Raw genomic sequence first — 144,179 nt, 5'->3', positions numbered from 1 at the left:
TTTACTCTGAAAATTTTACTGTTCTGTTGTTAACTAAATTGATAGTCAATATATACTGGACCACAATAATATATATAATGTCTTGCATGTACCTTATACAGAATGTCGTGGGCGGATTTTAATTGTAGCTGATATGAAATCTGATATACAAACTAAGGGTTGTAAACAAGTTGAAGATGTGCGGTATACAAGTTGCCATGTGTGTAAACAAACAGGTATTCTCACCGTCTTTAATTGGAATTGTAACTCTTTGTAGGCCCGCCCTTATTATCTCCCTTGTGGAGAGGCTTAGCTTGTAAATCAAAAAGTTTTGTTATATTTCGTAGATAATGTCGTTGGAGAAGGTTATAAATGAAAAATTTAAAAGCCTGAGATTAGTTTTCATGTGATGTATTTTTGGTGTGAATTTTGATAGGCTAGCATTTTGGGAAACCAATTTGTGGTTTACGACTTTGATTTATTATATAAACGAAATTCAAATAAAATATTAAGGAAAGTGGAGATTGCTTGATATTTAATGTTTGAGAAAACCTTCAAGTTTAATTTCTGTCTTAAAACAAGCTGCCGTACAACAGTCCTAGGACCTGAAGTTGCTTTGACATGGTATAACTATTCTTATAATCATGACGCTTCTGGCACATGTGCACGTGGTTAGTCTCATATTTCATGTTCCATTCAAAATGGCCTCTCCTGCTCATGATCACTTGTAAAATGCACTCTTGTACAATGATCACGAGGATGGGATGCACCGATCATTGTTGCTTTCCTCTCATGACAGATTCTGTTTGATTGTAACATAATATTTTGCATCAATTACAGTTTAACTCTCAAGAGAATTAAATGTAATTAAAGAGGAGATGTGGCATTATTTTGTTAGAGCATTGTTCAGCGAACAGCAGTGTTTTTACTGCATGTATAACTGGGCGCCATAAACGACCCCATTCCAAATACATTTTAGTCTTATATTTCCCAAAATAAACTGAAAATGTATTCAAAACTCCAGAAAAACACAGAAAATTTAATGGCAAATATTACATAATAAAGATACGTATAAACAGACACACAAGGGTCAATATTGGTGTTTGTCATCATATTAAGCTAGAATTATGAAATTGGGAAGCATCATACATGTTGCTCATCAAATAATTATTTAATTATTGGCATGAGCATTTTTAACATCATTTACTGTAAAACGTTAAATTTTCCTAATTTATGAAAAGTTGGATTTTCCCAAACTACACAGGAAAACCATTGAACAGGTATTGTGAATTACAGTAAAGTGAACTGTACATGTAGATATATATGGAAAAGTCCTCTATAAGTGTGGACTTTAAGATGAAAGCCTTTGTCTAGATCTGCAGATGTTGATCAGGACAACCTACACTAAGGGATGTGTAACAGTAAAACTGGTAGAGGTTGGAGCATCAATATAGTTAGAATGATCATTTCCTGAGGGAAATGGTACTGCAGAAACTCGCTGAAGGAAAAAGGCTTAGCTTGAGCCAATTACTGTCGAAAGATGAAAGACCACGGCTGAATGTGTAGGATTGTATCTACAAAAAGATGACTTGCGAATCGGAGATGATTAGAAATTTTCTTGTGTCTGTAATCCTAGCAAGTCTTGTTTTAATTTGCCAGCCTCAAGTTGACAAAGCCAGTTTACAATATCATATAGTTTGCGATTGATCGTCTTCCAGGTCCCATCAATGATGTTGTTTCTCAGACTCGAAATCCAATTTGTGTCTTTGTGATTATTGCTGTCTCGGTGTGATTGATGTAGTTTGGAATTTCAATATTAGTTTGTATGCACCGATACTTGATAACAACTCGAGTTATAATATAACTGCTCAAGAAAAATGTTATCCAGATAGATGTGGTTGGGATTCCATTGCATTAGCTGTTTAAAAGTTGTGATTTTTAAAAATAGATGACAAACAATTTTGTGAAAACATTTTTGCATTGTGATGTTGCAATTGGTTGATGGTTTATATAGAATGGTTCAAACTAATATAATTTGTCTGAAATAAAATAAAACATAATGAATTAGAATCATTATTAGAATGATTGATGATTATAATAGAAGTCGGAGAAGACGTTGAAAAAAGGACAAAGAAAATAGTATTTAACTGTATGACAACAAATTTCGGTGACTAACTTTTGTTGGTGAAAGTTTTTCGCAGGACATTAAGCCTAGCAGATAAGTCACTTCCAATCTAGCTGTTACTGCTGTATCAGGCCAAGGAGGTCAATAGGCTCTTTCATATTCCTAATAAAAGTCTCGTGTAATCCAGTTCTTTTCACAAATGCAATCTAGCTACTTTAGCTGGAAATAAGAATGTGTTGGTCTGAATTATTGAAGGACAGCTGTATTGTATATATATATATATATATGAATGAATGATGATCTGTAAATAGATTATGATAAAAATTGATGGATTTCTACATCAAATCCGAGGACCTAGACTCGACTGACACACTAAAATATAATAATACTCCATGGAAAAAAAAATGTGCATTTAATCCATGGAGCTAGATTTACGTACTAAAATTAAATGTTGCATGGAAAAAAAAAAGATGACTTTCTTATGATGTTGATATGTTGTTTTATGAACCTGACCAATATCCTATTTTCTGTGTTTACAGGTATTAGCTTGGTTTGAGGAGAGTGAGGAACAAGTTACAGCGTTTGTAGAGCCATTTGTAATTCTGACGATTTTAATATGTAACGCCGTTGTAGGAGTGTGGCAGGTAAGTGTATAAATTGTCTCCCTTGCGATTAATGGTTTCAAAAATAAGATTTAAGAATGGTTTTCATTTTGCGAGAAAAAAAGCGAAATTCAGTGACCAAAAGATTGTATGTACAGTTGTAAATAGTACTCACTGATATAGTTAAAGATACAATTTTAATGTCCAGTATATATATATAAGCTAAATGATTAAGTCGACATTTTTCTCTCAATTAAATTCCAATTTCAACAAATTTTATTGCAAATGCAAAAAGATAGGGCCTCAGGCAAAGTCTATAATATAAGCCTTCTCAATAAAACTTTGGTATGATATCGATATATAGAGTCATTACAATGATCAAACAAACATACAAATGCTACATATAGTGTTTCTGCATCCCCATTGGACTAGATACATATATAAGCAATTTATTAGGAACCGTTAACGTTACTGTCATTTAATTTGTTGTCCAATAAAAATTTTTCAAGAAAGTGGAAATAATTTTGAATTTCCCGAGTTAAGAAAAATGCACTAATAATATGTTTATTGTGTAGTAGATTCCCACTTTATTGATGATTAGAAAGCTTGCTACATACATTTATTGAATGAATATATAATGCAGGAATACATTTGGTAAATCTAATCGGCTTGCACGATACACGATTGCCAGCCATTTTAGAACGAGTAGGCTCCATCATATGTCGGTTAGATTGAATCCTGTATGATTGAAACACTCGCTAAAGCTGTGAAACATCGGCGCCAATGCGTCAACTGCAAAGACATGTACTTAATGATACACATTTATATGATGAAATCAGATACAATTTCGCTGGTTGCTTTGGATACTAGCGGTGTAGGCTTATGAAATCTCTCGTTACAGGTGTGTAATTCCTCAGGTAACAAACACCATGTGTTACGACCTGACACGCACGACCTTTAGGTTATATATATATGTTATATGTACACAGATGTTGCGGAAACAACTCCCCTCTGTGTGATACCTGGGGACCTGTTGACTGCAACAACTGTTCCTTATAGTTAAATATTTACCCTGGTAAATTGAAACTTAAAATATTTTTTTTTTGTTAAAATCTATAGAGACTTTTCAATCTTGTATTTGATGGCAACATTTAATTCAATGAGGAGAAAATGTCAGATTTTTAAATTGCAGTGAAAATTTAACTGAAATTAAATAGGAACATTTTGTAATTATATAAGGTCTTTTGATGAAATATTACTGTATTTGAATTTCTATGAAATACTGAGCTAAAATGTACCGTCAACATCGGAAATATGTAGTTACTTTTTCATTTCTATTTCAAGCATTGTTTTGATGAAATTTTCAACCGATCATTAAAGAATTTTTCAGTTCAATTCCTAACATTGACATAGTAGAATATTGATCACATATTATTCCAAATTAAGAAATTTCATGTTGTGATGTGACATTTATGTGTTGTTCAATAATTAGATATTGTGTGATTGCCGTTTTCAACCGGTAATCATGCAGAAATGCTATAAATAAAGACTCTGTTTAATTAATGTTGTCACTGACCGATAAAATGTACCTCCATTCCCAATATACAGCTGTGACTTGTGTTATATTACTACAGTCATTAGTATCATGACCAGTAAGTATCCCCAGGCTGTACAATTTCATGTTTAAGAGTGCATAAAGGCTTACCTGTAAATTTATCAAAAAAAATTTTATATTCATTATAAAAACTATGGTTCTTTAGTTTTTCAAAAGTATAATTTGTCACTAGTATTGATGCACTGCTGCAAAACTTAACGAAAAATCTTAAAAAAGAAAGAAAAGAAAAATGAAAAATTCTAGATAAAATAATTTATCTGCCAATGGCATCGAGTCATGGACTGCTAATGTGTTTGGGTTTTGTTTAATGCGAGTTTTGGCCTTTGCATATATATATATATACACCATTTACATAAATACGTAAATATTGATGGGTTGCAGGAAAAGAATGCTGAGGATGCTATTGAAGCGCTGAAAGAGTATGAACCAGAAATCGCTAAAGTAGTGCGTAAGGGTCATAGAGGAATTCAGAAAATCCGCGCCAGTTTGCTGGTCCCAGGAGACATTGTAGAAGTCTCAGGTGGGTTGTACGAAGTCAAACAATGAAAAAACAATCGTTAATTTGGTCAGTGCTGGTTTGTCTAATTGTCTTGTCCGGTCAGTGTCGTGTTGTTGGGGATAAATCAATCGTGTTCTTGATCAAAAGTTTGTGGTATCCAAACCGTCTCGCAATCCAGTAAGGTATAGGTGACAGTATGGTAAATGAAGACTGGATGGTATGTTTGGTGTCCTGTCTCCATGTCACAGGAGGACTGTGTCGTTTTATTTATAATCAATATTTTCTCATTCAACTTTCGAACAAGGTTTAAGAAATCATATATAAAATCAGGAGTTTCATGTTGTGAAAATCATATCTGTAGGAACTTCCCAACAGATCACTTTTATTGTGAGGCCACTTTTAAAGCTCTCAATTGATAATTATTTCAATGTCGACTGGCCCTTCGAGAGAAGGCCTACAATAAGAGTCCAATTTGAAGAATTTGGGAGGCGATCCCTTTGTATACTGGTTTGAGACTAATATCACATATAGTTATTGGTAAGCGATCAATTTATTTATGTTCGGAAATATTGATGTTAGAATATTTCAGTGTTTATTAAATAGTAGCTCAGTTTGAAGAATTTAACCAACATTTTATTGCTGTTTTTGTTCCAGTCGGAGACAAAATTCCAGCTGATATTCGTATCCTCCAAATTTATTCCACAACACTTAGGATAGACCAGTCCATTTTGACAGGTGTGTATGTGTTCAGACTCCACCAGTTAGATGCAAAAGAAATTTGCTTTCACTTTAGAGACTTCAGTATTAAAAGTGACTCTATAGCCTTTCTCAAGACAAAACAAAACTGCAAGAATAGAGCCAAGAAAATTATGCTTTTTCCAAACATAATTGTACAAACAAACATGACCCTATTAAGAAAGTATGGTTTGAGAACACTCCTGAATTAAATTTTTTTAGAAATGTCCTGAGAACACCCTTGCATTAAAAACAGTTTTGGAAAAACATCTTGAAAACACTTCTATGTTAAAACAATTCTGATGATATATTTTAAGATCATCCCTGTGTTAAAAAAAATAAAAGATACATTTTGAGAACCCCCCCCCCCCCCCCCCCTGTGTTGATTTTTTTTATTAAATATGTTTTGAGAACACCCCTTTGTTAAATTCTGCAGGAGAGAGTGTGAGTGTCATCAAACACACAGATCCCATCCCCGACCCTCGTGCTGTCAACCAGGACAAGAAAAACATCCTTTTCTCCGTAAGTACAGCATAAGAAACACATATGCTACATTATCAAGTGTTAAACTGAATATTTTTCTGTAGTTTTCCTACTTTAAGTGAAAATTGTATTGACAAAATTTAACTATTGAATATACGAAGATACAGAGGAATGGTTTGTCATGTAAAATGATAGATTTTGCCTTCAAACTTGAGTGTTTTACTCCTAGACTGTATCTGTAATGTTTTCATCTGGATTTTCATTGATTCTTGCTTTTTTGACGTAAGTGATACATTTTCAGTTAAGACTGTTTTGAATGTAAAATGCAGATGTACAGTATTTAATAATACAGTAATTGACTGTATATTTACTTGTCCAGCTAATCCTGCTCTAAATGTTAATTTTGTTTGACTTCAGGGAACTAACATCTCAGCAGGAAAATGCAAGGGAATCGCTATCGGAACTGGCCTCAACACCGCTATTGGTGAGTAGAATTTTGTCTTGAGTAATCTGTACATCACTATTACATTCCAAGAGTGATTCAATGATTAAGATTTTAACAAGAAAATATTTGGAAAAATAATGCTTTTAAAATTCCAATGGCAAATGCTGTTGTTACTGATCATCATATACACCTAAAAATGACTCTGAGGCAGTTGTTTCTTTCGGAATGGAGAGAAGAGGGAGTTAGATATTGCTATCTCTGTAGGTAATTAGTGACTATATCCCCCACCACAGGGAGTTAGTTGGGTGTTAATTATCGTAGATAAACTCATCCGTGTTTATGGTCAGGAACATTCCAGGAAACGAAAAAAGTGTCTTCCTGTAACAAAAGAAAGAGATGAAGAAAAATACATACGGACGTTAAGTAGTGGTCTGCCAGTGAGGAAGCCAAGGGGTGTAGTCTTTAGAATGAGGATAAAATTAGTGCTGAGTTTATTGTCAGATTTATAGGTTTTGAGGTTTTTTCTTGGTATGACCAGATTCCTTCGTATTAGCACAACATCTGGGTGGGCAGGTCCCTGGAGTTGGCGTACAGCTTATGAATATCAATTTATTGCTTGGGAATGATTTGATGATGATTCATCTTGGGGAGTCAAGGACATTTTGATAGATATTTTATTTAAAGAATGTGCTAAAAAAAATCATAGATATTTTTGAAGCCCTTGGTGGCAGTATTGATTGGAAATTTGTCTATTGTAGTTGTTTAATATATATGTGTGTATGTGAAGTGAAATATTGCCATTGCCCCATGATTTATATTAATAAGCAAAAAAAAAAAAAAAACCCAAATAAACAACAATAATCCCATGCCTTGTAAGAGGACCAAAAACCCAGACACTAGTTGGGTTCAGCTGAATTGCCAAACTAATGCTATTTTATTACTCTGTAATTACCATCGAGTCCGACATCATGTGTAGGACCCCAGAGCTTATTGAAGGATAAAAACAGTAATCAAAAAAAAAAAAAAAAAACTTGAGGGAGGTAACTCCCATCTGACCATCTTGCTTATAGCAAAAATATTTATCACAGATTAATCGACAGTGAAGTTTAATACAGGGGATTATTACTTGGTTTTGAGTTAATGAAGATACAGTCAGGTTTATTAACGGGCCGATTAATAGATATATCTCATGGTGCTTGAACTTTTCAAAGGTCAACACAGTGACCTGAGTGACCTCGCTCAAAGGTCACAGCCTTCGTCACAGCGACCAGACAGCATTTGCGGAATATGCCAAGTGGCCAATAAAAATACTATACACTGGCAATGTTTATTGATGGAGAATCGGCTGTGACGTTCCATCGGGACTTTGTTTGTTGAAATACTGCATAGACTAGCTATATATCTTAAGATATATAGTAGATGGTCTATTTGTAGAGATTTCCTCTGGTGACACTCGCACATAATGGAGAGATTTGCTATACCTGCACTTTGAGAGTGATCGTAAAATTAAACCACGCCAAAAACAATAAAATTGCGGATACATGTTTCATTTAAGGTTATGTGGGTCGTTTTATCCCAGATAATCAAATTCCATTGATGAAAGTTGTGCCTTTGCATGGTAAACTTGGCTTTCTGCCAGGATCAGTTGGCTGAATTCTCTAAATGATGAAAACAGAACTTCAAATATGCTTCAATTTATAGCTATGAAAAACTATAGCCACTTAAACATAGATTATCAAATTCCATCTGCCTGATCCAGATCTGAGACAAGAATATACCGGTACACATGGCTGGGTTTTGGTTATGTGATGTTAAAAAGCTTTAATTTCAGAAGTTTTTATGTTTAAAATAATATTTTTTTTATATCGATCATACATTTAAAAAAAAAAAATCCAAATTTATTTGATTAGAGTTGATTGCCAGTTGTTGGTATCCAGTTTTGTTGTCCAAAAATTCCTTTCCTAAATTGATAATGGTCGAAAAAAATTATGATGAAAAAATAAAAATTGATTTATGATGCAAATTTTGTTTTCAGTTGTAAGGAAAGATTTTATTTAAGATGTACTTGGAAAACCTTTTCTTAATAAATGTGGAAACTCTTTTAATAACTTATTTTGGTAAGATATTTGGAATGTATTTTGTGAAACATGATCTAAGGTTTTTAGGTATCGTTGATAGGGCGTCCGCTTGAAATGACCTGGAAATTTGGCCCAATTTCAAATAAGATTACAGTACTAGCATTTGCTGAACAGATTTCGGTAGTTATATCATTGTGTAGAGACATTAAAATACCTACATAATTTAGTAAAATGGGGAAATATACATTTTAAGATATGTGCAAGTGTCCATGGAGATAAAATCCACATATGAAATTGAGATGAAAAATTACCAGGAATTCTTAATGTAATCTTTCAAAACTAGGTCTTATAAATTAAATGTACTCTTATATTACGTAATACAGGATATTCAACATTCATGTGCATTGATAAAAATGATATTTAAAAAGTACTCTCATAGCACTGTACTCTAGATAGCTAGCTACATATGATTAAATTTTACAGTGCATTTCTAATGAATTTTAGGTGTAAATTTCTCGAAACTTTTCTAGATCTTAAGCTTGATAGCTGGTTTAAATTGCAACCAAGTATCCTTGCTACTACTAAGACAAATTGGCTTCATACACATAATTTAACTTGATGGTTAGATTTTTATCCGTCCGTCCGTCCGTCCGTCCGTAAACAATTCTTGTTATCGCTAATCCTCAGAAAGTACTGAAGGGATCTTTCTCAAATTTCATATGTAGGTTCCCCTTGGTGCCTAGTTATGCATATTGCATTTTGGGACTGATCGGAAAACAACATGGCCGACAGGCAGCCATCTTGGATTTTGACCATTGAAGTTTGTTATCGCTATTTCTGAGAAAGTCCTGAAGGGATCTTTCTCAAATTTCATATGTAGGTTCCCCTTGGTGCTTAGTTATGCATATTTCATTTTGGGACCAATCGGAAAACAATATGGCCGACAGGCAGCCATCTTGGATTTTGACCATTGAAGTTTGTTATCGCTATTTCTGAGAAAGTACTGAATGGATCTTTCTCAAATTTCATATGTGGGTTTCCCTTTGTGCCTAGTTATGCATATTGCATTTTGGGATCGATCAGAAAACAACATGGCCGATAGGCAGCCATCTTGGATTTTGACCATTGAAGTTTGTTATCGCTATTTCTGAGAAAGTACTGAATGGATCTTTCTCAAATTTCATATGTAGGTTTCCCTTGGTGCCTAGTTATGCATATTGCATTTTGGGACCGATCGGAAAACAACATGGCCGACAGGCAGCCATCTTGGATTTTGACCATTGAAGTTTGTTATCGCTATTTCTCAGAAAGTACTGAAGGGATCTTTCTCAAATTTCATATGTGGGTTTCCCTTGGTGCTTAGTTATGCACATTGCATTTTGGGACCGATCGAAAAACAACATTGCCGATAGGCAGCCATCTTGGATTTTGACCATTGAAGTTTGTTATCGCTATTTCTGAGAAAGTACTGAATGGATCTTTCTCAAATTTCATATGTAGGTTTCCCTTGGTGCTTAGTTATGCACATTGCATTTTGGGACCGATCGGAAAACAACATGGCCGACAGGCAGCCATCTTTGATTTTGACCATTGAAGTTTGTTATCGCTATTTCTGAGAAAGTACTGAATGGATCTTTCTCAAATTTCATATGTAGGTTTCCCTTGGTGCCTAGTTATGCATATTGCAGGTGGTGATGTCAAAATAAATTAGATTTGCTGTGGTGGCTTGTTGATTTCTGATGGCACCTAGCAGTGTTATATTTCACACTGTTACAGTGTAAATTTGTTAGACAAAAAAAAAGACTTTAGGGCTGAGAGCTCGAGTGTAATCAATAGCAATAAAAATAACTTCAGTTCAGACTCAAAAATTTTCAAACGACCAAAGTGCAGAAGCTGTTAATAAAATTTTGTAATGGTTTTAGCCCAAAACAAGTCAAATGCCGGTATTTCAACTGTAAAATTTTCTATACTTTATCAATAAATTAATTCATGAAGAAAAACCCTCAGATGAAGAATAACTGAATTCCATGTCGTAGATTCTGATAATGTTTACATCTTCTTGATAACATGCATATTGGGCCGGCCTTCCTAAGATATCTCTTGCATGATGAAGTAATTAGGAAAGTGTAGAAAAATAGAATAAAGATGGATACAATCTTGGGATGTTATATTGATCAGCTAGATCAAATATGAAAGTTCATGCATCGGTGCATATTGTACAATATAATATAGTGAATGGAGGCTTCCATTAAAAGAGCCTATATGTGCATTGCAGTTTTTTGGCTCCATTTAGATCACATTTTGGTTGAGTAGACCCGGTGGACCATCTGTATTATATACTGGTGATTTGCTTGTTTGACACCAAGTCAATCTACTGGGAGTTTTTTCTTATTAAGTAAATATATATACTCTATCTCAGTCTATCCCACTGACACAGGTGTAAATTAGTAAACTCTTGGTTGTCATGACGATGAATAAACACAACCCCGCCACTCTGTCATACCAGTGGGAAGGTTGTCATGGCGATGGGCTCTGCAGATGATGTTTATTGATGTGTTAGGAAATATTAAATGATGCTATCCGTTGTTGATCGACTGGTTTCCAAGGAAATTTCTGTTAACATACACAATGTTTACATATTTTTGTACTCTAGTGAAAAGCACTGTACACAAGCTGTGAATTGTAAGCTTAGAGAGGGGATCAATTGTTATGAAATTGATCACGAGCTTACCATATATGACTTGAGTTCAAAGGTTGTTGTGAAAAGGAAAAACAATAAGATGTTTTTTTTTTCTTGTTTTATCATCCAGTGAACAGCCAAGGTGATTTTAGGCCCGGGGGTCTCTTTGTAGTAGTTGGTGACTACCTCACTGAACAATGTACAGGAGGCCCCTGACATGGAGCATATGTTAAAGAAAATTGGCAATGAAATTCAAATGCAATTATTTCATTTCCGATTTTAGCAATGTCTAGGTGTATTTTCTACTCCCATAAAATGTTTTGCTATTAAGTGGAAAAAAACTTTAATAATCAATGAAGAATTTCACTTAATCTTTTTAAATTTGGAAATTTTAGTTTAAAGTTAGGAAGTAAAACAAGTTTATCTGTAAATATCGATTAAAATCCAGTGAATAAATGTATTATGGAATTGATGCAGAAGTTCTTGGGTGTGTAGCAGGCAATGGTCTGGAATTAGGAGTTGAAGGTTAGACATATATAAAGGGAGATGAATGGACAGAACAGGCGGTAGAGATAGTACTGTCTTTATCTGTTCCATCGCTCAGTCTGAACGTTTACATGTTTATTTTTGGTGAGACAGCTAACTTAACCGTTTGGACTCCCACACCTGATGGTTATGAAGTATACAAAACCCTGGTGCTGGATCCATCACAGTAGACTGTGAATAGCTGAAAACTTATCCATAAATTACATCCAGCTCGGGGAGCAGTTCTATTGTAAATCCATCAGAACCCTGGGTGTAATCTGGTACCAAATTTTATAGCTATTTCCTGTGATATGTATATACAGCCCTTCACAGGAATTTATTATTAGTGGTAAGTGGTGTAAATGTTTGTTTTCTACCAAGAGTGTATATATATACACCCCATGTACGTCATTGCCTCATCACGCTGTCATTGTTCCATGGCCACCTGAATAAGGGTTTTAATTCAGAAGGGTTTTTTTTAAATTATATAATGATATATTTTAATTCTGGAGGGTTTTGTTGCCATAAATTTGTACTTTAGTCTCAATTGGTTTATTAGGTGTTGAAATTACAAATTATAAAATGTTTTTTGAATTGATTGAGGTGCGATGATGTGCCAGTTTTTGAATTAACTTTGAGTTAAAAAAATGAAGCATTTAGATATTTCTGACAAAATTGTTTACATCTATATATATAAAAAGTTAACAATTTACATATGTACAGCAGTAAACTTATACATCAGATATTTTATCAGCTATATATATATATATATCTATATCAGAAATTCCGCTAATTTGTCCCCTTGCTTTGCCAATTGTCTCATCCTAAACCCCAGTCTCAGCCTGCAACTTTTACTTACCGATACATGTGTACAGCCCCCAAACTCCCCTTGACTAGTCCCCTTAGGCCCCTCTGCTGACATGCAACACAAGGTAAGACTTTTCTAAATTGGGCAAACAGACACTAGAGATGTGCCTGGCTTGGCAGTGGCTGCTGTAGCTTCGAGGCTCCTCACAGGGAAACTCTCAGTAAATCAGCAAATTGAACCAATATGTTGGGTATGATTTCACAGTACAGTCACCTTACTACAATCTTAATGGAAACACAATTGGACGAGATGTGTAGAGATTTGACATTTAATGCTGACTATCGTTCCTCCTAAGGGTACCCCCCCCCCCCCCTCCAGCATGCCTTCTTGCCTCCCCCCTGGGACCCTCTTTGTGTGTGTATAGATAGGTAGCACTTTGCCACAGGTGATCTGCCCCCTCCATATTTAGACAAGCTAGCGATTCTCTCTCGATACACATGTGTGTTATCATGGTTACCAACAGTCTATAAAACTTTGACTTTTGCCATTTTGTTTATACCTAGACGTACATAGGAGAAAATGCACCTGTCACTTCTCAATCAGCCCCATACACCAATATACAGTCTTGCTCAAGTCCCCATTCTCTATACTTCGAATGGTTTTTACCACACTGGAAAATTATAGAAGAACCATATTTTACTCGATCTTGGCAAAGATATATAATTCTAAGATTATCAAAAATTAGGAAAACTTTTATCTGTTGTTTTTAAATTAGTAGAAATTAAGAAAACTATCCTTTACCAATCTTTAAAATTGGAAGAAATTAAGAAAAGGAAGGATGTAATAATTGTGGCAATGAAATTTTTGTTTTTGTTGGCTCATGAAAGCTTGATGATGAATTAGGTTAAAATCTGTCGACAGGAAGGATTTACTTTCAACTTATTCTTTTATAAATCTTTGTTGGCTTAGCACCAACTTTAAGTCATATATATTAGTCATTATTAAGAATTAAAACATCATGTACGGAAATACTTCATTTATATACATATTTAACGTAGTGGGGGGAAAAAAAAATACTTTAATGCCGTTACATTGCTGTAGCTTGGTTTGACTAATTACATGCTGGTATTTCGTGATTTGATTTACTCTAATTGGCAAATAGCGCAAATACCAAATAGGAATTAATGATATTAGTTTATGATCTTAATTAATCATTTTCATCAATTTACTCTTATATTCTCCTTCTGACCCTTTAATTTTTGAAATCTTAACATTCTTTTTTTCTATTTCTAACACACATGCACAACTTTTGGTTTTCATGAAAATTAGAACTTGGCATGGTTCTGTTGAGTTTGATGGGAATGATAATTTAACAGGTAGTGTAAAATACCCATTTGTACTAGAAATGTTGATTAGGTAATGAAAATTTGAACTTTGTATGATTCTGTTGAGTTCGATAGTAGTGATAATTGATAAAAAGCACTGAAGGAGAGATGATAATGTCCTTCATTAAGTATAGAGGTCAGTGGTAAACAGAGGAGAAAGTTTGGCCTAGGCTGGCACGGCTGGTACAGCTGCTGCGGATGGGTGTACTTTTCCATGCTAAACTCGGTGTAGCCCTTCTGTAGTGGTAAATGGAGTATTTCTTAGATCTGGAGAGCCTCATAGCAATATCTTCACAGAAATTCCTGATAATACAGGGGGATTACATAACTGAGCGCTGATCTGAGAAAAGTGCCAGTAACAACGACCTTGAAAGCTTGGCTATGACCCTGACAGAAAGATGGTGTATTCTGTCGGTTTTTTGGGGGGCTTCATCTCATGACGATCATCTGTCTGCTACATTGAAGGATCATTGTGTCTGCAGGCCAAACTAATTAAAATGTGAAACATTGGCATACAAAATTGTCCTCAGGCCAAGCTGATAAAAATGTGTTGCTGACGTCAGTATAATAAACATTGGTGGAAAGAATTGTCCTCAGGCCAAGCTAATAAAAATATGTCGCTGTACTCTTGTCAGTAAAGTAAATATTGGGTATAAAAATTTTGTCAGGCCAAGCTAACAGAATGTGTTACTGTGTCTTCATACTATAAACATTAGCGTTTAAAATTGTCAAGAGACCAAGAAAATCAGTGTGTGTATTTATCTGCAGGCCACAAGCTTAAGCTAATAAATAAATAATTATATTTCTCTGCCACATAAAAGGCATAAGATATTATGATAATCTGTCTTGAGGACACACATAAAAATATTTGTTTCTGATCAGGTTATTAGTGAATGTTAGGTACAGGGAGGTTAATTTTAATGTCTTACAACCTTGGGGACTGGGTGTTAGATACTTGTCACGGATACATTCCTAGCTGTTCTCTGTAGCAGTGTAGATAATGTATAGGGTGAACAGTGTCATGGATTCAAGATCTCGGTTTAACAAATTATCTCCTCATCAAGTTCTGGCTTCAACAAAATAATTTAACGAAGTCTCACTTTTATAAGTCAAAACGAAGCCATGCTAAAACTCTAATACTTTTACATCAGGGAGACGGCTCATTTGAAGATAATTACAATACTAAATTTTTACACTAGGGGTGGGGGGGTATTTGAAGATAATTACAATACTAAACATTTACACTAGGGGGGAGGGGTTTGAAAATAAATATGGTACATTGCTAGATGACCCAGAGACCTGAAACTGCCCATTTCTGTGTTTCAATAGTGTATATTTTCAATCCAGATCCATACTCATAATTGAAAATATTGAAACTAAGGTACACGTAAGATACAGTATAATTTTATTGATGATCAATGTGTTCTTTTGTATTCTACAGGCAAGATCAGAGACGAGATGATGGAGACCGAGACAGAGAAGACACCCCTTCAACAGAAATTGGATGAATTCGGAACTCAGCTTTCTAAGGTAAACATTCAATTATATATTGTCATTCAGCAGTTTTTCTCCTCAATTCAATAATCTTTAATTTCAGACCAATTTATAAAAGACTTTTCTATAAAATTCAATTTTATTTTCCAAATGATCTTTTATCAAAAATTGTCCTTTCTCTCTCTATGTTAACATCAGTTTTGCAGTTCAGTTCTTCCTTAACTTTGCTGACATTTTTTTTTACCTTTTCTGACCGTTACTGACCATTAGTGTCCTTTGTAGACATTGATGACATCTGCTAACCTCTTCTGATGTCTTTTGACCTTTGCTGATCTTTGCTGACCAACTGACCATTTCTGAACTTTGGTGACTATTAATGTCCAATACTGACCTTAGCTAACCTCTTCTGACTTAATTGACCTTTGGTGACCATTACTGACCTTTACTGACCTTTAATTTACGGACCATTGTTGAGCTTTGTGGACATCTGTTGACTTTCACTGACCTTTATTGACCTCTGCAGACATTTGTTGACTTTAACTTTGTGGACCATTATTGACCTCTGCGGACATTTGTTGACTTTTACTGACCTTTATTGACCTTCGCAGACATTTGTTGACTTTTACTGACCTTTATTGACCTTCGCAGACATTTGTTGACTTTAACTTTGCGGACCATTATTGACCTCTGCGGACATTTGTTGACTTTTACTGACCTTTATTTACCTATGAAGACCATTGTTGACCTCTGCATACATTTGTTGTCATTTAATTTTACTGACCTTTATTGACCTTTGCGGATCATTATACTGACCTTTATTTAACTTTGAGGACAACTGTTGACCTCAGTGGACATTTGTTGACCTTTATTTGACCTCTGCTAACTATTTCTTTTCTACAGGTCATTACTATCATCTGTATCTGTGTATGGGCCATCAACATCGGACATTTCAACGATCCCGCCCACGGAGGATCATGGATGAAGGTAGATAGCACTTGGTGTAAAAAAGATAAAACTTTCCCTTACCGTTTAACATTTGAATATTTTGTATTTAGTCAGACGAATGTATTGATGTTCGTAAATAATGAAGTGTTAACCTTCCATTATGAGTTTTAATTTGAGGAATTTGAGGATTCATCGTTCTGCTGAGGGTCATTGACTTTTGAGTTTTGTTGGATCCTGTAATGAAAACCTGGAAATATATTTTTTCTTGTTGAAAGCATTGACCTTTTCAGGTGTTTAATTCCTACTACTTGAAAAGAAAAAAAAAATTGGGCTTGCACAATTTTCTCTTCAACAATTACTTTAATAAGTAGAAACTTAAAAAAGGGAAAACTGAAATTGGCTGCAGAGAAAGTTTTTCTGGCTTGGGTTTGTGTAATGTCATTGTGTTCAGAAAAACATAATAAACTTAATTAAAAAAAATTAATAAGGAAAATTGTTAACTGTTTGATGGTTATTGTGATGAATTCTCATAGTTTTGTCTTTAAAATGTTCACGTTGTCACCATGATCACACATGCTAAGTGTTCTCGTCCTATTCTACAGGGTGCCATCTACTACTTCAAGATTGCTGTAGCTTTGGCTGTGGCTGCTATTCCTGAAGGTCTGCCTGCTGTCATCACCACCTGTCTGGCTCTCGGTATGTAAATTAGAGAGGTCATGTGACATTGTAACAACAGTAGGTCATGTGACGATGGAGCTGTAGACAAAGTCATGTGACATTTAGGTGTTCCGTACGATAATTTGTTATCCCGATCACCAATTGTACTGGTATTTCTTAGGTAGCTTCCTTACTGATGACAGTGCTTACTGTCGGCCTTATAACTGTCATTCACCCCTTCTGTAGAATTCTTGATCAATTAAAATTTATTGTTGGAAATCAACCAGATTTATATTGAACGAAATATTTTTGTTAACAATGTCACTCAACAAATAAAATTAGTGAGAAAGATTCATGCTTCCCAGTTAAATATAGACGTTTTTCTTGCTGTCTTTGATTAGAACCAAATTTTTGCCAATTGTTACAGCTGCTGGGTGCATTTGTATAAACTTTTCTCCGTTACAGGTACAAGGAGGATGGCTAAGAAGAATGCCATTGTTAGGAGTTTGCCGTCCGTTGAGACTCTTGGTTGTACCTCTGTTATCTGCTCTGATAAGACTGGCACACTGACCACCAACCAGATGTCTGTCTGCAAGGTAATTCAGCCAATCGGACGAGGGCTAACATGAATTCAGCCAATCAGATCAGGGCTTACATTAATCTAATTAATACAGTAAGATAAGGCTAACATGAAATTCAGTCAGTCTGATTAGATCTAACATTGATATAGCCAATCAAATGAGAGTTTACATTAATACAGCCAATAAGTAGTGAGCTAATTACATTAATTCAGCCAATCAGATAAAAGCTGTTGATTACTCAACCAATCAGATCAAGGCAGTAATTTTTTCAGCAAATCAATGCGAGGCTGACATTTATAAAGCCTACAAGACCAGGTTCAATATATTGATTCCGTCATCAAGGTGAGGATGAAAATTAATTCAGCAACTTAGGACTCATAAAGTTATTCACCAAATTGTTTTAGTGACAAAAATACATCACACAAGCCAGGAACATTTAAGGAATATCTTGATGTAACTCCAGGATAATGATGTATGTGTTGTTCGTTTCAGATGTTCGTGTTCAGCAAGGTTGAGGGTAATGATATCCAGACCCAGCAGTTTGAGATCACCGGCTCCACCTATGCCCCTGAGGGTGATGTGTAAGTATTTCAAATCTCAAAAAATCAAAATCATGATAAAAAATCAGATTAAATATTGCTATATAGATTAGATCCAATAAACCCTAAAATGATTATTGTTATTCTTTTTTTTTTCAAGTGATGTATATTCATTTTTGGCATTTAGCATTTTTGGATTTCTTTTTTCAATTTTAAGTTTTGTGTAAATTCTGGAGAAGTAGTTAAATATAATTTTCTTTTTGTTACATGGATATCACCATGATTATCTTTTGTTACATGGATATTACCATGATTATCTTTTATCTTTTAAAATGGAAAATAATACTGTTAATTCTGGAAATGTGAAAAAAAAGCAAAATACCACTGAACAAATCCATGGATTTTGTCCCAAAAAAAAAAATCAAAAAAAATCTGCATTCCTTTTTAAAAATACAAAAAATATGATTTTGATGAAAAAGTTATGATTTTGAGTTAATGGTTACTCTGCTGTGTTACAGTTACATGGGCGGTAAGAAGGTGAAGACATGTGACTATGAGGGTCTAGAGGAGATGGCCACCATCTGTGCAATGTGCAACGACTCCAGCGTAGACTACAATGACGTGAGTGATAAAATCTCTGAATTTTGAGATTCACACATGAATCTCGACATTATTTTAAGATTCACACATGAATCTAAACATTTTCTGCATAAAGTTTGATTTCTTGAGCTGGAAGAGGAGTCATGATACTTGCTATTAGTTTATTATAATGAAGTTCATTAAATGTGTGAAAATGATTTACAATTATCAACTTCCAACATTAAAGGGTTAAACATTTTTTGTAACTTTCAATGTCACAGAATTACCCATGTAAAAGAAATTAAGATAAAAAGATAAAACATTGTTTTCTTAAAATACAACAGACTGAAAAACAAAACTGACCACAAAGTCCATAGTATCCCAGCAATGAGTTATCTCCCTTGTCTGGGATTTGGTAATTTAAACAAAGTACATCTGTATTACAGACCAAGGGATTATACGAGAAGGTTGGTGAGGCTACAGAGACTGCCCTGACCGTTTTGTGTGAGAAGATGAACTACTACAATACTACCAGATCTGGCCTGAGTCTGAGAGAACAGGGCACGGTCTGCAACCATGTTATTCAGCAGATGTGGTCAAAGGAGTTCACACTTGAGTTCTCCCGCGACAGGAAATCCATGAGTGTTTTCTGCACACCAAACAAACCCACTAAAGTACCTGGTGGCTCCAAGATGTTTGCCAAGGTAACTACACGTAAACTGATGATGCAGTATGGTTTCTATACCAAAAATGATGACAAAAAACATGATGCAGTATGGTTTCTATACCAAAAATGATGACAAAAAACACATTGATCCATACACAGAATTTGATGATGCAGCTACATTGATGAAATATTGTTATCTTCATATGCTTTTGATTGTGAACATACATTACTTATTTTGTAAGTATACATAAAATATTGGTAAAAGTAATACACACAAACTGATGACACAGCTGTTTAACTACTACCATTTTGATTCCCATCTACACAAAAACTGATGATGTAGCCTTATGTTTATCACATGGTTTATTTCCATCTACACAAAAACTGATGACAAATTTATAACCACTTCACACTTGATTCCCATTTACACATAAACTGGCACACTGAATTCCGATCTACACACAAACTGATGACACAGCTGTATAACCTAATGCACACTTGATTCCCATATACACACAAACTGATGACAAATGTTTAGCTGTATAACTTCACACTTGAATCCCAACATATCACAAATGAACTGTGTATGTCTGACTTGATGCTGATAACATCACTAACAGTACCATAGATGCCATGTATGCTTCTATGCCAAAGCATCCATATTTTTTTCTTGAAAAAAAAAAATGAGTAAAGAAAAACACAGAAAGAGAAAAGTCCATCAAGCATTCATATAATTTTTCGCCTAGCTACGCCACTGACTAAATATGATGTTTGTTTTAGGGTGCCCCTGAGGGTCTGCTCGACAGGTGCACACACGTACGCATTGGAAAGGACAAGGTACCCATGTCACCAGCCATCAAGAACGAAATCATGAAATACACCAAGGCTTATGGAACTGGTAAAATCAAACTTCTATGACCACAATTCTCCATAAAAGTTTGGCATAGTTCGAGGAAAATTAGACCTTGAGATAGGAAATTCTATGGGAATTGATGGTAATGGTGAAAACTGAAATTCAAGGTATTTTTATCAAGGTTTAGTGTCGATAAATGAGGAGTGTTATATTAAGGTTTACAGGTGAAATACAGCTATCATTGTATTGGGGTTTATCTTATATAAACGAGGTATATTATATCAAGAATTTCAGTGTACGTGTATGTAAATGAAGGGTATAGTATTGATGTTTTAACTGTACTATTGAACCTAAATTTGATTTCTAATGAGAGTTGGGTAGAGAAAGATTGTACCAAATTGTTTAAAAACAGGTCTATTATAACTTAGTAATAATGAAAAATCAACATGTCTATTATAGTTAAGTAACAATGAAAAATCAACATGTCTATTATAATTGAGTAATAATGAAAATCAACACGTCTATTATAACTTAGTAATAATGAAAAATCAACATGTCTATTATGGTTAAGTAATAATGAAAAATCAACATGTCTGTTATAATTGAGTAATAATGTAAAATCCTAGATGTAGAATTACAACTTGTATATGTCTTCCTTCAGGACGTGATACTCTTCGTTGTCTGGCCCTCGCCACCATTGATGCACCACCACGCCGTGAGGACATGGATCTCGAAGACTCCCGCAAGTTCATTCAGTATGAGGTAGGTCATCACTTTCACCTGGTTTTGAAAACATAACCCAGAAAATGTTTTGTTCTTGTCCTGAAATAAAGGATTAATTCTCCATAGATCTTACTGTATGATAATAAATTGAAGTTTTCTGCTACTTCTGTAAATTGACTGTAATTTGAAGTTTTTCTTAAGATTTTAGACATAGAAAATAGGTAATAAATCTGTATTGTTTGAAAAAAAAATCTGCCTTGCTTTAAAATGAATTGATCTTCAAGCAGAATATTATTTGATATCAACTGTATGTGACTGGGGCTGATAAATGTGTGATATAGTCATTCTTTGAGCATAAAGAAAAACAAATTTACCTGAAAATAGCTTAATACATTATACTTTTCTGCATTTGGTTTGGTTTGAATTTAATTGAACTTCACCTCAGAAAGCAAATAAACTTTCCAGGATTTCATTACTAATTTCGCCGTCCTGAAAACTTCCCATTAGATTTTGTGCTGTTAATATTCTTGCATAATTATGACTTTCGAAAGTAAAATCTCCAACAATTTTAAAACAGGTCTACTATAAGATACAATCATTATACATATTAAAGCATCTCCTGTATTTGTTTCAGACCAATATGACATTCGTAGGAGTCGTTGGTATGTTGGACCCTCCTCGTATGGAAGTATTCGATTCAATCAAGAACTGCCGCAAGGCTGGTATCCGTGTCATTGTCATCACCGGCGACAACAAGGTATGCCGTTACGCAGACAAACTAATAAAAACCTACATTTTGAGTTTTGAAGCCGCATTACTGAAATATTCAGAAGCAACTATAATATTATTTGGCCAACCAGAACACCTCAGGGCTATTACATTAAGATATCTACCTGACCCCAGGACCCACAATAAATCTCTTCTATATAATTGGATGGCCTTCCTATTACTTCTATGTAATTTATTAAATAAATTCTATAGGTGGTACCCCTTAACCAAACCTGGAGTCCTGGGGTGGGGTAGATGTTTTACTGGAAAAGCCCTTGTATTGAATCCTAAATCTTTGAAATTCACATCCTCGCATCCCTTATTTTTCTGTTAGTCCATGTTAAATAGTAATAAGTAGACAAATATCTTTTGCTATTTTGACAGCAGATTTACAAAAGAAATTATCCAGCAGTAATATGAGGTTATGTGATGCGTGATAAATGTTGTAGGTTAGTATCTGATATTGATATAAGGTTATGTGATGCGTGATAAATGTTGTAGGTTTGTATCTGATAGTTTTGTTTTTGTATTGTATAGGCCACCGCTGAGGCTATCTGCCGCAGAATTGGTGTCTTTGGAGAGAACGAATCTACCGAAGGTATGTCCTACACTGGCCGCGAGTTTGATGACCTGTCACCTGAAGAGCAGCGATTGGCTGTTACTAAGAGTCGTCTGTTTGCCCGTGTGGAGCCTGCCCACAAGAGTAAGATTGTAGAGTACCTGCAAGGAGAGGGAGAGATCTCTGCCATGGTAAGTTACGTAATTCCTCTCTAGTGGGTTTGGCTTTTCTAGATTATATACTTAAGATCTATAAACCCCTTATATATCTATACTGGATAATGTTAAAGTTTTGATGGTCGGGTAGCATAGTGGCGATGCATATATATCGATACTGAATAATTTTTTAAGTTTTGATGGTCGGGTAGCATAGTGGTGATGTTCATGCCAATCACTTAATAGGTGACTGCGGTGTTTTAAATCCCTGATTTTACATGAAAATATTATATTAGTACTCTGGTTTCCCTCGAAAGTAAGAAAGTATTGGCCCTTTCAATACAGGCCGACAAGAGTGACCGATATAAGAAGATATAACTTACTTCACGTTTTTGTTAAAGAAAATTTATATGCATTTACTATAGTTTTATATAACTTGCACAAAAACACTGTTAAAAGCCTTTCATAATGTTTTGTGATCTTCTCAATGTTATAACACTGATCCTTTGTTTCTTGTTGCCCTACAGACAGGAGATGGTGTGAATGACGCCCCCGCTCTGAAGAAAGCCGAGATCGGTATCGCCATGGGATCTGGAACTGCTGTAGCCAAGTCTGCCTCTGATATCCTTCCTACACATGGCTGTAATTTCATTACAGATAAACCTCTGTGGCCCATGAAAGTTTTTACTCATATATATATATATATAATTAAGTTTTCTTTGTTTTCATGGTAAATACTCAAATGTGATTGGTCGAAAAATTCTTTTCATTCTTCTATGAAAGAAAAATAAATAATGGCGCGAAAAACGTGACGTCACAATACGACAATTGACGTTGCGTATTGATTTGAGAAAAAGAATCCCATATAAAATCAGTAAAATTGTATACATAAAACAAGTTTTAAATTAGAAAATCATTTCAAAAAATTAATTACAAGCGTTGATGTCAATTATTTTTTTAGTTTCATCAGGGTATGAAACAAATTTTGTTTGCAAACTTCTGTATAAATCCGCTATGCAGATTCATACAGTTTGCAAACAAAATTTGTTTCATACCCTGATGAAACTAAAAAAAAATAACATCAATGCTTAAATGAAAAAAATATCATTAATTTACTGGTGTAACATCTCAAAATATGTTAATGTTGGTAGACTTTAATTGTTTTTAGTTTAACTTTGGCGAACAATTTATGCTAAGATTACCATCGGGACTGTACACAGTCTTTAACAGAAAAAAATACAAAAGAAATATCATTGGTTAATCGGTCACAGATAAGAATTGGTAGATATGTTACAGATGTGATGTAGAACATCTATATTGTGATATTAAAACAATAGCATATTATGAAGAAAACAATGATCCTTGACGGCCGTGTACAGATGGTATTGGCTGACGACAACTTCGCAACCATTGTGTCCGCTGTGGAAGAGGGTCGTGCCATCTACAACAACATGAAACAGTTCATCAGATATCTTATCTCCTCCAACATTGGAGAGGTTGTATGGTAAGGGCAGACAACTCCATATTTTAAAAAATATGTCATTTTGTTGGGTCAGGTGTCACTTTTGAATCCTTTTGCATGGGATGCATTGTTGCACAGAATGATGATAGTCATGTCTGCCAGACATTTCTAGTTCTAATGGAAGATATTTTTTCGTAAAACAAATCATAGAATTGTCATCCTTTCCATTGGGGATATCATGATAAAGGCTAATTACTTTCCCTTTAGCCATTTCAGTAGATACAGAAAAAGCCTTTTGATTTATTCTATGCCTAGTGAGACTGTTTTCCTGGCTTGACCAAATTCATGGATGCTTTATACAAATGTCATACCCACTTACTGGTGATGTTACAGTATTTTCTTGACCGCTGCTCTTGGCATCCCTGAGGCTCTGATCCCCGTACAGCTTCTGTGGGTTAACTTGGTAACTGACGGTCTCCCAGCTACTGCCCTTGGCTTCAATCCCCCAGACATGGACATCATGAAGAAACCCCCAAGGAGTGCTAAGGAAGGTCTCATCACCGGCTGGCTCTTCTTCAGATACATGGCTATCGGAGGTAAAAGCTCCGAAACATAGTCTTGTCATGATGATGTTATGTTGAACGTTCACATTAAAGTTTCATTTTGTTAGAAATTTGAAATCCAGCAGTTGACAAACTTCATGTAAGGATAAAATCTTTAGAGGTACTGTACAAATGTCAAAGGTTCAGATTAAACTTTGCATTTTGTCAAGGCAACAGTAGAGCCATAATCCGGATATGACAAAGAATTTGCAAATATCCAGATCAAAATAATCTTTTGATGAGTAAAATCAGGAACTAGACCAGAATCCCTCATTGAATGAATTCGATCAGAAACTATAATTACTATGGTCTAATTAGAGTCGGAGCAAACTCATTACATTACATGTAATCGCATGTGTAGAGAAACAACAAGTGACGATGTGCATGTCTAGTCGACTATGATCGACCTCTGATTTACTTTGGTCCGACCACAGCAACTAGACATCATTTGGTCATGCATTACCATTTGGTAGCATGGCAGTGATTGGTTGTTGTTATCCGCATATGTTATCACATTAGATGGAACAGCCTGACTACAGTAAATAGTAAAGGGTCGAACTTGCTCAATTTGAATCCGCTGGCCTTTTTCGAAAAGTAATAACGTTAATTAAAAAACATAAAAAAGAGAAAATGTTGAATTGGGTATTCTGATTTAAATACATGAGATATGCAAAAAAATAAAAATTATACTTTAGGTGAAATTAATATTTATTATTGAATGATTTTGATAATGTTAAGATGTATATAATTCAATACGACAGGTTACGTTGGATGTGCAACTGTTGGTGCTGCCGCCTGGTGGTTCATGGTTTACGACAAAGGACCCAAACTGAACTACTACCAGTTGGTAAGTATGGACACTGTCTAACATGGCTGCAGATGTGGGCTTGACCTACCATGATTCTGCTTGTCTGAATACCGTGGTGGCCGAGTGGTTAAGGTGTCCGACACTTTATCACTAGCCCTCCACCTCTGGGTGGCGAGTTGGAAACCCAAGTGGGGCAGTTGCCTGGTACTGACCGTAGGTCGGTGGTTCGCCGTGTACTCCGGCTTTCCTCCACCTCCAAAACCAGGCACGTCCTTAAATGACCCTGGCTGTTAATAGGACGTTAAACAAAAAAAAACGAGGTCTGAATACCAAAAACCTGATTGGACAGGATGCAAGGAAACAAGTCTATTGAAATCTGAAGTTAAAACAAATTTGGTTCAAGGATTAGAGATTATTTTGAAAGGATATGAATGTATATTTTGCACAACTGGTTATTTTTGGGACCGAGCCAGACAGTGATTGGATGTGCTTCCAATTTTGATTGAAAGGTGAAGGTTACAGGAAAATAGTAGAGGAAATGGTAGTAATGTGGAGACAAGGATTATAAAACTTGACTTACTATGAGGGAAGATAAATAACTGCTTTGATATAGAAGAAAAGAAATATTTTATTTTTCTCTTTAACTGTATCTTTGATATATATCAGATGATTTCGGCATTTAATGTCGGGAAAGGGTTGGAAATTCGGAAATATTTCAACTTTAGCAAGGAAAGTTACTGTGAAGGGGAAGATAGGCAATGTATGCAAAGGTTTTGCCCCTAAGGTACTGTGTACTAATTGGTCAGATGACCTCAGCAAGGGAAGTTACTCTGTATACCTGTTCATCAGGAGGGGAGGTAACTCCGCCATGATACGGAAGAGTGTTAATGTATAGACTTTGGTTGATGAATTGAATTGCAGACTCATCACATGCAGTGTCTGGCTGAGCCTAAGATGTTCCCTGGAATCGACTGTAAGATCTTCGGTGCTCCTGAGCCAATGACCATGGCTCTGTCAGTTCTTGTCACCATTGAAATGCTTAATGCCCTAAACAGGTATTACTTGTATTGGTCACTATTTGACCCCATGTGTTGATCTGAGGTCAAGTCGTGTTAAGCCAGAAGTCCAGTGGTCAATACGGTCAGTCCTCAAACTGAAAAAGTGACTCCATCAGGATTCATACATTCTTTTTAATTTTAAACCACATATTTATCAAAATGTGGAAGAGACTACAAGAATTTTGTTGTTGGATCTTTCTCTGAAATAAGTAAAGAACATTCTTAATAGCTTATGTAAGGATATTATAGTTGATTATAGTTGATATGTCTCTTTTACAATATTGAGGGAAAGGATGCTTGACCACTGGTCACTACTGGCCTGGACTGATCTTGACCATGATCACTGCATGGTTAGAAGGAGCATGCAAAGGGGAAAGAGTCGCTGGACTCTTGATTGCTAAATCTGACACACAAACACAGGAACAACTAGTCTTGCGGTCTTGGCAGATTAAATTAAGATAAAAACATTTTTTTGACAAAACATTTTGACACGTGTTTCCTGTATTTGTGCTGTCTTTCCCAGAATGCTCTCTGGCCAGGCATTTACCAGTTTGTGGTGCCCCCTGGTGGTGATACAGGTGGTGTTACAAATGTATGCCTTGCCAGTGTAATTCTGGATAAAAGGTGCTGGGCTTGTGTGGTAACAGTTCGTATTTCTTCAATAGACCCATCACTCACAGTGTCTTGCTCAGGACGAGCGCTTCCTTGGTGTCGACTGCAAGGTCTTCGACCATCCAGCACCCATGACGATGGCTCTGTCCGTCCTGGTCGTCATTGAAATGCTTAACGCTCTCAACAGGTAAGGGGTCTGACTGGAAAGGGGAGACAATCCAAAATTTCTCCAAACCTCTAACAAAATCTCTTAAGTTTTTTATTGTTTTGAAAATATTGAAAATGCATTTTGATAAAATCTGAATAAAATCGGCAGCACTTTGACCTCCAAGTAGTTCTCTACAAGCATTGAACTTTTGTAAACAAGGTCGAGGTTGAGAGAAATTTTGGTCTTTGTAAACCCTTGACAACAGGTGTATGTACTGCTTTGTCCAAAGTCTTAATTGAGGTACCACATGTGGTTCCAGTTTACAAAATATTGTACATAAATTATACTAGATTATAAAAATTAAGCATGCATAATGCTTCGGTAATATTTTCCATTTCATCCTTAAAGATCACTTATGAATTATGCTATAAATTTGAGTAAAAAAAAACATGTAAAAGACATTTGCCATTATTATATGATTTCTATGGTCAAGTAAGCTATAAATTCAGGCTTTGGACAAAGTAGTGCTACTGGTGTGTTAGCAAATTTGCATCACAAAGGGAAAAAACCGAATCTCCTGAGCCGAGTGTTGACTGCACCTCTCCGACTCCGGATTTCTCTTTTCTCTTAAAATTTCACTAAAAGATTTAGCATTTTAGTAATTTATCGTAAATCATAAATTATATGGAAAAAAGTTTGATTTTGGCACTATTTGAACTATGTAATTGCTATTTTTGTGCATTTTCCACATTTTTATCCGGCTGCGAGACGGAGGGCAGAGTTCAGTTAAGGCTACTGTACTACAGAGGGAAATTCTTCTTGGACAGCGTCTACATTGCTAGATTAACAGGAATAATAATCACTGAAATTTAATATCATGTATTTTGGCCAGAGATGAAATATTAGAGATTATTGTAATAAAAACCTGAGGATTGGGTTTTGGTTTGCATGTCCAGTTGTTTCCCTTTGTGGTACCGGTTACTGACACATATTCCTGTGGGGCGTCTACTCCTTATATACTTTAGTGAATTAGCTTGTCTCGGTGAGCAGAGCTTACCAGGTGAGCTTGTCAATGCAAGTTTAAACTTGTTTTGGTGAGCTTAGCTTTTCGCGATAAGTTTTAACTTGTTTTGGTGAGCTAAGCTTTTCATAATAAGTTTAAATTGTTTTGGTGAGCTAAACTTTTCATAATAAGTTTAACTTGTTTTGGTGAGCTAAGCTTTTCCCAATAAGATTAAACTTGTTTGGTTAGCTAAGCTTTTCATGATGAGTTGAACTTGTTTTGATGAGTTCAGTTTGTCTCGGTGAGCTAAGCTTACTTTGATGAACATTTTCTCTGTGAGCTTGACTCATCTTTGCCAGGTTCACTCACCTCGGTAAGCTTTGTTTCTGTGAGCTGTGCTTGAATTTTAGACAAGTCTATGCCCACAATAAGAGTATATATGAGAGTAGACGCTCCAGTCGGACCCTTAAACTGGTGAGGAAAATGCATGTTAGCTTCGACACACGCATGATAAATAATTTCTTACTTTGTCAATAACTGGGTGTTAATAATAAAAAAGACATAGCATGTTGTATGTCTTTCCCATCGGGAGTGTGTTATTTAAAGTAACATGAAATTTATTCCTAGTATATATTATAAGTGTGTTATTTACAGTAATACCTGGTAGAAATTGTATCGGGAGGGGGGGGGGGGGGGGGGGGGGGATATTTTCAGTTCTTGCTGTAACAGAAGTAATAGTTGTACATATGAAATTATTCAAAACCTGACAGTGGTCTTATGTTCTAGATACTTTGATGGACAATTATGAGCCAATTATTATGAACTAAAAATATCTGGTAACTGTCCAAGTCCAAAGGTCAGAGGTCAATGTCACCATTACTGAAAATTACAAAAGATCCCTGGAAATTGTTATGAAATGCCAATATCTTTATAAAATGTTTACAGGATGAAGTAATTCATTATTTTTTTAAAACAAATTTGAAAGGAAGATAAGATAAAAATAAACTTTGGATATGTTAAGATTAAGGATGTTTTGGGGCAGATTTTGTAATTTCACACACGTCATGAATTTAATTCAGAAATGTACTCAAGAGCATGGTATTATCTGGAGTTTATAACGTGATATATTATGTAGACAATATAGATAAGGAATATATATATATATCAATATTTTATGAAAACATGATATTAACTTAAACAAGTGATATTAAGAATGTGAAGCAGAAACTGCTTGGTTATATTAAGTGGAATGTGATATAAAGAGGAAACCTGTTTGTAGGAACTATATATTATACTAGAAGTTTAGATTTGTGTTACACATAATATTACACATATTTGTTTAAAGACCTGGATATGGTTGTTGTGTTTGAAATGATTTTTATAAGATTTCTTACACTCGTGAAAAAAATCTGCAGACAGAATACAACTTAAAAACAGCTCATTATTGCATAAAACAACTGTTTTTCATTGATCTAGCAAAATATTTCAGGGATGAGTTTGGATTGGGTAAAGTTTAAAGATGACCAGTATTGGATTGTCTGCATGTAGATTAAAAAGAAATATTGTTATTGACATATAAATAGATAATTTTTGGTAATTTGGGGCGTGGTAAAGTTTTAAAAAAAAAGATAGAAATATACCATTGCAGAATTGACCTGTGCAAAAATTGGAGATACAAAAATCGGAGATATAGATTCGCATAGGCATACTGTAATTGAGATATAGAGAGTATTTTTGCGGCAGTTTGGGGCGGGGTAAAGTTTTTAAAAAATGACCCGTGTTAAACCATTGTTGAATTAACCTGTACAAAAATTTGAGGTACAAAAATCTGAGATACAAAAATCCAAGATACAAAACACAAAAATCAGAGATACAAAATATATTAGTCTGAGATACAAAATACAAAGATCAGAGATGTAGATGTATTATAGACATACTGTAATTGACGTATAGACAGAAGATTTTTGCTGTTACAGCTTGTCTGAGAACCAGTCCCTGATGGTGATGCCACCCTGGTGTAACAAGTGGTTGTTAGGAGCCATGGCCCTGTCTATGGGACTCCATTTCTTCATCCTCTACGTTGATGTCATGTCGGTAAGTGCTTCTCTTCCTACAGGCATGGATCAGTCTTGTTTAACTGTAGGATATGTATCTCCGATACCCGTGTCCAAAGGACAATTTTGATAATTACGTAACTGGTCTGTTCTATGTAATACAGCGATGCCTTAATCAACGTATGTCTGATAGTGCTATGTGATATTGTCAGTAGCTTCGGATGACACAAGAAATAAACAACATTGTAGGATTGTCTATGTAGAGAAAAATAAGTTATGTGATTTCATCAGTAGGTTCAGACAACAAAAGAAATATACAACGTACGATTGTCTCTGTAGAGAAAAATAAGTTATCAGAGTTGAAATTTGCCTGTCTTAAAAAAAAAGTTATTGCAAGTATTCACCTATGTTCAAATTGATATGAAATACTAGTTATGTGATAAACAGAATCATAAGCTTGTGGCCAAAAAACTTGTAAAATTGAGCTAAAATTTATTGTAAAGACATGTCAGTCATTCCTTAGCATGTTAGCATAGTTTTTGTTTAGACTCTGTTATCATGTAGAGATGGCATTAGATGAACACATAACTTAATCGTTATTTTTGTTTCAGACCATCTTCCAAATCACGCCCCTGGGGGTCGAAGAATGGTTTGCGGTTCTCAAGATTTCATTCCCTGTGATACTTATAGACGAAACATTGAAGTTCTGTGCTCGCAAATTCACTGACGGTAAAAACCCATTTCTAGAAATTCATTGGATTTTGATTGTTTGGGTTGCTTACTCGACTTATATGTATATGACTTTTCTACATGACTGAACAGTTTGTACCCCAAAGCCACCCATAGTTGTCTCCCTTGTTCCATTCCAAGTCTGTAGTAAATTAACTGTCTTGTTTGTGTAGATTTTTTCTCACTAATTTAAAAATTCCTGTTTCCATATATAGTAACTGTAAGTTTGTTGTTATAGGAACAGTTGTGATGATTTTTATCCCTCCTTCACTCTCAGAATTTTAAAAACTAATTCCTGTCTCGTTGTAGAAAGGATTTTTTTTTTGAAAAACGAAAGAAGAAAAAATGATCTCATAGAATTACAAATTAATGTTGAAAGACGGCATAAATTTTTAAGGTAGATTTAAAAAAATCTCAGTTATGGGTAAAGGGAGGTTTTTGTGTGGAGGAGGAAAAGATGAGGAATCTTTTAAAGAGGAACGGTCCTGTGATGTAATTAGATGTGTTAGTATTGTTTTTTTGAACTCTGAATATTCCAACATCATCAGCAGTGCTGAATATACTTAAACATCCTGCTTCTTATTGGGGACTTCAACAGGGATAAAAATAGATATTTCAGGTGTATTGTAAATGTGACCCAATTTCTGCACCCTTAAAATAATAACATCACTGTTTGGGGCGCTGTTTATCTATGCTGGCCCTTTTCCCATGAAGTCTAGGGGTCCACATAGTCGGGGGTGATTTTTGACAGATTTAAAGTTGAAGACACTTCGTTAAAGTAATTTCAGTACAGCAGATGCTTTCTTAATCTTTTCTATATATTATGAAATTTGACGGCTTAACCTTTTCAGATTTGAACAAATTGATAGTGACAATACCTGGGTTCAAAATTTTAATGAAAATTTTGTAAATGTTGCAAAGGAAACATGGGGAAGGCTTTTTATAATTTGAACTTGGATAATTTTTTTGTGTCCAACACTTCAAATATAAATGTAAACATTTTTGTCAAGAAAATATTGAAAATGTTAATATGACCAATTTACTTACTATCAAACGAGAAAACCAACAAACAAATTGTAGTTCTTCATCCTTAGGGAAGCTTGTTCCAGAGTTGTCGCCCTTTGTGTTTCTCTTCATTGTCATTTATTGTATGGTTAAAATAAAGTCAGTCGTGATATTTGTACATGAAATCTCACTGTGATGTCATAGCTCACTTATGTATCCCATAATATTTTGTATACATATTTATATGGGACAAGCTTCTCTAACTGGGAAGTGTGTATAGTTTACAAGTAAATTAATCGCTGTTTCTGGTCATGACCTTATGCTGCTATTCATAAGGAATCTTTTGAATTTTTTTTTTCATTCTTATATGATTTGTTGGTCTTCTCAGTAGTTGGATGGGTAATCACTAAAAACCAAGCTTGTCTGTACTCCATAGTAAGTGTCCTCAGGCTTTTATCAACCTGAGGACACTTCAACATCAACTAAAACAAACAAATGTCCTTACCTGATAAATCTACTGACAGTTACTCCCTTTGAGGTTTGTCCGATGTATCATCCATGTCTGTGAAAGTTTAGATAACCATTTTACTCCCAGCATGTTGCCTCATCCCGTAAAAGCAGAAATTTGTAACAGTTTTGCTTTTCACAAGTTTTTTTGTTATTTTGTTTCTCTATATAGTTGCTGGAATGACGATGTTTATTTCCTAGTTGGCAAAGCTTGGTTTTCAGTAGTGCCCGTGCCCTCCCTCGTTTTACTGTATGAATGCTAGTGTGTGTGTCTCTGTATGCAGATGTGTGTATTCTGTGTGTGGGTGTGGACTGATCCAGTCTTTATTTATACATTATCACACTCAAGAATCATAGTTATATATATAAACATTATGATATATCATTCAGTTTTAAATCTTGTACATCTTGAGAGCAATTTTCACAATTATTTCATATTTTTCTGCAATGAAGAATGTGAAAGGGCAAGTTTTTCACTTCAGGCATAAAACCATTCTCTCGGCTCCCGTCATGTCCAATGTCTTTATTATTGTTTTCAAAAAATCATCAAGTACTTTATTCTCAGGAAGAGCAATATTGTAATGCATTAAAATAAATCTAATTCGGGGAATGCAATATTACTATAAGTTGATGAAGTCAGTGGAATGTGATTGTAAGTTACTTTAAATGAACTATCCCTGTATTTAAGTGTCACTGTATTTAGTTAAAATTAAAATGGGAGATTATTTATTCAGTATTAGTTAATAAGGCGCTGTCATTAATCAGTTAACTTGTTAATTTAATGGGAGGTCTTTATGAGATGTCAATAGTCAATAATTGGTTAACTTGTCAATTTAATGAGAGGTCTTTATAAGGAGATGTCATTAATTGACAAATTTGTGCTATTTTAATGGCGTGTCTTTATAAGGAGACAGTTAACGCATGTCAGTTTTAATTGGGTGGCTTTATATTGAAATGTTATTTATTAAATGGGATGGAATATAGTGAACTGTTTCTATGTTGTGTCGTTGTAAGATAACATCATTGTAGAGGTGTCATTGTACAGGGGATGTATATGATTACAACTGGATTAGGGTAATGGGGTGGTGTTTTAAGGGACGACATTACACGGGCCCGAGAGCATGGATCTGGTGAACAGCAAAGCAGGGTAGCCAACTGACGGTGATGGGTTATGGATTTTTGTTTTTTCAGTCGAGGCATAGAGGTAAAAAACATTTGACAAAATTCCACTATCTGGAACTCTTATCTTCAAACTTAAACACTGCATGAAGCTAGCATTCCCAGTACCACCAAGGCTTTCTGGTATATCTGTTGGAAATATTTGTTAAAAAAATAATAATAAAAAAAAAAATAAAAATCTCTGAATCTTGGTGGTATTTACATGCAAATATATATTATCTCCCTAGGATTCTTATTTGTACTGACCCATAAACATGTATAGCTTGTAATATCTCTGCAATACAAATAATATATTAGTTCTATTTTAATCTCTAGCCATATTCACTGTCGGCCATATTTGCCATGGGGCTGGGGATACCCTGTCCTCATGGTAACACTACATCCTGATGGCTAGGGTATTCCACGTTCTTGGTGCAGCTAAGACCCTGGGGCCTAATGGGTCGTCTAGCCCCTTAGGTGGCCTTTAAGCTCCAGTGGGCTGGCTGTTCATCCTCACCATCTTTCTTGGCTGTCCTGGCTTGTCGTTTCACTGAACAGGCAATGGTACTGCATTTCTTACTAATTGGTTTTAATTATTACTAACGTTCACAGTGTATTAATGATGTGTGATTTATCTCCCTTGAAGCAATGTTATACCTCTTGATTTTGTGAACATTTTGTGAACAAGTATATTTTTCATAATTCTTGGTTTTGTTTCCCAGCCTGCATTTGCATTTTTCATCCTTTTCTCCACCTCATACCAACATTGAAACTGCTTATGAGAGTTCACTTGTGTTGAGAGTGTGCCCCTGTATGAGGTTACTTTAAAGGTGTAACTCTGTGTGAAATTAAAAACATGCCCCTGTGTAAAGTTACTTAAGATAGAGACATGCTTTCGTTTGAGGTTATTTCATGAGAGACCTATAATCTTTGTCCTCACCTTGCTAGACAAATCAGGGAATATTCGTTTGACAGTTTCTATCTCTTATAGGTGATGTATATCAAATGTCACCAGAATTTTGTAAATCTATGAATTTTAAAGCTCTGAGAAATGCAGTACTTCGCCACAATTTGCCTGTTGCTTAAAGCGTAATAGAAGCCCGCTTGAACATGCCTGCTATGGCAGAAAGTGTTCAACTTTTTAAACAGAAAAAAAAAACTGTCCACGACAATTCCATTCCGCGGGTGCTGATTTCATTACTTTTCTTCTCATATTCAAAGATTTCTTTTTGTGTTTACGACTTAAATTGTATGACAAGAATTCTTTTTTTCTTTTTCATGAAATGAAACAACCCAGAATTTGTATTGATAAAGATTCCCATTTTTATTAAAACATGGAAAAGAATGCATGGTGTGTTTAGTTATGATTTGTTATAAATTTCAGAGAGAAAAAGAAAATAACTACAAAAAGTGTTTTTTTCTTTATTTCTTGTGATTCAAATGTGTTTGTCTCCATCCTTTCTGTATGTTTTGAGGAAAGCCAGCAATTTCTGCTTTCTGCTAGAACTAGCCATGGTAATGTGTTAATTGCATGGAGTGATCTTATATACTACTGAACTGTATGCTTGGCTTAAATGTTACTTTTGGACTTCAAATTTCAGAGGAGAGTCTGTGTGGTATCATGTAACACTGATGTTCTGGTCTAGAGTTCTTCATAAGCCACAGTGGTATCTGTGTGTTGTGTCATTAGGCCAATGTCATTTCACCCTGTTTTCATTAGCGTTAACAGATTTGTCACCGAGTCAGTTATTATATGCTGTGGAACTTTGTAATTGGACACCCTTATTTCCAATGAGAAAAAAATATTTAGTTATCGAGTCACTGAAAAAAAAATATTGATTTACAGGAAAGAAATTTCCTTTGATTATTGAATGTTGGGAAAATAATTTTGTGATTTGAAAGCTCAGAGAACTCCGGTTCCATCGTTAAAACACATCATCAATGCTCTACATGATGTCACTGTCTTGTAATGCACACACAAATCTTAACATATTAACATCATTATTATCTAATGTGGTGGCAAAAAAACTACAAGCAGATTTGTAAGTTATTCAATCAAGCTAATATTTTACATCCCATAATACATGCATTAGAAACTCAAGTATTTGTCCTATAATATTACATTCCGTATATTAGAAACTGCAAATATCCCGCAATATTATAAATTGTTTCATAATGATTGAAAACATTAGTATATAAATGTATACTTGTAGGCTTTGCAAAGAAAAATCTTACGCTAGACTAATTTATATGTATATTTCATAGGGACAAATAATTCGCTTATCTAACGCTACATAGTTTGGATCAGCTTTGGGCATGTCCAGTTCATCAGTCAGTTGCTATTGGAAATTGGACGAAAACAAATTAAACACTTTCATATGGACATTAAAATGTGTGGTACGCCTGAGCAATTAACTTGTTGCTGATGCTGCCAATTCCAGGTAAGTTATGACTGTGATCTGCAGTGTGACCAGATAAAATGAATGCCGAGACAAATCCCTATGTTACAGCTAAATTTGTCACGATGAAAAACTGAAAATACTGATTTGTGTTTTCTTTTGCTCTACAGTGTAAATATTTCGACACTTTTTACAACAAAAAGGTAAAAAAAAGAGTGACAAGTTTGACCTTGAAGAGTTTTGACCTTGAGTTGTATGACGCTTATGTCTACCAAACAAGTTCCCTGTCCAGATATTTGTATCTGCCTAGACCTATGCTTTATCCTTCAAACCATATTGTATTTGAAAGAAAAGAATCTTTCCTGGTTTTTTTTTACCGTTTTATGAAAAATAAACCCTATTTTTATCTCCAGCAAAGAAAAATATATTGGTTATCAACACCAGAACCCAATTTCCTAATGATTTCCTGCTGCTGATGAAAAAGCTTCTTTTTATCCTTGGTGAAAGAAATTGTTTCCATTGTTATTATTGCTCAAAGCTTTTACATGTTTTTTTGACCATTGGTTTTTATCAATCTCTCACCCTTGCGACCACTCAGATTTTAAACAAAGTTGTTGAAGCTTGAAATATCCATTGTTTCCATTGCTATTGCTCACATTTTTTACATATTTTTTTTACCATTCTTTCTTTTATGCCTTATTTGATTTAATTTAGCTGTTTCCCATTCTTATTTTAAGTACTCAATGTTTGTCTTGGACGAAATAGCAGGTTTCCCCATTTGGTTAATTATGTGAATGATTTATATTTGCATATTTTTTTTATCTGAACATATCTGAGTAGACATATTTGAAAAATACAGATACAATGCTTAAGTCAGTTTGAAGTCGTCCCATCACAATCTTGCCTGAGAGTGAAACAGAAGGCATTATTTTGGTTACATACACGCTTGAAGTGTTGTAATCTTGGTTGCAAACATGCTTGTATAGTGGTGATTTCTATAGGCGATTCTAGTCTGTCGAAGGCTAACGTTTTTGTTAGCCATATAAAACTGAAACATGTTTAGAATTGTGTCAAGCTGACGATTTTGATGACAAGTATGCCTTTCAAAAGATCTGAAACCTATAAAATCGAACTGATCCAAGTCACACACATGCTTGTAAGCTGTCAGATTTTGAAGCTCGAAGGACATGAAATTCGCTGATCCAGATCATGGATATGATTACAAGCCCATCCAGTGAGGTAATATTGTCGTAATAAAAACCGGGACAAAATATTCATGGAGAAGCAGGACTTGTGAATTCCCAATCAAGAGAGTGAACCACTTGGAAATAGGAGAAAACATCCCCGACAGTTAAAAACAGGCATAATTGTTACTTTAAGGATGCATGTTACTTTCATGTGAAGCAAATCATTTTCTCCTAAAGGAGTTCCAAACCAGGACACATAATTCTTAATAAAATATATTATCTTCAGAAATAGTTTAAAACTACAAGGGATGTATCAAAGACCTTTGATGCCAAGCAGCATTGTTTTGTATTTCCATTAAACTCTTGTCGTTCTTCTGAGGACGGAAATGTTGGCCAATTCGTTATCAGCATAACAACACAATAATTCTTGATCTTGCTCTCTGAAAAGCATTGACCACACTTTTATTGTCTTTTGCGGTGTTTTTTTTAATGAAATAAATAATCTACATTGTGTATATGAATTGGAAATGTTTCCTGGTTTTAGACGTTTATGAAAGCAAGCATAATACTGTTATCATTCATTTCTTCTATTTTGGACTCGGAATGGGTCAACTGTTATATATACGTATAGTTAGCCATTTTTGCCATGGACTTTCACCCGGAAAAAAAAACAAAAGAAAGATTCGAAGTCATTGTGTTGTTGAACTGGTAATGATGATAGAAATACTCGGCCTTGAAGAATGTTGTTCTGTTTAATGCTGCTGCAGTATTGCGATTATTGGAGGATAAGAGAGGTGAGAATAACAATGGTTGTTGTCTATTGTGATGGTACGATATGGGTATTTCCAGGTTTTGCATGTTAATTAGTTGTGTGTGTGCATGTTCTATAGAGATATCTGGAATTCCTGTACCGTCCTTTCTAACTTAGCCAATCTGATAGCTCATTGGCTTTCTCGATACATTGATATTTGTTATGCGAAAGCTAGTTGAAATAAGCACATAAAACATTTTCGTCACTTCGTGATTTGGAACTTTCAAGCCTACAAGTGACGCATTGTAAGTTTCAAATTCCGTTAATTTCTTTTAAAATATTTATCTATGTCTGGACTAGGTTTATATAACATTGATAATTTCTGAAAAATATACATCGAAATAAGAAATTCTGGCGCCAAAGTTTAGAAAATATCAATTTGATACAAAATTATTCTCTATTATATCTTGCTACCGCCCAATTGCTGAATTTCAAGTAAAATATCTACATGTAGAATTTACGAAGCAGAAACGGCATTTCTACATGTAGAATTTACGAAACAGAAACGGCATTGACATTTTGCATAATTGAATATATATTCTCGTCGATGCACAGGGAAAGGAACTATCTTAAAATGTAACATGTTTGTAGGCCCGATTTACTATATTTAATATCTGGGCATGAAGATACAGTAAATTGGCGTCAAAGTTCGATACGCGATAAGGAAATGTCCTTCACAAAAAAAAAAAAAAAAAAATAATAATGGCTAGATTTGGTAAATAAGATAGAATATAACACAATATGCTTTACCAATATTACCATTGGATATTTAGATTTATATATGTAATTACCAAAATTTATATTTGTCCGGCCGAAAACATGTGTTTTATATAGATATGTTTCAAGTCGTTTCTAAATACACTCCTGTACGTCACTGATATACATTCCAATCACTGTTGTCTTTGTTATAGTTCGATTATTTACGCTTGTGGTGATGGTAATACGTCATTTCCTGTTACAGATTAATATTGTCATCTATTTGTAACTCAACAAAATGTATTTATGAAGTGTAAAAATATTATATTAGTGGAAATTATAATATTCATTTAAAGAAAACAAATATATCGTATGCACTTTGAAAGTGTTTCAAACTGATATGTTATGAAAGTTTTCTCTGAGTTCTCTATATAAAACAATTTGATAAGGTTGATTCTTCAACTGAGTGAAGTCATTTGTGAATTTTATCATCATTGTTAAACATATTGCAATGTGAAATAACACTTATGTTCAACATGTTCCCACAAAGTCATCCTAACCGTGATCATTTTTTCAAACTGACAACAAACCTTCCCTCCTTTCTTCACTCGTAACTCACTTAAAATTGTCGGTATGTGTCGTTTTTCTCAACGTAGTTTCCATCATCGAGGTCATACAATGCTTTTTGGTGATTAAGACCAGAATATTCAAAAAGTCCAATCCAAAACTATGTGACCTTTTCCATCCTACGTAATATTTGCCACAACTAATTCGGTTTTATTTCTACAAAATACTTCGTCGTGTTATTAGCTCACCGGTTACGAGTAACCGAGAACTAATGCTGTCGCGTCGGCGTCGGCGTCGTCGTCGGCGTCCCACCCCAAAACTTTAAAGTTTTTGGGGTAAGTTTTTGGAAAGTTTGTAAGTCCAAAAGTATACACCTCACACCCTTCTAATTTGGTTTATAAATACATTCATTAGAGGTCTAGGAGTGATGTTATAGCAAACTCATGCAGAAAAATATTGTGACTTTTTCGCATTTTTACCATTTTGTGGACTTAACTTTTTTGGCACCAAAACTCACTTTAAAGTTTTGGGGGTAAGTCCAAAAGTATACACCTATCACCCTTCTAATTTGGTTTATACATTCATAAGAGATCAAGGAGTGATGCTGTGGCAAAATCATGCAGAAAAAAATTGTGATTTTTTTTGGCATTTTACCATTTAGTGGGACTTACTTTTATTGGCACAAAAACCCACTTTAAAGATTTTGGGGGTTAGTTTTGGAAAGCTTGTAAGTCCACACCCTTCTTATTTGGTTTATACATCCATTAGAGGTCTAGGAGCGATACTATGTGACATACAATTTCAAAATGACATGCCTATACATACATAAAAAATGAATGCATAGTGTGATTGCTGCCGCCGGTGAGCTTTCGCAATCATTGATTGCACTTGTTAACACTCTCCTACAGCAGTTTCCGTTCACCACATTCAATAACGCGATATTCTTTGAAATTTAGAGTGTCGATAAATGATATCGCACCACAATCCATTTCACGATCTAGAAAACTTATACAGTAGTCACAAATGGCGCTCAGCAAATGAATAATTTGAGTTCAATTACTATGCATTGTATTGAGTTGTCGAAAGGGTATGCTTCAATCAGGATAATCGTGCAAGAACAAAAATCTTGTAATCTTCAAACACAAAACACTGATTCGGTAACATACTGTAAATGTACATATTTTAGCGGTAATCTTATCTTAGTGAATTTCGCGCTGGAAGAATTTCGTTAAATTTTGATTGCGTTAATTGTAGTTTATCTTCAATGTTTTATATGGCAAGCATTGTTGGTGCGCTTATTCAACGTTCTGCTTATTCGTTTTAATTAGGTTTGCGTTAAAATTTGAGCAAGCCAAAATAACTTCATTGTATTCCGTATAAATTTTATCCCCGAAGGATTAAGCATAAAATTTCCGCCTTATCCAACCATCTTTTTCTTTCATCCTTCATCTTTCATGTAAGAAAATCCACTTCCTGTTGAGTTATGTAAGACATCTGCTTCCTGTCACGTGATACCTGAAAAGGTCGCATGATATTTTCCATTCCACGTCATATTCCTATCGTCGGGTTAAGATGTTTTTCATTTACCCCCTACCACATGATATCGGACCTCAATCCGCTTGCTGCCATGTGTCCTAATAACAGCTTGAACCTTTACCTTTTGCGCGCGCACTATCCGATCATTCACTGTCAAATGACCTAGGTACATAGCTAGTATCACGTCAAATCTATTGCCTTTCCACGTGTGACGTCATCGCCTTTGACACGCCTCCCATCTGCTACGGCCCTAGTTGCCTTGTGTGAAGACATTCTCAATCACTAATAGCACGGGGTGCCACTATTTATCGTCTATTTTTGCCTCACACGTTTCCTTGGTGATATTTCAGACAAGGACAAGTTGTGAGGCCCAGTGAAGATGGCAGCCATTTCGGTAAAGTAGTCCACAATCACCCTCTGTTGCCTAATAATATTGCGCAATAATTTAAGTCCAACTACGCATGCGCGATTTGGCAAGCAATACAAATAGATCAGGGCAATATGCTCTAATTTATATACCGAAGTCTACTTACATTAATATTTCCAGCACTGTATTTTGTACTTAAAAATTGTAATGGCTAACTTGAAATAATTTCTCTTAGAATTTAATACTCATCAGCTCCGTAGCTGGCTAACTCACTCACGACGCCAGTGTTTTAGGATAGACGCACCATCTAATTCTCTCCAAAACTGATTTTTATTTTGCTTTCTGATAGTTGAACACTAGTCTTAACTTTAAAGTGCGCTTCGTCGGCACTTTTTGTGTGGTTTATTTGGTGTTGGTTACATGCCAGTATTTTAATCGATTAAAGTAAATGCTAGTTTCTTTTGATGGCCGTTTGACAAGGCAGTGAATATTTAATGGTATTTCTAACATGTGCATAATATTTATTTACTATTTTAATGTTTAAGGTAGTCTTAGTTTTGCATTAAGCAATTTGCACAACTTATTACTATATATATATATATATATATATATGCATGAATAGACGGTTAGTCATTTGTTGCATTCGTTTAATTATCTCTTTGTTGCTAAGCAAGTTATCTCCCTTTTGTCGCCGAAACTTGATTTAGCTTTATTCTGATGTGGTGTTATTCATAAAGAGCCGTCTGGTTAAGAAATAAACTGTTTAGAACGGAACCTCCTTAGTGGGAACATTTCAGTTGAAAATATAAACGAAGTAATCAAATTCGATGGGGCATTGTGAACTACAGTAGTCTGTCAAGATATTGTATGATATCCTGCAGGTCTTATTTGGTGGTTAACTGAAAATCCAGGACACTACTCCAATGAAAAAGAATAATGTGGATATTTAACACTAATATTCGAAAGAAGCAAATTCCTAACGCAAGTTGAATATTATTTTCAAGTCCCGAATTTTCTTAAATCTTGCGCTCCATTGAAGTGAAAATGTCCGCACTTGAGGTTCCAGTATAGGCAGATTTATCATTTATGTTCCAAAAGACACCAGATCCAGAATACGTTAACCAAGTGTGCAAAAGCACAATTGGCCATGGCTTTCACTTGTCCTACATTATGGTCGATCGTGCGTTGTCTGGCTGATGTTATGTTGTTTAGTCAACCATGTGGTGTTGTTCATATTGTTGTCTAGCCAACGGAATTTATTCTGGCCGATGATGTGTTGTCAAGTCCAACACGTCTAGCTGACCAATTAGTCTTACCTAAAATGTGTTGTCTTGTCAACAAAGTGTAACCGATTAGACAAGGTGTTGTCTAATCTAGCACGTGAAGTCTAGTCGGCCAGTCGTTGTCTAGTGAACCATATGTTGCCTAAACGTCATGTCGTTATCTAGGCAACCACGTGAAGTCTAGCCTAAAAGTCATTGTCTAGTAAGCCATGTTAATTCTTGTTGACCACTACCAAAAAATTTGGTAGTTTAGCCGACCATTCGTTGTCTAGTAAACCACGAAGTCTTGTCGACCAGGCGTTGCTATGCAACAACTTGTGGTCTAGTCGACCAGGCGTTGCTAGGCAACAACTTGTAGTCAAGCCAATCATGCGTTGTCTAGTAAACCACGTGAAGTCTAGTCGACCAGACGTTGTCTTATTAACCACGTGATGTCTAGTCAACCATGCGTAATTTTGTCAACAACAGATTTGATTATCCAATCCTATGTTGGCTACGCGACCATTTGATCATGACCTGACAACCTTTATCGACCAACCCAGATCATCTGTCACTAGAAATGTAGCTTTAATGTTCAACTCGCCTGTTGTATTTCAGTACAACCCGCTGGGCTGGAGACACACAAAAAACATCGGTAAAGGAGGAAAGCCGCTGATGCTGGTACAACAGATTCGTGTGAATTAGTGATTTAAACCAATCGGTGTGGATGCTATAGGACTATATGGCTTAATCTGAGTCAAAATGAAGCAGTTGACGATGATTGCCTGATATGGTCGCGTGTATTAGTTTCTTCAACCTGAACTACCAGAGTGGATGCTATATTTGTAGATAGAAGCTTTAAGCATCTACCAACCCAGAAGGCACATAACATAGCTTATGTGTGATTCACCCTCACTTTGCTCCAGATTTTACTCCTTACCCAAACATTTTCCAGGAATGAGGAAATTAAAAAAAAAAACAAAAAAAAAACAAACAACATAGGTGACTTATCTACCTTATAAACTTCATGTAGCAAAAGTGCAGAAGTGACTGTTACCCGCCGGAAGTGTGATACCGGAAATGATTCCTCGTGTGATGTACCAAAGTTCCGGACTCTTTTAACGTGTATATTTATGCAAATTTAAGCTAATTTATGACAAGTCATCGAATTATTTATGTAAGTGCTGAGAAAACATAAATTTGGCAGTATCGAAATTATATTTAATTACGTGAATATTCATTGTAGATATTTATTTCTTTGATTGGACTCTTATGATCCCCAGACCTTTGACCTCTTCAGTTCGAAAAAAAGCGGGAGACAACTGTGAAGCTACGAAGACACGAAAAGGAATATATGATTTATGGCATTGTGTGGCATTTTCATGAAATTGTAAAAATTCAAAATCTTACTACGTCCATTTGATTGGCTTAGAACAAGGTCAAACAAGATCCTACTCTCTGGAACAAATAAATTCCAGACAGAAATGACAAAGTTCACCAAGCATTGCTTGAACTCTGTTCGAAGAGGTCAAAGGTCTCGTTGTTCCCAATGTTTCCTCAAATACTAATATCGGGAAGTTTTTTCGTTACGTGAACGGTCAGATTGTGTATCGAGATCATCGACCATAAATTGTGTATTTTATGCAAGTCTGTAGCGAAACTTAGGTGTTTGTGTGTATCACATGTGTTTTAAATTAAGAATTAACTAGAGAAAAAAGTATCAGAAAGTCATATTCAACCAAATGTTTTCAATTAATGTCACATATTTATAATAGATTCAAGCGTTCTAAAAACTTGATGACCATGCAGAGGGAAGAAGTTAAGAAAACAATCAAACATATTTTCAAGTTTTCATATATCATTTCATCTGTTTTCATAGTTTTCATATGTGATTTGTGAAATTTAAAGAACTTGGAGTCCCCAAACCCCATTTTTACCTCTTTCCTGCCAATTCTTCGGGTAGATCGTGTTCCACCATTCAATGTTAGCTCTTACTCGCTCAGTAAAACAGCGTCAGTAAGAAGCTTTGTGTGTTTATTGTATTATGCGAATTAGGAAATGGCCGTATATGTAGAATTATTGCTTAAGATATTAACATGTCTTTATCAATAATCATAGTTAGATGTATCGATGAGACATTTCTGTGTGTTTTAGCAATAATCACACAAGAAATGTTTTTCGTACAAATAGTCTTAATAAAAATAGTTTTATTATAAATATTTATTCTAGAATACGTTTTAGACTTTTTACGGTGTAGGCTGATAGAATAATAGCTGTTTTCTGTGGTTGTAGCAATTTCATACTCAGTATGTCTGCTAAGATCTACAAGCATTACAAGGTCATTGCTGAATTTAAGTCTCGTGCTTACTGGATGACGTCATTTAAGTGACGTCATCACATGATAGGCACTTGTCACATCGCGACTAAGTGCTGAAATTTACCAAAGTATTCCGATTCCAAAGATTAGTCTCAAATAAACCAAAAAATAGTATAAAGAAAATCCATCGAAACTGACGCAACTGCATCACAGTGACGTCATTGGCACTATATCAGTGGGTCTTATATCGTACTGTCAGAAAGAGTTCACCAACAAAACGTTTGTATGTAGCTTTGTGACGTACCTTTCGCCAAGTGATTTGACGCCATTGTGGTCACGTGGTGTGGTATCATATGTACATATCATAATTTCCATGTGTCTTGTTACTGTGTTGTCTCTCTACTCGTTGAAATGGCAGCATATCTGTAGTAACTGCCGGATTTGTAAATTTCCTATAGAAATAAAGATTATTTTGTTTGTAATCAGGAGTTTGTATTTCTTATACGCAAACATTTTATAAATAAGAAAATGAAGATCATTTCATCAGATTGGGTTTGGATTCCCGGTGATTTAATTGTGGATGAGATGAAAATGTGACAGTTGAATCTACAATGAGATGTTTTCAATGTAAATATCTGCAATAATGCTTTTGCATTAGTACATATGAAAGTAGTCGAAAATTTGAATTTTGAAACCATTTGAATAGATTAATAGATTTGATTACATTAATGGAAAGTAAAGAAGACACGTTATTGGCAGGGTATATAATAATAACCCAAGCAGAGGAATTATTACCACGTTATTGACAGTGTATATATAACCCCAGTAGAGGTATGATTACCACGTTATTGACAGGGTATATATAACCCCAGTAGAGTAATGGTTACCACGTTATTGACAGGGTATATATAACCCCAGTAGAGGTATGATTACCACGTTATTGACAGGGTATATATAACCCCAGTAGAGGTATGATTACCACGTTATTGACAGGGTATATATAACCCCAGTAGAGTAATGGTTACCACGTTATTGACAGAGTATATATAACCCCAGTAATGATTACCATGTTATTGACAGGGTATATATAACCCCAGTAGAGTAATGATTACCACGTTATTGACAGAGTATATATAACCCCAGTAATGATTACCACGTTATTGACAGGGTATATATAACCCCAGTAGAGTAATGATTACCACGTTATTGACAGGGTATATATAACCCCAGTAGAGTAATGATTACCACGTTATTGACAGGTTATATATAACCCCAGTAGAGTAATGATTACCACGTTATTGACAGGGTATATATAACCCCAGTAATGATTACCACGTTATTGACAGGGTATATATAACCCCAGTAATGATTACCACGTTATTGACAGGGTATATATAACCCCAGTAGAGTAATGATTACCACGTTATTGACAGGTTATATATAACCCCAGTAGAGGTATGACTACCACGTTATTGACAGGGTATATATAACCCCAGTAGAGTAATGATTACCACGTTATTGACGGGGTATATATAACCCCAGTAGAGTAATGATTACCACGTTATTGACAAGGTATATATAACCCCAGTAATGACTACCACGTTATTGACAGGTTATATATAACCCTAGTAGAGTAATGATTACCACGTTATTGACAGAGTATATATAACCCCAGTAGAGTAATGATTACCACGTTATTGACAGGGTATATATAACCCCAGTAGAGTAATGATTACTACGTTATTGACAGGTTATATATAACCCCAGTAGAGTAATGATTACCACGTTATTGACAGGGTATATATAACCCCAGTAGAATAATGATTACCACGTTAGAGTTAAGTTTTCATATAGGATATTACTTTGTCCGAGTTAAGATGAAAATATTGACCCCAAATATGTTGGTAACGGCAGATATGTGTTCAATATAAAAGACTGTAGTTGGCTACTCATCATTTACCCAAAACAAAATGACAGCGAGTAATTTGTTTATGTATATTCTTTTCTTATCCTGAAACATATGACTGGTTGACATAACACACGGTTTCAAGGTTACGCAGGTTGATGAAGAGTATGAGAAAGTTTTATGGTCGAAATCGTGGCCTGATTTGGTAATATTCTATTACCAAAAGACTATAGAAGTGATGGATGATAATGAAAATATTAACCACAGCATGCTATAAGGATTGTTTTATTACAGTTATTGAATAATTATTTCGACAGTATTTGTTTATCTATTTTATTTATTTATTTATGTAGAAAAAAAATAATTGTTTGAGTACAATAAAATACATCTATAATAATGATACAGTTTGACACTTTCCGGCAACATTCCTTCCATGCATGACTTAACCTAAAGTTGCAGATAGAATAAAACGTGAATATTAATAGTAGTATTTTGGGGTATTCAAATGCCCTTCAGGTCACTGGACAATCCCTCAGGTCCCTAGATAGACCCTTAGGCAGTCCCTCCAGACCCTTGGACAGTCCCTCGAGTGTCATGTCAGTCCCCGTGTGAGATCCCCTCATTTAGATGGGAATAAATGCATGGATTGAGGTTGATGTTCATCACATTCGATGGCTCAATCTCACATCGACCAGATCAAGAAAGACATCATTATAACAGAATTTCACTTAACAGAGTCGGTTGTTGTCTCGGTCTTACGTGGGAAGTCATGGTCAGAAAACTAAAAGGTGAGCTGAAGATTTGCATGATTGGAGAAAGAAAGAAAACGAGAATGTCGAGAGAAATTTTGAGAAAAAAAAACTTCATCGGAGAGCTTGTGGTGAATTTGTGCCTTTGAAGAAAGATAGCATGAGCACCGAAACAGATAGTGTGAGTGTTAATAGCTGTTTATCTCTGATAAAATCCTGCCATCCATCATTAGTCAAATGTTGTGATAGTATGAACGCTTCTATACACTGGCCAAGACATCATCACACTCCTCAACAACTAACCTCAGCCGGATGTTTGATACTGGCATGGAAGACAGTGTGACTTCTTTCATGTGTGGTGTCACTTTAAAGTAATGGAACTATTTTGACGATATCAAAACGGAACATGTAAGGGGGTCAAAGGACTGTCTTTTCGCAACGCATGCTATTCATGCTATAGACATGGGGATAATTATGTTTGACTTTCCTGATAGCGATAAAAGTTGCAGTTGTAAGAGTGTGAAGTGTGGGTACACCCAAACAACGTCGATGTTCTCATAGGGTTAGTGTGGTCGTACATGTTAATCGTGTTATAGATATGGGACGTGTACGCTTTCAGTATCCAGATTGTGACGATATATGCCATTGTAAGGAATGTGAAATGTGGGTATACTCAAGCAAAGTCGAATCACTTATAGAGAAAGGCTGGTCGTACGATAAAAGGGAGATAAAAGAGGAACACATAATAGAGTTATAGAAGTTATTGGTAAAATCGGTGGAAGAAGACGGATATACCGACGACGAATATATCAGATTGTTATTTGTATTTAATGAACGCATAGGTGCTGAAGTAACTCTGTAAAGGGTACGGACTTGTTCGATAAAATACTCCAGAACTGTTAGAAAACTGAAGCAAAGGCCTATTGGAAAAATATTGAAAAAACCTATTATATTTATCCTATGCATATGAGTTTAAATAAATGATAACGGAACGTTTTGTTTGTTCTGGATGTAAAGAAGGTCTGGCTAATCAACACGGACATCCATGTGTGATGCTTTCAGGTGATTATATTATTGATATTTGTTTTGGCGAAGCACTTGCCTGTGTTAATCATTTAGAAGTGTAAAAGACTGAGTCTGAATTTGCCATACAATTGTGTATACCTTCAGGTACATTACATCATTTCATGCAAAATGCAAATTTACGAAAATCACGTAAAAAAACGTTATTGCGATAAAATAAATAAGAAAATTGATGACGCTGAAACACAGCTATTCATTTAACTGTGAACAGTCGTAGATAGTAGACGAATACTACATTATGGGCGGAGTTTGTCGACGTCGATGGTGATGAGATTAGCGTAATCGTTGAAGAACGCTGGAGACTTCGTGGGTACATTGGTCCTATATGTATTTGTTTTCGTGAAAATAACTCTGACATATCGAGAAACGACTAGTGAAACACAAATTGGACGAGTATCCGAAAGACACTTGGGTGTAATAGTTTTAAACAATGAAGTCACACTGTGGGAAAGAATATTAGCGACGTATTTATTCGTTGTACTTACAGATGGACTCGTCATCTGATCATCGCCATATGGCAAGCTGTGTTGATCGACTGATGACGTCTTATAATTTGAACTGTGAACTGCGTGGACTTTATTATAAAGGTGTCGACGATTATTGACTTGTTATAAGTGTGGGAAAACATTGAAATACTGGAAAACATAGAAACTTTTCAGTTGAATGTATTGACACACATTGTGTTTTACCATATCCTCTAATTCAAGCCTTGTATGCATAGATATGGAGTAAACACACCGATGACAATCTACATGGACGCGTACCGACAGAAGCAACCTTAGAAAGCAAGACCAAATACATCTGCCAAGGTTGAAATCTACAATTGTACGCGGAACTGGGTCTAAAAATCACAAAAAAAAATCATGGATTTCTGCAATTCAAACAAAACCCTTGGTTACAGTCGTACATACAATTCAACACGTAAGAACAAAGTTTGAGAAATTCACCATCTTTAACGAAGACTTGGTAGCCATTCAAAACGACAAAATCAAACTAGTATTGAACAAACTTGTATATATTTGACAGACCATTCTATGTAACCCTGGTAAATACTAGCGGTAATATACCGCTCGGCTAGAGAGATCTTCTCTTTAGCTCGATCGGTTGAGCGTAAGATAAGTAAGCCAGAGGTCCCGGGTTCGATCCCTAGCGGAGGCAGTGATTTACATTTAATTAATCCTAAGCTCTGTTACATCTATCGAAATGTATCATGTATGAGTTTAATTACAAGTACCTAAAGCCCAAATACGTGGATGGGATAAAATTACTCATGACAGATACGGACAGTCTACAGGGCTTTTTCTCACTGGTTTGGGAAAGGGCCTATTTGTCTCATTTTGGGAAGAAAATTGATGAATTGGGAAAGATTATTTCAGCAAATTTTGGGAATTTGGCTTAAATATGAAATATTTCAATTAGGAATGGGGCACATTAACGGCCCCAAAAAGCCGTCAGAAAAAGCCCTGGTCTATTCTATCAAGTTAAATGTCCAGTCGTCTATGACGACATGTATCGGGACAGACACCTGATCGATCTGTCCAATTGGGCATCGCTGTCACAATACAAAAAACAAAAAAATACCAGGATAGTTCAATGACGAAACGGCACGTCAACCCATTGCAGAGTGTATAGGGCTCCATGTAAAGATGTACTCGTACGTCTATGCCGTAAACGTGTACACAAATAGAGATGGAAAATTTTACCGTAATATGGATCGATATGAAAAAAATAGATATCCGAGGGTGTCGCTAAGGCGACCATCAGACGCGATCTAAGACACAGCATGTATAGAGAGTGTTTATTCGAAAACCAAATTAAAATGTATAAGATGAATAAAATTACAAGTGATAAATAAACATCATCTCTACGTTTACACCGTTAATAAGTCGCGCCTGTGTTCCTGCGATGACAAGCGTTGGGTTTTACCCAATCGGTGCGATACGCTCGCTTACTGTCATTACATAATTTTCACCATGGGTTGGTATTAAAAACTGAATCAGGAATGTAGTGTTACAAATATTTATTTTAAATATCGGACAGAAGTCGTCATGTAAAATATTGTAAAACTATGTACTTTGGATATGTTGTTTAAGACATATATTTTGTAAATATTATATACAAATGTATTTTTGCATTTTAGTTTGAAAGAAAGTTTTAATTCGTATCAAAACTAAAGCAAGTTTTAGAAAAAAAAAATCAGTTAATGCTTGAAAAAAATAAAATTAGATTTAAATTGTAGCATAAAATTAGAAAATTAAGTTGTAGAACAAATCTTTAAAATTAGAAAAGCAAAAATAAAACTAAAATTAATTTGTTATACAAATCTAAAAAAATTATTACTAAAATTTAAATGAAGTTGCAGAACAAAACAAACAAACAAAAATAAATACATATGACAGGTTTGACTGTATATAAATAAAAGTTGTAATTCACATCTAGAAAAATAAAATTAGGAAAAATTGAAAGTAAGAAAATTAAAATAAGAAAACAAAAATAAAACTAAACTTAATTTGCATTACCAATCTAAAAAAAATAAGTTGTAGAACACTCATAAACAAACATTTTGTCTGGTTGTTTTCATAGAGAATGCTATTTCTTGCAATCATTTATTCATGGCACACCAAATATCAATTTATGATTTTTCTAATCATGACAATGTCGATTACATGCTAGATATCCAACAGTTTCTAAATTTTCCTTAGATAATTTTTGAGGCAATGAATATTTAATACTTAGAAAAGGCTTCTGAATACAAAAATTCTTTCTGCATTCTGGTTATGATTAGAAATTCCTCATTACATCCTGAAAATCCTCATATTGAAAAGCCGTAAAAAATCTTTACGCAATAAAATATATTAGCACAACGTTTCTCTATTGTTAAATGGTGAAGGCCATCGGCAATTAGGGCGAAGGTAACGACAAACTAATGGCATCTCAGCTGCGTAAACATCTTGTAAACGTGCCGCCACAAAATTAAATCAATAAATGAATAATAAACCAATAAAAAATCAATGTGCATGTTCGCTTATTGATATCGGGGTATTGATAACCAAGTACCGGTACGTAGACTAAGTGAAAATCTTGGTACACAACTGCGAATTCACGAACTCTGAAAAAGAAGTAAATTATCATCAATATACAGAACAATCATACTTAAGTAACAAAGGGAAAGGACTTAAAAATTATAATTTGAAAAACTTCCATGTATAACAAAAATACTCAATCTCGCTGTAATGTCAATACATTGTATTTCCATTAAGGTTTTTACAGACAGGGAGGAATCTTCCTTTATATATGTCCCTTGATCCATTACAAATATTTCATGGCCATATAAATAATATTTGACACCTTTCTTTTTAATAAAGTTTAATTCGTAGGCTTGAATGAAAATATTTTCGCAGAGATTTTGAAACAAATCCAATTTTCGTTTCGTAATTTTATATTAAAATATCTCGAAAAGAATTATGTCAACCTTTACAATAAAAGAAAATTTCTCTTTCTTTTACTTAAAACTTTTAAAGTGCTATGAAGTTTTAATAGGCTCTAACGCTGTTAAGACAGAGACACCGCTTACGGAAGCTTACTGTCACATCCGGTAATCTATCAAAGTGTCCATAACTACCAAAAGGTGGCCACAGCTATTGGTAATTTTTCAGCCAGATTTGAAATTGATCAATACATTCATGATGTCGGTGCCCAGAAAAAATCACCAGTGTATATGAATATCAAAATAGTTAAATTCACATTATTTTGTGTTTGTTGAATTGTTTGATGCTCCCGTGTGCTACAACATTTCAACCACCTAAGCAAACAAACAACAAATATCCTAAATATAATGATAATAAACTAATATTCAAGAATTAAAATATTAATAATAGAATAAAAAATGAAATAATAAATAAATAAGTATACAAAAACTGAAAAAGGAAACAAATTGTAATAACACACAAAAATATCACCGGCCTCATTTCAACAAAAATGTAATAAGAGCTCACCCGTGTAATCTATTTTCCCATCTTTGTTAACGTCACCTTCCTCCATACACAGTTCCACATTTAATTTCGTTTCAGGTGGGGCCTGGTATGTTAGCGCCGATCTGAGCTCATCAACACTTAAATATCCATCTTTGTTTTTGTCTATATTTCGGAATGCAGAGTCAAAATCTGTTTCTATATAATTGTGACGTATCATATTCTTATACTCCTCAAAGTCGATAAAACCGTCACCTGTCAAGATAAGAAGATATACCCTTAAAGTTATCTGTATATCTTAAGTGGTAAGATGAGTTTAATAGTGAAACAAAGCTGATTTGGATTAACAATATGGAACGCTGAAACAAAACATTGTAAAAGTGAAATAAAACAGTTTAATAGTGTGAAACAGAACAGTTTGATAGTGTGAAACAAAACAGTTTAACAGTGTGAAACAAAAAGTTAGACAGTGTTAAACAAAAAGTTAGACAGTGTTAAACAAAACAGTTCGACAGTGTGAAACAAAACAGTTTAACAGTGTGAAACAAAACAGTTCGACAGTGTGAAACAAAACAGTTTAACAGTGTGAAACAAAAAAAATCAACAGTGTGAAACAAAACAGTTCGACAGTATGAAACAAAACAGTTTAACAGTATGAAACAAAACAGTTTAACAGTATGAAACAAAACAGTTCGACAGTGTGAAACAAAACAGTTCGAAAGTGTGAAACAAAACAGTTTAACAGTGTGAAACAAAAAAAATCAACAGTGTGAAACAAAACAGTTCGACAGTATGAAACAAAACAGTTTAACAGTATGAAACAAAACAGTTTAACAGTATGAAACAAAACAGTTCGACAGTGTGAAACAAAACAGTTCGAAAGTGTGAAACAAAACAGTTTAACAGTGTGAAACAAAAAAAATCAACAGTGTGAAACAAAACAGTTTAACAGTGTAAAACAAAAGAGTTTGATAGTGTGAAAGAAATTAGCTTAATAGTGTAACAATACAGTTGAACAATGTACCTAGAGTGCATTAAGATAATGGTAGAATAAACAAAATCACATCAACAAATTGATCTTTATTGATGACCGCATGACATTTCCACCCCGTGATACCTACCATCAAGGTCAGCAAGTCCCATCATCACTTGAGGGTACTCTTCTGTAGGATTCATTCCGAGTAACTCCACGCCCTTTATCAACTCAACCTTGGATATACGGCCATCACTGTTGTCGTCAATCATTTCAAACGAGGCTATGATTTCTGAAACAATAAGGTGGGGACAACTCAACTAATGTTATCTTCTAATGAGTATTAATGTTACATATTTTCCTGTGGTTTTTTGTTTTGTTTTCAATAAATAGTATCTCGATTGAGGTTGATAAATAGTTCAAGCAACAGAAAGAATGATTCCAATAACAACAAGAGGCCCATGGGTCATCTGACCAAACTATTGATGATTGTGTACTTCAATGAATATTAAATAGACAGAAGAGGCCCCAAGGGCCTAAATCGCTGATTGCCGTGGATTTTTAGGTTGAGAATTTGATCAAAGACTTGAATCCTGTAATCTTAAAAAGAGGTCAATGTTATTCACTTGAACAAACTAGGTAGCCCTTCACCGAAGCATTCTACAGTCCTAATGTCAAGTCCCTGTGCCTCCCAGTTATTGAGAAGAAGTTGTTTAAATATTTTAACCTATTTGACCCATATGACCTTGAATGTAGGTCAAGAGCATTCATTTGAACAAACTTATCAGCCCTTTATCCCAGCATGCTACAGGCCTAATATCGAGTCCCTGAGATTGATGTTAATTGAGAAGAAGTTGTTTAAAACTGTTTGCCTATTTGACCATGTGACTTTCAATGAAGGTCAAGGTCATTCATTTGAACAAACTCGGAAGCCCTTCAACCCAGAATGCTACAGACCAAATATCAGATTTCTGGGAATCGCGGTTATTGCGAAGAGGTTGTTTTAAGATCAAAGCCTATTTGACCCATGACCTTGATGTTGGTCAAGGTCATTTATATGAACAAACTTGGTAGTCCTTCACCCCAGCATACCACAGGACCAAAATCAGGTCTCTGTATCTCATGGTTATTGAAAATAAATTGTTTAAAGGAAAAAGTTGATGCCAGACGGGCAGGTGAGCTAAAACAAGAGCACCTGTATCGTTGACCTTGATCTACAGCAACTTTGAAGTTGATCTTGGTCATGTTTATTCAAATATCAGATAAAGCTAGGTATATTTATGTCAATAAATTTTCTAGTCCTTCATTCCAGCATACTTTTGGCCCAATATCAGGTCTCTTGGCTATCGAGAAAACATTGTCTCAAGATTTCAACCTATTTGACCCCTGTGACCTTTAATGTAGGTCAAGGTTATTCATTTTGGACTAACTTGGTATCAATTCACTCAAATATGCTACAGTCCAAAAATCAAATCCCTGGGTCTCTTGGTTATTGAGAAGAGGCCACTTGAAGATTTATGCCTATTTGACCCATGTGACTTTAAATGAAGGTCAAGGTCATTCATTTGAACAAACCTGGTATTCCTTTACCCCAGCATGCTACAGGCCCAATATCAAGTCCCTAGGCCTCTTGGTTATTGAGGAAAAGTTTATTAAAGTTGTTTAAGAGATTTTGTCATATTTGACTCCTGTGAACTTGAATAAGGGTCATGGTCATTCATTTGAACAAACTTGGTAGCCCTTCATCTCAGCATGACACATGACCAACAGCAGGTCTTTAGGCCTCTTGGATTGTGAAAAGTAGTTGTTTAAAGGGAAAAGATGACGCCGGACGGATGTAGGACAGACGACGGACGCTACACCACAGCATAATCTCACTTGCCCTTCGGGAAGGTGAGCTAAATATTATGGGATCCTATAGATTGGGCATTTGATATTATATTATATATATGACTTTAAATATATATACCTAAATTGTTATTGGTAAAATAATGAACAATTTATTGAATGGAAAACTAATTTTAAACAAATAATTACAATTAAAGTCACCGGATAATAAGTTATACACAATGTGTGCATAGAACAACACCAGTAGTAGTTTACAGCCCCTTATAGCACCAAAGATAGAAAATTATCTTTTCTCTTACAGGTTTAACAGCGAGGACTAATTGTTTATCATAATGATGACAACTAAGGAGATAATTAACAAAATATACATTGATGGCACATTGTATAATTGGCTAGTAAACTCGCTTCAGAATCTTCGACTTAGAATTTGCAAAAAAATGTTTAACTAAATTTGCTTTTCATTTATCTATTTGTTCCCAAGTACAAAAACTTTCTTATTTGAGGTTCAAGGTTTGAATAAGGCTACGTAAAGAAATATAAAAAAACAAACACCTTGTGAAAATACCACGAGTTTTCGAGATCAAAATATTGGTCTTGAAAAGAAGAAATGTAGTTTTGAAGGGAAATTATAGATATAATGGGACTGTTAATTAATGAGACATTTTATAATTTTAATGCCCAATACCCAAATATACCAATTTTTAACCAAATCAAATGATATCTCAATTACGACCAATCAGAAGCTGATACAGTTGAATTGGCAGTCCCCTAATACCTCTATATACAAATTTTTATCGACATCAAACAATATCTAAATTTTCCAATCAGAGGCAAATTAAGCATGTGACTGTCATCTTGGTTGACCGATCAGAAAATAAAGGGTCAGTTGGCTTGCACATCCCAGGACCGTGATGAACACTTGTGTCATGTTTCGTTAAGTAAGGTTTGGTTTGTTTTTGTTTAGCGCCCTATTAACAGCCAGGGTCATTTAAGGACGTGCCAGATTTTGAAGGTGGAGGAAAGCCGGAGTACCCGGAGAAAAACCACCGGCCTACGGTCAGTACCTGGCAACTGCCCCACGTAGATTTCGAACTCGCAACCCAGAGGTGGAGGGCTAGTGATAAAGTGTCGGTACACCTTAACCACTCGGCCACCGCGGCCCCTCATTAAGTAAGGGACATAATCATGTATTGGTTATCTTATAATTCTCACAATTCTACATTTTTCTGGAATATGACACTTTGATTCAACTGGCATCTATCCAAAGTTCTTGGCCTCCCGTGTGCTGTTCAATGAGGTAGTCACCAAGAAGTGACCCAGCTTCAAAATGATCCTGATCAACTGTTCATATGGCAATAAACCCAGCAATCAAACAAAAGAAACCAAACTAAGTTTAACTTAGCAACAGATGCATTCAAAGGATTTTAATCGATAACCAAGTTTACTCCTTATTTTATTAAAAACAATCTGGTTTTATGTCTTGTCATTCTACAGTACACCAACTAATAGAAATGTTACATAATATATGTTGTTCTCTCGAGGGAAAAAACACACCTGTCTTATTTTTTGTGATATATCAAAAGCATTCGACCGTGTATGGCACAAGGGTTTATTGATTAAATTAGAAGAATATGGCATTAGAGGTAATCTATTACGTTGGTTAAACAATTATATATCGGGACGGCAGCAACAAGTTTTAGTAAAAAATGTATATTCTGATCAAGGCTCCACAAATGCAGGTGTTCCTCAGGGAAGTGTCTTGGGACCACTTTGTTTTCAATTTACATAAATGATATTGTTGATAATCTGACTAGTGTTTCACGTTTATTTGCCGATGATACTTCCTTGATGTTTTCTTCATCATCTTGTGAAGATATTCAACGATCTTTAGATAGTGATTTACAGAAACTTAATCAATGGTCCCAAGACTGGATTACTAAATTCAACCCACAAAAAACTGATGTATTATGCATAACAAATTCCAAAAAACGTGCCACTTATGCAACTTACTTTTGGGAATGAAATTTTGAATTGTGTTGAAAACCATAGACATTTAGGTGTAACTTTTAGTTCAGATGCAAAGTGGTCTCTACATATATCAGAAATCCAAAAAGCTTGTATGAAAAAAATATTGGTATTAAGAAAATTTAAACATTTGTTGAATAAAAAGTCACTATTGCGGATATACAAAGTATTTGTGCTGCCAGTATTAGAATATACATGTGAAGTATGGGATGGTTGTTCTCTGACAGACGTAAACAAGCTCGAGCAAGTCCAACTAGAAGCAGCAAGAGTTATCACAGACATGCCTTCTTTTTCTAGTAAACAATCTCTATATAAAGAATCCCAACTTCAACCATGATCAGAAAGAAGAAAATAAAAGAAACTTTCACTTATGTATAAACTTCATAATAATCTAACTCCTTCTTATTTAAGTAATCTACTTCCTCCAAGAGTAGGGGAGTGTAATATGTATAATGTCAGAAATAACCAAAACTACACTGTCCAAAATTATAGATTATCCATTTCTTATGAATCTTTTTTCCCGTCTACTGTTAGGTTATGGAACAATTTACCAATCGATGTCAGAGAGCAACCATCCGTCAATTGTTTTAAATCTAAAATCCAACACAACCTTGACGCGTTGCCTTTATTTTATCATGTAGGAAACAGAAAATTAAACTTTTTACATACAAGGTTGCGACATGCTTGTAGCAGTTTAAAATATGATTTGTTTCGAGTTAATATAATTAATGACCCATCATGTGAATGTGGAAATGAATGTGAAAATGTTGTGCATTATTTTTTAGAACGTATATTATATAGAAGACAACGTGAAATTTTATTCAACAACATTTGTCCATATTGTAATGTCACAATCAATGTTGTTCTTTGTGGTTCTCCAAACCTGTCAGACGAGCAAAACGGATATATTTTTAAATCCGTACATACCTATATTTAAAATAGTAATCGGTTCTAAGGTCACTTAAAATTAATTCACTTCAATAGATCCCCCCCCCCCTTTTTTTTGTTTGTTATTGCTCTCTTATTCCTGGCTTTTCAGCTCTCCTTTTCTTAACAAATATCTAACTCTAGAAAACTTGTGTGTATTATTGCAGATATACAATGTATGGGAGAAGGCGTTTCTAAGTTGAGATAACTTGTGCCTTATCCTTGTTGTTATATTGAACAATAAAATATGTTTAAATCAAATCAACCAAGTTTTACAAGGGCTGATGGATAAGTTGTGAGTCTCATATTGAAGGATTTAAATTTTGCCGGACATATTGTATTATTTTTCAATATGAATACCCTCAGAATCTACCGCTACCAGCGATGTGTAAGGGCGTCAATGTCACTTTTATAGAACTCCTTTTCTGGGCTGTTCAGACAGTCATCCACTGTATGTTAGGGTTAGGGTTAGGGTGCCTGAAATAGCTGTTTCAGTTTTGGAAATAGATGAACGTCTGATGGAGCCAGATCAGGTGAATACAAGCCGCAATCGTGAATGCAGTCATGGCAATGCCAGACTCTTTCACCCTAACCCTAACCGATTTTGTCCATTTTGCAAAAGCCGCTTGTCTTGTTCACTTTATAGTGCTACCTCGTCGATATAAACTAATTCCCAAATGAGACCAGTCCTTGGTTACGTGGCCCTATATAGTCAGAGAATAGTAGGACTTAAGAATTTCATTGAGTACCTCCTTCAATACGAGGCTTATATCACAACATGTCAATCAACCCTCGTATGTAATGAATATTACATAAAAATCATCTCCCCCCCCCCACCTCACCTCCTCCCAACCCTGGTAATACAGGTATATAACAAACAATGATCATCAACTGTCATCTGATCCCATTTCAGTCAAAAAAGATGAAGTTCCTACTGTAATAAATTAATTTGCAATATATTTACACATACCAGTATAATATTGTGAAAATCAATTGAAAATAGTTGTTGTGTTTTATCAAAAAAAAAAAAAAAAAAAATAAATGAAATAAAAAAACAAAAGAAAACAAACTTTCTTTACTAGTTCCCATGGATACCGTTATGGGTTAACAAAGTGGGAAAAATAAACCAGGAATTAGTCTGTAGGGATTGTGCAATACCAAATCAGTTATTTTGGGTTTGTTATAAAACATTGAATAATTAATCAATTATCACTACAACTTTCTTTGGCACAAGTAAGCAAAAGGTTGATATATATTGGTATGATATTTAAGGCAAAGATAATTGAAAATTTACTTCATTTGTTTATTTATGCAAAAGATGATATAATTTGACTCTGTAGACTAAATAGAGGGCAGGTCAGAGATTTTCATTTCAAATTATAAGCATTTGAATACATTTTTTTTTGTATAATATTTCATTGAAAATTTGAAAAAAAAAATTTTAATTGAAAAAAATGTTGATAATTTGAAGTGAGGCAAATTATTTGAATAGCTAACTGAAATGCATAAGGTTACACAGACTGACGTTATTCGATATATTTCATGCAGAAATCTATTTCAAATCTTGTAATTTTCATTTTTAATATCTATTGTATTGTTGTTTTGTAGTGGAAGGACCTGATCATGAGAGAATTTAAATAGTTCTACAAAATTAAATGAAACTCCAGTCATATAAGTTGCCTTTTCTGCACAGATAGGCTTGTAATGATTCTATTACCACTGCAATGTTTAGTGGTAATGCTAGTCCTTCTCGTGTGAATACGTAGTGAATGTCCGTTGTTGTTATTTTTAGACTACCATATATTCAGACTAACACAAACAAATTGACAGGAAACACAATATTAGCGTCGTCTGTTTCCTCAAAGTCAACAAACATGTAGGCCCCTAGATCTACTTACAGTAGGCCTAGCCAACGGAATTTTGCTTGGGATTCCGAATGCTTTGTTGATTTTGTATGCATGGTTGTGATCCCCAGTAGTGCCCCGACCGACCCCATTCCCCCTTAGGCCCTAGACTCGGTTATAGGCCTAATCGGAACAATGACGATAAGCCTTATCAATCAGTTGAGTATTCTTCTAGTTCTTATATAGGCCTAGCTATACAGCTTATATTCGGTTCTATATAGACTATTTTGATACAGCGTGTAAACTTTACAGTAAATTTGACCTATAGCTACCTGATATCTGGGAATCCAAAGTATGGATGACTGTGTGATGTCCTATCACTTATTCTAACCTGCATCATTGATGTTAGTCTCCGTCGTCGGGCCCCTGGTCTCTCCTGCCTTTATCAGCATGTTCATCCCAATCACGAACAGGATTACCAATATAGGCCTAGTGGTTTTCATGTCTGACGTTGGGGCTGATATAACCGTTTCTGACAGACTGCTCCAGATGCGTGCTGCTCTCACAGTGAAAACATTTTTTCTTGTTAAGAATTCCCTCTAGCATTGAGTACGTGTTTGTCGGTCATGTAAGACCACAGTTTTATTTAAGTAAAACATTCCTGGTCATACGCTCCGCTGATTGTTTTGTGTAACTCGGCCATGTCTCTCTGCTCGCGCCTTTATATGACAAAGAAGGTAATGTCAGTTTTTAAAAAAATCTTTATTCATATGTTAAATTTTGTAGACCAGGTAGGCATTCTGTCGCTTTCCTTTGAATTTGTCAATGAAAATCAATATATTTGCACTTGTAAGGATAACACACTGTACTTGTAAGGATAACACACTGTACTTGTAAGGATAACACACTGTACTTGTAAGGATAACACACTGTACTTGTAAGGATAACACACTGCAGAGAGATGCAATAATTTATACATGTATAAAGGTATAAATAATTTTGTGTCCATAAAATCGAATGCTCTCCCTTACATAACAAACATTGAGTTACGAGGGATGATTGATAGGTTGTGATCGAGCCTCGTATTGAAGGAGGTACTCGAGGATGTTCTTTTTAATTCCTACTATTCTCTGACTATATAGGGCCGCGTTCCCAAGGACTGTATGGTCTCATTTGGTTAGTTTATATCGACGAGGTAGCACTCTCACTCTAAAGTATGGACAAAATCGGTGAATGAGCAGTGATACAATATTTGCATCAAACAGGTTTAACACCCAAGGATATCCATAATGGTATGGATGTCATAATGATATGATAGCAACATCCGGGACAGGTACCCATTCATATGCTACATTGAAATGGTTGGTGGCGGAATCTAAGCGCGGTCGACAGAGCCTTGAGGATGACCCCTGTCCTTGAAGGCCTGTCAAGGTTGCATCCCCAGAAATGGTAAATAAAGTTCATGATATTCAGACGAGTCACAGAAATTGTGTCATAAGGGTATTGTAGGAAATCAGTACAACATGAACATAGTGTCTGGCACAAAAACTTGAATGTTTATACATCTATCTTCAATGATGGAATGTTAATGAATATAATTCTATGATCATACTTAGTATAATGCTCTGCAAAATGTGACTTAAGGGATTTTCATGTATATACCTTAATTAATACTCTAAACATGTACATATCCTTATTTAGAGAGACGTAAAAGAACAGATTAATAATGCTTAATTGTACAAATGTTACATAATGATCTGTGAAAGGCAAGTGGGTTTTATGTATAATATTGGACATATTAATGTTTTTTAGTGTCCCGTAAGTCTGATAAGGCTGGACATTTAAATGTATTATATGTATATGATTTATGAACTTTTATGTATTTAAAATGTGTGACACTTAAATAAAATACATCTTATCTTATCATGTATCATTCACAAATCGAACAAAATGATGATATAGTCTACCTGACTAGCACACGGAGCTCTGTTCACGTTCACGGTCAAATACCGAGAGAGCTCATTTTTGATCTGTCCATACACATAATAAAAGTCGGCTAAATCCACGCTCCACTGCGTTCGCTATAATCGTCACAGCGCAGGACATGAACTACCCCAAACTCCAATGTAACGAGCATTACATACCCCCCTCCTACACCAAAATTTGTCTCGATTTCAGAATACTTAGAATCTAAAGTTTAGTTTCCAGGTTAAATTGCCAAGTACGAGTATCCACAGTTTTGGACTTCACAGACTTCCCATCTCGACGAAGCGTCGTGTGGTCATGGGTGAGTGAAATGCAAAACTTCGACGTATCAATAGAGAGTAGAGGCCTAGCTGGAATATCAGAAAATTCTGGGTTTTCTATCCTTTGCAAGGACCCCGGTCGCATGGATAGTCTCTCCTGATGTTGTTACTTTGCCGGGCTGCCGACAGAGTATTATTCCTTAGTCTCCCTACGAGACGATGACTCCTTCTTACCATGATCCGATGTGCCAGATCTCTCTGCCCAGGGTGAGAAAGTTTGTCTCTCTTGAACACTTGACCTATATACAATTCAGAGAAATATAAAGGTATCTATCCCAAGTACTTTGATTGTGGTCTTCCAGAAGCGCGCTCAACTTCTGAAATCTTGGGGCTGATCTAAATCTTTCAACAAGGAATGGTGTAATCCTGATCTTGGACACTCCCAAAAGCTTGCAGACATCCTTCATAACCTTGGAGTCGAAATTTCTACCCTGATCAGAATTGAACTCCAACTGCATTCCATAACGACAGAAGAAATTCTGCACCAGTAAGTTAGCAACAGTACTTGCTCCCAGGTTCGGGATCGCTTACGCCTCTACCCTCTTTGTAAAACAGTCAGAAACGACCAACACATAACGGTTTCCCGTGTCTGTTGCCGGCAACGGACCCGAAATATCAGCACTGGTTCCCCACTCAGATACAGTCTCATTGGAGCTTTCCTCCTCGGAATAGGATTTCTCTTTGTCGGACAAACGGGACATGACGCGGTCCACTTTGCGACGTCCAACGCGAGTCCTTTCCAGAAAAATCTATCTCGGATCATCCTGACGGTCTTTTTGTATCCTAAATGACCCGCAGTTTTCGCGTCATGCAACTCCCGAAGAATTGCTTTACGGAGTGGCTTTAGGACAATAAAGATATTCTTGTACTCTGATCCGGATTCATTCTCCCATCTCCGGAATAAGATTCCACCTACTTCACCTGTAAATCCCATTGAGCGATGCAACTTTTGAGATCCGCTGATGCCGCTGAAAAATCATCTATTGAAGGTTTGTTCCTATTTTTCAATTGTCCCACCAGGAAGTTCAGCTCAGTCTTCTTCTTGTGCTTTCCGGATGTCATTCTCTTTTACCTTGCTAGACGCGTCTATGATTGTTGAACCCATCGCCATCCTGTTGTCGTCGACCTTGTTATAGCTGTTTGCTTCCAGCCCACCGAATGGACGTCGTGAAAGTGAAAGTGTGTCTGCATTGGAATGTCTGTTCCCTTCCCGGTGTTCATTTATGAACTGCTACGTATTCAGTGTCTCTGTCCATCGGCGATTTGACCTTCAGGATCACGTGTAGAAAGAAGCCACCTGAGCGCCGCGTGATCAACTTTGGGCTTGAACGTTCTACCACAAAGGTAGTGGCGAAAGTGCTTTGTAAATTAAATAGCAGCAAGCAGTTCCCTTCTCGTAACGCAGTATTTACGTAAAGTTTTGTCGAAGTTTTGCTTGCGTAAGCTATCAATCACTCCATGCCGGTGTACAGCTGCTGTTGCGTTGCAACAAAACCGGACCAATAGCCGTGTTGCTAGCGTCAATATCAAGTGAGAATGTTCGTTGTGGATACGGATACCCAAGAGTTCGTGAGTTTCGTCTTTAATTGCAAAAACACCGAATCGTGATCCTCAGTCCACACAAATGGTGGGTTTGACTCTGTAAGCTGAAAGAGGCAACCGGCTATCGCTGAAAACCCTTTCACAAACCGCCGATAATAAGAACAAAGACCTAGGAATCTCCTTGACATTATTTGGTGTCGGCCAGTCGGATAACGCTTTCGTTTTGTCCGGTTCGGTGTTGCCACCATGCTCTGATACAAAATGGCCAATGTATTTTACTGCCTTAGACATGAATTCGCATATCTTTGGTTTCACCTTTAAATTTGCATCCAGGAGACGCTCAAATACCTGTCTAAGTCTGTCAATGTGTTCCTGAAACATTTTGCCAGAGATAATGATATCATCGATGTAGACTAGGCATTCCTCCCAGTGTTATCCCACTAGAACTCGTTCCATGAGACGTTCAGAAATGCTGCCGCTATTCGAAAGACCAAATAGCATCACGTTAAACTGGAAGAGTCCCCGCCTGGTGACAAAAGCCGTTTTATGCTTATGAGATTTTTCCAATTCCATCAAGATCTAGCATTAAAAACCTTTTTGATCCAGCGAAGCAGTCAAAAGTTTCGCTGATTCTAGGAAAATGATATGCGTCTTTAATCGTGGCTGCGTTCAACTTGCGGTAATATACGCAGAACCGCATCGTTCCATCCATCTTTTTCACTAACAGGATCGGAGATGCCCACAGACTATCGGAACGTTCGATGATGTTATTCTGTAGCATGGATTCCACTTGTTTTTCGGCTTCGGATTGTAAATGTATGGGAGATCTTCTCAACTGCTGTTTTGTCGACTTTTGGTTTCCAGTTTCTATCCGGTGTATATTCATGAGTCTGACTCTCAGATAGCCCTCTGCTGCAGTCAACAATAATTGAGTACAAGTGCGAACTCAGATCCAGATTCTTATTCGTCCTGACCAGTTTAAAAGGTGTTTTATGATCCACTGACCGCAATTGCCGGATCTTCGCTTTCCGGATCTCAACGAGAGATTCCGCTTCGGCTACAACGTTTCCCTTCCGCACGAGTCTTGATTCTGTTCCGATATTCATCACTCAGAGCGGAATTTGTTCCGACATCCCGTCAATGACGACCTTACACACCATAAGGTGTTTATCCTGAACAAAGTTTTTTGTGGGCTCTACGATCGGTGACATGGACATCGGTTGATCAGGACAAACCGACAATATCATCTCGTGGCCCGGTAGCACTACGACGTCTTCTAGTACCCCGATTTTGATTTTTCGAGCCTCCATGTTGACTCCTGTTTCTTCCCCATGAGGTTCATCTTGTAGTGTGTCTGAGTTTGGCGGTACGCGCAATACCGATGAATGAATGCCTACGCTGCATTTGTGTGACTTCAGAAAAACGAAACCAAGAATGTCATCATAATTCATATTTGCTATCAAAAAAGATGTTTAAACCTGTTTCCACTCATACTTATTTCTAAAGTCCTTTCGTCTTCAAATGATGCCCGGTTACACACAAAGTACGCCAATGAACACTGTCCCGATCTGGAAGATTGTGACGGATTCTTTCAACAACATTTGTGGATAAAATTAACATACTTGCACATGTATCAACTAAAAAATCAACTCCGGTGTCCATGACAGTTGATGAAATAAAACACCCATCATAGAACGTTTCCATTTTGGGTCCTTTAGTCGGTGCAATCAAACAACCCCCATTGACTACACCATCTAGTTTCCCGCGGTTTGGTGAGAGTGCTCATCCTCTTGGTTTGATTGTTTCCGTTCAGCTCTGCAATCTCTGCTGATATGACCGCGCTTTCCGCAGTTATAGCATCGGCCAGTGAATCGCTGATTCTTCCAGTTATTGACGAAGACATTCACCTCTTGTTCCAGTCTGCTGTCAACTTCGTTTGGACTGGCTCCGACGTCCTCTGAATATTGGGGCCGCGGTGGCCGAGTGGTGTCCCGACTCTTTATCACTAGTCCCTGCCCTCTGGGTTGCGAGTTCGAAACGTACGGTGGCTAGTTGTCTACTACGGGAAAGCTTTGTAACATAAGGTTTCGAGAGACGCAGGTTGATGAAGACTTTGAGAAAGTTGTATGGTTGAAATCGTGGCCTGATTTGGAAATACTCTATGTCTTTGTGTGATATTATGACAGAGATGTTTGCTTCTTGTTGATGTGTCTGTTGGTTTCGTTATCACCAGTTTTGTTCTCATTTTGAGAATATGATTTAATTTTGACCAGGATTAGACCTAGATTTGTATGGTGGATGTCATCGAGGAATCAGAAGACGCGTATCTTGCCTTGTCTTATTCTCCTTGTACCTTTTCAAAGGCATCTGTTTCGTCATGACCATGAATTGGTATAATATACACGTAAATGTGAACACATTTCCTGGTCTTATTAATTAGACCAATGAAGTTATTACTTTTGCGAAAAATTATTTATTGTTTATTCCAGATTTCATCTATATATAGAATATAATGTATTTTTAGAACAGATATAGACCAAGTGTTACATCTTGGTCATCACAAATCGATAAGAAATGTGTGATGTGATGAAGTGGTATGACTTCAACGACGGGGACATCCTGACTCTAATGACAACCTGGAAACAGGATCAATGTGACCTACATTTATCAAAGCAAGGTGAGAATTGATTACGTACGACAAGCGGAATAACATGCTCTGTCTTTTCGCCTTTTTTGTATACAGTCGAACCTTCCCTACTTGCACATTGGTAACTCAGTTGCCTTTTACTTTGGCCGTTGGGTCCGATTACGAGAAAAAGAATGGGGTCATCGACTCGACCACATGAATTTTCTCCGTGAATTTCGGTTTCCTTTCATACTGACCTCTCATACACTTTCCCCGACCCATCAAGTGTGATTGATTTATGTTGGTAGCGCTTTTTTTTTGTAATTGTTGTAAAATAGATTACGTTTAATCTTAAACCCGACTGTATATAAGATAACCCTGTCTATAAAGGCGACATGCCCTAAGACTTGTTTCTACTCCCCTGTGTGGCCTTAATAGACAATTTGAAAATTTGTTCAAATGTATTCCGACTGAATCCTACTTCATTTTGTTGAAATTCATACGAAACAAAGTGGATACGCTACAGTAAATACAAAATATATCAATTTGAAAATAATCTTTATGAAAGACATTTTAGTGAAGTGGAAAGATTATAGAAAAAAGGGTTTTTACAAAATATGTGGTTGAGTACAATGAAACACACTTATATGATACAATGTGACACTTTCCGGCAACATTCCTTCCATGCATGACTTAGTCTAAAGTTACAGATAAAATAAAACGTGAATATTATCATCTGAACTGAAGTTAACAAGTTTTTACAACTTACACGACAAACGGAACAATAAGTCCTACTGCGAACGTAATGTAGAATATGAAATAAATATACAAAGCATTACATTTTCGCAAATCAGGAGATATCCTAAAAAAATGGTTCAAATGATCTATCAAAACCAACTAGGATTAATCGTTACTATCCGTTCTTTTATTTTCAAGTATACAGTAAGAATATCAAAAATAGTACAATACGACAGGAAAGCTAAATTATCAACCTTCAGATCGACAACACATAACAAGAAGTGTTAACATATACCATGATGTTATTTTCTCACAACTTTGCCTTATTAAACATCACAACAAAGCCAACAACCCTTTCTGTAACATCTGTCTTAAATCATAAAGGAAATATTATAAACAAAGACAATGTGTAATATTGAATTCCCTTTTTTGGATTCAATATGATAGTAAAAATAAAGGTTAAGATAATTAATTAATTAGATAATGATGCAACATGGGAATAAAATAGCAATAGCATGATGGCTTACCACAAGAAGTCAATCAATTTATCAATGACCAATTAAATGATGACATCATCCGCAAAAGATGACGTCACTCGAGAATTTAATTAATGAATGTTAAATTTAATGATGATTTGATGCAAAATATTTATCCAGTGCCATCCATATTAAATTCAATAATGACTTAACTCGTGAAGTTAGTCTTTCTCTTTTCCAATTTAATGACAACTTCACTCGTTTAGTTAATCCGTCAATGTCCGTTTCACTGATTATACCACACATACTAGACAGCCATTTCCGGAATCATCAACTACATATTCTATGCTGTAAACATTTTTTTTACATAGTCCTCTTCGACGTCGCACATGAGCAGAAATGTCCTTGAAAATAGTATCATTCTCAGAAAACTGTAGTAATGCATTACAACGTAACACTAGGCTCCATTCCAGACAAGCATATCCGCCGAATTATCGACAATTAATTTATCATTCACAATGATAGGGAGTCCCGCTCTATATACAAACCAATATGTCTTTGGCTGATCACGAGTGTTGTATTGTCCATGAAGTCACCGTTAAAAATATATATTTACATATGATAATCCAAAATGGGGGTTATTAAGTTAAAGTGACAGTCTAAAGATCAACCTTTCCCTATAGAAAATGTTTCACATTATTTGTTTCTGGTGGATTCTTCCATTCAATACCATGTTGGCTGAAATCCAAGGCTGCCTGAGACAATCTAATGCAGATGCTGTCCCCTAAAACGATGGCACAGTTTTCTTGACACTTTTCGTTTCGCACATATGATTTCACCGAATATGTCAACTTCCCTTCGCGTAATGGCTAGTAACAGCAGCAGTTAGAACCAAAGGCGATTTATATTTCCTGGTTTATATCAGACACTCGGAAACAAACATTTTGTCTCGTTGTTTTCGTAGAGAATGCTTATTTCTTACGATTATCCATGTTGGTACACCAAATATCAATTTGTGATTTTCCTAATCATGACAATTTCGATATCATACAATTTCAAAATTTTCCTCTGATAAATCTTTTAGACACAATTGAAGTTTGATAATTAGAAAAGGTTCTGAATACAAAAATTATGCTTGGAGACTGGTTATAAATAGATTTGCCTCATTACGTCCTGGTAATCCTGACATATTAAAGCCGTCAAAAAACGAAGATAACGCCATAGGAATGTTATCCAAGCTGCGTAAGCATCGTATATGCGTGCCACTAATAATAATAATAATAATCAACACATTCGCGCTTGTTCGTTGATTGATATCGAAGGGTATTGGTAACCAAGCAAGTTGACTAAGTGAAAATCTTTGTGCACAACTGCGAATTCACGAACTCTGAAAAAGAAGAAGATAATCAACAATAAACAGACTGAAAAAACAGAGGGAAAGGGTATAAGGTGGAACCCTTGCCACATTCCCATTTATTATAACAAAAAGACAAATAAAAAAACTCAATCAAACTATAACGTATTCCCCATTGTATTCCATCTCAGGATTTTACACACAGGGTGACTCTTCCTTTATAAATGTCCCTCAATCCTTTAGAAATATTATATGAGCATATAAATAATATTTGACCATATTCTTTTGTTTGCAGTTTAATTCGAGCGTTCGAATAAAAATATGTCCGCGGAAATTTTTGAAACTATTATTTAAAAACAAAAAATGCTTTCATTGTATCCAATTTCGAAGACATAATTTCATCCTCGAAAACAGCGAAAATAAACATATCAATCTTTACAATAAATGACAATTTATCTTCCTTTTACCAAAAAACACAATACAGTGCTGTAGATGGCAGAATCGTCTCTAACTTGCTCAGAACTGAAACACCATTAACGGAAGCTATTATGTCACATCCGGTAAAATGTCAGAGTGTATATCAATACCTTAAGATAGTTAGATAGCTAGAACATTTTGTTATTATAATTAATACATTTCGGATGCAGCCAGATTTGAATTTTATCAATTTATGCATGATGTCTTTGTAATTGCAAGGAAAATACCAAAGTGTATGTGATTATTTGTCATTCACATTATTTTGTGTTTGTTGTAATTGTTTGATGCCCGCCATGTGCTACGACAACCAAGCAAACACATATTTCACATAATAAAAATAAAGAAATCATAATCATAAAGAATTAAACAATAAATAATAAAATAATAAATAAAATAAATAAATAATTTTACAAAAACTGAAAAAGAAAAAAAATGCAATAACACACAAAAATATCACCTGCCTCACTTTCAATAAGAATAAAACAAACTCACCCGTGTAATCAATTTGTCCATCATTGTTAACGTCAGCTTCTTCAATAAACAGTTCCACGTCAAATTTGTTTTCAGGCGGGGCCTTGTATGTTAGCGCGGATCTCAGCTCATCCCGGCTTAAAAATCCATCTTTGTTTTTGTCTATGACTCGGAATGCAGCTAACAGTCGTTCCTTCTCAATATCTATTTCTATATAATTGTGACGCATCATATTCTTATACTCCTCAAAGTCGATAAAACCGTCACCTGTCAAGAGAAGAGCATGTACTATTAAGTTATTTATATTTCTAATGAATCAAACAGTCAAAATTGGGAACGCTTAGAACACAGTGTAAGAGTGAAATAAAACAGTGTAACAGTGAAATAAAGCAGTGTTACAATGCAGAAAAAGTTAAATATGAAATAAAACTGTAACAGTGAAATAAAACAGTGTAACAGTGAAACAAAACAGTGTAGCTGTGAAATAAAACAGTGTAACAGTGAATGAAAAAGTGTAAAAATGAATTAAAAAGTGTAGCAGTGAAATAAAAGTGTAAAAATGAAATAAAACAGTGAAACAGTGAAATTAAGCGGTGTAACAGTGAAATAAAACAGTGTAAAAGTGAAATAAAACAGTGTAACAGTGACATAAAACAATGTAAAAATGAAATAAAACAGTGTAACAGTGAAATAAAGCGGTGTAAAAGTGAAATAAAATAGTGTAGAAGTGAAAGAAAGCAGTGTAACAGTGAAACAAAACAGTGTAACAGTTGGACAATGTAACAATTTGGTTTGGTTTGGTTTATTTTGTTTAACGTCCTATTAACAGCTAAGGTCTTTTAAGGACGGCCTCCCGTGCGTGCGACATGAATGAGTGTGGTGTGTGCGTATGTTTGTTTTGGGAAGCTGCGGTATGTTCGTGTTAAGTCTCCTTGTGATAGGCCGGAACTTTTGCCGATTTATAGTGCTACCTCACTGAAGAATACCGCCGAAGACATCCAGCAGCACACCCCACCCGGTCACATTATACTGACAACAATGTAACAAAGCAGTTTGAAAAAGAGTGTAAACAAAAAATTTTCAATAGCGTCACAAAACAGTTCAAACAGTCTAAATAGATAGTTTAGCAAATAGTCTAAAAAGAGTGCACGTAGATAAAAGTAGAATAAACAAAATAGCATCAACTTTATTTATGACCCCATGGCCTTTCCACCGTGTGATACGTACCGTCAAGGTCAGCGAGTCTCATCATTGCTTTAGCATCCTCTTCCGTAGGATTCATTCCGAGTAACGCCGCGGCCTTTATCAACTCACCCTTGGATATACGGCCATCACTGTTGAGGTCAATCATTTCAAACGAGGCTATGATTTCTGAAACACCAATGTGGAGACAACTCATGTGATGTTCTAAAATGTATATATGCTACATATTTTCCTGTGCCTTTTGTTTTGTTTTTGCTTTAAATCAATAGTATCTCGGTTGAGGTTGATAAATAGTTCGAGCAACTAAAAGAATGAATCAAATATTTATGTACAATGGTGAAATGACTCAATGTTAAGCATTAACTGATGAAGGTAACATATCAGGTTTATTTATAGATAGACATTTCAGGTCGATCAATATTCCTTTACTGATGAAGGTAACATATCAGGTTTATTTAAAGATAGACATTTTAAGTTCATCTATAGTCCTTAACTGATGAACTGATGAAGATAACATGTATCAGGTGCATCGATATATAAATGTATAGTCTATATGACAGAAGTTATATGACACAACTAATATGATATTAAAGAGTGTGACGTTTTGATGACTACACGGTCACCTTCATCAAACTAATGACCAATGTTAAGCGTACTAGCACTGGCCTATGTTGTTTCCGAAATGATTAAAGAATATATTCTATTATATGTATATCAAACAGCATCTCAGTTTCATCAAAAATTCCTTATTTTAAAGGAAAGCATTACAGAATTCAAAAATTAATAAAGATTATTTTCTTAAATCCAACAAACTGTTTATGGAAAGTTTTGAGTTAAGAAATTTCATTTGCGTTAAATGATACACCGCCAAAAGCGTATACATTGCTTCCAAAACAAATATATCCGTTTGAATCCACTGTAGAAATAAAATCAACTACATATTAGCGAAGGGAAAAATATCATACCAGCGTCTTATAGATGATGGCAATATAAAGGGAACACGATTGATTTTTTTCGAGATGTAATTGATTTTTCAGACACTTTTGATTTAAGACATAAAAACAGAAGCCTAATGAAGGGTGGGGACAGCGTAAAGTGCGTAACTTTGAGTATTATATAAAAATTAACAATGGCCTATTGTTGTTTTCGAACAATCTTAATTACCCTTTGTGGAAATGTAGCATCTTTAAAGAACATTGATGACATCAAAGTCTGCTTACAATAATTAGATATATCATTTTGTAAAAAGTAAGTAAGATATGATGATAGAACACATTTTATTTAATCCTTTTGCACATTATCGAAATACTAAGGTATTGTATCAAACGTGAACTTCACTTCATGTATAATTACCTTGCATTTGGGCATCCGTCAAGTTCTTATCCTTTATAACCAAGAAAGGCAGGTTTTTTGACGTGCGTCGTTCCATTGTCGGAAGTTTGCTGTTACCGGAAGTACTCTTTTTTCGTTCTTCCGGTATAGTAGTATAGCTTTGTCTTGACTTGGACATGCGTCTTGCTGATGAAGGTGGAGTTTTTGCGATCGTTTCAGCTGACACTGGTATTGACAGTTTCCGGTGACTATCCACGACAATGGTCCTGTTCACCATGCGATCAGACGCCATATAGATTTTTCGCAAAGCTTTCGTAAGTCGGATCAATGGAGGCTATCGATCATGATTACATCTTCTTCTGTACCTGGAAGATAAATAACATATTGTGACATATTTCATAACTTCAATTATTTGTGAAGTAGAGCACTTTTATCTGGCAACTATGTTTCGATATATTTCGTACGCGTTGGGCCGAGTGCTCGAAACATGCCGTTGGAAGGCAATCATGATTGGTCGCGTGGTCGTCCTATTTCAGCCAAATAAGTAAAATATTTCTAACAAAATATCTTCTGTTTCCAGGAGATAAAGGTACAAAACACTTCGGTAATGCATTATTCGGTAAAAGACTATTTTTATGAAATAAATGACATTAATTACTTCAAACCCGGAAGAAAGCCAAATTAATAACCCACATTTGATGTATCTGGGGTAATTGGGAAATTAAAATATTATTTCTGTATAATTAATAGGGAAGCAAAGGAATTATATTCGACAAGTAGTATGCGGTGTGGAAACAGTTTTAAGGAATTTGTTATTCTTATTTTGTTTGTTAGGATTAAGATGTCTTTCTTCATACTTTAAAGGTTATTCATGATCCGGATTTAAATCCCCCATAATAACAAGAATCGCCTATAAACAACACGTCACATCCGGTTGATATATCAAGGATAGCTATTCATGTTTGGGTCTTTCTCTCGAAGTACATTTCTTGTTCCTTTAAATTGTTTCTTTGAATAACTTAGACTTTCTTTGACCTCAGAATCTTGTTTCGTTTACAGTGTTGAATGACATTCTAACGATAAAGGCCAAATGGGCCTTTTGTTAGCAAGGATTCAAAACAATTTGTACATTTTCAGGGTTTGAAAATGGACTTAAATATACTCAATAGTATAAGGTGAATAGGTACGAATTCTACCATATAGAAATCAAGGTCCCGTCAAAATGTTTTATGTAGGTCAAGCTAAGCGTATTACTTTGTATTCGGTTAATTCAGATATGTTTTAAGTATCAATGATAAGATCGCGGGTCACACACATTCAACTGTACAACACAATCCGTTTACAGGATTTTCTTATATATCGCAATCCGACTTTTAAAACTTGGCCTTCAAACATACATACGTATGAACACTTCACAACAATTTAGATATGTATCCTTTGTTTAATGATACCCGTCGACCTATAAAGCCTTTCTGTTACATTTGGGGAATTATATCTACGTCCTATTGTATGTAAAAAGGGGCATCAAATATACCTTAAGTATATGATAATATAACGATCAATTAATTGATTGGAAAACTATAAATATAAAGAAATGATAATTAGAAGTCACGTGAGTATAAGTTACACACAATGTGTGTGTAGTAGTTACCTCACTTCTAGCACAACAAATAGAAAAAATGCCTTTTAGTTTACAGCTTTTACTGCAAGGAATTATTATTTATTATCATGATAAAACCATTGAGAAGATAGAGAACAAATATTTGAATTAAAAAGATCCATTAACAAGAGATCCCAGAGGGATCTTGGCGCCCACCATTGAATGATCTTCATACGTTCTATGTCAGATTGATCTTCTCCCTACTTTTCCCTTCATATTACTAATCTGTGCAAATTGAGAAACATCCCTCCAGTTCTTTTAGAACAAGGAATCCTAGCTATATAAGAAATTAGAGATTTAGCAATAATGGCTGTTTGTTTGCCAGATTGTTTTCAAGACAGACTGGTCCCAAAATGCAATACGAGGCACCAAGGGGAACCTACATATGAAATTTGAGAAAGATCCCTTTAGTACTTTATGAGAAATAGCGATAACAAACTTCAATTGTCAAAATCCAAGATGGCTGCCTGTCGGCCATGTTGTTTTCCAACTGGTACAAAAATGCAATATGCATCACAAGGCACAAAGGGGAACCTGCATATGAAATTTGAGACGGATCCCTTCAGTACTTTCTCAGAAATAGAGGTAACAAACTTCAATTGTCAAAATCCAAGATGGCTGCCTGTCGGCCATGTTGTTTTCCAACTGGTACAAAAATGCAATATGCATAACTAAGCACCAAGGGAAACCTACATATGAAATTTGAGAAAGATCCCTTCAGTACTTTCTCAGAAATAGCGATAACAAACTTCAATTGTCAAAATCCAAGATGGCTGCCTGTCGGCCATGTTGTTTTCCGATCAGTCCCAAATGCAATATGCATAACAAGGAACCAAGGGGAACCTACATACGAAATTTGAGAAAGATCCCCTCAGTACTTTCTCAGAAATAGCGATAACAATCTTCAATTATCAAAATCCAAGATGGCTGCCTGTCGGCCATGATGTTTCCCGATCGGTCCCAAAATGCAATATGCATAACTAAGCACCAAGGGGAACCTACATATGAAATTTGAGAAAGATCCCTTTAGTACTTTCTCAGAAATAGCGATAACAAACTTCAATTGTCAAAATCAAAGATGGCTGCCTGTCGGCCATGTTGTTTTCCGATCAGTCCCAAAATAAAATATGCATAACTAGGCACCAAGGGGAACCTACATATGAAATTTGAGAAAGATCCCCTCAGTACTTTCTCAGAAATAGCGATAACAATCTTCAATTGTCAAAATCCAAGATGGCTGCCTGTCGGCCATGTTGTTTCCCGATCGGTCCCAAAATGCAATATGCATAACTAAGCACCAAGGGAAACCTACATACGAAATTTGAGAAAGATCCCTTAAGTACTTTCTCAGAAATAGCGATAACAAACTTCAATTGTCAAAATCCAAGATGGCTGCCTGTCGACCATGTTTTTTCCCGATCGATCCCAAAATGCAATATGTATAATTAAGCACCAAGGGCAACCTACATATGAAATTTGAGACAGATCCCCTCAGTACTTTCTCAGAAATAGCGATAACAAACTTCAATTATCAAAATCCAAGATGGCTGCCTGTCGACCATGTTTTTTCCCGATCGATCCCAAAATGCAATATGTATAATTAAGCACCAAGGGCAACCTACATATGAAATTTGAGAAAGATCCCTTCAGTACTTTCTCAGAAATAGCGATAACAAACTTCAATTGTCAAAATCCAAGATGGCTGCCTGTCGGCCATGTTGTTTCCCGATCGGTCCCAAAATGCAATATGCATAACTAGGCACCAAGGGGAACCTACATATGAAATTTAAGAAAGATCCCTTCCGTACTTTCTCAGAAATAGCGATAACAAGAATTGTTTACGGACGGACGGACGGACGGACCACGGACGCAAGGCGATTTGAATAGCCCACCATCTGATGATGGAAAAAATAAATTTTCAGTAGAGTCGTATCAAAAGTAATCTTTAGTTAAATGGGCGAATAGCTGGTGTATGCATCAATGGCATAGCGTAAACTAGCTTCTGAATCCTTACTGAAATTTTCTATTCATCAGTCATTTTGTTCGAAGTACAAATCCGTTTCTTGAATTTTAAAACAAATATCTAAGTAACGCCTTAAAAGAAATAAAACACAACTCATGAAAATACCACGAGTTGTCAAGAGACGATAGCTTTGAAGGAAAAGAGAACATTTGAAACAAAAATAGAGAGATTGTTGAATGGTAAATTAATGAGACATTACATAATTTTAATGAATTATTCTGCAAATAGAAAATGATTGATGCTTAATGTGAACGTTTCACATGGGCTATTGATTTAAAGGGCAACAAGAGGAACACAAAGATAGGAAAAAAGATGAAGAAAGATAAAGAAAAGTGAATTTAAAAATAATTAGAATTCAAAAGCAAAAAATAAAAATAAGCCAGAAAGCACATACGTTCATCTGTCAATATCGAACAAGAAAAAGAAAAAAAACCAAGAAGTATGCAGAACTTACCCTTTGCGGCGATGCAGTGTCTCCTATTTTCCCAGCCAATGTTGATAACACTTGCTATTGTCGTTTTTTTAACATCATCCAAATGCTTATATCCATCCAAAACCAAATTAGATATAAATCAATTAAGCGTTTCTCGTTATGTTATCCTATTCCATAAGCCAACTAGGGACAACGTTACCAATATTAACTTTTTCCATTAATTTTTCTTGATTTCCTTATGTTCTTAATGTTTTACAAACGTTTGTAAAATCTGAAGTTTTTCTTGCAGTGATATTCTTGTGAAAATAAACTCTCCTTTTGTTTCAAATGTTATTTCCAAAGTGGTGTTCTTCCTCTGAGCGAAATTTCATTGTCCACATATCCTGTAGCCCTTCGCTAGGTCGTAGCGGTTTATATATACAGAGATTACAGTTTTTATGATAATTGTATACGTTTTCTTATAACGCTCTTGAAATCCGATTACAACGTTATATCGGCTTATGTGATCCGAAGACGTAGCTCCCGCTAAAAAGATTTCGGCTCCAATGAGATTCCTGTTTTCTTGGTAGATATGATACATTAAGAAAGTACCAACCCGATAAAATACTCTCGACCCAAAAAAATATTCCTGCCGTTTTGTATTCTCCTAAGTGTTGCAATGGTTTAAAATCCTCTTTTGTTTTTATCCTAATTCTTCTTCTAATTCTCCTTCTTTTGCTTTTTGCTAGCTTCTCATTGGCTGAAACATGTTATCTATGAATTTGCTGTATTTGAAGCATTGAAATGAAGGTTTTTGATAGTTAGAATAAAAAAAAAACGAAAAAAAACTCATCATTGTCAATAGAATGACATCATATCTGGGCTTCTGATTGGTCAAAAGCATAAATGTGGGTATTTAGGTATGGTTTGACCGGAAACACAATGCTTGGATTGGTTTGGTTTATTTTGTTTAACGTCCTATTAATAGCTAAGGTCATTTAAGGACGGCCTCCCGTGCGTGCGACATGCATGCGTGTGGCGAGTGCGTATGTGTGTTTTGGAAGGCTGTGGTATGTTTGTGTTAAGTCTCCTTGTGATAGGCCGGAACTTTTGCCGATTTAAAGTGCACACTGAAGCATACTGCCGAAGACTTCCAGCAGCACACCCCACCCGGTCACATTATACTGACAACGGGTGAACCAGTCGTCCCACTCCTAATATGCTGAGCGCTAAGCAGGAGCAGTAACTACCATTTTTAGAGACTCTGGTATGTCTCGGCTAGGGGACAGAACCCAAAGCCTTCCTCACAGCTGATTTATGATTGGATAAACTATCATTTAATGACTTTGATGTTTTGATTTGCTAGAAAATTTCTTGTTATAACTTTTGTTCTATTTGATGCAACGAAATGAATCTTGATGGGATATATCTGCAAAAGACACACTTTGATGTCAAATAAAAATTGATTCTGTCAACAAAATTGCACTCATTGCCTGCTTCTGATTGATAAAACATTTCAACCATAACTTTTGTTTTAATGGGTGCATCGACATGAAAATTATTGGGAAATATCGTTAAAAGAAAGACATATACAGTAAATTAATGGCAGCTAGGTATTGTTAATCAACAAGAGTTAAGTTGGGTCTTAGGTAATCCTAAGCGGATATGTGTAGGCAGGAACTTGTTTACGTTAAATAGAAAGCCTCCCGAAAACAAATCACAAAACAAAAACATCTCATTAAATAATCGCCAACATAAACAAATTAACGTGAAAGGTAATCTATAATTTTAATGGCAGTAGTTGTACACAAATTACATTTTTTTTGTCATTAACAGTTTGTTAGCTGTATTTGTAGCACGAAGTATAATGATAGTACAGGTAAAATATAGTTTCTTCAGACCAAGGATACGCACAATGTAGAATCGATGAATTCTGAAATAAACAAGATTAGAGTCTTTTAAAATACGATGAAAGAATCATTAATAATGTTATCTTTCCCGATTTGTTTAAAAAAATACAAACCCAGTATTTAAATCAACTTCTTTGTGTCGCTATTATTTGTCTTGGAAAGATGAATGATTTTTATCTCCCATTCATGAATAACGATAGATATTCCTTTTTGGTAGGTTTTGTCTAAATTCGAAATAAGATTTTCTCGACAAAACGAAATCATTGTGTTAAATACAGGTCTTTATCAAAGTTTTTCATATATGGAATATTTAAAAAAATTACTGCAAATATAGCGAAAATGACAAAATAAACAAACTGAAGGAACTGAACACACTCCCTAAAATCTATGAAGGTAATTCTGCTGTCTGATTATCCAGTACATATCAAAATGCATTTTACCTGTGTAATCAATCTTGCCGTTACCGTCCGTGTCGGCTTCCATGAAAAAGATTTCAATTTCATCATCTGTGATGTCAGAGTTATATTGCAGGGCTGCACGCAGCTCTTCTGTCGTGAGGAAACCGTCGCCATCTCTGTCAAGGGTTTCAAACGCTTTCTGAAGGGCCTGCTTCTCCTGGTCTTTTGAGGAATAATTTTGTGACATCATGCTGCAGTACTCTTTGCAATTGATGAAACCATCACCTAGAAAAGCGTGTTCCAATGTAATGAAATACAAACGTTTTCGAGCAATGAAAAGACAGGGTATATGTATAATATATAAGCATTCAAAGTTTGAGATAAAAAGGTAATGTTGAAAGCAGGGATAAACTTTACTCGGAACCATTGTCAATGTAATTCAACGACTGTCTTGAGAGATACCGTCAGAAGAAAGGAAAACTTAGGCGAGGTGTATTGTTGTCAGCAGAGAACGGGTTCCAAGAGTTGCGATATACGATTAAAGACGAGAAAGGGTCTATACAAAGCTTAGCTATGTGCTTTTCATTTTCCGGTGAAATATAAAAACCAAATAAAGACTACAACAAAAGTGAAAACATCAAAACTCAACCATATTTCTAACTAAAAATCGACATAAACAGGACATATAGGAACGAAAACCTCCATGTGCATGGAGTTGCTACAAAAAGTACAAGGAAAATAAGACTAGATGTTCTTGAAAGATAATGTGTACTGGTTCATCTACGTCACCCGCTCTACAAATCTAGGTCAAATTCTGATAAAGTCACAATCTCAAAATGGGACTCGGGCAGTGACAATGTGGTAGTTTTCTTTTATATCTGTCGAGTTTTCTAGGTTTAATTGTTTGTGTTGTTTAGAAATAAAGACTTAACTATTGGGAAAGTTTTCAAAAAAGAAACATCCGTGTTCCTAAGTAAAATGCAGTTCAATTTATATATTTAAAAGTCGACCTTACCATCGGCGTCGGCCATTTTGATCATTGTATCCGCGTCCTTCGACGTCGGATTGAAACCCATAAGGGATGCCGCTTTTACCATTTCTTCTTTTGATATCCGTCCATCGCCATCAGTATCGATTAGAACAAAAGTGTCTTCTATTTCTGTGAAATAAATTTAATAAAAATTAAATACTCAGAGGTAATTATGATCAACCGGAAAATAAAGTAATGATTATAATAATAGATAACAACTACAACAAAAAGAAAAAACGGAAAAAAAAAGAAAAGACTTCTTTGTTCTTGTTAATATGCTATTACCACCCTCTATATATTTAACCTTTCCTTTTTTCCATATAAATTTTAAGTTGAATAATTATTGATTATCACTTGCATCTTTTGCATCAGAAATTATATCGTTATCTACTTCTGTATTTGGTATGTAACTTTCAGTCGGATAAACGTTCTTTCTAACACGCTATTATCTATGTTTTTCATTTATTTGTGATAATAAGATCTAATTATGCACTAGAGAAGCTATTTTGTGTATATTTGTGTCAAGCCATGTAAACGCTGTCGATGGTGTAGGGTCTTCATTTTTGATACTACAAGACGCATGTTTTGGCAAAAACGACGATGTTCTGAAAGATTTCTCGCGTTTCTATCAAACATGGCTAAAAACAACAAAAAATATCGACGTAATAACGAAACTACAACTCAAAATCGATAAAACAAGAGCAAAACATAAACAAAAATATAGATTAATATGGAGACTCCTGAAAAAGTACAAGGAAAATAAGACCAGGTTTCCTGGAACAAATAAGTTTCTTCTGCTTCATCCAGGGCATCCTCCCCATATAAATGTACGTCAAATCCGGGTTTAGTCAAATGAGAAATAGAGTGGTGACAACGGAGCTACTAGATATATCAAATGACATCAAACACCTCTGACTTCATATCCCATCAGACAATAAAACTTGTCAATGGTTTCATTTAAATGTTTTTCGTTAATTTGTTGGACGGAAATGTCTTAAAACACATAAACGTTTTGAAGAGAAAACTGTTGTCCACAGGCACTTGAGACGTGACTGGAATCTTTGCGCATGGGAAATCATGTTGGTCACGTCATCAACTACTGAAAATTAGTCATTAATCATTTTAAAAAAAATGGGTTTCTTAACTCATGCTTACATTTACATAAATATTTTCTTAACTCCTGAGAATTTTTTTTATTTTACTGACAGCTAATATACTCCCATGTATACAATAATTTCTCTTTTGAAACAAAGTATCTCGTTATTAACTTTATCATGATTTCGCAATTGCAAAGGCTTAATTTCAAGTTAGTGACTACTTCAGTGGACGTTTTGCACACGCCTGTTATATAGTGAATTTGCCCGTGTAACATTTATTTGCATTGTCACTGACATAATATACCATAGAGCGATTTTCATTGGATGTGCCATTCCGAAACAGATCATGACGGTATTATATGGATAATGACGTTCCGTCGTGAATTTTACAACCAAAATGGCTGCCCTCTTTGATACAGGCCATCCATTTGTTTCCTATAAAATCTGTCAAAATGGAAGTTTTCTGAGTTATATGATAGAAGTTTCTTACACTTTTTTTCGTTTAATGAGAGGTTATGAGACTCGTCTCGATGTTTCAATATATGTTCGCTATATCTATGTTATATAAGATTCCAAGACGTTTGATAAAACCTCTTCTGACATGAAAGCTCAATTAAGATCCTGTTTATATGTATAAGGTTCAAACACATCGTTTCTGTTATTGAAACATGGTCAAAACAATGAATAATTGTTTCCAAAAAAATAAAGCATCAATTGTACTGTATATAAACCATAATAGAAACGCCAAATATATATATCTTACTTTGGAGTCTGCAATTAAGTACGGATTATGTATACTAAATTTATTACGCTTAATTGGCTTTATATGGGAATTAGCTGTTGAGAAGGGATTATGTTGGTTAATAGTTATTTATCCAGTGATAAGTTCAGTTGAGTGTTGACTTGAAAATAGTCATAATTATTTAGTGAATGCTGGTTCATAGTTCTCTTATTAAATACGGATTAGAAAATTACGTCAGGCGCCTCTTAATTGCCCTCTTGATGTTGTCAGAAAAAGGAAAAGAAAGATTATTCAGCTTACGACAAAAAAGAAGCAATATCTATCCAAATACGAAGTTAGGAAATATCGTATTATATACCGATAACTTAAGACCCCAATGGCGAGCTTTTCCCGTTTTTACTTAAACAATTATAAAATTATTAGACATGCATAACTAATCTTAGGACAACCTGTTGGCTAATAAACTGTGTTTGTTATGTTATGCAATTGTATTAGGGTTCATTCAGGGTACGGGGCGGGATTTGGTTCATACGAACTTCTCAAATTGCAATCAAGACTCAAAGTATGGATAACGTATGGATAATTTTTGTGTCACGGCGGTAAATCGTGGACGCCAAAAGGTCAAACGTAGTCATTAAAGTTTTAACTAAGATTGTTAGTTTTTAAATGGTTACATATTAGGTTTTTTTCGGGGATTGATTAAAATCACGAAAATTAAATTAAGAGAAAACAGTATGGTCCGTTGAATCATTTTTCCGAAAAAGTAATGATTTCTGCTAAACCAAAATTGAGAAAAACCTTGAGAAAAATGAATAACCGAAAAAGGCAAATTCACGTGATCCGTCAAAAAAGCATAAATTATAAGCTCACTCAAATCCGTTTAAATAGATTAAATATTGCAACTGAACGTCTATATATAGCCAAAACTTATTGTTACATACTCTTTGTTTGGTTTGGTTTAGTATTGTTTAACGTCCTATTAACATCTAAGGACATTAAGGTCATTAGGGCTGTGGTATATTAGTGTTTGTCTCCTTGTTATAGTGTGGAATGGATGCCGAGTTATAGTGCTACTGTAGCATACTCCAGCAGGACACCCCACCCAGCCAAATTGTACTAACAACTTTCGAAGCTATCGCCCATCTCCTAAGAATTCTGAGCGCTAAGCAAGAGTAACAACTACCGTTTTTATAGATTCAGGTAAATCCCGGCCAGGGGACAGAACCCAAAGTCTTCTCCACAGGATCGAAAACTCAACTAAAGGCCAAAAGTGGGGAATCGTCAAGGGTGACATAACGAAAAAGAAAGAAGAGAAAAGTTAGATCCTGAATCTAGTCGCCTTTAATGATGTTGGCAGGAAGTACAATTATTTCGCCCTAGATGCTGGGGCAATTTCATATCTGGACCATATGGGTTTTCTCCGAGTACAAAAATCTCCTCAAATACAAAAAAAATCTGTATTTAGTTCCATATGAGTCAACAAGATTTACATATCAGCTTAGACATTTTTTGAATAACTGTTTTAAGTAAATAAACAAAAAACAATGGAATAGATACTCTTATATAATGGACTTAACAAAAGTAAGTTAGCCAATTTAAGTGCTTAACGGCCCATCGACACTATAAAGGCCATAAGGGCAAAACGAAAATGATAATAACATTCAGATAGTTCAAAATAAGTTAAGACCGTAATTTGACTGATTTCTGCAATATAATGTATGGACAACGATTGATTGATATTATTTTTCATAAGAATCAGTGTATTGAATGCATTTTAACGTATTTAGTTTACTTTCGATGTGTAGTAATTAAGATATATGATAAAATATTTACAGATACGTTTCTATCTGTACAAGTGTTACTTGCATTCAGCGCATGATTATTGAATATAAAAAAGTCATTCTATAATAAAACAACTATCGCCTTTTGATTTCGGTCAATACATGCTTTTATTAACCCTTGCCAAATACTGCCCTGCAGGTAGGACGTAAGATTTGTAACTGCTGCCCCATTGCATGATCTTAAGAGGCGACTAAATTTGGGATCTTAACCTTTCTCTTCTTAATAACTTTCTTCTTCTTAATGCCTTACTTTTGGCTTTTAGTTGATCGTTCACCCCTGTGAAGAAGGCTGTGGGTCTGTCCTCTGGCCAAGACATATCAGAGTCTTTAAAAATGGTGGTTTCTAGTCCTGCTTAGCACTCAGCATATTAGGAGTGGGACGACTGGTTCCATTATAATGTGGCCGTGTTGGGTGTCCTACTGGGTGTCTTCGGCAGTATGCTTCAGTGAGGTAGCACTATAAATCGGCAAAAGTTCCGGCCTTTCACAAGGAGACATAACACAAACATACCGCAGCCCAAAACACACATACGCACTCACCACACACCACATATTGTATGCACGGGTCCTTAAATGACCTTAGCTGTTAATAGGACGTTAAACAAATAAAACCGAGCAAATCCAATCAAATATCAACCTCAGACTTCGTCTTCTCTCGATATTTTTTTCATGCTGAGAAAACCATGTATCAACCTTATCAAAAAGGCTCTAATTGTATATTATCTCCCCTTTATAATCCTCAACATTATGCTCTTCGACAGTACAATGACGACTCTAATTAAATAAAATAACCCTATGGTCCATTGTTATTTTTATAGGTTTCGAGAGTTCATAAGAAAATGTTATGGCCGACATCATAATCTCACTTGGAAATATTATATTTCTTAATGCGACATGAAGTGTCCGATGCTTATTACTATACATAGTGGCTCCTTTGTCATTAATTTGGTTCTTATTTTGAGAATGTGACTAAACCCAGCTTTTACATAGATTTGTATTGCATGTGTAATCAATGAAAAAGAAGACGGTATATCTTCTGGGACGCACGGTCTTATTATCCTTGTACTGTTTTAATGTTCTCCATACTAATCTATATTCTTGTTTATGCTTTATATTTGGCATCGTTATTATCAGTGTTCGTTGTTGTTTTTAAACAGTGTCCTTGCATTTGAATTCTTATTGCGACGTTAATGTCAAAAAATGATTCGATATCCGTTGATGTTTTCTTTCAATTTCAGATATTCCTTGTTAGATGATCGTTAATAAACTTTGGTATTCAGTTATTACAATTCCATTTTTTTTCATTTTTAGAACATGAATTTGATTTAGGTTTACTCTCCAGAACATCTAGTCATATCCTCCTTAAACATTTTGTTCTCGTGTTACCGTTTTTGAGCTAAAATTTATATTTCGTTATTATGTCTTTATTCTCGATTGCTTTTGCGGGTAACACCAATACATTGCCATTCTCCTTGTACCTTTAAAGGACGCAGTTGCATTGTTTTGTTACAGTTACAGGTTAATATTCAGTTATAGTTACTACAGTTACTGTTACACTTTTAGTCACTTTTACAGTTACAGCTTCAGTTACAGTTTTAGTTTCATTTACTGTTACAGTTTCATTTACAATTACTGGTTAAAATACTATTAAAGTTGCAGTTACAGCTTGAGTTACAGTTACATGTTTTCACCTAGCCATCTGGTTACGCTAAAGCGCTTGATGGGAACGTTTTAATTAATATTTACAATACATAGATTTGTTCGCATGTATTTGGTTTTGTCGTTATATTCACAAGAGGGCGGAAACATAATAATATGACGTCTTTTTGCCTCTCCTAGTACCACTGAAGAGTCGTGGAAATGCATGGTGTAGTTTAATTCATTTTGGCTCTAGTGTATGTAGCTCTCGGTTTTGAAAGGTTTTTATTTCTTGTTTGTCTTTTCTACATTCCTTTAATGTCGTGTTTACCTATGTTACGACGACGCTTAGCACGTCACCAATAGCGAACGTCGTAGGTTTGTATCAATCATTTAGATGATCATGATTCAAGCAATGATGTCATACACTTTCCATTCCTCCTCCACTAGGAATACCATATAATAGACATGTGTTGATCCTCTACATTATTATAATTGCAGGAAGCTCTCCGATGATTAACAAACAAACAGGATATTCAAATTATTAGCGAAAACAGACAGATGGGTATACTGATAGATACTTTAAAATGTTTATCAGGCTATATTTTATACTGACAACGAATGCTCAGTACAGGACAACCGTGCAATGGATAACTGGTAAACATAATGATGTTTATTTTGTATACTGAGAAACCTGCATATATGAGCATTACACAATTAAAATATACAAAACTGGCATAGAGATAGAGTTAAAGATGAGAACTTTATTATTTTTTCAAATAGAAATTATACAACATCAAAATGAGAGGACACATAAATATATAATGTTGGTACTTTAAACGAAAAAAAAAAAGAAAAAAAAACAATGAAAAAATATTTTTTCATATTCTTTATGGACGGGAAAACGCTTCAAGTGTCAAAACTAGTTCAAAATTGCGGCTCTTTTTCGCGATTGGGAATACAGCATGACGTATTACCTACGGTGGTAATATAAGGCTAGGTTTGAACTTTGACCTTTCTAAGCTGTTGATCACAGCAGTAACCTACTTAGACACACATTGTTGTGTATATTATAGAACACACGACTAGAAGAATTTCGGTCGGAAGATTAAATCTCGGATCATAACGCCTAATTGACCAAGCACAAGTACACATGCGTGCCTGCACTAATTGTATTATCGACTATCCGCTCGGTTTTAAGGGTGAATATATATATCAGAAAGTGAGGTAATATGAGTTTGATTTCATTGTTTAAAAATTGATATTATTTATCAATATTGATAAAAGTGTTAATTGCTTTATAAACAAGACTGACTGTTATTTTGGAATAATTAACTCTCCTGTTGTGTTTTAAGACTATAAATGCTGTCACTTTCATACATTTTAATTCCAACAAAGTTCTACAATCACATATATGATAAGACTTGAATACTCGACTGAATAAAAGATGACAGATTTTATTGAAAAATAATAAATTACGAAATTACAGATCAAAGGTAGATAACTATAAGCGCAAACAACGATATGTTATCGTTACCTCTGTCAATGTACTACATTGTTTTTCAACGAATCCAAAACACACTAGAGAAGATATAATTAATTCCAAGCACGCACTTGCATGCTTTCTAAGTGAAAATGAAATAATTGAGTCAATGCGCTAGAAATTGGCATCAAAAGCTACAAATATTTGAAATGAGCTGTTTATTGCAAGTTAACAAAAGATGCTGAGATATACTTGACAGTATGTTCAACTTTTCTACGTTTTATGTGCTGTATACATTTATGTTAGTGAAGGTTGTAGTTACATATTCCTCCGAGAAATAGTCCCTACTGATACACCATTACCCTGACATGTGATTAATCGTAATTTCGTTTAAGTTTATGACATTTGATCTGTTTTGTAACTGTAATTATAAATATATGAATACATGTAGGGACTATTTAGCCCGAATCAGTTTCGCTAGCTATGTTGGCGGTGTGAGGCGTTGGCAGCGAAAGCGTAGCAGGAACGATAACTCTGAGTGGAAAATGGATGTACAGCCCAAAATAGAGACCGAGTGATGTTAGAGTTATCTTCCTGTAATAAAACTTTGAGGGTTAATGCCCCTTATAAACGTTTTTGTATGCATTCTCCATGGTTCAGAAACGAGATTTTCGTGTGGCGTTGATGACGAAAAAATGCTTCTCTGTTTTGTGACCAATCAAATATAGGGAAATAGTAAAAGTACCTCGCTCCTAAATCATACCTGTCACATACCCAGAAGTAATACCAATTTATAATTGGTTTGCTATGCTATATATTTGATATAAAATGAACGCCTCCACCAACAATACCACTGATGAAACAACCTAGTGGGTATTGCCTTTCATTATTTTGTATGCCCCGGCTTGAGACACTGAGAATTGACTCCCTGTACTTGTATATGTATATGTCAATGTGCTTCACCTCACATAACATGATATAATGATATAACACAATACAAGGAGCATATATGGCACATATCTATACAGAAAGTCTGCGATACTTTTAAATAACGGTCGCAAACAGGTGATTTAAAAAAAATCATGAATTTGGCAATGATATACTGTATTGAAAAGCCCCTTTCGAAATGAAAGAGAGCGAATGACGATTTATATTAAAAAATCAAAACTCAAACGATTCGGAGAGCAAACGTCTCGAACAATGTTCTTTATCATGTTCTAAACATTCACAAGAAAACCCATACGTTCTATCAGCATGGTTGTGTGGATTTTATAAATTCTAAAGCTAGATAATCTTAATCTGTCCCGCCCTTAGATTACAGAATAATATATTTACGCCGAAAATTCACTAAGCCGATTGTCGTTTTAATTTTGTGGTGCCTTTATGACTGTGGCTTGTGTTAGGCAAGGGGCTCTCCTATATCCGCATTACCTTCTCGTTAATGTCGAAACGGTTCTATTCAACACATTATTCGCCTGCTTTTAAAGGGTAGCCAAAAAAGGCTCTGTTTAACAAACTGTAGATACATGTAAGTGTATACATGTAAAAGTTCACATGAAGGAATAATTCTCAAGTATTATCTTCATCGTTTTAATATATCTTTATTTATTTATTAATAATGGCTTACAGATAACTAGATTATGATATCAAGAAGATTGCATTATTGATTTGCACAATAAACATATTGCCTATATACATGCCGTATGGGTCAGTGTACAGCCATTTGATCAGTGTTTGAATATCAAACTCGTGGATAAGTCGAATGGTATATTATATTAACACTGATCATTTGCAAATTAATGTTGTTTTGTAGTATTAAATCATATATGAAAAGACCTTATCACTTCTGAAACAAATATCAATGCGCAATCCACAGCGTTTTCCAAAGGAAATGTTCACATAAGAACAATAATAATAAGTTTGAGCTCAAATGTCATGTTTGTGTTGTTTAATAGACAAGGGTTGGGTTTCATTTGATTTACGTCCTATCAACAGCTAAGGTCATTCTGTTTTCGTACGTTATCGGAAATTTTGATAGTTCAAGGATCTGGAATTGCTGACGTCAGTATTTTAGAAAGGATGGAATCTAAACGTGGTGTAAACAGTTTAACCGGTAGAACCAAGATCGTTTGTTTATGGAATAATGACGGAACTGGTGACTTCATGTTGCTTTTGTATTGACAAAAGCTTTCAAAGAATATATATAAATATCTGCAGGTCCGTCAAGATTTAAGAAATGAACAGGCCCCAGCTAGTAACAGTTCAATGTTTAACGTATCCGCTATTCAGCCGTACGCTTTTTTTTCAGGGGAGATAATCAAATACATTTAACTTGTATATGTATGTAAAGCCAAAGTATGACTACTGTATCTTTATCTGTCCGTACCTGTAATACAAATAACTGTTTTTGTTTACTATTTATCTATCACAGGGACCTGATAATTTTTCTAGATGTGTTTGGACCTATCCTTGTGTGTATAGCACTATTTCGTACCTTTTAGGGAGTTATATTAACATTAGTTAAAAATAGCACCCCTCAGCGTTCACTGTATTGTGAAGGGAGATGAGATCGCCACGGCGAAATATGTCTACAATATATCATGAACATCGAGACGTCATTTAATCAAATGTTAATATGTTATACAAACAAGGATAGGTCAAAATACACATTGACTTCAACGATTTATCAGGCCCCTGTGTTCTCATTATGTTTTATTTAATTACCTACCGACTCAATGTTTTAATAGATATACGTATTTTAAAACCGTGTTTACTGCCCAAACGATCTATTTGACATAGAAAATCTTCCCTATAACGTAAAAGGAAAGGAAAGCTGTTTCATTACTGAGCTTGAACGAACTTTATATATATACAAAAAAATACAATTGTATTTACACATGGGTTTAGTAAGCTGACCAAATGGCCTAATTTTGCTATGTCAATGTCCAGTCTGGACTGGTAAAGTAAAATGAATGCCACATTATGACTACTTACCTTTATCTAGATCCGGAATCATTTCCACCGGATCCTTGTTTAAATCCTTAGTTTTCGCCTCCCTTTTGGCTCTTGATTGCCGTCGTCTTTTGAGGTTAGCCGCCATCTTTTTATCCTAAAGTGACCAGATTTGTCCGGGAAACAGACCAGTGCCAAAGGGGATACTGACCACTCTGTCTCAGAGATCTGCTATTCACTGTCCGCGAGAAATCTAGGTCCGGGATATTTACTGACAACTGCCTTTGATTTCCAATAACCAGTATCCAAGTTTGATAAGGGCTGTCCTAACTACACATATCCTTATTAGTGTACGCCGAGAAAAAAAATTTGACCGCTATCAGTTAGTCAGATATATTTATCACGCTTGGATATTTATTGTTTAAAAAATCGAATGGCCATTATCGACTTAAAATCTCAAGATTAGTGACGTAAATGCAAACGATTAAGGTTTAGGCCAAACATAACAAGTTTGTGTTTAATGTCCGAACTTCATCCTTTTTGTTCAAAAACCGAAAATACATTAATTCAGACAAATACTATCCTTTCTATTTAGAAGGCGTGTTAAAAACAATATTATCATCTAACAGAATTACTTCCCTTTGTTTCACTCAGTTTTAGAATTAAACAGCCGACAGGTGTCAAAAATGAAAAAAAAAATGTAAACATAACATGTTGATAAGAAATCAGAACATAAAGTCATTCCTGTATTAAGACAGCCCTTCCATCAAGACTTCTTTCAAAGATATTATTTCTCTGGTGATCACTCACTGAACTTTAAATATCACGTGTATACTAAAAGGGTCTATGAAATGTCCTAATATAGGGAAGGATTACCGCATTAAAGACCTCTCTATTAAAGATCTAATAGATAATCTTATATAAGGTCATTAGCATATAACATATTGATTATATTATCACATATTATATAAATACTAATAATTTATAAATCTAAATAGTCATGAATGGCGAGTGAACATGGGCAAAACAAAACAACAGCAAACAAACGAAACGAGTAAAAATGTAAACATATACTGGCACATTTATGTAAACTTTTAACAAAAAACTGACAATGGTTACTCAAATCTTGTGAGACAACAGCTTGGGAGGTAAGGTATATAATGTCATCGCTTTTTTGGATAGGCATTATATACTCAAGTTTCCGCAGTAAGACCATTCGCACGCCATCAAGTATTATGTGATTAAATTATCTAATTATTAGATTATAATTATTTTATCTTGATTCCCAATGTGTCAAAATGTTGCAACATCGTAACACAAATAAGCTTATCATTGGTACTTGAAGACACCCCTAACTTTAAAATAAAGAACTTCCTCCGTTTTCGTTGAACACGAAGCACTGAAACGAGACGAGCATGGCCTTAAAGGCATATGTATAAATATACGTATCACAGTGAATTAATCCTTCACTTACACATAATTTTAATCTGTTTTTCTTACTACTTAAGCATAATAAAGAAAGTCATAAGCATTGGAATTTAACGATCGGTATCGGCGGTGAGATAAATCGACTTAACTATTATGATTTAATTACCACTTCGGCGTATATACATGTACCACGAATTACTCAAGGGGTGGTCGATAAATATTTTCTTCTGGTAATTTTAAAGTGAAAGCTACGGACGGAACAAAGCTTGAAAATAGTGCCTTTTAACGACTTCTTAAGTTAAACAGAAATGCATAATAATTGAGATCATAATTTAATTGCATGAAATCAAAATAGAAATATCTAGTACAATCTTAATTCTATTATGAAAACGATGAAATGTGTATTCCACGAAAGTAAAACTTCAACTGTCAAAATCCAATATGGCCACATTTTTAGTATAATCAACAGATTAAACAAGAGGATATTATTTAGGAAAAATCTGCGGAAATCTTTCTGCAAATTAGCGATTACAAATTCCAGCTATCAATATTCGATCAGTTTTACAATTGATCATGCGAGGAAAAGAGGAACCATCATATGACATTGGAGAAAGATCCACGGAAAACTGTTTGAAAAATAGCAACAATTAGCGATAAATGAAATATATAAAAGTATACAGAATAGTTTTAATATATTTTAAGCGAATATATCAGCGGATTTCATTCTCATTAATAAACGGTCATTTTTTCCCTTATAAATAGTGAAATGGGTTAAAGAGATAGCATTACCCGGACCTATTACATAAAAAATGTTCTATAGATAACCAGGTCAAGAAGAAGTTATTTTTACCATTTGTTCTCGAAATATGATGTTAGAAAAAAATGCATGGCGATAAGCGAGTTTGGCGGTATAACGGGTGGCGATATAACGGGGTTTTACTGTATGTTTAAACTATATAAAATATCACTGTTTCTTCGGTTGATGTTTGGAAAGAATGATGGATACCAAAGCAGACCTCGCTAACAAATGAGCATATCTAGTTTTCAAATGTATAGTTGCCTTCAAAGGAAATGAGATAATGATGAATTTCTGTATGGCGATTCCCAGTCCGGTAAAAACTGAAACACTATAGAATAGTGGTGGTAAGATATCTACTAAAAGAAAAATCAAGATACACAAATGATAAGGTATGAAGTCAGTATATGTCTGGAACGTGACAAATACAACAACATTGGTACTTGAAATATGACTACAAGTGTGTCAGAAATCGATTTAACACGCAATAAGACAATATTGCAGTGTGATGACATGTGTGCAGAGAGAATGAATAATATCACACCATTTGTTATAAAAGTCACAGTTCCAATGGCTGGTAGGATGTAGCGATAATTGTGGCCGTTAAAAGGTGTACTCAAATATCTTGTTTTCATACTGCAGACATAATCATGTACGTAGCACGTAGCGATACTCATCACAAAGGTACCCTGATCTATTTCTGTTACAATACAGCTCACAGAATCTCCACTTCCTCTCCGTCTCCAGGTTTGTCGTTGTTTCGAAACGTTTGACCGTATGAAAACATTACCAGAAGTCTGTTGAATTAGTATCGGTAATAACCATCCCACAATGTCTAAATGCTTTGCATCAGAAATCGATTCTCCACATACGTAATTTTACAGAATTCTACTATTTTGATAACATTTTCAAAATTGTTTCCATAAAACCGGGTACTGGCCCAAACAGCAACACTTGAGTTATCATGCTGTTGCAGAAATCATACCGTTCCTCTCCTGGATGTCCTTCAGTCCAATCTGAGCCCAAGGACACAGATGCGTTTAACATGCTTGGTGCCGATACTACGATACCTACGGATGTAATGAAGAGACTTTCCAGGTCACTCAGATAAAATTGTTTTTCCATTCACAAATAAAGGTAATAAGTTTTAAGATAATAAAATAGAAGTAGTATGTAATTGTAGTTTCACTCTCTTTAGTAAGCATTTGACCTTCAACATGATGACATGGCTCATGATTCTTTAGCTTGCCATACCTACATGCGTTGATTTCCTTACTGAAAATGTAAACAAAATTATGAAAGAAAACCATGAACTGAAAAAGAGTTTGACTGAGCTAAAGAGGAGGTCTATGAAAAATAATTTAGTGTTCAGTGGCTTTGTTGAAAACTCGAATGAAAATACAGAAATGCTACTCCAGGAATTCATCCTAGTAGAACTTGGCATCGATTACCACATCGAATTACGAAACGTCCATCACTTCGGCAGAATTGTTGATGGGACGTAAGGCCAGTAGTAGCCCGATTTATATTTAATAGAGACCGCGAAAATGTGCCAGGGTGTGAGCCGTTGAAGGACACACCATTCTATATTAACGAACAATTTTAGGCAGAAATACATCAACGTCGAAGAGATCTCGGACCCACCATTAAAGAGATCCGTAGCAAAGGTAAACATGTGCGTTTGTTGAGAGATAAACTTATCGTTGATGGTAGACTTTACAATCGACCTATTATCAACCAGAACAACGGTAGCCAGACTCCAGCACCAGCTGTGACTGGATCTACCAATAGTCCGTCCCTCGGTGCAGAGACCCACCAGAGAGCACCAACCACGTCAACTCGCAATCCACAAAAAGAAACCGGACGGAATTTTTAAAAACAAAACATTTGATTTTTGTTGTTTAATGTCCTATTAATAGCTAGAGTCATTTAAGGACGTGCCAGGTTTGCGAGGTGAAGGGAAGCCGGAGTACCCGGAGAAACGCCAACGGCCTACGGTCAGTACCTGGAAACTGCCCCGCGTAGGTTTCGAACTTAGAGGTAGAGGGCTAGTGATAAAATACCGTGATAAAAGGATACGTAAGATAATATTGTATGATACGTGAAAAAACGTGTGACGTCAGTAATACTTTATGGTATAAAGTGAAATGATATGGTATCAAAAGTGTAAATAATAATAGATGGGTAGTGCAGAAGTGTCATTGTATGATTGAATGACCAATTAAATAGTGTATCTATTACTATTTGGGGGATAGTACGTTCTATCCCTATTCTTACATGTTTACTGTTTTAAACACATTTAGAAACATTGTTCCATCGCTACAAGTACGCTGAAAATGGAAAATTGCAAAGACAGAAATAGCCCCCACCCCTCAACCCAGGACAATTCCAAAGGCTAACGTAAGTTCTGAAAATTGCCTAAATAAACAGAAATTGGGGGAAATAATGTTGGAACTTTCATGGAAAAATGGCGTTAAAGGGACAAACAACAGGACCAACATAAGAAGTTTACCAGCAGCTATGCACGAAAACATCTAATTCGAAAACTAAGAAGTGATAACATTCCTCCAGCGGACTAGATTATCTAATAGGGTGAGTCACTATTCACCAAACGACCTAAGCACAGCTGAGAATAAAACGCAAAATAGTAAATACGCTTATAGATATTCATCCAGACATAAACATACAATATGAAAAAAACCCTAAAAAAACCCAAAACAAACAAACCAACGCACCAGGTCCTACCACAACAAACAGTTCAAAACAATATATACAAAAAAAAGTCACGCTTGAACAGTCTCTTTTCAAGATCAATTCTTGTTTGGAACTCGTTTACAGCCAGTATTAAAGCAGGGCCTCGCACATTCAAACATGCCACCTCACACCGGATAGATTATTCTACAGAATGCATATTTGTGAGATATTACTGCTGTAATATTTTAAAATCATGTAGTTAATGCAGTTGTTTGGTAATAAACCAAAATAGAAAACTATATCGGCATTAAAAATAAAAATCAATGATAATCAAATCTTCAAGATTATGAGAAATTATGCATTTGACATTCTGGACATGCTAAAACGTAATTCACCAGTTTTGAAATTTACTCAAAATTATTCTGTAGAAAGCATGTAAGTTATGGAGGTTATGAAGTGTAAAATATAGACTGTGATTACAACTACCTTAATTCAAGTTGTCAATGTTAGATACATCTTATTTTGTGGTGTTATGCAAGGAGGTCCACTATGAATATCTGTTGATGTGAATACTAATCATTTATGCAATTACGTTGAAAAAAAAAAATGAATTGGAATGGCCGGCGCTGATGTTAAATCTTCATAGGCGTTGACCACCACCTTTATTTTCTTTAGTTTAAACATGTTTTATTACCATACATAAGGATTGGGCACAAGTTTCACAAACACCTTTATTTTCTATCCACCACAGTTTATGCATAGGTCCAAATCCTTGTCAAGAAAGATCCTGAAATATGAAAGTTGATCTAAGAGCGAACAACACATTGTCAATATATAAACCCTGGTAATTATATTATCAAGGTCAATAATGTTATAGTATATAACCGGGAATATTATTTTTTTGTAATTCAGTGAAAGGTATACTGTATGAGAGTGACTATTATATTGTGTGTGAAAGTGACCATTATACTGGGTTAAGGCTATTTAAGGAAGGACACTTCGAAATGCATGTGTGGAGATTTTTGGAAACTACCCTACGCCTATTCTCGTGTTTGCCTCCCTGCGATACCCTGACATTGTATGACCTTGACCGATAAAGAACCTGCATAGCCACTCAAGATAAAAAGATCACGACGTTAAGAGATTATATAAATAATACTCACTAGCCATTAGAATGACGGCTCGTTTTTCTCAGCAATGGCGACATCAAACATATGACTTATTTAATACCAAAACGACATATGAAATGTACAATCATGTATGTTTTTATAAACCGCAAAATCACAGCAACATAACCGTCTCAATGCGGTTCCCAAATATCTGTGGTTATTTGACCTTAACCAACTAGCAAATGTCTTTCTCAACTCCACGAACAGCAAAAAGCCGCAGCTGCCATTTCTGCGGTCGCAGCTTACACGCGACATTTTTTGCACTGCCATACCTCTAACTCATTTTCAGCTGAGTCGACTTTAGCACAGCGGCGTAAAGTATCTTGTACACAGTGCCCGCACCGGGATTCGAACTAGCGAACCTTCGGTCCCGTAGCCCTGCATTGTAAAACTAGACCACAGTGTCTCCTTATTAAAGAACTGCAGTAATTAAGATGTTGCAAAGCTCTCTGGAACAACTCAAAACTAAGCTAAATATTATGAGTGTGAATATTCAATTGCTCAGTTGTTAATTTTCCATTACTAAGTAGTCATATCAATGCTTTCCCTACCTACGGTGTACTGTTGATATGTGTCGTGGTTCCGTTGTTACTACCATACTACCATTTTGAGAATGCGTTTATTTCCAACTTTGACCTAAATTTGCATGGCTTGTCTCGACAATGAAGGAGAAGACGCGTATCATTCCGGGATATCTGGTCGTATGCTCTATCCAAATTTACAGACCACTAGCATTTTGTCCCGTTATCGATTTTTTAGTTAGAATTACGGTTTCTTTTACAATATCAGTTTTTTTTTCTTAACCGCCGTCCGCTCCATCTAAGGGCAGGCGCGCACTCTACCTATCTACGCCTGCAGTTAACAGCTTTCAACATCCAGGTATGTGCACACAAGTTTTTATCCAACTTTTCAACAACATATTTACCTTTTTTTCGCATTTAATGAGTAAGGCAGGGAACAGGAAATATTGATATATTAATATGAGTTGATGAGTAAAATGTATTCTGATACATTTATGTGTAGTTGAGAAGCGTGCCTATTGGGCGAAAAATGTGTATTAATCAAGAGCGTGTCAAAAGTTAATTCACAACTAGATTAGATTTTTTTAAAAATATTTTTACAAGCTTTCTCGTTCAAATTTTGTTCATTGAACAGTGTTAGTAGTTATAAAAAGAGGAATTTCCAGGTAAGAGTTTTCGAACTGCTTACGGAGAAAGCATGACAAGAACAGCAACCCACGACATAATAAATAAATAAATTGTATTTGTTATTCCAGGTGTAAAAGACAACAGAGGATTGTGATGGCTACTTTGACTGGCGGTAAGTTGGTTTATATTAACAACTACGTCTATCAATGACTACTACATATCTTTCTAAAGAATAATAAATATTTATTGGTAATAAATATGGAAAATATATCACCAATGATTAATGAAATGAAAGATAATACAACTGTAGATTTTACAACAATAATTTCTCCTGATACATAGTGATAAGGGTTTAGGATAAAGCGTTTACAACATAAAGCAATAACAGATGTTGACGGGTTTTAAGACACAATTTATCTCGGTTTATATTTGTTAACAACGCTATACGGCGAAAGACGAATGAGTCATGTGGATTCGAGTGTTGAGTCCGCGGTTCTGTTAATATGTAATATTGGTGGACCTACCGAGATTGTAACGTTATTGTATGCAGATATGTAAACCAAACATTGTTGTTGACGTCTCTGTTTTCTTATTTAAGAACAAAAGCTTAGTTCTATTATGTATTATACAAATGCAATAGAACAGCAGTAGATTACCAGTACCTCGTGTAAAATATTCTGGACTATTGCACAGACACCTATGCTATACTTGTTTTATTACAAAATCACTAAAACCCACTTAGAATCACTGAAATCTAGACTTCCCTGTAGGCCTAGAAGTCGCCATGACTGTCGTCTGGCAGTGTTGACAACTGAGTGACTTAGACGCTTGAAAGAGTAAGACTAAATTCTGAAGAGTAACGTGGTGTTGATTCCGTTCAAAATATAGCTTATGCGTATAGTTAAAGAAAATCAAACGCATAATGTAATACATAAATATAGAAAAAATGGATAAAATTTATTACACCTGATTATATTTTTCAACTGAGTTTTAGTTATAGTCGTTTTAAAACATATCTCTATTTAGATGTGGCATAACGAAATTGAGTGTATCTGCTTATGTTCGTGATACGACTGATATGGACCACTCGAGAAAAAGATAGTGTGCGTATAAGCTACGGATATAGTACATATGGTGTGTGTATATGATTACTTGTATCTCGGGTACGCGTTATTCCTTGTAGCCCTGATATGGACTTTGTTAAATTGGTACCCATTATCTATTAAATGAAATTTTATATCAACATACATCCATACACATATACATAGATGACATTTTGATTATAGGACTTGATATTTCTTTTGCTGTCTGCTCAATCATACAAATAAAGTTGGTTAAAATAACAATTGAAGCATACATTTAAAAAAAAGTAATATTGCAGGTCAGATATTGACATATGATAGCTCTGTAATTAGACACCAGACTGATTGATGATTTAGAGTTAATGATCTACAGAGCATATTGAGGGATATAATGTATTTTAGGTAGTCCAATTTGCTATGATGGGTTCCCTGTAGTTATAAAAGTGGAATGTTTGGCTTATCCAACGTTTGTCATGCAGATTATCTTCAGTGGCAGAATATCCAAACACTGATTATGGGTTGGCAGGGTGGCAAAGTGGTAACCCACTTGCCTTTAATCAAGGCGGCCCGGGTTCCATCCCACGTTGCGACGTGGAAAGGTTTTGGGGTCAACTACCAGACCACGTCGGTTTCCTCTGGTTTTCTCCCACAGTAAGACACATTGCGCGCTTCCATCCAATCTAACAAGAGTGATTAATAAAACTGTTTCGCAATTGTAATAAAATAAATAATGTTTAATATAAATACTGGACTAACTTTAGCTTATTCTACAGTATTTTAAACAGATTGGCGCAATGGCATCTGCCTTTTTTCTTTTATATTATATGAACCGTTTAATAAGCAGATTCATGATTACATGCAAAGCTTCAAGCGCGAAATGCACTAAATAAGATAATTGCTAAAATAAGATTACCACTAAAAAGATAACCGCTAAAATCAGATTACCACTAAAAAGTTACCGCTAAAATAAGATTACCACTTAAAGGTTTACCGCTAAAATAAGATTACCACTTTAACAGATTACCGCTTAAATACCTCTTATTGTCCTGTAGCCGCTAAAGCTTTGCTTATTAGAAATGTTCTACTGTATTAATATGTTTCTTTTCATTGCACACATAGTGTATCCGTTTTCACCGGAAGATTTCCGCGTGTCGAAAGACATGAAGAAGCAATTCGACGACCAGGGCTATATCTTAGTCAAGCAAGTATTTGAATTTGTATTTTCTATCAATATTGTCTACATCCACATCTTAGCTACAGGTTTAGGAAAGTTTCGTTTTAAAACATTTTTTAAATGCAATTATACAGTAAAGATTACAAAATAGTTCCTAAAATAATTACATGTAGGTAATATGTAAGATGTAAAACAATTCGACCGTTAAATGTCCAGGGGTCTATTTGACCAAGAAGAGATGGCTAATCTCAGAAGGGTGTTTGAGGATACAGACATCATCAAGGAAAATGGATACGGGGTAAGCATATTTTTTCAAGGGGTCAAACAATTGGATGCGGCCAGGTTAAAAACCATTAATTAATTATGTGTTTTTTTGCATAGTAAACATTTTATAACCTTTAACATAATCACATGCAGTGCAGGTTATAAGCGTAAAGATTAGTTATCGCAATTGATTTTGTGTTGCAATACTAAGTAGCCATAGCTTAAATTGTTGCAGGGGAGACGGTTTGTTAGATTAAATAAATTAAATTGAAGGAAAGTTGCTATACACCAACATGTATATGAAAGAAGTTTCTATCTCTGATTTCACTTTGTATAATACAGATTTGCATTTTAAAAATATCCTTATTGATGCTTTGAAATCATGGACCTTTTGGATATCGAGCAGATTTTTTTTTAAAAAGATTTAAACTCGCTTAAATCTCGTGTCCTTGAAAGCAGGCAACATTAATTCAAGATAGGTGTGTCAACAAGAGGCCAATGGGCTTTAACGGTCACTCCAATTTCAGTAAAAGAAAAAAGGAAACAGAAATTAATAGAAAGCAGCTTAATTATATAGTTATCTTTATAACGAAATGCAACCGTGTATATAATATTGTCCAAATTGAATTATGAATTATCCCTTATGCTGATGTATACATTTGTTGCACCTATTGCTTCTTTTGGAACATGATGTATTAAATTAACTAATAGATATATATAACTTCGATACGTCAATACCTTGAAAATATGTAGGAGTTATTTATACAGTCATTTCGTTGTTCACCAGCTACCTGATAGTCAAGGAAAGAAAGCGACATTGCTTTTATGGAACCAACCCGGAAATGACGTATCTGGAATGATGGCACGTTGTGAGAAAGTTGTCAATACATGTGAAGGGGTAAGAATAAAATATAACACGTGTTTAAAGTATTCTACCGAGTATTGCTGTCTTGCTAAATTTTCATCATTTCAACTGTACATCAAGTGTTATCATAGGAAATCATTACGCCAAGAACAGATTAATCAAGTGCACCCGTTGTCAGTATTATGTGATCGGTTGACGTGACCTGTTGTATGTCTTCGGCAATATGATTCGGTGAGGTAGCACTATAGCATTTAAGAAAGTAAAGATTAACCTTATTTCATAAACTAAGCATGTTGTGGATATTTCAGCTGCTGGGAAATGAGGTGTATCACTACCATTCCAAGTTGTTGTACAAACAGCCCGTCACCGGAGGTTCCGTCCTGTGGCATCAGGATTATGGGTAAATATCTTACAATACCCATCCACTGGTCGTTGTGTCTTCATATACCTCACTGTTTGATCCCGCGGTTGCTAGGGTAGGATAATTCTTTCTCTTACCTTCGACAGGATATTCGCAGTTTTACCGGAGTGAGATTTTCTTATCTCACCCTAGGGAAAAGACAAGCTACACGTGCTCTTTGAACGTTCTCTTGTTCTCGATAGGGTGACGTCACTATGACCTGATCGGGAACTACTTTTACGGGGTCTAACACAAATGCATATGTTCGTCTGTTTGTTTACCTGTGTGCATACTATTTGAGGAAGATTTAAAGCGTAGTGAAAATTTTCAAAATCAGTGATTTGGTAACTGATGCGTCAAATGGAAAACAAAGTGTACGTTGTTTCGGGTACATTTAAACCGATGGGAACTTATGTTGTGTACGTTTGTGTAATACCACGTGTTGTTATTTACATACTTTTGGATATGGTTCACACTACGATTTGAAAACAGTGTAAGAGAAAAATAATCATTCAACCCTTTTTGGGACGAGATAGAGGGATCTCAACCTTCGGGGGAGAGATTGTAAGCCTCGGCAAGCCTCTTGTTTGGGAATTCAACAATCTCCCCCTCTCGGGTTGAAATCCCCCTATCTCACCCCAAAAGGGGTGAAAGATTATATTAATCCCACACGGGGTAGAGGAAGACAGCTGGGCCGCAACTCACAAAAGGGTAGCGTCATTGTTTTATGTAGCAAATTAATGACATCATCATTTTCCATGTACATTTCATGGGTCATTTATGATTGCGCGATGTATACGGTCCACAATAATTTTCGATACCCCTTGTTTTTGTAAGTATGCGAGAAAAAATAATCAAAATGTGTCTGTTCAGTGGACAGGAATATTACAAACCTCGTGTAAGAGTTTGGCTGTCCAGCAGCCGGTAAGCATTATGCTCACCAACCAAACTCTTACACTTGAGGGGGCCGAGTGGTTAAGGTGTCCCGACACTTTAACACTAGCCATCCACCTCTGGGTTGCGAGTTCGAAACCTACGTGGGGCAGTTGCCAGGTACTGACCGTAGGCCGGTGGTTTTTCTCCGGGTACTCCGGCTTTCCTCCACCTTCAAAACCTGGCACGTCCTTAAATGACCCTGGCTGTTAATAGGACGTTAAGCAAAAACAAACTAAAACTTACACTTGAGACATCCTTGTCCATGCAACAGACCCATGTAAGATTGTATTAATCATAACCCGTCGGAAACTGCATTCTAAATGACTTGCAAGTATGACGAAAGACCTGACGCTTGCTGTTCCCATTTTATGATCATAAGAGGTGATTTAATTTCGGAGCTAGTCTTTTCTCGTCTTTCTTCTTTTGAATGTCTCTCTCGACACTGCCACATTTTTTTTATCTTAAGATTAGCTTAAGGAAGGCTTTGAGTTTGGGATAATAGATTATATTATATAAATTTATATGAATTTAAATTGCAATTTGAACATATTAGGGCGCAATATATATATTTGGTATGTTTATGTCAACATACACTTTACGTTATATTCCCAAGGTAATGGTACCAAAACACCTGCCTGTTTCCCGACATGATGACGGTGTTTGTAGCCGTCGACAAATGCTCTCGATCAAATGGCTGTCTGCAGGTAAGGTTTCACATAATGTGACAATGTATTTTCTGAATAAAAAACATGACTTGATAACTTCACATTGAATATCTAACCGTAAAATACATTTAATAAAGCTATCCTATGAAATTATCACACGCCCCGAGACGGCAATGATTAGTTCATTTGTAACACTCGCTTGAAAAATTGTTTCTTTGTACTGAGAATCATATACATGTACAATAGCGTCCGTCCAGTGTGAAATAATTTGAATTCCTTATTAAAAAATGCAAAATAATGATAATCGTAAGCTCCTAATCGACACTGACTCATGTCGAGTGTTTTAGTTATTTGGATGCAACCCAATTAGATGGTTACCAATGCAATAGGAATGAGGCAGATATTTAATCCGACAATAGCTCTCGCTAAAAAAGGGATAGCGATACGCATTTTTATTTCCTTTTCGTTCATTTAACAGGCCCGCAATAGTAATAAGTGTCACAGATATACTATGTAATACTAGGGAAAACTTCCCTGTTAGTACTTATTTGATTTGAAATCATTATAGACATAACATCAGCTCTGCTAGCTAGTTTCATATTGTTTAATTTTTGTAAATGGTCAATATGACGTTTGTCACATATCGGTTCGGGATGTAAATATATGTATTGTGTAAGTATGATATTTGTAACCTTTTAAATTACGCGCCGATTTCTCGCGCGTAACTTTTGTATGTTACTGCGCATGCGAGGACACGAAGGTAGACATAGCGGGCAGCCATATTGACAGGTAGAGATGTGAATATATTGGGAAAGCCATAAGGAGCGTGAAATTCAGCCACGGTAAGTTAATATGTTTTTATTTCAGGGTATTTGTCGTATATATGAACGACCGTGAGTGTTTATGTGTATAAGCTCGTGCGTGGCAAGTTATTGGTAGTACTGAGTTAACAGGTGCGCGTACGTACGGTACCGAGAGCGGTTATGTGTATTGCCATGTTTGTATAAAATAACTATTGAATGAATGTTAATTATATTGTTAGGGTATAGTCTTATAGGGATTGTTATTTATATATTGTAGCTCCATGCCAATGCCCATATCATGACCATGTCCTGTCAACGCTATATACATACCTATTATCTATGAGCTGATGGTGAATGTATGGAGGCCCTGAACAGCCGTATGCAGACGATTGTTCACCAAAATGGACACATGTTCATCTTCTTTTAACGCCTGGCGGTGTGGTACTACAATGACTGTTATGTCGTTGCAGGAGTTCTGATATTCTCTGACACATGTATCAGAATATTATTGAGGCCCAGCTGTGTGTTGTGGCTATATTAACTGTCTGGTCATTCATTGATTGATTTACGACCATTTCATGAGAACGTTCGACTTGACTGTACTATATGTACATGCTGCTGGTGTCTATTTGTTTGGTGAAACTCTCTCCATGCGGTGCCTGATAGCTGACAGGTGATTTGGATTTCACAGACATCTATGGAACATCAGTGGGGACAATAACATGAATACACCAAGTGATCCAGGAGGGTTATATTGACATTTATGTGTGGGATCTACTGCGCCAGTCACCACCAGTGCTCATGAACTTTAGGGATGTTAGGTGTAAATATATTTGTGTAGTATAGCGATCAGTGTTGTGAATATATAAGTGAAGCATAATATTGGAGTGAGACATCATCATTTAGAGTGAAAGAGGGACTATCGTGTGTGCAAGTGTGTATTATATTATATAGTTGTACATTCACTTTGTAAATTGTAATAAATGTAAATATTGTAACCCTTTGTCTATTTCATTTGTTAAATATGTTGCAATCCGTCTCGGTTAGGTTACAACGTTAACACATTGTTGTCGACGACAATTATCAGTCTTCTACTGATGCATCTACTAAATTGACTGGTACTGACTTTTGGCCATTTTCATATAACATTCCGGGTGAAATGTCACTGGAAGATACATGTACCTCAAAGCTCGATTTAGGCCTGATGCAAAGGTGTTCAGTGTTGGTGCCTAACTAAGGACGATGGCAGAGATTTACAAGTGTCCACGATTCGGGGGAAAATTAGAACGACATTGTGTTCAGACAACATCTTAACTTAATTAATGATAATCTGATGAGATATGTGATTGGTCCATTTAAGCTCCCAAGATGCTTGCTACTATAGACATATTGGAGTCGCGTTTCAAATAAAATATCCACTAATGCCCTATGTTAACCGGCACCTACGGGATCCAATTGCTGACCTTATCAGTACAAACACCCAATACATGAGTATATTTCTACGGTCGACAGATACTCCCAGGCTCCAACAAATGTGGCCGGATTACCCATGTAAAACTAGACGGCCAGAGCAGAGCAGACGTGGAGAGAGTGTCTGCTATTGAGAAGGTTTGCCCAAAAGCTTACGTGGAGATGGATCCAGGTTTGTAGTTTATCATAATACAGAGTTGCTTTATTGCAACATTGATGGACGGCAATTATCTTTTCGACATAAATGTTCGGATAAATGAACTTAGAATGCAGTAAGTTCTCAGAAGGATATTAAAATCTCAGAAGATCGATAAGCACAAATGCCCATTATCAAGTATGATATATAATTCATGTATTATAAATCAGTCATTAAAACACGTGTAACTAACGGGTTAATTCATCAAACAAGTACTTCATCTCGGTACTAGACGAACAAAGTTATACATCATTAGTTTTGATTTCGTGAAAGCTAGTACATTCATTTATCTTTTATCTGCATTTATAACAAATGAATAATAATAACGTTATAGGTGACGCACTATTCTTCCACTGTAACGTGCTGCACACAAGCTCTGCGAATGAAAGTTCTGACAGACGTTGGGCTTTTTTAATGGCATACAACAGTGCAGCCAACGACCCCGTAATACCTCATCATCACGCACAATACACGCCTCTGCAGAAGGTAACGTCATAAAATATACCCGCCTCCAACAGAAAATATTTCGACACTAATTGTCTCGATGTCAGTGCGGGAAAAAAAACTTAGAAGTATCTTGAGTATTTAAGCTGACCGAACATATTTTGTAATACTGTCGGAACTGAAATGTTACAATGTTTAAGAAAATTAATCGAGCTATATACCAGGTGGCGAGGTTGTTTGTTGCCAGTGTGCCAACCTTCAACCCCCTAAATATACATGATCAGTTGCCATATAAACACCTATATAACATAAAGAACCGTCCCACATGAATACAGTATTCTATAATTCGATCAATTGTCAACACTAATGAAAGCACATCAATGATATTGTTGAAATATGCAATTTATTGTATTTTCAAAATTATTATTATTATAAACCTTTCGACAAAGCGACAAAGTAAACGCATGTTGCGAATGTTCCGCAGCAGAACAGTATCCAGAAAGAATATCCCGTAGCAGAAATGTATATCAGAGCTTGATGACGATATATTTAAGATTTAAAGACATCATATAAAAGTTTCATGATATTATATTTAAGTTTAATGACAATTATTTTTTTTTTCATTTCATAATTAACGATATTGTCCAATACTTGCACATTCAAAATTTAAACTACACCTTTTAAGAGAATTGTAACACAAAATTTAAGCAAGTTATTCGTAACTTTACCAAAACGATGTACTGTATCAGTTGACAGAGTCAATGTTTTGTTTTAATAAGTTTTTTCCCTTCATTTCGCAAATTAATTAATTTATGACTCTTATTTTGGCACCAGTTGGATTAGGCAGAACAGTTTCGCTACAAAACTTAGGTTGCTAATATTAGCGTGTCAACACTTTATTTCTATCCACAGGTACCCGACAGCGCCGTTAGGGAGTGTACTAATTTTAACGACTTCAGTGGAAAAGACTTCTTTGACCCAACTGACCACGACTCGCCAAAAGTCGCTCTCCTAAAAACACAGTTGAAGTACGAAAAGTAGAAAATCAGTTATCAGGAAGAATCATACATGATCGGATTATTTTGATAACGAATAGCAAATATGGCCGACTCATTATTCTATTTTGCCCGTGACTTGTATGAACAGTTGATGATGTAAAGTGTTTGTAAGCATATCAAATCAAACATACGATTGATAAAATAATAAAATACATACTTTTAAAAACGTGTACTAATATAAATGTATAAGGATATTGATAATGCTGGTTACATTTTTTAATTTCATGAACATTTTGCATTATTTTTACAAATTTTCAGATTTATCACTACGCTAACCTCATATATGTCAATACGACATATTTGGTATCAAAATAATAGTAGATTTATACACATTAAACTGTTATAACAAAGTTACATTTGTCTGTGAAAACGATTTACAATTTTGTTAGGGTAACCCCCCTCACTCAACCTAGTGTTACGCAATGAGGTCCAAGATTATCAGTTGATATAATGATTTATCATTTATTTTCATGTTTGGTTATGTTTGGTTTTATTTGTTTAACGTCCTATCAACACCTAAGGTCATTAAAGGACGGCCTCTAGTGCGTGCGATATGCATGTTATTTTCATGTATCTACATATGGTGAAAAAAAACAAAGGAAATTGTAGTGCGCGCTAATGGTACATTTCCATAGACGTGGACCACACCTTTCAGGCAATTATATCTCTTATCCTGGATACGGATTTCCACTGTTCTACCGGGGTAAGCTTTTCTTATCTCATCCTAGGTAAACAAAAAGGAAAGCTGTACGTGCTCTGTGAACATTATCAACAATTAAATCACGTCACGTCCACTTTTCCTTGGATTGTTGTACCCTCCACATTAGATTCATAAGAGGGTAAACAGGGTAAGAGAAAAATCATCGTTGCCCCCCTTTAAGCGAGACCGCGGAATTTCAAACCTCGGAGTAAGATATACTTAAGCTGCAAAACACTCGACAAGCCTCTTTTTTGGCAGCTTAAATATATCTTACTCCGAGGTTTGAAAAAGGTTGATTTCCCTGTCTCATCCCCAAGGGGGTGACAAATTTCTTTTAATTTCAAATGAAGTAGGTAGACAAGGACGTCGTTTAGTTAAGTGCGCATTTACGATTTCCATTGATCCTCTTGGTGATTCGTCGCGAGGGAAAATAATATTTTTCTACAAGTAAAATATACCGGTTGTGATACTTTGATTTGAACAGCTCCCCTGTAAATTTCATGCACATTGTCGGGTAACGCAATAAACTGGTTTCCTGTCATTCTTATGCTTTTCAAGAATATTTTTAGTGTGGACTTGGGACTGCCAAATGATAAAATTGAAGTAAATAATTTGATCAAAATAAAAATAGTCTTACCTGTATTCCCAGGATAAACTAGTGGTTTTATTCTTCCATTATGTAATATCTATAATCACATATCACTTCAAAAAGGCTATATGAAAAAATCATTGACATGTCAAGGTATTTTCGTTTGCAAAAAGATTCAAATTTCTCAATTCGGCATTAGCAGAGAATTGTGCTATTTATTGATGGTTATTTGAAATTGGTCTTCTTTCTTTCTTTAAACATGTCAAATGGACATGTTTTATCCAAAAATGATTTTAGTTTGGTTTTTTGTTTAGTTTAACGTCCTATCAACAGCTAATGTCATTTAAGGACGGCCTCCCGTGCTTGTGATATGCTTGCGTGTGGTGAGTGCGTATTTCTATTTGGGACGCTGTGGTATGTTCGTGTTTTATGATGCTACCTCACTGAAGCACACTGCCGAAGACATCCAGCAGGACACTCTACTCGGTCACATTACCCTAATAGTCGCCCCACTCCAAAAATGTTGAGCGCTAAGCAGGAGTAGCAACTTTCATTTTTAAAGACTCGGCGAGGGGACAGAACCCAAAGCCGAGGGAGAACGCTCAAGTGAAGGCCAAAACTGAAGCATTGGCAAAGGGGACATTAGGAAAAAGAGTTATGCAGAAAGAAGTGAAAATATCGCAAATTTAGTCACCTCTTGCGATCATGCGATGGGGGCAGCAAGTATACGTCTTACGCCCTACCTTCAGAATCGTCAACATATAGGGTACTTGTAACGGTTTACATGAACATAACACACCACCATTCTCGCAAATATTGTGTAAACTTCCTTCCCTTCTAGGTATTTCGAAATTTAACTCTCTGAATTAAATCATCTCTCGTATGTAACACTTAACCCTATCGGGCAGAATTCGGGCGAATCCGTATTACACAATCTGGTGTAACAATCAGACAGTTGGGAACATTGGCCTGGATAACTATATAAAGATACACGTTAACACAAACAATTAGCGATAGATTAATGATGACCCTGGATATGCAGACAGGAACTCCTTAAAATGCTAACTAAGTTGGTGTTTTTACAGAAGGTCAAGGTAGACCCGACATACTCTCAGACTAATAATGTAGCTAAAATCAAAGAGCGGGTATTTTAGGGGTCGTGCTTCATCATAGTTATCTAAAGCGGTCTTCGGATAGACCCGAATCATTCGGAACTTCTCGAGAAATCTACTGTTCCATATTTCTACTAAAATACCCGATGAGTTCAGAAATGGACAATATAATTACATCACACTTTCTCCTTCAGCGAAATATTTGTAATATCATGATGCGATAATTGAAGGTGTAGGTTGAAAGAAAGAAAAGTTAACGACATGAGCGATGATCTAATTCTACACATCATCAACGAGATGGACAAGGGGAAGCAACTAGTATATACACTTAATTTACCTTCACCAGTTGAATTCCGACCCGTAGGTTTCAGTTGGTAATCAGGAAATGGAGTATGTTTTTTTTCTATATTTTAGACTTAAAATGAAAGAAGAATACTTTTGATTAATTCGGACGTTATTTTTTTCGATGTCGTCTATAGTATACCCAAAGAAAGATGAAGGAGAGGAGAAAAATGAGAAGATTATAGCAGTTGATAGTGAAATGCCTGTATCTGTGAAGTGAATGTGTGGTGCAAATAAATCACACAGACGACCAAGGTAGGCTCATTCATCGGTAAAAAACAACGGAGTTTCTATCTATGTAAAAGTACGGCATCAAGGATTTCTGGATAAACCATTTTCAATAAACGTATACCATAGCAGCACCGACCTTGAGAGAGAACAATGAATAAATACATAATGTTTTCATCACTGAAAGTTTCTTGATTCTTTTTAGGAAAATCGCTTAATAAATTCTAAACTAAACTTATTGAAAATATAGAAAGGAAAAACCTCATCGAAAAGGTTAACATTTCAACCCCATTTGTCATTATGAGCACGTGACTTTACTTTGACTTAACAGATTGTCATATTGGCTCTCCAACTTCTCATCATAAATATTCTTCCTTTTTTGGGCCTCGTCACAACCTAGCTTTGAACGGAAAAGTCTTGAACGGCGTGGAATTTGAAATGCACCGACATTGTCAGGTCTCAATACCATATCCACTTTGTAGGGAAATCCGCTTTTTATCAAGGTGTACTTTCATCACCCAGGAGAGTGCTCGTGCCCGTTTAAGGAACACATTCTCTTGAGCTCTGTTGTAGTTTGTTCTCTATCTAAAATCTGGACGGTAAGTTGACGTGTACACTCATTCTGTTTTCATCCTTTAGTGTTTTATTATCGTTATATGCTTCGATCTGAACAAAACTTTCTAAAGCTTTCTTATCATCATCGAGGATGTGTTCCGATGTACTAGTTGCGTGGAATGACGAGGTTTGAATGGATTCTAAGCCGTCGACCTTTGTCATAGATTTCGTAGATCAGCAGCAGTAACCTCATCAGCACAACATTTTACTTCATCTACCTTCGATTCATTTGGATCTGAACCGGGAAAAGGGATTAACCGAGTCCCAACGACTGACAAATCGTATCTTTAAACTTGAACGTGATGTACCGTCTTCATCATACTCCTTCAAGATCCTTTATTGTGATTTTCTTTGTTAAAACTTCAATAGGTATCTTCTCCAATGCCGTCGAACTTATCTGACTTGTACCAAGTATACTGTGCTAAATTCATTCGACTATGGATTGATATATGTCTACCTACGTCTTCGGTCTCTCGCTACATGAATAGTATAGATATTCTCTCATATATACAGATATATATTACAGAAATCACACCTCATACGAATGTTGAGAAGATTATACAAGATGTTCTCTACTTAAAATTACAACATCCGGTCGATTTTACCTACGATACCTATCGTGAGTGAAATGTAATTATATCACGCGAAATGACAAAATATCGACAAAAATAACGGCGTGATACGCCATATCATGTGGCTGATTTGTATTCTGTAATACCCCGGGTCATACATTTACAACATATGTAAATTTGATAAAAAATATTGATTTCGGGTTGCGATTACTAATCTCTAGTAGTCAACCAAAATCCTCGTAACAAAGTAAAGGCGTTAGATTTATGTAATACGCTGATAGCTACCATTGTAATCCACGTAGGCGTTACAAACTATATAGTTACGAAACCATGCCTGTATATACGACATGCTTCACAAAGACAGCGAAACTGCAGTCATATACTTCAAACAATGGTTATCGTAAAAGTCCTAAATCAGATTTGACAAAATTATATCCGAGTAAACGGAAAAAGTCGCCTAAATACCTTTGTGGATATCGTATCATTTGCATCCAAGTATGGAAAACGCATCTGCGTCCTTGTGTACAGATTGGAATGAAGAATATCCCGCAGTGGAACGTTATGATTTTTGCATCAGCATGATAACTCAAGTGTTGCTGTTTGGTCCAGTACCATCGGGGTTTATCGCAACAATTTTAAAAACCTTATCAAAGATTATTATACCTCACTTTTGTTAGAATTATTTTCATTGGACGAAAACATATCACCTGACATTTTATAAATCGAATATCCCCCGACAAATGCCGTCGCCAGGGTATAACCCGTCGAATAACCATGTAACCATGGCAGCAGAGTATTATACCCCGGTGTATAACCCCTCCGCCCGATGAATAACCCTTCGTCATCGAACGCGCCTGCATCGGAAGTCGGGCAGTGGAACTCTTTTGCGTTTGTTGTCGTCTGGTTCCAAAAACACAAACAACAACACAGGCTTTTGAAATGGCAGTGTCATCACGATTTGGCCGATCAACAGAAGTAGAAATAACAGCGATATTGGACAGCAAGGATGCTTTAAACACCAAAAAGGCCACAAAACATGCTCTTTTTCGGTATAATAAAACTATTATGACCCTCTGTGTCGGGATATATCCAGAATTATGTCCCTGGGAAGAGTTATTTTCCCTTCCCAGGGACATAATTCTGGATATATCCCTCCACAGAGGGCCATAATTGTATATTGTAGAATTATGTGACATTATTGATGTGGAGAATCCAATTTCGGATTATATGGTATGTAGTAAAAAGTACGGAAGAGCATTTGGATATTGTGAGATGGTTATTACCGAAACGAACTCTACAGACTTCTGGGAATGTTTTCATACGGTCAAACGTTTCGAAACGGCAAACCCAGAGACGGTTGTCACAAAGTGGAGATTCTGTGAGTTGTATTGTAACAGAAATAGATCAGGGTACCTTTGTGATAAGTATCGCTACGTACAGGATTATGCCTTCAGCTTGGAAACAAGATTTTTGAGTACACCTTTTAACGACCACTAGTATCGCTACATCTTACCAGCCCTTGGAGCTGTAACTTTTATAACAAATGGTTTGATATTATTCATTCTCTCTGCACACATGTCAACAAACTGCAATATTGTCTTATTACGTGTTAAATCGATTTCTGACACACTTGTAGTCATATTTCAAGTACCAATGCTGTTGTACTTCGTCACATTCCAGACATATACTGACTTCATACCTTATCATCTGTGTATCTTGATTATTCTTTTAGTAGATATCTTACCGCCGCTATTCCATAGTGTTTCAGTTTTTATCGCGCTGGGAATCGCCATACAGAAATTCATCATTATCTCATTTCCTTTGAAGGCAGCTGGATATTTGAAACCTAAATATGCTTATTTGTATAGCGTGCTCTGTTGTATGTCTATATCTCTGACAGTTCTTACGCCGTCTGTGTTAGTCCTTTGTAATACTGAATCTATAGAAATCCAATCAAAGAATGTTTATGATAAAGATATTACCACTATGCTGATGGCTGTGTCGACCGAAACTGACAAAGAGTGGATGGCTCACGTATACGGATTAAGCTTCTTATTGAGAACAATAATTCTGCAATGTTTACCTTGCTTCCTCTTGTTGGGGTTTGAATCAATTGGCATTCGCAGAACTATCCGTTACATTAAAACAAATATACTGAATAAACCACCTGGAGCAGACAAAGTGATGCAAGTCGTGCACATGTCATTGGCAAACGTGTGCATCCTTTTCGCAGCTGAACTACTAAATACAATAGCATTACTTTACTATTCAATATCAGAAATTGGTTTATCACAAAACACGCTACAAAAACGAGAAATGGATTTGATAGGTACCATACTCGATGTTCTCACTTGGCTGTCCGCAACTTATTTGTATGTATTCTAAGTTGTCGAAAATTCAGAGCTGCATGTTTGGATCTTGTTCGATGCTCAATGTGTCAATAATTCATCATGTTCATAATTTCTCAAACATTCTCTATATGGTCAGCGGAACTTTTGAATTACAAAGATGAAGATGAAAAGCGTCATCAAAGGTGCACTTCACTTTATGCAATTTAACATGTTAATATGCTTATTTAAGTTTTCCTAAAAAAATTCTCAGTCACTAAATAACCGTTAAAGGACGAAACAAGCGCTTTGTTTTTATTACTCAGAACGTACGTTACTTAAGAATCGATTGTCAATTTTGTTGCTTGCATGGACTGATGAAAGGAAGTGAACCTCGTGCTAATTGTTAACTGTTCATGTACCATTTGCACGAGGTTCAATTCCCTTCATCAGTCCATAAAAGCAAAAAACTGACAATCAATCTTTATTTTATTTACGTTTACCAATTTAAAATCCCCTCCGTCAGATTGCAAAATTCGGTCGCAACGGTATGACGTAAGTGCGTCACTTTGTAACTTCTTACCGTGGAACAAGAGTCAGACAGCTACTTTTCGTCTCCAAGGCGACACAAAAAAATTGTTCCAGACACGTTTTGATTATTACAATGTTGATATACATAAATGTTTCAAGATGAAATACTCATTCACAACAATTATTTAGATATTTCAAATTAAAACTTAACCATATCTCTATAAATACGAATGTAATACGCAGGGGGCACCGTAAATAGTATGATATGTGTGTGATTTGGTCACTCGAGACACAGACGCTACGAGACAACAACTTCGAAATACCACAGGCGCTTGCATAGAAAATGAGAATTTAAAAAAAAAGATATCAGTGGTATGTGTACTGTGCTTAACAGATTACACATACCACTGTCATATAAATAAAATGAAAATCACATTTTCTATGCAAGCGCCTGTGCGAAATACTACAACACTCAAAAACCTAAGTTATAAAACTCGATTTTATAAGGATTGTAATGAAAACAAAAGTTAAATTTAGTCTTGCGGTCATTTGCAGATGGATTTGTTTCTCAAAACTAAAACTGAACTCCTTGGACCGTATACTCGATATGCAGTCAGATAGCCGGGATGCTCTGAGCTCAAGATCACCACAAAAAGTGTATCAATGTTGATTTTAGTTGCAGATTAGGCCCAGTGGAGGATTTTTGTGATGTTCTCGAAATATATGACCTCATTTTCGCACTGGGATGTACATTATGATACAATTGAGTAGCGTAACATTGATTTGAAAATTATTGCAGTATTTGACGTCCCGAAACGACTCTCATTGTCATAGATGAACAGAACAGGCTTCGGTTCTATCGGAGTGTCAGTGTTCTATCAGACCGCGTGTTTTCTTAACTATCTTAATTACACTGGCATCTGTTTTAACACATAAATCAGCCGTTCCATTTTAATTTTCCATTTTATAACAGTGTTATACGATTTACAACATGAAAGTGTGTTAAGGTTTTAGGCGATACCAATGCAAACAGTGAATTCTTCTCTCAAGAAAAGAAGCACGCGACCCAAAATCTTCATCAAGAAATGAAGTAATCTGAATTCATTGAGGCGGAGCAAAGTGAAAATGTAAATATATATTAATGCATTGATACTAGAATTGATATTTGCTTGTAGAACTCCAATAACCCACCATTTGAACTGGACAATGAGTTACTGGTAACTACTGATACAATTCGATCTTCGAGGATTACGTATCTTGATAAATTTTCTTTATTGCAACTTTCAAAATTCCTCTGAAAATACTTTCGTTGATATATGTTTACATTTTTCTTTATAATTGAGAAAAAAGTTACATTAGTATTGTCTCGTTCTGAATGCGTTCGTTGTCTATGTCAGGTCGAAAGGTACATGTGTATGTATATCCAAGGGAGGCGCCGAGGTGTGTGGACGTAGAGTAGTTAATATTATACAAATATAAGTGTTTGTGCAACAGTCCAGAATATTTGACACGAGGAACTGGTAAACGACAGATGCCGAAGGCCTCGTGCAATAGAACATGTGTCGATTACCAGTACCGAGGGTCAAATATACTGGACTATTGCACAGACACCCATGATATACTTGTTTTATTACATAATCACTAAAACTCACTTATAATCACTGAAATGATCATCCTTACGAATTAGTATTAATTGTATTGCATGGCGTTTTGTTGTTTAATAAAGAAAACAGCTTAACTACCTTGACTATGTGTTTTCGTTAACATTGGCGCCAAAGTAGGAACCCGGGAAAGTTAATCAGTCTTGCTCCACAAGCATCACTGCTACCCCTGCAAAATCGAGGACGAGTTCTTTCCTGGAGGCGGAGTGTGTAACCCTGGTTAATACTAGCTACGATACATCGCTCAGCTAGAGAGATCTTCTCTTTATCTCGATCGGTTATGGGTAAGACTAATAAGAGAGAGGTCCAGGGTTCGATTCATGGCGGAGGAAGTTTGTTTAACTTTAATTAATAATGCGCTCTCTTAAAATTAGGTATTGATGATCTTCCTACATGTACATACGATGAAATCAACATCTCGTCCAAGAACAATACAAATACGAGATGTATGCATACAGCGACTCGCATATGCATGTAGCGTAACACACAACACTGTTAGTTTCCAAACTATTTTATTATCAAAAATTTGTCTTCCGATGTAAACCAGCAACCTTTTTAAAGACTGCTAAGCTTTAACATCAAAACGTAAAAAGGATATTTAAACATATTTCTGTCAATATTTACAGTTTGATTGAAATATGTGTGACATATATTATGAAGATACATGTTTTACGAGACATTCGTCCAGCTCAACAGTTTATTCGTTTGATTTGATAATAGTTATACCATAACAAATTAATAATATTTTTGCTTGTTTGTATCAAATGATCATGGAATTTTGTTTGTCTAGTTTTAGGATCTTACACTTAATATGCTTTTACGTGTAACAGTAAACAAATAACAGACAACAATAACGAACTAAACAGCCGGAATGACAAACAATAGGGCGTATATTCAAGCACGAAATAGACAATGTCACATGTTTGATGTCGAGAAGACGATTTATTATGACCTATGAATTTCATGCTGATTAAAGGCCACATTTTGGACAGATAGACCCCTATTAAGCATGCGGAATTTTGTTAGTAAACAATGTCTACATTCGTTGAATTAATATACTAGAAAACTACATTTCAGGAAGGGAGATAACTCTTCCCTTAGAACTCGACTTAATTTTTTAATCTTTTTCCCGTAATGCCCGATAAACAACAAGGAAAAAAAGAAAAACACTTTACAATGTATGATATAAATATATATATTAATTACATCATATTACTGTGTATTATGTGCTGTCGATATATATATCTACAAAGACACTTTAGGCCATTTGCATTAGTAAAATGTTGTTTTACTTCCTTTACCATAGTGACGTCATATAATTGCCGTCTCTATATTGACGTCACAAAATAGGTTGCATGAAAACAATCGTATTAAAATTGAAATAAAATTAAAATCCATTTGTTATTCGTTGAATCGAGATATGATGAAACCCCGTTGAAATAGGCATCACAATGACCTTTTCTAATTAGCATATTAATTATTGACCAATCAGATTGTCTCTTTTCTTTTGCATTCATCAGCAACTTCCTCAACATCCTAGTGTCTTGGTTTTTTGACGAAATTTCTCTCGCTACTTTGCGTCTTCTAAACTGTGGTCTATTTCAAATACAAATATTTTCGTTGGTGTTGACAAAAGTGGTATACTCTGCTTCAAAATGCCATCATTTGCAATGTCTGTTTGACAACCCTCGGGAGTGTTTAATAATTCTTTATGGAAAAGGCCGAATGTCCGGAAACCACCCCACCAAATTTGATTGGTTGATTTATATCTACGTCATCATAACGTTCTCCATGTGGCCATTGATTTTACCATGATACGGTCATATTTGTTGCAATCCTCAGGAAGCCACCGATTCTCCTTAATCTAGAAACGTCATTAATTAATTTTCCGGGAAAACTGGCAATATTTCACTTCCAAGTATGCTTCGTGCATTTAACTTTCTATCTCTCGACAGAACATCAGTTTGTCCATAAACGAGGCAAGCTATAATCCTCATCGGCAAAAACTGTTCACGAACTTTGGAAGCTTTAGATTGTTCAAAGGTAAAAGTCAAACCTTTCCTGTGTGTAAATGTTGTCCTATACTTCTCTTGGTACTTCGATGCATTAAAATATCTTTGAACACAATTTGGATGTCACAAATTCTGAAAATGAAACGAGATAAATTATTACTTAAACATGCAGGTACAAAGCAGATTTTGGTATATTTGAAATTTTAGAGAGAACTTCATTTCAGTTCAAAACATTTACATGGGTTGTCTCCCCTAATAATTTGCATACACTATACGACCGGGATAAGCCATAACATCCAGTGTCTTCTCCCTGACGAAACTACATCCATTTATTCTATCTGCACTCAAGTCACCTTAGCTGGGATAGGAGAGTAGGAGGTCGGAATCCTTATGTACATATGTGACCCTTCTAAAAGGTCTGAGTCTGGAAATTCTCGAAATGAAAACTCCCAACAGAATTTGAAAGGGAGTTATTTATAGAAAGTATCTGAAATTGTATTTGTCGAAGAAAATGTATACATTTGTAAGCAAGGAAAACAAGTTTCTACTAATGTCTAAGAAGAACAATCGCCATGTCAGAAAGCAATAACATGAGAGAAAAAAAAAAACAAAAAAAAAACACGCCAAGTCACATTCTTCGCTAATGTTAATGGTTTGGTTGATGTATTAGACGCTTCTGATTTGATAACTTACTGGCGACTTATGCGCCGATCGATTGGTAAGTCAGCTAAATCGAAAACTATTCCTGCATTATATGACAATTCCTTAGTACATGATGATGACAGTACAGCAAATGTCATAAATGATTATTTCTGTTCTAAAGCAAATATTGACGACATTACAATCACAAGAACAGATATTCTTCAAACTTTGAAATTTGAACAAGGCCACAGGAATTGATTCTGTAATCCACAACATGCTAAAAATATACTGCCGAAACAGTCTGTGAACCTCTTTTTTGTTTTAACATTCATGTAAGTTCTTCTGTAGATATTGTTCTTCCACTATTAAAGAAAAATGAGAGACTCCTTCGTTCTTATTACCGACCTATCTCTCTGTTAAGCTCCTAAAGGTAAACTGTTCGGAAGAGTTGTACATAAACACCTCCATATCTACCTAATAGAAAATAATTTACTTTATAAATATCAATCTGGTTTTGTTAAAGGGTATTCAACTGTTTATCAATTGATTGAAATATATCATAATATACCTGTATGTTCTGCATTAGAAAATAAACAACAAATCTGTATGACCTTCTGTGATATGTCGAAAGTTTTGATGGAATTTGATACAGGGGTCTGATAATAGAATTATATGCATAAGGCATAAAAGTTAACATTCTTTCTTGGTTTCAATACTATTCACTAGACAGAAAATAACAGGTTATTTTAGGTAATTCTACCTTTACCATTTTTCATTTAAAAGCAGGAGTTCCACACGGTTCTGTTCTTGGTCTTGAGTTATTTTTAATATTCATTAACGATATATTACCGATAATTTACTTTCCTTTGCAAGAATATTTGCTAATGACACATCTCTATCATTTTCTTCTGGTAATTCAATAGAAATAGAACATGTAATGAATCATGATTTAGCTGTAACTGAAGACTGGGCTGATAAATAGAATGTACATTTTAATCCCTCTTAAACAGAGTGCTTTTACATTGTTCTGGGAATAATTTCAACATCAATTTAACATTTAATAATACATTATTTTAAACTTCATCTAATCACAAAAATCCCAGGGTAACATTAGATAAAAATTGCGAATGGACTTAGCATGTAAATGATAGAGTCAAATCAGCTTCAAAACACATATCAGTATTACGGAAAATTGAAATTTACATTAACTAGAGACACGTTGTCAGAAATATATATCGTTTACATAAGGCCCCTTTTCGAATAAGCTTGTGAATGTCATGGGGTCCATTCTGATAAATTAGAGAAAATACAGTTATAGGCAACCAGAATTGTGACTGGTCTTCCTATTTTCATTAGTCGACAAAGTTTATATAATGAGACTTAATGGGGAACATTAAGCAGTCGTACAGAATCTCGGAGCCTTATTTTACAAAATCTATAATAACCTCATCGCTTCTTACTTACACGAAATTAAGCCCAAACCAGTACACACTGTTAGCAATTATAATTTGAGAAATCAAATTAATTATATTATACAAAAATAAGACTAACTTTATTTGAAAGATCATTTATACCGGATACAATAAAGCTTTAGAATAAGCTTGATGTCCAAACACGATCTTGTAATACTATTTCTACAGTTAGATGTAACATTTCTTTGAAAGGAGATTGTGCTTTTTTCTTCTGGTGATCGAAAGTTAAATATTCTACATACAAGACTCGGTTCCTTAAATGCCGATCTTAAGCGAATTAATTTAATTCAGTCACCACAGTGTAGAAGCTCACATGCAAAAGAAAACGTAGAATATTATCTGTTAGACTGTTCATCATTTGACCCTTCTAAAAATGCCTTAAAACAAAAACGAATGTTTTAGATTTAAATGAATTATCTGCAGATTTGCTGCTGTTTGATTCCGACACACTCTCTAATAACGAGAACAATTTTTTTTTTTATTCGTCCAAGACTTTATTAGCCATACTAAACATTTTAACTAATATATTTTGTACCAAATTAGTCATTTATTCTTAGCATTGTTGTAATATAATGACACAGTGGACTGCATCCGTAGAAGCAGGGAGACCAGCACTCGGAATAACAGAATTAGAAACAGTGGTGTTTTTTCGTATCTGATCAAATAATAGGTTTGGCTTGTTTTGTTTAATGCCCTATTAACCGCCAGGGTCATTTAAGGACGTGTCAGGTTTTGGAGGATAATGCTAATTGACACATTGGTTATTTCTGTCATAATATGTACTGAATGAACACCTGTACATTTCTTATACTCCTTACGTTAAAAATAGAGTTTCATTTTAATTACAATGTAATGCATATATAATACTATTGCATACGAACATACGTTTTATACAGACATACCGGTACTGTATTTTTTAAAATCTTTTTATCATTGTTTCTTAACAATATGCTGTCACATGGTTATCTTATCATTTATGTTTTACGGGAGAAAACGTATTATAAGTTTTAAACCTGTGTCTGATCCAATTTGTATATTTGCAAATAAAATATGTTTAAATAAAAATCAAAACAAACCAGAAAGGATCTAACGCATTGCATAACTAATCAAGAATTTACCGCTGGGTTTCGAAGGACGACCCATTGGCGGGTCGCTATCTCTTTACTTTAAACAGGAACTGCTAAAATTTAACTCTTGGTTGCGGTACAAAACAAACAAATACAAAATAAAAATACAAAAAACAAAAAAAAACACCCATACAAAAAAAAACAACAAAAAACAAGAGAAATCGTAGTAAATCAGAACCCTCTGGATGATAACTATTACATACAAATGCGTAACACTGTTCCTTATATATAGTTACCGACATAGTCTATCCTCCCGTCGCCGTTTTCGTCGGCGTCTAATAGAATAGTTCTCCAAGCGTCGTCGTCACTTCCGGGATAAAGTGTCGACGGGTCTTTAAACATTAACGCCTTTTGGAGCTCTTCAATTGATATGAAGCCGTCTCCGTTCTTGTCAAGCGTCTGGAAGGCTGTGATCATACTTTCCTTCTCCATATCGATTGAAATGTAGTTGAACATCATCAAATTCTTGTACTCTTCGAAGTCAATACTGCCATCACCTACCGGAAATTGGAATAGATGATATTTTATGCTTTATGAATTTCAATATGTTATATCCATACTGTATCAATCACAATTTATAAATTATTACAATATTTTGAATTGGTAAGTCCCTATTCAAATAATGGAATTAAAGTTCGTCTTATTGGGGATTGGATTTCTGTCTGTTAAGATGTTTAACATTCGGTATCGGGGTCAGTGGAAACTCGGACTATTTTAGACGTGGTAGTTTCCGGTGACAAAGCGGCAGTGATAAAGGCATAATTGCAGTCTGGAGTTGAAGGGTGAGAAATTGAACACAATAATAAATATAGTCTATCGATGTACAGACCGAAAACAGAAGTAAACTCTTTACATGAACCGCTTCGGTTTTCAGTCTATACATCAATAAATAAGTTTATCATCGTGTACGGTCCTTTATTAGCGTTTCCTCGCCTTAATGTAACGTGACGTTGGAAAGCACGAATAAAAACGAAAATTACGACCGAACAGAGCAATGTGAACGAATAAAGTTTTTCATTGGAGGCATACATAATACGAATTACAGTGTATTATACATATAACAACATTTTGAGAGTAAATCCAAAACGAAAACCTCTCATATTAAAGACTCCATAGCGCTAAATCAATATATATGCATGTATACCTCTTATACTACTCTATGATGCGGAGTTGTTTCCTTTCATTTCACTCTGTCAGTATAGGGAGAAGCTTGACAGTGGGAGACGCGAATGACGTGATATCTGCCATAGGGTAAGGCAAAGCTTCTGACGTGATAACAGAATCCTATCATATGTCATATGACTTTCATCAAATACCAAGATACATAAATCCTAGATAAAACGATTAGCGAGCTTTAAAGCGACATCACTATAAATCGTTTTTCGTGGCACTTTTTTTAGATTGCGGATTTGTGACATTTCGTCTTTTTCGCCCCAAAAAGACAAATTAACAAACCTTAAATTTCGAGCATATAAACAGTTCTCCCGTCCAATTTTGAGCCCCATTCGACTGTAAAGCTATCGCAAAAGTGAAGCTTTGTTACATCAGAATGTCTGGTCCGAGCATAGGGACTTGACACGAATTCCTGATCCACCGTCCTTACCGTATAATAGATACATACGGACCGTGGGTTAGAAATTCGTGTCCCTGTGAGCCATAGTTAATTGTTGTTTATGACACTGACTATAAAGGCCCAAACTAAGATAAAGATAATTTACCGTCAAGGTCGGCCTCTTCCAACATTTCCTGAGCCTCCTCCTCAGTCGGGTAAATCCCTAGAATGTAGGCGGCGCCCTGGAGTTCCTCCAGAGTTATCTTCCCGTCACCGTTTTCGTCTATGATTGAGAACGATCTTCGGATCTCTAAAATGTACAAACACCAAAATTGATGACGTCATCATTTCCGTCAACAATTTTTAGCTGCGATTTGATTAAGAGGTCAATAACTAAGTATTGCTTAAATATATTTTATGAATGCATTTAGGGGAAATATGTTAAATGACTTCATTGACATTCTTAAACATTTCAGGTTCTTCCGTCAAATCACAAAAGGTCCCCGATTACTATCATATTTGAAAGGAAGACAACGTAAATGTTTCCTATTGAAAAATACCACGTATAATGTGAAAATGGATTACCTGCCCTTGTATGATTCGTGTCCACTAGGTGTCGCTAAGTAAATCAACAGTGCAATGCAAGCTTACAGTGACTGAACATTTACGGTAGATCCATTCGGAACCCCTCGCCCGATTAGGATGAATTGGCCGAGTTGTTCCGAATGACGACGGATCATCAAACTTAGCATGTTGTTTTCGGCAAACATTCATACCTGCTAATTCCTCCTGCGTCAAAGTCCTAGACGGTTTCTCGCCATCCTCTGGTTTCAGACTAAACCTTTTTCTAGGTTTCGGCATGGATGACATCTCGCTTAGTGGTAATGGTTCCGAAGCGTCTTCATCCGTGGCTACATCCGGGTCATTTGAAGTCGCCATATCTTGTTTTGATTACTTGTCACTTAAAATAACAGAATTGTGTGGAATTAAATTATATCTACGCGGTATACTTTTACTTTTTGTAATTTCAGAGGCATTAATTGCTTTCAGTTATAAAACGAGAGTTTCCTATAGGACTAGTCTACATTCTTCTACCGTCAACCCGCTTAATGTTAATTCAAATCAATAGAAAATATTATTACGTTTACTTCAGAAGGGGTTAATTAATGTAATCAATATGAATATCGTTCAGTTTCATATTTTCTTATGGATCAATTACGGACAATGCCCTACTCATGTAAATGCCTCGTCTCAGACATCATATACATTCAGGAGAAGTAGTGATAGCGAAATATTTACAATATGGCCACTTTATTGAGCGCAACGCATGTCTGAAATTTAGATAGGCAATTCCATGGCTTTTCTGTGTCCCAATTATGGAGCTCGTTAGATAAAGTCCTATCCCGGACGGATTGATTTGAAATAAAAGTAGTGACAGGAACTTTTTCAAGATGGTCGCGTTGGCAGCCATTTTAAATGCAATAAGGACTCGTTTGAACAAATTATGAATCCGGCTTTATTCTCTTGTCTCTGCACCAACATGGAGTCAGGTAAATAGCTTCATAATTTATTTTTCATCATGGCGGCTTCTTGATTATTGCAACCATCCTGAACCTTGTTTGTTTGCTGGGTTTACCGTCCCGTGAACAACCAGGGCCATTTTGAGGTGGGGTCTCCTTGTAGTAGTTGTTGACCACCTAACTGAACAATATACGGGAGGCCCGTCGCATGCCACCCTGAGCAACTAAATGGAGTGTCTTGCACAAGGACACAACCACGACAGCACAGACCGGCCCGTTAATCAGCTTCCCGAGACAAACAAACAGAAATGGGTAGGGCGCGTCGAACCAAGAACTTCGAATTTTCATCTGAGATCATTGTGGCCGGCGCTCTAACCGACAGGGCTATTGCAGCCTCTTGAACCAATCACGGTTTATAATTACAGCGAAGAACATCTTTATTATACACGTCTTTCTATTCAGTAAAAGAAGATATTCAAGATGGCAGCTATATATGAATGTCATTTTCAATGTGACACTAATCCGAATTTCAGTACAATGTAAAAAAAAAAAAAAAAAAAAAAAAATCTGTTTACCGTGTGCATAAATCCGATGAAAAGGTCCTGTCTCAATATGGCTTTCCAATCAAGAGAGATAGTGATAATAATCATTCAAGATCATTATGTTAATTTTCATTAAAAAAGTATTTCAAAATCAGCTTTTGGAAAATATATCCCATCAAATGATTCAAAACAAAATCATTATACCATAAGCTCCATTTTAAAGTATTTTTAATTCGATGACCTCTAAAACACCCTATCTGACCCCGAATTTTTAAGGACAATAACCACTTAAATATCTGTAATGAACGTTAGCGACACTGATTCATTCTGACCTATCAGAGTTATTTCCCTTTGATTCACTGTGTCCTTATACAACAGAAATTTGCTTTGTGAATCTTGCTTATTACTAGAATCCGTATATTTAGAGTAGCTTCAGATTACAGAGGGAAATATTATAGGTTGTAGGTTGAGGCCATTCTTTGTTTTTATTAGATTTTTAATGATTTGCCATTGATAATAGTTTATTATTTATGATTTTTAAAAGTATTTCATGCTCGGGATGGGGTTATTTATAAATATAACTTTGATGCAGTTTAATTCATTATTTTGCTCTACTGTACAACTAGTATTAAAAGGGGGTTGGTTCGATAATACTATGAGTGTTTGTGCCTACAGGTAATGCAATTAACGCCAATAAGTACAGAAAAAAGGCGTACTCTATACAAATACCGTATGTCTTTGCAGTAATTAGTGATACATAGGGTCGAATTAATAATTTTCAGGACTTTAAGAACTTTGGTTTATCTTGACAGTAAAACTGCCGTATTAATTTCAAGATTATAACTTTTACAGCTTGAGAAATATACATATATTCCAGTAAGTTTAATTTTGACGACCTACACTTTATTTAAAGGTAGAAATGCCCCTTTAAAAGACGGTTTATTATACATAATGCCGTGGCGTGTGTTTTGTACCATACCTCCTACCTACTATATATTTACGTTGGAAATACCAGATTTTCTCTGTTTATATTAAAATACAAAAAATGAACAGTCCTGAGTAACGTCCCTACAATAGAGCTTAGTTGTATAACATGGCCGCATTTCCGAAAGAAGATTTAAATTTACCTTAATGATTAGGACTTTCTTAGCCTCGACAGGTCAAAGGTCAAAAGCTGGGGTGTTAAGCTACCGTCTAATGGCCTATACACATTCTTAGATGGGTAGCGGGCGAATGACAGTTGAAATGCTTAGTAAATATTTCCTATAAACCTTCATATTAAGTCTGAAATTAAAACTGTACTGTAGATATTGCAGCAATATCTTTGGTCTTTCTTGGGACGGACGATTTTCTCTGGGTAATATATTCGGCATACTTTTTTTTCAAATTTTATCATTGAAATGGATTAAAGTAATAATTACGTTACGCAAATGTTGCATAATAAATCAAGCTTATAGCTTTTTATTTTTTTTTATTTCTAAGAAATTAATTTTCTTCAGTTCTGAAGATATACTCTATATCACTTCTATTTCGCGGGGGATTTATTTTCGCGTTAACATGCTAAGAATGTCGATCGCGAATTCAAATCCTTCGCGATTGTTTGCAAATAATACCTAGGAACGGCGTCCAAGTTATCCGTTATTGATTTTAGAATCTCGCGAACTCCATTCGCGAATATGTCCGAAGAGGTAAATTCGCGAAATAAAGTATTCGCGAAATCTAAGTAATTTACTCTAGATATTTTAAAAGGATAGGAAACTTCGAAATGCCGGGCTGGATACGATCGCAGTATATTCCGACCTGGTTTTATATTGACTATATATGCACAATACATATATAATTGATATAGGCACAGTGTATGTCAGAAGGGATTGAAAGTACATTTTAATGCAGGGTGTTTACATAAAAATGAGGTGGTTGAACTAAATGGGATTATTTTTTGTAAAGAGCATATTGATTGCCGTAGGGTTCATTTTGTGTGTAGGTATAGTAAATCAAGTGTTAAAACATTGAACGTATATCTTATAGTTTATATACACGAATTATTTTCATGATACATTTATATGACTTTTGGGGACCGAGGAGACGGAGAAGGAAAAAATATTTATGTTTAAAGATAATTTTAGTAATAATGAGTAACCTGGGTAGCAATCTTAGATAATTTTATTTAAACTGTGTGTATTTTACCCACAATTCCTCAATAATTATGTTTTTGTTTGGGTGAGATTGAGGCTCCAAACGTTGATGTTTCAGGTTATAAAACACTGATAAAACTAATTCCTCATCGATACCATTAGCAAAATATTTTTAACTTATTTGTGAATATGTGTAGCATTTTATATTTATTGACTGCATAGGCTATGCAACTATCAGGCCTTATTGTATAGAAAATTAGTTATATTTTGTAAGTCTCGCTTCCATTAAATGTATTTTGTTTGTGTTTAATTGTTTGACGTTCATGAAAGGGTCATAATAGGACGGGTGTCAAGATGACACCAACAGCCAGGATCATATGAGGACGGTGTCAAGATGACACCAACAGCCAGATTTATGTGAGGACGGATGTCATTGGGGGACACCAACAGCCAGGATCATATGAGGACGGGTGTCATGGGGGACACCAACAGTCAGGGTCATATGAGGACGGGTGTCAAGGGGGACACCCAACAACCCGGGTCATGTGAGTATGAGGACGGGTGTCAATGATGACACAACAGCCAGATTTATGTGAGGACGGATGTCATTGGGGGACACCAACAGCCAGGATCATATGAGGACGGGTGTCATGGGGGACACCAACAGTCAGGGTCATATGAGGACGGGTGTCAAGGGGGACACCCAACAACCCGGGTCATGTGAGGACGGGTGTCATGGGGAATAGCAGCAACCAGGGTCATATGAGGACGGGTGTCATGGGGGACACCCAACAACCAGGGTCATATGAGGACGGGTGTCATGGGGGACACCAACAACCAGGGTCATATGAGGACGGGTGTCATGGGGGACACCAACAACCAGGGTCATGTGAGGACGGGTGTCATGGGGGACACCAACAGTCAGGTTTATGTAAGGATTGGTGTCATGGGGACACCAACAACCAGGGTCATATGAGGACGGGTGTCGTGGGGGACACCAACAACCAGGGTCGTGTGAGGACGGGTGTCATGGGGGACACCAACAACCAGGGTCATATGAGGACTGGTGTCATGGGGGACACCAACAGCCAGGGTCATATGAGGACGGGTGTCATGGGGGACACCAACAGCCAGGGTAATTTGAGGACTGGTGTCATGGGGGACACCAACAACCAGGGTAATTTGAGGACGGGTGTCATGGGGGACACCAACAACCAGACAACCAGGGTCATGTTGAGGACGGGTGTCGGCGGGACAGCAACAGCCAGGCTTATGTGAGGATGGGTGTCGAGGAGAAACCAACAGCCAAGGTCATATGAGGACGGATGACAAGGATACATCATCAGCCAGGGCCATTGTGGTACCATTATGTCAGGAGAGTAACTAAAATCCTCAAATCAACTAGGAAATCTGGTCCCTGTTGATAATCATGTTCTTTTTTTAACATTAGGTCAGACCATGTTTAGCCCTTTATTTTGAATGTATAAAGAGCCGATTTTGGTGAGCGTGTGATGCGATTGTTTGCTGGGTTTATCACCGCATGAACAGCGAGGGTAATTTTAGGCGGGCTATCCTTGTAGTAGTTGGTGACTACCTAACTCAACAACATACCTGTCGTATGTCACTCAGAACCTTGAGGATAACGTGTCTTTCTAAAGGACACAACCACGATAGCACAGACCGTCATGTTTCTCAGCTCCCGAGAAACACATACCCACACGGGCTGGGTTTGGTTTGGTTTGGTTTATTTTGTTTAACGTCCTATTAACAGCTAAGGTCATTTAAGGACGGCCTCCCGTGCGTGCGACATACATGCGTGTGGTGAGTGCGTATGTGTGTTTTGGGAGGCTGCGGTATGTTCGTGTTAAGTCTCCTTGTGATAGGCCGGAACTTTTGCCGATTTATATTGCCACCTCACTGAAGCATACTGCCGAAGACACCCAGCAGGACACTTCTCCCGGTCACATCATACTGACAACGGGCGAACCAGTCGTCCCACTCCAGATATGCTGAGCGCTAAGCAGGAGTAGCAACTACCATTTTTAATGACTCTGGTATGTCTCGGCCAGGGGACAGAACACAAAGCCTTCCTCACAGGGGCGAACGCTCAAATAAAGGCCAAAAGTGAGGCATTGTCAAGGGAGACATTAGGAAGAAGAAAGCTGTTAAGAAAGAGGAGAAAAGATAAGATCCCAAATTTAGTCGCCTCTTACGATCATGCAATGGGGGCAGCAGGTACAATTCTTACGCCTTACCTGTAGGGCAGACACGGTCTGGGATTGTCGAACCTAGCAACTGTGATATGAGGTTACGTGGCCCACGCTCTAACCCACTGAGCTGTCAAGATTCATGCAGCATGTGATCTGCGTAGTATTCATAAACCATATACTGTATTAGCTTCAACATTTCATGTCCGTGTCATAAACTATGGCCATGGTCTATTAATAAAAATTGCTAATACCATGTGTATATCTAGAGTGCAGGTTGTACACTCTCCTTGTAGACTGTTTAATCCACGAGGTTTATCGTAACCCGCCTGCCAAGCTATAAGTAATTTGAACAGTGGTAAGGTTCAGAATATACATGTGTACCTAATGTTTATTTTTAATCCAATACTGAAGAAAAAGATGCTCATTTCATGATTGATCCTTTCAACATCCCTAAGCAGATCTCGAAATTTCTTTCGTCCTACATCATTATTTTAAGTTATCCCTAAGTAGATCTCGAAATTTCTTTCGTCCTACATCATCATTTTAAGTTCCTCGTTCTCAGCCCTTGATCATTGTAGTCCCCTAGTGTCACCGACTGGTGTAGTTTGATTAATTCTAGCTCTACTCTATCTAAATTTCAATTTGTTTTGAATGGTGCAAATACGGTGTTTATCTGTTGTACAATACTTCCCATATTACACGTCATCCCTCTGATACAGTATTTGATTGGATTATATTGATCACGTGACTTAGAAATAAGGAAAATCACGTTACCCTAACACGATTGAATTTCTTAATTTATTTATCATCCTAATGAACCGTATTTGATTGGATTATATTGATCACGTGACCTAGAAATAATAATTTTAAAATGACACGTTATCTCCAAACGTTTGAATTTCCTATCGAACATCTTGATGAAACTTTGAGGCAAATGTTGAAAAAAATATCTGGGTCTCTCTAAACAAGGGCATGGGATACATTTAGTTTAACAGCAGTTATCGAACCTGGCGTTGCTTCACAGGTTAACTGATTGAAGTGATAAGATCTTCGGTATTAATGCGAAAAAGATATAAACTAAAATTGGCCTGACATAGTTTTGTTTTCACTTTCATAATCGTAATTAACGAGATCACGACGATATTGCTTTCCGTCAACTAATTACCATGTTACCAAAAATAATTCCCTGCCAATTTTCAACTTACCATGATCTCATTTCTTTCATAAAATTCAAGGTAAAAAAATCTCATACATTATATAATTTTATCCTGCAACTGCCACCGCATTGTCGGAATACACCCACCTTATATATTTTTGCTAAATACGACAGTGACAGAAAACAGCTGTATTTTAGAATCTTAGCACGTGCGTCGATTCGACTGACCTACTTCATAGTGAAACAACATTTAAAAGGCGAACATATTTCTATCATTTTTGACACCGTTTTACTTGAAAATGATTATTTTTGATGACTGTTGCAGGATAAATAGAACACATGGCCAGTTTCTTAAAATATAAACTATATTTTGTCTTTCTGTCCCGTGCCAAAAATACAGCATATATTTTAAGACACTGACCATGTATTCTCTATATATAAATTAAGACAGATGATGTTTTTGTGAGGAAATAATATAGATCGTATACGTTTAATATGCTTTCCCTATCAAAAAGAAAATTTACACAATAATAGTTGTATCATATTCAGGTAAAACGTTTAAATTGAAATATGTATTTCTCCATTAACTGAAGCTGTGTCAACGAAAACAACAGAGCAGACGACATACACACTAAATATTAAGTCTAACTTCAAACCGACAAAAAGAAGAAATATGTACATTTCGGACGAGACAGCTGTATACACAGGGACTTGGAACAAATTTCAAATCGACGGTCAATATATATACGTTTATATGTATTATAAGAACTGTTTGATTACGGTATCCCTTTTTAGTTTCAATATATGATAAGCAATAGTAATTAAATACAAATCTGTAATAAAATTACTAGTTTATATTGCAAGGAATACATGTACGTAATTAGTTTACATTGCAAATAGTACATGTACTTTAAGTTTAAAATAAATACACAAAACGACAACGTACTTACCATGGCATGGTCTCTAGATGCTTACAGTTGAGTTTGTTTACCGGGAGGTTTGTATGGCTCCCATCTGCCGGACAGTTTGACGTCCGTCCCGTCAATATCCCTACGGCTGTATAAATACGGACTTAATGCTAGTCAAAATTATTGGTCAAAACGTTAGGTATATATATCTGTGATTACAACAAATAAGCCCTAATCGATCCTCTTCAAACCTGCGTTAAAGCTAACTGACATTACACCTTTACCTGACACCCCTAAACTCCTGAAATGGACTTTACTTTTCTTTGATGTATACCCTACTCATTTCGGATTTAAAGGTAGAAGGATTAACTACTGAAGCCTGTTTGTAAGCTGGTCATATGTTAAGTGTGTCAAACTGTTACCTGTATATTCGAGTACATACCCACTTAATCCCGGGGGTAAGGAGAAAGGTCAAGGAATATTGACCAAATTCAATAACAAAAACTAATTATATATCAATTTTCTTTTCAACCTATCAATCACAATATTTTTCCCGATGGACGCTTCTCAATTCAGGCATGACAATTATGTTTAGAACTTCTATACATATGAAGTATTTAGCATATTTTAATCATTTTGGAAGACTGAACGAACTAATCGGTTTAGATTGAAATCTGACGTCTACTTATTGGCATAAATGGTGAATTTACGATAGGGTGCTATAGGTTTTGCACCTGTTAAACACACCTGTACCTACATACGAGCAGCAACTAAAGGTAAAAACATAAATATAGAGCACAACGAGGAACACCACTTTTATCACAAGTAACACATATTTAGATAAAATCAATTACCAGCTTATGATAATACACGGGAAATGAACAATTGACATTCCGACATGAACTTAGGCGTATTGCGTTCATATTTGCCTTGAATACCACTTGTATTCATATAGTTATCGACTATTTAATTGAGAGTGCTCTCTTTCAATATGCTTTTGTGAGTGCCTTACAATATCACGGGAAATGTATTAAAGTGATTTTAGTAGTTTTAGCTATTACTTTAAATCTCCAAGTGCTTTCAAAAGAAACAGTCCGACAAGCGCCAATTTGATAGAGATTTGTCAATATTTATAATCATAATTTGATGTTATAATTCAATTCGTGATATTATTTTCTTTTATGAAGTTGTGAACACAGATCCAAATAAAGAAATAAGCAATCATGTCGATTGAACGAAAAAAATGCAATTAGATTCGTTGGTAATTCACAAGAATGTTTAAATATATGTGATACTACAACATGGTATTTTCGACAGATACATTTCTAACACATACAAAATAGAGCCAAACATTTTGAAAATGAAATGGAATCCATTGATTTGATCAATAAAATACATCTTTTAGAAGATCAACACTCAGCTATGTTATGCTAATATTGTATATTATTGTATAGTATAATATAATAAAGTATAGTAAAGTATTTATTATATAGTTTAGTATATCATTTATTGTATAGTATGATTTAGTATACTATTTATTGTATAGTATTCATACTAATGTATTGTATATTATTATTGCATTGTATAGTACAATATAATATTGTATTGTATAATATTGTATATTATATATTGTAGAATTGTATTATTTACGACCAATCGGCAATCAGTCATTTAGGGCCAACCAAAACCAGTCTGGGAAGGACGGTCACATAGACACGAAGTAACTTAAACCATTTATATTTCGAACCATCTGCCGCAAACTGTATGCGAGTGTAATCTCTCTGTATTGTCCAGTGTTAAAAAAGAAATCGAAATTCTAACTGAAAATCACAAAACAATAATAAAGATCTGCATAGAGACCATTTGAAAAGTACAAATAGAATAAAGACAAAGTGTTCATGGAGAGTAAGGGTGTAAGGTTTTATTAACGACACCCGCCATACAAAACTAAAGTCAAATCCGTTTTGAGTCACATTCTCAAAAAGTCAACACGTCTGACGTAATATCGCGCCTGGAATTAAAATATTTCCTAATGAAATCATGATGTAATCCGTAAAACTTTAGCATGGTCTTCTTCAAAGAAATCGTTATAATGGGAACAAGCGTTTGAGTATGAAATCAAATGGGACATGTAAACATTGTAGATGAGGAAGCAGGAATGCTACTATTAAGAATTGGAAAATTAGCATTTGGGGAAATGAAATCATCACGCTGATCATAGGGCTTAGTTGTAAGATGTCCCTGCTGTTTAGGATGTAAGTAAAGATCAAGTTAAGAGTCTGATGCTGAAGAGTCTGTAGTGTCCCTGATTTCAAGTTCTACTGGGTATATCCGATCGACATGATCAATATTTTTTTGTTATTTAAAAATAACACATACTGTTCCTATCAGGTGAAAATGAAGGACTCTCCAAGTCTCCGATACATGTTCTGATAAGCACTGCAATATTGGCAGCCTCGTATGAAAAAAAGTCAGTCAATAGACGGGGAAAGTCTGTTCTAAGCTATCGCGACCCAAGTCATTTGATAAATTATAACAGTAAACCAGATTTTAAAATAACAAAACATAGAAAAATCCTACTTTCAGTATCAACAGAGGTTGGAGGGTACACTTCGATTTTTTTTTTTTTAAATCTTGATAAAGGCTTATCAGCCATTTAAAATTGAAATTAAGTTTTATTGAACACACTGTGTAGAAATATGAGTAATTGTTATGTTGTGTATATAAGGAATGGTAATAGTTTAAATATCGGGACATTCATAAATTGCCGTCAGCTTTGAGTGTTACAGCAATATCGCGTCAATTTAAATACCTCAATATACGCCATCAATGTAAACATTAAAGACCTTTAAATGAGTTTTCTTGGGCGGCTGTCAAATTGAAAAGCTAATATCGTGCATTCTTATACCAACGTATTAGTCTCGAGGTCTTTTGACTTTATGTATACTTGCTTCATCGCTTTCAGAATGACGTTGATAATGGCGACATTAACTATTAATAGCATACCTGTGTGTGTCAATTGATGTTATTAATTTAGTTCAACCTATAAATGCCTTATCTAATGTATAGTAATAAACAGGTATAAGATAGAAACGTATACATATACACACTACCTGGCATGCCCGATATATCGGCTAGCACACATGTCAAAGCGGAAAACGGTCATACCTCTTTGGCAGCAATGATGCATGCATATTGCGGCCATATCTCAGAGAGACAGTTTTGGTTTGTTTGTTTTTGTTTAACGTCCTATTAACAGCCAAGGTCATTTAAGGACGTGCCAGGTTTTGAAGGTGGAGGAAAGCCGGAGTACCCGGAGAAAAACCACCGGCCTACAGTCAGTACCTGGCAACTGCCCCACGTAGGTTTCGAACTAGCAACCCAGAGGTGGAGGGCTAGTGATAAAGTGTCGGGACACCTTAACCACTCGGCCACTGCGGCCCCTATTCAGAGAGACAGAGGCGATGGGTGGGTATATAGGAGAGACGTGGGTCTATATAAGATATACGTGCTCTGAGGGTAATACATAGGTCCTACCTTTGTATGTAGGACACAAATAATGTTTATTACAATTTGTAAATACAAAGGAAGAAACATCGTCTTACTAACAGGACGTTTGTAAGATGAATGTAATCTTGGTGACAGATAAACATTCATGACGCCCTGCAATTCTACTAAATAGAGAAATAAATGAATACAATCTAAAACATCGTTTAATTGTTAAATGTATAACCCATGTGTTGATAACGGAGGACGTACCTCATGTATGTTACATACAAAGGAAGGACCCTTGTGTTACTGACATAGGGCGTACCTCATGTATGTTACATACAAAGGAAGGACCCTTGTGTTACTGACATAGGGCGTACCTCATGTATGTTACATACAAAGGAAGGACCCTTGTGTTACTGACATAGGGCGTACCTCATGTATGTTACATACAAAGGAAGGACCCTTGTGTTACTGACATAGGGCGTACCTCATGTATGTTACATACAAAGGAAGGACCTTTGTGTTACTAACGGAGGACGTACCTCATGTATGTCACATACAAAGGAAGGACCTTTGTGTTACTAACGGAGGACGTACCTCATGTATGTCACATACAAAGGAAGGACCCTTGTGGTACTGACAGAGGACGTACCTCGTGTATGTTACATACAAAGGAAGGACCCTTGTGTTACTGACAGAGGACGTACCTCATGTATGTTACATACAAAGGAAGGACCCCTGTGTTACTGACCGAGGACGTACCTCATGTATGTTACATACAAAGGAAGGACCCTTGTGTTACTGACAGAGGACGTACCTCATGTATGTACCATACAAAGGAAGGATCCTTGTGTTACTGACAGAGGACGTACATCATGTATGTTACATACAAAGGAAGGACCCTTGTGTTACTGACCGAGGACGTACCTCATGTATGTTACATACAAAGGAAGGATCCTTGTGTTACTGACAGAGGACGTACCTCATGTATGTTACATACAAAGGAAGGACCCTTGTGTTACTGACAGAGGGCGTACATCATGTATGTTACATACAAAAGAAGGACCCTTGTGTTACTGACAGAGGACGTACCTCATGTATGTTACATACAAAGGAAGGACCCCTGTGTTACTGACAGAGGACGTACATCATGTATGTTACATACAAAGGAAGGACCCTTGTGTTACTGACAGAGGACGTACCTCATGTATGTTACATACAAAGGAAGGACCCTTGTGTTACTGACAGAGGACGTACATCATGTATGTTACATACAAAGGAAGGACCCTTGTGTTACTGACAGAGGACGTACCTCATGTATGTAGCATACAAAGGAAGGACCCTTGTGTTACTGACAGAGGACGTACCTCATGTATGTTACATACAAAGGAAGGACCCCTGTGTTACTGACCGAGGACGTACCTCATGTATGTTACATACAAAGGAAGGACCCTTGTGTTACTGACAGAGGACGTACCTCATGTATGTTACATACAAAGGAAGGACCCTTGTGTTACTGACAGAGGACGTACCTCATGTATGTTACATACAAAGGAAGGACCCTTGTGTTACTGACAGAGGACGTACCTCATGTATGTTACATACAAAGGAAGGACCCCTGTGTTACTAACGGAGGGAAAAATCAAGTATGTTACAAGCAAATTAAGCACCATTTAAAACGATGAATGTAAATTGTGTATGTTACATAAAAGGATTGACATATGTGTTACAAACAGAGGACATATTTCATGTATGTTACATACATAGTAACACATGGTTCCTTCCTTTGTATGTTCCGGAATATTATTTAGTGCATGCTTTGCCAGTGAAATATATAGAGGATATTGAATGGTTCCCCGTTTAATATAACATATATTTCACAAGTATGACAGAATATCGATATTTTCACGTGTGCAGATTTCCCCCCTACGACATGGGACCAAGTCCAGCCTCTGTCTTGGACGTCAGTTTCTTGGCAACGCATTTATATGATCTAAATCAGCATGTGACTCGACAACACACTGAATAAATTTTAATCAGGACATTACGGGGCGATGTGAAGTAAATGTACGCGTTAATCATGATTCTGTGAAATATATTTAGTACAATCTTTTTCTACACCTTTTTATGTTTTCTTTGATAACAGTAAGAACTTGAGAGAGCATCATCTAAATCTTTTGACAGTGCCTTCCTGTAGGTACATAATTGTAACTTTGGACAGTGCGTGGCCTTTCGGTAGGTACATTATTGTAACTGTGGACAGTGCGTGGCCTTCTGGTAGGTACATTATTGTAACTGTGGACAATGCGTGGCCTTCTGGTAGGTACATTATTGTAACTTTTGACAATGCGTGGCCTTCCGGTAGGTACATTATTGTAACTGTGGACAGTGCGTGGCCTTCCGGTAGGTACATTATCGTAACTGTGGACAATGCGTGGCCTTCTGGTAGGTACATTATTGTAACTTTTGACAGTGCGTGGCCTTCCGGTAGGTACATTATTGTAACTGTGGACAGTGCGTGGCCTTCCGGTAGGTACATTACTGTAACTGTGGACAGTGCGTGGCCTTCCGGTAGGTACATTATTGTAACTGTGGACAGTGCGTGGCCTTCCGGTAGGTACATTATTGTAACTGTGGACAGTGCGTGGCCTTCCGGTAGGTACATTATTGTAACTGTGGACAGTGCGTGGCCTTCCGGTAGGTACATTATTGTAACTGTGGACAATGCGTGGCCTTCTGGTAGGTACATTATTGTAACTTTGGACAGTGCGTGGCCTTCCGGTAGGTACATTATTGTAACTTTTGACAATGCGTGGCCTTCCGGTAGGTACATTATTGTAACTTTTGACAATGCGTGGCCTTCTGGTAGGTACATTATTGTAACTTTTGACAATGCGTGGCCTTCCGGTAGGTACATTATTGTAACTGTGGACAGTGCGTGGCCTTTCGGTAGGTACATTATTGTAACTGTGGACAGTGCGTGGCCTTCCGGTAGGTAAATTATTGTAAATGTGGACAATGCGTGGCCTTCTGGTAGGTACATTATTGTAACTTTTGACAGTGCGTGGCCTTCCGGTAGGTACATTATTGTAACTGTGGACAATGCGTGGCCTTCCGGTAGGTACATTATTGTAACTGTGGACAGTGCGTGGCCTTCCGGTAGGTACATTATTGTAACTGTTGACAGTGCGTGGCCTTCCGGTAGGTACATTATTGTAACTGTGGACAGTGCGTGGCCTTCCGGTAGGTACATTATTGTAACTGTGGACAATGCGTGGCCTTTCGGTAGGTACATTATTGTAACTGTGGACAGTGCGTGGCCTTCCGGTAGGTACATTATTGTAACTTTGGACAGTGCGTGGCCTTCCGGTAGGTACATTATTGTAACTGTGGACAATGCGTGGCCTTCTGGTAGGTACATTATTGTAACTTTGGACAGTGCGTGGCCTTTCGGTAGGTACATTATTGTAACTTTGGACAATACGTGGCCTTCCGGTAGGTACATTATTGTAACTGTGGACAATGCGTGGCCTTCCGGTAGGTACATTATTGTAACTGTGGACAGTGCGTGGCCTTCTGGTAGGTACATTATTGTAACTTTGGACAATACGTGGCCTTCTGGTAGGTACATTATTGTAACTTTCTCGTAACGTACAACTTAGTATCCTGTACGTACAACTTAGTATTTTGTACGTACAACTAAGTATTTTGTACAAACAGCTTATTATATTGTACGTAAAACTTGGTATCTTGTACGTACAACTAATTATCTTTTACGTATAACTTAGTATCATGTACGTACAAATTAGTATTTTGTACAAACAGATTATTATATTGTACGTACAACTTGGTATCTTGTACGGATATCTTAAGTGTGCTGTACGTACAACTGAGTATTTTGTACAAACAACTTAGTATATTGTACGTACAACTTAGTATTTTGTGCGTACAACTTAGCACCATGTATGTACAACTTAATAGCTTACATGTACGAACAGCTCTTTATAGTATAGTATATAACAATTAAAATTTTTTCGATTTCTCATAATAGTTAAGAAAAATTAGACGAATCAAGTTAATACACTTAATTTTGTCAATGCTCGCACCAGAGAATACCTTCTTAGTAAACCTTTGAAAAATACACAAACATTTTCTAATTCAGGACATTCCAAAAACATGTGGTATAAAATTTCCGTTGATATCATACAACCCGGACAATTATCCGTATCCGTCATTTCAAACTTCAACAATTGCTGGGGCGTAAAAATAACATTATGGGTTATTTTAAAATGCACCTCAGCTGCTTCATGCCATTTACGTCGTCGACCTCTTCGTCCGGAAACTTATTTCCCCTAAATTCTGGCGCTACAGGTGTTATAAACTCCACAATATAAGGGAATCGATGGTAACTCTGGAGGTAAACCGAATACGACCACTGTGTAGGAATGAATCCGGATATAGGTACCAGGCGAAGCGGAAGTGGACAGAGCGGACGAGGATAGGAGGTTAATGCAATATTTATCATATTTATAGTTGTTGTATATAGTTGATACTCAGCAGACATCTTTATATGGAATCCATCTACTGGAAATGAGTCAAGAGTTTGTCATTATTGGCGTATTTAGTTGTCGGCAAATGTAAACATGACATCTAGTACCGACACATATCGGCACTGGTAACTTCAACACAACCAACGAAACCTTTTTTTTCTTTAAAACTTGTCCAAAATGCACTCACAGTGATTTTGTTTCCTGTCTTTTCTAATCAAGGTCCGTGCTACAACCAAAAACAACAGAACAATGCATCATATAATGACAATCATGTTGTAGCGTCTGTCCTATAATGAAAATCATGTTGTAGCGTCTGTCCTATAATGAAAATCATGCTGTAGCGTCTGTCCTATAATGAAAATCAGGTTGTAGCGTCTGTCCTATAATGAAAATCATGTTGTACCGTCTGTCCTATAATGAAAATCATGTTGTACCGTCTGTCCTATAATAATAATCATGTTGTACCGTCTGTCCTATAATGAAAATCATGTTGTACCGTCTGTCCTATAATAATAATCATGTTGTATCGTCTGTCCTATCTTGAAAATCACGTTGCACCGTCTGTCCTATAATGATAATTAGATTTTACCGTATGTCCTATTATGAAAATCATGTTGTACCGTCTGTCCTATAATGGAAATCATGTTGTACCGTCTGTCCTATAATGATAATTAGATTTTACCGTCTGTCCTATAATGATAATCATGTTGTACCGTCTGTCCTATAATGAAAATTGCTGTACCATCTGTCCTATAATAAAAACCACGTTGTACCGTCTGTCCTATAATAATACTCATGTTGTACCGTCTGTCCTATAATAATACTCATGTTGTACCGTCTGTCCTATAATAATACTCATGTTGTACCGTCTGTCCTATAATGATAATCATGTTGTACCGTCTGTCCTATAATAATAATCATGTTGTACCGTCTGTCCTATAATGGAAATCATGTTGTACCGTCTGTCCTATAATGATCATGTTGTACCCTCTATCCTATAATGGAAATCATGTTGTACCGTCTGTCCTATAATAATACTCATGTTGTACCGTCTGTCCTATAATAATACTCATGTTGTACCGTCTGTCCTATAATAATACTCATGTTGTACCGTCTGTCCTATTCTACCCTTACATAGCGTATGGAATGTGACATAGAATACTGGTGTCATTATGCAGTGCACTTGTCATCACATGTATGTATAAGGAATTCAAAGGTCAAGACAATGTTAGTAACATCAGGACCTGCACTAGCTAGTCTATGTAAGAATTTCAGCACTCCGATACACGTTTGATGTATAGCATATAAAACAATGCGTTTACATGTTGTTGTTTTTTTCTTCATTACCAAACATTATTATATATCACTGTTGAACATAATCAGGTATATTAACAGGTTGGGAAACCCACCTGGAAAGTCGAGACTGTCTCAATTAAAAAAAAGTCTAGTCTGTGTATTAATTCAGATCCATTGATTCATTTATATCGATAGGTACCTTTCAAATATCAATGGGGCCGTCTAGTTAACTTTTCCGTAACTCTGGTACCGATTCCCGCACTTATCAATCCGCTGAGGTTTTTTTCAACGCCAATGCGCTAATTTATTAGCAGCCAGGCTTTATTAGCTGAAGAAGGGAAAGATGTAAATATATACATTTAGTTATCGAGTGGAGCTGCAGTTTAAATGCATAAACATCGGCTTATATGGATTGTGATTTTGTGTCAAGTCCCTGTGCTATCATGCATGAACACAGCGTTTGGGAACAATAAAACCTGTATATGAATATGATTTGATTATAATCAAGATTTGTTGAGTTTATATCTTGAGATGTCCCCCAAACGTCAAAGTCCGTGTCGGTGTCAGGCTAAACACGACATGTCTATATCACAGGCGTTTGCATAAAAAAGGAGAAATAATAAAAAAAAGATATGATAACAGTGGTATGTGTACTGTGTAATACAGTGGATGTAACAATTCGTATTGAGTGACACGGTATGTTAAAGATGAAGGTTTCCTGATGACGGTTGTATATAGTGTGCACCGTGTCAGTTTGAATAAATGTGTTTTTTAGACGATTGAAGTGAGATGGGGTGCCGTTTCGCTCGTGGCGGAGTTTCCGGTCTTCTGTATTACACAGTACACATACCACTGATATCATATATATTTTTTTATTTCTCCTTTTTTATGTTAGCGCCTGTGGTCTATATAGGAATAAAGCTAGAACGATTAGTTATTAGTCAAGAATGTTGCGTGGTCGGTGACACAGTGGTTATACACTTACCTTTAACCTAGATGACCGGGGTTCGATTCTCCGATCGGACGTGAAGGTATGGAGTCACCTGCCAGACCACGTGTAATTTTCCAGGTACTCCAGTATTCTCCACACTAGCCATACCTATATATGTGAAACTGATTAATATAATCCTAAATAAGGGAATATTTCCGGGATCCTTCAACAATGCGACAATGACTCAGTGATACATACACGCTATGGTCATTTACATTTTAGCTATAATCAATTAGCTTCAAAACTCATCATTCCGTCTGTACACATGTGACGTAGTAACACCATAACCACTACTGTAAGATATAAGATATTAACAGGACATCAGTAACACTATTCGTTTAACGTAATTTAAAATAAACTGGCGCATGCTCAGACCATTCATTAAAATCTATGAGACACTATCGGACGTGTAACCCAGTACTTTTACATTACTGTAAGAGTTTGTGGTAGAATGTGTTTACAAAGACACCAGCTGATACACGATTAGGCATAGCAGTATCAACATCATACCCATCATCAAGAATATTATTAGATGGCGCTCTCAAATTATCCGACTTAAAATAGTCGAGTGAGTTACCAATTCTTCTGTTAAGTTCTCCAGCAACGATGGCGGTACGTAATTGTGAAGAATGGGGAAAACCATTAACTATGATATGAAAATGTCATTTTCACGAAGCCACTATTTGATTAAAACACACCAGGTTGCTGCCTTTATATCTCTTAAATGTATTTGGATCCCAGGACTGGTTTGATATATTAAAAACATCTCACTTCTAAGTTGTCGTGCAGCGTCATCTAACCACCACTTCATAAGGACCACAATGTCCGCATTACTAAATGTTGCAAGTCTCAATATCCTCGCCTTTACTCTTTACATTCCCCTAGACACTCCAGAAACAAATACGGATGGAGACATTGAACTCCGATGACTGCTACCCGACTGATTTGACAAAAGTTTCTTCATATCCAGGCGTGTCTATAGCGGCTGACGTCTCCTGTATTTGACTATCTTAACACATCCCGGGGGTGCAGGAGCAGACCTGGCATCGCGGCCCCCGTCATGAGGCGCTGACACTGTTCGGCATCTCAACACTTTGGTTTGTTTTTGTTTAACGTTCTATTAACAGCCAGGGTCATTTAAAGACGTGCCAGGTTTGGAGGTGGAGGAAAGCCGGGGTACCCGGAGAAAAACCACCGGCCTACGGTCAGTACCTGGCAACTGCTTCACGTAGGTTTCGAACTCGCAACCCAGTGGTGGAGGGTTAGTGATAAAGTGTCGGTACACCTTAACCACTCTGCCACCACCGCGGCCTCTACATCTCAACACACTTATAAGCACCAGAATTACGCTAGCTAATGTCATTTAGCGGGAAAGGTTGGCGTTGCCGTTTGTCAGGCCTGTCGCTATAGTTTGTTGGTCTGTCCTGGACGGTCGGTTCCGTTGTAACCCTCGTCTCATTCCCAGTGTACAGTACACTGTCTACAAACAATTTGCTCTGACAAACTCGACCTCGTGCCCGAGTTTTCTTAACTGTTTCGTCACAAGAAAAGATTCCTAAGGACATTTTCCGCAGATACAGAAAACAGTTCGATCACGCCGTATCTCTGTTAGATATCGGTACACTACAGCACCGAACTGCTGGTTCTGGTATAGGAAACGAGCCACAATAGGACGAGGTTTACCACTAAACCGTGCACACTACTGAACACAAAATTGGAACGGCATTGCGTGTCAACTAGCATAGTTTTTATCACATCCCTCTTGCTACCTCCCGTCATTTCTTAATACAAAACAGCATCGGAGCTAGATCGTTCGACCTGTTGTTTTAACCAGCCTCCCAAAACACACATACGCACTCACCACACGCATGCATGTCGCACGCACGGGAGGCCGTCCTTAAATGACCTTAGCTGTGAATAGGACGTTAAACAAGATAAACCAAACCAAACCAAATTTCACTCATGCTTGTCCATTGTAGATTTCAATGTGTCAAACATTTTGCCAATTACCCCCGTACTGTGCCCAAGCTCACGTGTTTGACATGTCAATGCATTGGACATATTTGACATGTAAGGACAATAGGGTGAAGTTTTTGAACCAGGTCCATTGTATCAAAATGCTCTTCGATGTGTTTGAGCCTTTGGTCAATACGCGTCATTAGGTTGATGATGTCAGCGTTTACTGATCTCATTCTTCTTCTCCCAGTTGACACTAAACGTTAGGAGAACGTCCGAAAAATGTCATATTCATGTCAAACGTCTGTGCGACAGGGTGATATGTAATAAGTTATATTCTTAAAAAAATTTTCCTTTAACGTTTGTCAAACCCTCAACGTTACCACAAATACTTCATATCATTCAAGTACAGACCAAATAAAACAGATGATAGGGTTTTCTAGGTGGTCGGGTGGCACAGTGGTAGCACACTTGCCTTTCACCTAGGCGGCCGGGGTTCGATTCCCCGATCGGATGTGAAATGGTATGGGGTCACCTGCCCGACCACGTGGGTTTTCCCCGGGTACTCCGGTTTCCTCCCACAGTAAGACCCCTCGCGCGCTTCTTTCCGGGCCAACAAGCGTGATTAATATAAGTTAATATAACTTGTTTCGCAATTGTTGTAAAATAAATAAAGTTTAGGGTTTCTCCTTGTCCCAAACCATTTTCAAGGGGAAAATTCACCAGAAGATTCGTGATATCAACAGATATATTTGACTTAATGGCTTGGTACATGTCAAACATAATTCTAAACATTTTCCTAACAATTCCGCTCATTTACATCTTCGTCAACATTTCATTGCGCCATAGTTTATCGAGGAAATTTTGGAAGTTAACAAATATACGATATATTTTATTTTGCGCATGCTCAGTCAAACTTATCAGGGTAAAGAGTAACGTACAATAATTTTAATAATAATTTTCACAGAATTCCTGTTGTCAATAGTGTAGATCTTACTTAGGTAGTTGTATTCAAAATTCCTGTTGTCAATAGTTTAGATATTTAGGTAGTTGTATTCAGAATTTCTGTTGTCAATAGTGTAGATAGTTAGGTAGTTGTATTCAGAATTTCTGTTGTCAATAGTGTAGACAGTTAAGTAGTTGTATTCAGAATTTCTGTTGTCAATAGTGTAGACAGTTAAGTAGTTGTATTCAGAATTCATGTTGTCAATAGTGTAGATAGTTAGGTAGTTGTATTCAGAATTTCTGTTGTCAATAGTGTAAATAGTTATATTAGGTAGTTGTAGTCAGAATTCCTGTTGTCAATAATGTAGATATTTTGGTAGCTGTATAGGAAATATTATGTTAGACCTAATATGTTTGAATTTATATATGTTATGACAGAGAACTGTACCAGCATTCAAAACCTGGCCATGTATATTTACAAAGCAAATGAATTAAGGATACTACACCTCCGACAGAGTGTAATAAATTATTATTACTTTGACAATAAATTACATTTAGTCCATATATTATATGTATGCCTAATTAAGACCTACAAATTAA

At 35.9% G+C, this 144,179-nt stretch overlaps 5 protein-coding genes and 1 pseudogene across 18 annotated transcripts in view; 2 read left to right on the top strand and 4 right to left on the bottom strand.

Moving 5' to 3' along the window:
• The window catches only part of LOC117333787 (calcium-transporting ATPase sarcoplasmic/endoplasmic reticulum type-like), a 56,768-nt gene extending 11,519 nt beyond the window's left edge, over positions 1-45,249 (top strand). The window contains exons 4-29 of one of the 13 annotated variants that reach the window (XR_004534006.1): positions 2,644-2,748; positions 4,703-4,841; positions 5,475-5,555; positions 5,992-6,077; positions 6,456-6,522; positions 15,401-15,489; positions 16,354-16,437; positions 17,001-17,094; positions 17,521-17,651; positions 18,129-18,217; positions 18,694-18,796; positions 19,201-19,458; positions 20,202-20,319; positions 20,936-21,036; positions 21,632-21,754; positions 22,303-22,515; positions 23,007-23,100; positions 23,857-23,983; positions 24,335-24,537; positions 25,305-25,390; positions 27,075-27,208; positions 30,149-30,266; positions 30,838-30,955; positions 36,195-36,227; positions 41,172-41,215; positions 43,069-43,429. Coding sequence is in view for 11 of the 13 variants with exons in the window: in XM_033893209.1 (XP_033749100.1) it covers positions 2,644-2,748; positions 4,703-4,841; positions 5,475-5,555; positions 5,992-6,077; positions 6,456-6,522; positions 15,401-15,489; positions 16,354-16,437; positions 17,001-17,094; positions 17,521-17,651; positions 18,129-18,217; positions 18,694-18,796; positions 19,201-19,458; positions 20,202-20,319; positions 20,936-21,036; positions 21,632-21,754; positions 22,303-22,515; positions 23,007-23,100; positions 23,857-23,983; positions 24,335-24,537; positions 25,305-25,390; positions 27,075-27,208; positions 30,149-30,266; positions 30,838-30,955; positions 37,979-38,005; positions 43,069-43,109 (2,829 nt within the window). In the remaining 2 variants the exon portion in view is untranslated. Of the gene's footprint in view, positions 1-2,643; positions 2,749-4,702; positions 4,842-5,474; positions 5,556-5,991; positions 6,078-6,455; positions 6,523-15,400; positions 15,490-16,353; positions 16,438-17,000; positions 17,095-17,520; positions 17,652-18,128; positions 18,218-18,693; positions 18,797-19,200; positions 19,459-20,201; positions 20,320-20,935; positions 21,037-21,631; positions 21,755-22,302; positions 22,516-23,006; positions 23,101-23,856; positions 23,984-24,334; positions 24,538-25,304; positions 25,391-26,272; positions 26,407-27,074; positions 27,209-30,148; positions 30,267-30,837; positions 30,956-33,658; positions 34,973-36,194; positions 36,228-37,978; positions 38,006-41,171; positions 41,216-43,068 lie in introns of those variants that run through there. The other 12 variants (XR_004534007.1, XM_033893215.1, XM_033893217.1 and 9 more) reach the window with 12 other exon arrangements.
• A 5,771-nt stretch (positions 45,250-51,020) lies between these two features.
• Positions 51,021-60,701, bottom strand: LOC117333786 (neo-calmodulin-like). Its single transcript, XM_033893208.1, has 4 exons — positions 60,485-60,701; positions 53,598-53,741; positions 52,501-52,731; positions 51,021-51,614 (listed from the first exon to the last, which is right to left on the bottom strand). Exons 1-4 carry the CDS (start codon positions 60,594-60,596, stop codon positions 51,574-51,576), a joined length of 528 nt encoding a protein of 175 aa, XP_033749099.1. The 5' UTR covers positions 60,597-60,701; the 3' UTR covers positions 51,021-51,573.
• Positions 60,702-67,470: 6,769 nt separating this feature from the next.
• Positions 67,471-77,713, bottom strand: LOC117333785 (calmodulin-like). Its single transcript, XM_033893207.1, has 5 exons — positions 76,756-77,713; positions 72,640-72,983; positions 71,311-71,454; positions 70,105-70,350; positions 67,471-69,168 (listed from the first exon to the last, which is right to left on the bottom strand). Exons 2-5 carry the CDS (start codon positions 72,908-72,910, stop codon positions 69,128-69,130), a joined length of 702 nt encoding a protein of 233 aa, XP_033749098.1. The 5' UTR covers positions 72,911-72,983; positions 76,756-77,713; the 3' UTR covers positions 67,471-69,127.
• Positions 77,714-78,476: 763 nt separating this feature from the next.
• Positions 78,477-90,491, bottom strand: LOC117333784 (calmodulin-beta-like). The gene is made up of 4 exons (XM_033893206.1): positions 89,847-90,491; positions 80,037-80,180; positions 79,064-79,306; positions 78,477-78,646 (listed from the first exon to the last, which is right to left on the bottom strand). The coding sequence occupies exons 1-4, from the start codon at positions 89,950-89,952 to the stop codon at positions 78,609-78,611; spliced, it is 531 nt and encodes a 176-aa protein (XP_033749097.1). The 5' UTR covers positions 89,953-90,491; the 3' UTR covers positions 78,477-78,608.
• A 2,832-nt stretch (positions 90,492-93,323) lies between these two features.
• LOC117332086 lies at positions 93,324-106,483 on the top strand (annotated as a pseudogene).
• A 9,277-nt stretch (positions 106,484-115,760) lies between these two features.
• Positions 115,761-130,525, bottom strand: LOC117332692 (calmodulin-like). Of its 2 annotated transcripts, XM_033891690.1 has the most exons (6): positions 130,392-130,519; positions 128,331-128,438; positions 122,655-122,839; positions 122,045-122,188; positions 120,563-120,823; positions 115,761-117,217 (listed from the first exon to the last, which is right to left on the bottom strand). In XM_033891690.1, the coding sequence occupies exons 3-6, from the start codon at positions 122,815-122,817 to the stop codon at positions 117,180-117,182; spliced, it is 606 nt and encodes a 201-aa protein (XP_033747581.1). In that variant the 5' UTR covers positions 122,818-122,839; positions 128,331-128,438; positions 130,392-130,519; the 3' UTR covers positions 115,761-117,179. The 2 variants fall into 2 exon arrangements, with proteins under 2 accessions (XP_033747581.1, XP_033747582.1); XM_033891691.1 differs by lacking the exon at positions 128,331-128,438 and having other exon boundaries at positions 130,392-130,525.
• Positions 130,526-144,179: the final 13,654 nt, after the last annotated feature.

This window comes from Pecten maximus, chromosome 8 (assembly GCF_902652985.1).
Source record: "Pecten maximus chromosome 8, xPecMax1.1, whole genome shotgun sequence".
Taxonomy (NCBI): domain Eukaryota; kingdom Metazoa; phylum Mollusca; class Bivalvia; order Pectinida; family Pectinidae; genus Pecten; species Pecten maximus.
The sequence above is the reverse complement of the archived record's forward strand: the minus strand, read 5'-3'. Positions and strand labels throughout refer to the sequence as shown.

Bases quoted from the DNA above. Each gene is read 5' to 3' on its own strand.
- LOC117333786 (XM_033893208.1), bottom strand. From the start codon at position 60,596: ATGAAAACCACTAGGCCTATATTGGTAATCCTGTTCGTGATTGGGATG. The intron at 53,742-60,484 runs GTTAGAATAAGT...TTATTGTTTCAG, and splicing joins GACTAACATCAATGATGCAG to AAATCATAGCCTCGTTTGAA. The intron at 51,615-52,500 runs GTGAGCTCTTAT...CTTCTTTTTCAG, and splicing joins TGGGAAAATAGATTACACGG to AGTTCGTGAATTCGCAGTTG.
- LOC117333785 (XM_033893207.1), bottom strand. From the start codon at position 72,910: ATGGCGTCTGATCGCATGGTGAACAGGACCATTGTCGTGGATAGTCAC. The intron at 70,351-71,310 runs GTACGTATCACA...TTCTCTTGACAG, and splicing joins GAGACTCGCTGACCTTGACG to GTGACGGTTTTATCGACTTT. The intron at 69,169-70,104 runs GTGAGTTTGTTT...CTTCTTTTTCAG, and splicing joins TGGACAAATTGATTACACGG to AGTTCGTGAATTCGCAGTTG.
- LOC117332692 (XM_033891691.1), bottom strand. From the start codon at position 122,817: ATGGCGACTTCAAATGACCCGGATGTAGCCACGGATGAAGACGCTTCG. The intron at 122,189-122,654 runs GTATGAATGTTT...TGTACATTTTAG, and splicing joins GACGCAGGAGGAATTAGCAG to AGATCCGAAGATCGTTCTCA. The intron at 117,218-120,562 runs GTAACTATATAT...TTTCATTTTCAG, and splicing joins CGGGAGGATAGACTATGTCG to AATTTGTGACATCCAAATTG.
- LOC117333784 (XM_033893206.1), bottom strand. From the start codon at position 89,952: ATGGCGGCTAACCTCAAAAGACGACGGCAATCAAGAGCCAAAAGGGAG. The intron at 79,307-80,036 runs GTAAGGTCGACT...ACGCTTTTCTAG, and splicing joins CAAAATGGCCGACGCCGATG to GTGATGGTTTCATCAATTGC. The intron at 78,647-79,063 runs GTAAAATGCATT...TGTTTATTTCAG, and splicing joins CGGCAAGATTGATTACACAG to AATTCATCGATTCTACATTG.